The sequence below is a fragment of the Chironomus tepperi genome, unplaced genomic scaffold (assembly GCF_022539635.2).
Source record: "Chironomus tepperi strain 1889 unplaced genomic scaffold, CSIRO-AGI_Ctep_v1 contig_376, whole genome shotgun sequence".
Classification (NCBI taxonomy): Eukaryota; Metazoa; Arthropoda; class Insecta; order Diptera; family Chironomidae; genus Chironomus; species Chironomus tepperi.
In genome coordinates, this window is record NW_027226498.1 from 4,150,630 (window position 1) to 4,277,616 (window position 126,987).

Here is a 126,987-nt window from a genome sequence, read left to right on the forward strand (position 1 = left end):
TTATACACAGAGTAAAGGTGTGGAAATATTTTTTCACATATAAATATATGAACTGAATTGATTCAATTAAGGTTAGAAAAGTTGTGCATCCAGTTCCTATATTTATCATTGTCATCAAAATATTACTCTGTGTTTCCATGTCGACGAGAAAGTTTTTTTTTCGGTTGGAATGTGAATTGATATGAGCCAAAAATATCCAAAGGGTAGGCGAAAAATATTCATCAATTATTCCACATCTATGCAGTTGACATTCATCACAATAAGTTGTGAGAACATTTTCATCTATTTTTCCACCCCTCTGTAATCCTTGAAAATACAACCTACCTTTACTCTGATATTTTATACCTTTTTCTATGATTGAAGTTTTCTTATCATTTTCATTTTTGATTTATGGAAATCTTTTCTAGCATTGAGATGAAAATAGAGATTGATTATTGCTACAAGGGTGACGTATATGTTGTCTTTAATGATTTTTATTGATTTTTTTCATAAACTTTTTTGTACTAAACCACTGTAAATTTAGTTTTCGTCAGGCCATCATTTCAAATTTGCATTACTTTGAGATCTTGAAATTCAGGATTAATGGAAATCAGATAATTGCACTCAGAATTATACTTCATCAACACTTGATGACAGCATTGTTTAATTTATGAATATTAAAATTCTAAATAGTATGAAGTATTAACGACAAAATTTCAGAAGGCTCCGACATGGAATTTAAATGCTTCTGCTTAAACTCTCATATTGGTTTAACGGAGCCTATAGAAATTATTGATTTGCTTTTTTAACATTTTTTACAGGAAGCTATGGACTCTTGCTATCCCACTTATTGGCACTGACAAAATTCTCTTAATAACTTTCCAAACCTTTTCCTACCCTCATCTCAGATATCTAAACCAGCAAGAAGAAAAATAAAACTTAAGCACAAAAATATTTTTTTAACATAAATTTGCTTGTGTTAAGTAAACAATAAATCATCACAACGCACAATTTGACATATGTTTTGTGTAGACGGATATGTGTATGCACACATAATGGTTAAGATAAGAAAAATTGTCGCTTATTTCACAATAGATCATTATCATGATACATAAATTTCCCACTGTTATTGCTTTATGATTTTTGACAGCAAATCAAACATACATTAACCACATGAACACAATTATTTTTGGTTATATAATTCTCGTTTGAGGATTGTTGGTAAAATGGAAATGATTAAAAAATTATAAAACGCTTTGGGGTGAAGAATACTAGCACAAGAAAATTTAATAAAGACTCAAAAACTTCCCAAGATAGTTTCCTTTTGATATTCAACAATATCACAAGCTAGTAAATGTATACAGTCTCATTAAAATATGTGCTATATGAAGACTAACATATATAGTGAGCTTTACAAAAGGATTGTCATCACAAGCAAAGAGCGTATGTGAAGAAGTAAATAAAAGCAGAATCTGATACCATCATTTATTATATCACATCGAAAGTAAATCACCATAATGAATGTGGCAAAAAAGGAAGAAATAAATTTATGCTTTCGTTATCATGATGGAAGGAAAAATGGAGAAAAAAATGGAACATCAATGAAAAATTGCCATCTCTCAAACCATTGCTTAACCATTTGAGACAACGTTAAAGATATTTCTATCACATGTATACAACTTTTTTTGGTGCTAGTATATAAATATGGACACACAATATAAATTTAAAGTGATGATGGAGAAAATACGCTGGTAATGATAGACTTCGTAAGAGGAAAGTTTGATAAATTTAGCGCGTTTTTAAAAAAGGTACAAACGAACTTGTTCTTTTCTAATCACTTCGAATAAGACTTTAGAATAAATGAATCTGAATCTATTCATTTATCTAAAAAAATTACATGATAAATTCTTGTTTGAAAAATAAAACAATTTTTATATTCACAACATATACACGTGTACATTGAACTTGTACAAATTGAAAAATCAGTTTTTGACATTTTCCGAGAGAAAAACTTTAAAACTTCAAATATATGAAAACCGTAACTTGGCCTACATATCTGTCTAGCTTTAAACACTCAAATAGATACTATCCTCAAGGCTTTTTATGGTACGGTGTGAATCTGTAAATATTGGGTTTCTATCTAATATACTTGTTTTTCTTCTATTCCCTTGATTTCTTTGCATATTTTCACTTTTCACATAAGGTCATTCAAGCAAATAACTAAGAAAATAGTTAACCTATTTATAAAATATTGTTTTCTTTTAGCAAAAAAGATTTGAAGCATGAGCATTTATCCATTAAAAATTTAGTTTGTAAATCAAGATACGCTTCAAGACATCAAGTTACTGGAACCTTTCACTTTAACTCTTTTTTTCTCTCTTGCTAAAGAAAGGAATTCATTTATCATGACGACATTTGTAACAGATGAGACAAGCTTTGAGGCATTGGATGGTAACTTGAATGAAGGATGAAAAACGGATGGAGATGGAACAACATTGGACAAGAAAATCAGTTTATGATGTACTTAATCTATTTTAAAAATAACTCAGTTGTTAAATTGAATTTTTTGCTCATGTAAGTGAATAAATAAATTTTCATGTGTGGATCTATGCTTCTTTTTTGTTTGTCTGTGTTGATGTTCAGTAATGCGTTAAAATATCGTACCCTTCGACATCTAGAAATAGCAACTGTACAAATGAAAAGAAATAATACCAAAGAAGAAACTTTGGAAAAGGATTTGAAACGGTTTATGGTTACAGACATACATTTCAATGCTTCAAAGAGGAAGAGAACTTTGAGGAAAAAATGAAAAAAAATTCTATTAGAAAATTATTCAGCAAATAAAGCGCATTTTTAGAATGTATTTAAATAAAATCGTTTTCAATTTAAAAGCTATAAATTAAATTTAATTGTTTTTATGTCAACAACCAGTCCGAATCGAAATACAACTTGTCAAATCTCAGAAATTCAAGAAGATAAAAAAAGTTCCTTGGAGATTTCAACGTCAGTGAGCACAGATAGGAAAAGAAAAAGTTTCAAGTTCATTGAAAGTTCAATCGATTAGTGCTCTTTTCATGTTCTTTAGAGCAAGTACTCGCATTTACAGATAATGTTTCAAACATTTTTTTTTTTTTCATATGAAGCCTTATTGACTCAACTTTAATGCTTGCGATGTTTTTCCATCTTCAATTTTGTATCATAATGTGTTTAATTCAAGGTTTCACTGTAACAGATTAATGTAATGATAGAGTAATTTAGCTTGACATCGAATTTAATGTTTGGTTACTTCGAATAGTATGAAAAGTAAAATTGATATGTAGTTGAATCTTAAAATTGATACGACGTTAAAATATTTCAGTTTTTCTGAAGCCATGCTATAGAACGGTGACGAAGGAGAAATTTGAAATTAAGTAGCAACTCAAAATTGTATATAAAAAATGGAATTCGATAGAATTTTTGAAAATTCTGATAAATTTTTTGCATTTTCTGGAATAAATGTAAATTATTCTTATCACAAAACAATTAAAGGATTAAAGGACGTCGCATTAGTTTTACTGAAAAAGCTATATTTCCTTTTTATAATTGTAAATTATGCAATATCTATCATATTACATTTTACTTATATCACCTTAAATATCAAGCATTTATCAGAAATTTTTGAATGTGTTATAATATTTGGTATAGTGATATTATATACTATAAAAATCTACATTGTGTGGAAAAATCAAGAAAAAATTAGAAATCTTAAATCAAGATTACGAAAAGGAAATTTAACAAATAAAAATTCAATTTATTTGAAAAATGATTCAAAAATTTATTTGATATCTGAAAAAATTTCCACTCGACTGTTGATGATTGCAAATTTTGGATTTTCATTGAATGCTATCGTAATGAATCTAACTTCAAACAATTCAGAACGTATTTTAGTGTATAAGATTTACATCCCATTTAATTATCAACCTATAGTTCCATTTATCTGTACTATGATATGGCAAATTTTGGTTACATTTTTTTGCTGTTCACATGAAATATGCACAAGTGGACTTTTTCATGGTTTTGCAATGCTTTTAGCATCTGAATTTCAAATAATTGGAGATTTATTGAGGGATACTGATTATACAAAAGGTTTTAAAAATATGAAACCAATTATTCAAAAATATCAAAAGTTAATCGAAATCGCAAAAGATCTCGAATCAATTTTTTTATTTTCAAATTTCGTGACATTCTTTGGCAGCATGGCATTTATTTGCTTTACAATTCTTGAATGTTTCACTAATCAAAATCAACTTATACGTAATATAGTATTTACAATATTTCTTATAATAATGTCAAACCAAATATTCTTCTTGTGTTATTACTGTCAAAAGCTTGAAACGGCAAGTAAATCTGTTGCTGAAAAATTATTGGAAAGTAATTGGTTTGAATTGAAAAATAATAATATCAGAATGGCTGTACATTTTTCATTGATGAGAGCTCAAAAACCATTAAAATTGACGGCTGCAAAATTTGTAGACATAAATTTTGAAACTTTTAAAAATGTAAGTTATTAAGTATGAATCTTCAGTAATATATGTTCTTATTTGATAATCATTCAAATTTATGAAATTAAATTTATATCTTTTTGCAGATTGTTTCAAAATCGTTTTCTTTTCTATCTTGCATGAAGTCTCTTATCGACCAAAATAACATTTAGACAAAGCAATTTATGAATTTAATATAGAGCGGAAGGAGGTATAAAATTCAGAATGTCAACTATAGAATGTAAAAAAATAGTCTAATTTAGATTTAAATTATATACTGCGGCTAATGTAAAGTAGCAACTTCTCTGAATTAATAATTTATTGATATGATGATTGTCGATTATATAATAATTTAAATTTCTAAAAAGGTTAACTGATTTGACAAGTAAAAGGTTAACAAAGGGAGTAAAAAGAAGTACTTAATTGCAAAAAAAAAATTAATTGAGAATCAAATTAAATTAAAATGTTAATATATTCAAAAAAATTAAAATAATTGTCTCAATAAAATATAATTGGAACCTCATTATTTTAATATATTTACTTTACTTAAACTTTTTCATATAGATTCTTCATATGGATCACAAAATAAGGATTTTTTTGCAATCGATGTCGTCTACAATCGATAAATGGAACCTAAAAAATCGTCAATTCGAAATATTTTCCAGAAGTTTAGACATTTCAACTGCTTAATGTAGTAAATCAAAACAAAATTGGAGCTCTGGGCAACATTGGATTAAAAAAATGGGTCAGCAGCATGAAGTGTAACTAGTATACAATTAATGAGAGCAGCAAGATTGAAATGAGACGAATATTATATCTTCAAAATATTTATTCGTTTGTTTGTTATCTCACAGGTTATTTCTGATAACTTTTTTCAATGCTTCAGATAATTTATAAAAACTATACAAAAGGAGTATTTTTAAATATCATTTATGAGTTCTCTACTAAAACCTTTTTATACATAAAGTAGCTGATAATCAGGAATATAAATGATAATGGAAAAGCAACCGATAACACAACAACAAAATCCCATAGTTTTATTACAACCGCAAATATAAGAAAAACTCCTGTCAATATTGTTTGGAGACTTGAGACAGTAATCAAAGGAATCATTATTTTGTGAAACCTCTGAAAAAATAAATTATTATTATTAAAGTTTGATTTGATGAGAAATTATTACTAGCCAAACCTAAAACTTACCTTAGCAATGCCTCTAATGAAAAGAGCATAAGAAGTAAAATTGATAACAGAAATCATGAGAAAAATAAGAAGGACTGCAAAGAAAAATAATTATTATCGCCATTTTTAATGAATTTAGTACTAGTGTGTACTTACATTGAGTAGGAATACATCTTTCCATAAAATGTTCTTGAGCAAATGATTCGATAGAATTACAAGAGTCAGTTAAAGTTACTACTAGCTCAAAAATTAATCCAATAATACATATTCCAAATAGTGAAGCACCAAAACTTTATGAAAGAAATATTACTTGATTTTAAAATTATTTTTTTATTATAATAAAACTTACAATCCAACAATAAGAGCTTCAGTTTCTAAATATCTGTTTAAGATTTTTTTGTTGAAAGGCATCCTTAATTAAATTTTTGGCTTTATGAAATGAACTGATTCTCTTGATGAACTTGCGAAGAATAATTAAGATTTGTCAAAAACAATTTATTTATTCTCACTTTTACATCTTCACTCTCAAAAATGAGACTATTATCTGAAACGTAAATCTGTTTGTCAATTTTATGGGTAAATCAACGAAATAGTCTGTTATCATATTATTTTCAAATATTTTTAAAATGTATATTCTTAAGTATTTTTACACAAAATATTCTTTTCGCATATTCTCTTTTGCAGAACTGCCTTTGCATATGTATATAATATTCAATTTTAAATACTTGATTATTATGAAGCTTGCATGACCCGATAAGAGCCCATAAAGATCGCATTGAATTTTTTTAAGTAACTTTATTCTTTACAACTTATTTAAAGTCCACTTCCTCAATTGTGTGCTATTTTAAATTATATCTTACTTAAGATAAGAATCTTAAAAAACAATTAAACGAAGCATTGCCCAAACATTGCTTAAGAAGCCATTGGAATAAAGTAATCAAGACTGTGTCTTCAAAATGTCTGTTTTTTGACATTCTGTATAAAAAATAATTTTGTTTAATGGAGTTTGTATTTTTTCTGTTCAATCTCATTGTCATTTACGCAACTCAGTTAGTTTTAATTTACTTTGTCTCAAAATGACCAAATACTACGTAGATATTGATCCAAAAATCTACAAATTATTCACACATGTTACCACAGCTCCTCCGCCTCTCATGAATAATTTAAAGCGAAAATGAAAATTCTCGCAAAACGGAAGACAACTTAAAGACAATGAACATAATCATCATCATTAATGTCGCCATTTGCAGCACAGTAAGTAGAGTAAAATGTTGAAAATTAATGGGTGCTTTTTTGTGAACCATAAGAATGTCACTTAAATTCACATCATGGCAATCAACGTTGATAATCACTTTTATGATGACGTTGCATAATGTGCATAAATGATGCCATTTTTGCTGCTGTTTTTGCTACTTAGCATGGGGTTTTAGCATGCATACTTTCATTTATGTAATTATGGAAAGAGGAAAAGGAGTGAAAAAAATATTTTGTTGGAGATAAGCTCAATTCACCGCATGGAGACATGTTTATATGTGTACATAACATAATATCGCTTTTTTCGTTGTGAAACTTTTTTTATGGTTTTTATAGAATGTTAGCTACTTAAAGCTACTTATTTAAAAATTAAAAAAAAAATAAAAATTTTAAAAACAACTTTATTTTCCAGTCCACCTTCTGTGGGTGAGCCCTTCCACACATTTAATTCGCTGATAACCTAATTAAATACTAGAAGAATCATAATTGAAAAAAACAGTTAAGCATCTGACGAAAAAACGTATTTTTCCCCATTTTAGTTTTATATATTTTTTTTTAAAATTTGTCAATGTCAGACACAAAAAGGAAATTTAAAGAATTACAAACATACGTATGCTTACATAACTTTAGCTTGACACATTAAAATTCGTACATTTATTGTTATTAAATTTTGTATTTCTTTTTTCTTCGCGTCCCATATCATAAGAGATAAAAAAAGGAAAAACGATGAATAAAAAAATCTGCAATATCATGAACGGCTGAACATGATTCTTAATTTTCCACAGCGATTATCTTTGAGGATGTAATATGATATTTTAAAATGTGTGATATAATATCATTATTTTCGTTTATTCAAATTCTTTCTCACATGCTTAAAATTTTCTTTTATCTCTTGTGATAGGCGGGTTATATTTTCGTGGAAGAAATTTTTTTTTTAATGGAACAGATTTGGGTTGTAATTATTTTGATTTTCATCTCATAGAAGCCGTAAAACTAGCTCTCTTGTAGTCAACTGCTTGCCTATTTTCAATTACAAGTGCAGCACTTTTTCGATCGACAGCTCTTTCCACAATTCGCGTATGTGAATTTTTGCCATCAATAAAGTCAACCTTAAAGACCTTCCTTGAAAGAACTTCAGCCAGTCTTCTAAAAATGTGTTCAACTCGTCTAACTAAGTATGACTCTGAGAATCATCCTCTCAAAAATGCCAATAGAACGTTCATCCGCAACAGACTTCCACTTTTCTTCCAAAATATTTTCTCCCATTATTGAGATCGAGCTTCCCATTATTATATGCCTCAGATGAGGGAAATTTCATTTATTCCCTTAGGGAACTACGCTTATTTTGACAATGTGATTAAACGTTTATCTCACAATCTAACAAACCATGAGCATACTCACCTAAATACACGTGCCGATGAGTGTGCTAAATTAATATAATTGAACATACTCAATGTTAGAAGCATACTCATGAACATGCTCCAATGAAGACATTGAAAATTTTCATTTTCGATAAATATGCTAATCTTTAACAATTTTTCTTGTATAAACCACGACAAACTTTAAGAGTAAACATACGTCTTACTCCAAAAAAAAGCAATGAGCTTGCAAAAAAGCATGAAATATTATAAATTTTTCTCCTTTTCCTTATAAAATATAATATTAGAACAATGCAATGAAAGAAACATGAAAAGCATCATGTATGTATGAATGAATTTATACAGCAAGAAGAGATAAAGTGGAACGGAATACATACATCAGCACACATTTGAGAAATAAAAATTGTTCAAGCTTTATTTTTTCCCTCTTTCTTGTTTTCTTTATTTGTATTGTCGTCGACAATAATCTTGTGAAAATTGAAGATTTTCTTGAGGATTTGCCAGACATAACAGCAAACATGACACTTGATTATTTCCCTTCTGCTTTTGCATTATAAATTTATATTGCATGGTTTTATTTGGAAGTACAGAGTATTTATCTATTACAATTTTTCATCGAGTAATACTTTTCCACATTCGCGGTATTTATTTGCTTCTAGTGGAGTAAGCAAAGCTGTGCTTTTTGCTACTATTGAAAGGGGGATTCATGGTTAGAAGAATACTAAAAACACAGTTGCGAGAACACAATTTTGAGATTATCAAGTTCAGCAGAAATGGCCAAAAATCCGACACCAGACTAACTTAAATTTTACTTCAGCCCGAATTTTATTTGGCTTAGGGCCAGATTTTTTGGCTATTCTTCACCGTGTGCCTTCCGGGAGAGAGACCTTTTCTGAAACAATCTTTTGGTATTAGCGTAGCACATTTTAAATCACTAAAGCCATACATCCCCTAATCACATTGCATACCTAATTTTTTTCATAAAAGGAAAGCAGTAAACGACATAAGAATCTATACCTTTTCTCATCATTTTCAGCAAATCCACAAATGTATAAACGCAATAAATATCTCAAGTGGCATTACTTCCTCTCATAAAGTTTTCATTTTTCTTGCTTTTATAAGTTAAGGAAAAGAAGGTTGCCAGGTGATTTTGAAGTTTTCTTTGCTTCTAACTTCCTATTTGTGTTCCTTAAGGTATACTTTGCTATTTGTATGACAACTAGAAACTGATTCATGTAGTATTTCCTCTCAAGTACAAATTAATGCCATGTTGATAATAAATTTTCCTATTTGAACTGTGATAGTTCCATGGAAATTAATCATTTTTAGTTTGAAAACTATTCTTTGTTGAAAAAGTTTGCTCTAAATTTAAAACAGATTTTTAGTTTCGATAACCTAATATGTGGTTAAGCCAAATGAACCAAAAATTACATTATAATGAAAAAATTTTCTCACATTCAAATCTGTACAAAATTTCTTCAAATCATTCACTAAAAACAAGCAAATTTCTCAACTTGAATATTAAAATTCCCTAGAGATTTCATTTTCAATTTTTCCATATTCATAAAATATGAATAAGAAGGATTAGATGTGAGGTTGGAATTATAATGCCAAAGATGAATCGAGAGAAATATTTTTTCATATATTTTTTTTTATGTTTTTACTTTTTAAAACCAAAAATTCATATGTTAAAATATATTTACATCGTTCGTGTGTGAAGGAGAATGGAAATGATGGAAGATTATTCATCGGATGAAAGCAAAACAGAAAAAAAATACTTTCATGCGTAAAGAACCAAATGATAATAGTTGAGATGCAGAATGTGAAGAATAATCCACAAGGAAATGGAAAAAAAAGATATTAAATATAAAACGAAATTAAATAGTAAGAAATTTTCATTTAAATCATTGAGGTTCGTTCTCTCATAAGTTTTGAACGTCATTTGTTAATGTTCCTAATTTTTTTTTTTCAGAAAGCCAGTATGTCAGTTTCATATAAATTGTGTTAAATTTTCTTTAATCATAGCTGAGTCATCTACCAGAAATATTTCAAAGTTATGTACATACCATAAGCACTTTGCAACACAATCTTTTTCTCTACCTTTATTTTCATGTATGTAGTTAGCATAGAAACAGGGGCTTTCTGTATGATCAAGGAAATACTGATAAGAAACATCTTCAAATAAGATTGTTCAGTATGACACATTTATCAGTTGTTAATTTAATCCACATGTCAAACTACTTATCCTCTCATCATCAAAATTATATAACCATTTATCTTACATACATTAACATCTCATAGTCCTATGGATATTTGTATTCTATGTAGCATAAAATAGAAAAGGAAGATTATCTTCGTTGGAACAAAAATGAATGAATGAGAATGTGAGAGAAATTTCAATGGTTGAAGTATTGACAGGATTCAATGTTAACATTTGTTATCACAATAGTATGTCATTCAATCACATTCCATTCTTCTGATATATTCTTCTATTTTTGGGTAATTTATACTGTGACCTAACACACTCATACTCTTATATGCATTTATCAAGCCGGTTAAATATATGTAAATAGCTTCTTATGTTACGTATTTGTCATGAACTGAATCTCGAGTATTTCTTTTTTATAGAGTAGGAATTCATCATTCTTGATGAAAAGAGTAGAGAAAATGTAGATTTATATTCATGGTATTCAAGACTTGTGTAAAATATGAAGTGGAGAAAAAATAATACAGAAAGTGACAAAGGTGTTTACGATAAAGCGCATTTTGATGTTAAATATTATTCAAAACTATGAGACAGCATAAGATCAACAATCATCGTCACCCCCGAGGCCTTGTGTTCGATTAACTGATTTTTGCTGTTCTGGATAATAATTTTCTCATCCAGTCAACCAAAATTGACCATGAAAATCTCAGTCATCTTACAAAAAGTGCATTTATTAGGAAATACAAATGACAATTTCTTTAAGCTGTTTGCAAACCCATAAGATGAACTTTACGACCTGAAGATTCATTCATTGAATACAAATTTTCAAGCATAGTCGATTATTATTTAAATTTAAAATGTCTATTAGGATATTGCATGCATGTGAGGGATAAAACGTTCATCCTTTTTCCTTTTCCTTTTCCATTCATTCTATATTCATATGAATGAAAAAGAGCAAATGAAGTCTGAAAAAAAGAATAATCCAGAATATTCAAGATAGGAAGATAGCAAACATGTCTAGTGTAATGTAATTAAATGAATTATTTTTTCTCTTCAAATTAGATTCTTGCTCATGTATTCACTTTTGTGTCATTATTGTTCTCTATGTTTTATTGTACGGGATTTGCTTTGTATGATATAATTTGCATAAAATGAAAACTTTTTAAGGAAATGAGAATATGATGACGACTACAATGTGGATCCTTTCATAATACAATATAATGATTATGAGACTTTTAGGGGTGATAATATAGAGCAAGTAGTTTTTAGGTGCTAAAAAATTATCCTTTTCAAAAGTATCAATAGAATATTTGAGCACCATTTGGTTTTATCTAGAGTATTCAAAAGTTAAAACATTTAAGATTAACTCGTAAATATTTCATGATTTTTGATAAAAAACTAAAAACCTCAACTAAAATCTGCAGAATCATCCTTACAATCTAGTATTATAATTAATCCTTATTGTATTCAACACATTCGAGATAAGTTTTATTGTGACTTTTTTGTGAATAATCAAGATTTACTCTATTCATATTCACAAGCATTGTATGAATCAAAAATAAAATGAATATATAATATTTCATAAAATTGCATGATTTTTGTGAATGTAAAATCATCAAAAAAGTTTAAACATCCTGTAAACTCATGTTTGAATTATATTTGTATAGGGAGAATCTTCATATGAACATATACATAAGATGTTGGAAATTTTTATCCATTATTCATCGAGAAGGAAAGAAGCGAATTTCAACACGTTTTTCACATCATCATCATCATGATCATAATCTTCATCATTGAAATAAGATATCCTTCTCATCTTTATATAAAACACTTATCCTTTTTATCATTCATCCACATATCTTGTAAAATATTCTCTTTTATTTTTATTATACTTAGAGTAAAAATTTTTGTGTTTATCTCAGTTTATCTACAAACCTTTTTGTCACTTTTTTATGGTATTTTTAGAGATGTTGTGGGGTTTGTGCTTCTTTTGACTGACATAATCTTTGTTTTGTCAGTTAATATTTTTGACTTACTTCAGAAAACAAGTTGTGCGGAATTGAAATGACTATAAGCAAAAAGACAGAATCCATTAGATGCTCTTTTATAAATTAAGTGTCACTTCTGCATTAGTATACTATTTTGTCAGAAAGCCCCTGAATTTACTAAAGTTATAAGATAATCGTTATCATCAATAACATTTATATGACCACAACATATTTTTAATCAAAACAAAAACTATGTCAGATGTGGAACTATTTATACAGGTAAGAACATAAACAATCTGCGGTGAATAACAAAAATGACGAATGCGCTTTAAATATAATAAAAAAATCAAACTTTACTACTTCGCATCCCATGTTTGTCCTTCTCAAAATAAGATGCATATGAAGCTTATGGATTGTTGATATTATGGCTTAAGTAGAAAGAGATATGTTTTAACCGGAGTACCAAATATTAAGTGAATTCAAAAGTAATATTCAAGGACCTAAGTAAATAAATAATAAAACCTTCTCCAGGGGGAAGATTACTTGGCGTGAAACGTATACGCCAAAAATTTCACACCCGTGGCGTGAAATTTCACGCCATTTCACGCCATTTCACGCCGTTTCACGCCACTTTCACGCCGTTTCACGCCAATTTCACGCCAGCGTCGTGAAATTTCACGCCAATTTTTTTTATTTCTAAAATCGACTTTTCCAATGGTTTTTCATCTTTTAATTGGTTTTTAAGTTGGTTTTAACCCTAAGTAAGAGAACCGATCTGAAATTCGGTGACTTTGACCTTACTGGATCTTGATTTTAGTTCGTGAAAGTGATTTTGACCTTACTGGATCTTGTTATTTGATCGGGAAAATAACTTTGACCTTACTGGGTCTTGTTTTTAGTTCGTTAAAGCTACTTAGACTTTACTGGATCTTGATTTTAGTTCGTGGAAGTGACTTTGACCTTACTGGATCTTGATTTTAGTACGTGGAAGTGACTTTGATATTACTGGATCTCGAGTTTTGTGTGTATAAATGACTTTGACCTTACTGGATCTTATTTTTAGTTTGTTTAAGTGACTAAAAACAAGAAACAGTAAGTTCAAAGTCATTTCCACGAACTAAAAATAAGATCCAGTAAGGTCAAAGTCACTTCCACGAACTAAAATCAAGATCCAGTAAAGTCTAAGTACCTCTTACGAACTAAAAACAAGACCCAGTAAGGTCAAAGTTACTTCCACGAACTAAAATCCAGATCCAGTAAAGTCTAAGTAGCTTTATCGAACTAAAAAGAAGACCTAGTAAGGTCAAAATTACTTTCCCGATCAAACAACAAGATCCAGTAAGGTCAACATCACTTTCACGAATTAAAATCAAGATCCAGTAAGGTCAAAGTCACTTCCACGAACTAAAATCAAGATCCAGCAAAGTCTAAATAGCTTTTACGAACTTAAAACAAGATCCAGTATGGTCAAAATCACTTCCACGAATTAAAATCAAGATCCAGTAAGGTCAAAGTTACTTTCCCGATCAAATAACAAGATCCAGTAAGGTCAAAATTACTTCCACGAATTAAAATCAAGATCCAGTAAGGTCAAAGTTACTTTCCCGATCAAATAACAAGATCCAGTAAGGTCAAAATCACTTCCACGAACTAAAATCAAGATCCAGTAAGGTCAAAGTTACTTTCCCGATCATATAACAAGATCCAGTAAGGTCAAAGTCACTTCCAGAATAAACTGTGTCGTGAAATTTCACGCCATTTCACGCCAATTTTGTGAAATTCACGCCATTTCACGCCATCGGCGTGAAATTTCACACTGCTGGCGGGAAATGGCGTATAATTTTCACGCCAAGTAATCTTCCCCCTGACCTTCTCTTTAAATTGCAAACACGTTTCACTAACTTAAATATTGTTATAAATTATTTCATAAAATATTTTCTCTTTTCTAAACTCATAGAATTTTAAAAAAATTTAAAGGTATAATGTTTTTCCATTAAGAATACGTATACAGAATACGAAGCAAGCAATAAAAAATTTTTATTTCTTTTAAAACATTTTTCGTTCATTCAATTCATCTTCCTTATTTCAAAGCTATTATTGAAAGAGAAAATATGACGGCTATTATGGAAAAGTTCAATTTAATCGCTGCACCTTTCTCATTTTTCACCCATGTGGCTATTTCAGGAACTTTCATTGACATCCAATGGATATTTTTTTCAATTTCTTCTATCGTTTTGCTAACATCAATGCCATGGTTAGCAGCAAGATTCTTAAGACGTTTTGAATGGTCTTCAGTGTTGATTGCTTCCGCAAATGCACTCAATACAGCAGTAAGAGGAACTCTATTAGTGGAAAAAAATTGAATTGGTGTATAACATGGTTTAAGAGGATTAAAGTAAAGTATTTTGATTATTCTGAGTAAAGATGTAAAAGCGTAGCCAAAAATTTTGAAAAGTAGAGGGAGGGGGGAGGAGAGGTAGTTGTTAAATGAAATATAAAAAAACTAACCAGACTACTTATTATTGTCATGGTTTTGTAAGATAATTTAATAATGTACCATAATATTCCTTTTCTATGGCAAATCAATAGAAAAAACCAAAGTGGCCATTATGACAAAATATTTCTCCCAAATCACACTTCAAAAATAAAAAGGAAGTAAATACTTACATTTCTTTAACAGTTTCATAATGTTCGTCGTAAAAATCCATTACCAACTCCCGATGTATTTTGCTGGCTCTTATTAAATTTCCAATTATTACCGTAGCATCATCATTAGATATTTTGTTGTCGGTAGCTGACTGACTTTTATTAAACAATTTCATTAAAAGATTATTGACTCGTTGGGGATCGTTGTCGCAATACGAAAAAGCATAAAGTATTTCACTAATTTCCTCTTGATTATCACGGTATAGCTCTGTTGATTTAACGATTTCCTCGAGTCGAGTCCACAAATTATTCCACTGATTTTCTGATGATTTACTGCGCAATATGCCGCAATAAAAGTACGGACGATCATCAATATCCGGTACATCATCAAAATTCATTTTTTCATCAGCATCCTTAACACACGATGTTGCCCCAAAGCGACATGCAAAAAGATTAACCTTGAGCTTCAACACCGCATGATGATTTTCGGAGAATGTTTTCGGATATTCAGGATGTGATGGATAATTTACTCGCTCATAAATCTCATCAATTATGTTCAACATAATGTTCTTAAAATCCTCATAAAATGGCTGATCATTTAGATGAGAAAGCATAAATTGTATTGCTTTAAAACCAGCTGTTATTGGTACTAATTCATATTCTCGACGCAAATACTTCAATATATTAAGGTTTATGGTAAAGTCTAAATAACCGGATTTTGCCAAATTGAAACTATCGTCCAACAATTGTGCACGATTTAGAAAATGAATTGTACTATACGTGCTGCTATCAAGTACATTAATTATTGCATTCCAATTATCGGTATCATAATTTACACGATAATAGCCTGAAATCGAGATGATAAATAATAATTGAATTTTATGTTTATTTCTATGTGTGGGTTTTGAGTGTACAAGCTATGCACATTGCATTGATAAAATTTGTTAAAATTTATTTGCATTGTTATGCAATTTATTTTGTTTTATGTGTGGTATGGGAATGAATGTTAGTTAGTATGATTTATTAATTTACGGTAGTTCATGTGATTTTTCAGATCTGTTTTTTTTCTTCTTTCAATTGACCTAAATTATAATTCTAATGAATAACTCAAGGCTTAAAACATTGCATTTCACCTTGTTAAACAAAAATTGCATTCTAGTACTTTTAGCAAGCTTAAAAATGTTATAAATTCTTACCCGTCTGTTGAATGTTGAATATAATCCAGTTTGGTTGTTTATCTAATTTAAAATTAGCTTCTGTTTCATTGAGCGATCTCCAAAAAGTATTAAATGTAGGATTCCAATTATTTTCTACAATGTTTTCAGAAGTAATATAATTATATGGAATTATGAAGTTTGATATTTCAGTCTCATTTAAATTAGGAATAAATAATTCCTGAGAAACTTGTACAGTTGATGTAATTTCCCCTTTAGTGTGTTGCACATTCAAAATTGGAAAACCTTCATTATTTGCCCATGATCGAAAAATATCTGATAATTTTGGAAAATTTTGCTTCTTAATATTAAAATGGCCTTGAAAAGAATCAATAGCTTCGTAAAGATCCTCGTCCGTTGCTGTACTATATTTTCTAATTGGAAAAGCAAGCAAATGATTTAATGATTCAGTTATCGATTGACCTTCTTACCTATTAAATAAATATCGATAAATCATAGATTTGAAAATTTCCGGAGTCATGAGCTGTTCCATCATTCTAATAACAGATGCTGCCTTTGGATATGCAACAAAATCATAAATTTTTGTTATTTCCTCGGGAGTGTTGACGTTTCTTGTCATCGCATGAGTCTTTGGTTTCACATCATTTAACATGACAGGATGCATATCCTCTATCGTAAATTGTTCCAGTATACGCCATTCAGGGAGAATCTATAGTATTAAAAATTTTTGAAAAATGTATAATAATATGAAGAACAAAGGTTGTCAAACCATATCAGCAATAATGTACTCAAGATAAGATGCGAAGCCTTCATTCAACCAAACGTAGTCCCAATATTCACATGTAACTAAATTGCCTACACAAAGAATTTAAAAGTTTAATGTTTCAATTTTTATGTTAAATAAAAAATAAAATATAAATTATTAAGTTTACATCCCAGAACATAAACTCAACATCGCAAATTTTGCGACAGTTTATTCGTTTATTGGTACTAAATAACAAAAAAATACATACCGAACCATTGATGTACAAGCTAAAATTTAACGGATCTCTTATGTATAATTTGCTTACATATAAAATGTATAAATTTCATTCACCTCATGTGAAATTATGTTAATGATATCTTGGATCTTCTTACGATTTCTTTTTCCAACAGGATTCACTATCCGAGAAGTTCTAAATAATTCAAAAGAGTAAATTTTTTAAAAACACACAAGCTCATGATGCATGCACTATTTAACTAAAAAGTCATATAATCCACTTAAAATGTCATAAGTTTTTGCAATTTTTAATCCGTTTAATTTATTTTTATGTTTTTTAAAATAGAATATGTATCAGGTTAAAGCAGTACAAAGTTTTTATTAAAGTAAAGTTTTATTTTCTGTAATTTGTACTTTGTGTATTTTTTCACCTATTATGGCAACTGAATCAAAAATTATCATTTGTTATCAATGTAGTAATGAGCAATAAAAACTTAATTTGTTAACTAATCTGTCATTTGGGTATTGTATATAAATCTTATGTCTCTATAGTTAAAAACCTTTTTTAAAATTGAACTTAATTTCATGAGTCATCACTTGAATCAAACGGCTTTGAAAAGGCTGAACATTTGGTCTTATCCCAACTTCACTATGGCCTGAGCCTCTTTTTCATCGAATCTCTTTCATTTATTTGTCGTGTGTCTTTCAAGACAGAAGAATTTAAAAACGTATAGGCCTGGTATGGAGGCAACAAAAAATACTAATTAAATTACAGATCCTTCAAAATTATATTGTGATAACTGTGATTTTTAATAAGAAAATAAATCTTATAGCTGAGAGTCCTTCAATAACTAAAGCTTGAGTAAAGCATAACGACAGTTAAATCAAAATATTTTTTGTGACATCGTCATGATTAAAAACCCAATTCAGTTGACAATGGACTATTGGTCTCTTGTCAGCCCCCAAACTCATCAATCTTAAATGCTTCACTTGACAAATTTATCAAGTCATTATATTCAAAGATTTTCATTTTCTATTACATTTTCATAAAGAACAATATCACAATGGAAAAATTTCCGCTCAAAAAAATTTAATTCATGAAGAAATATATAAAAATAATATTGAACTTACTTGAAGCTGATAAGTCCCCAATTCTCCTACAATAAATAAAAATGAAGAAGAAATAGAAGAATGATAACAACAAAAAAAAAAATTCACAATGAAAATATTTTTTATGTTCAGTTTCCATTATTTCCTCACAATGGAGATTTCGGAATGTCCACAAGCACATTCATTCAATAAATGTCAATCAATTGCTTACCATAGCACCATAGAGAAAATCGTCTATAGCAATAAAATCCATTTTATTTAGTGGATATGAATGTATCGTGTATTCTTCCAATGCCTTCAATGCACTACGACTGATATTTAATGCAAATTCCATATTTTTATATTCCTTTGAACTTGCATAGACGGAGAATTGTGGATTACCTAAAGTTGTGAGATTTTTAAAATTAGATACCGTAAAAGCCAATAGATAAGTGGACATCGGTATTGTTTCGTTAAATTCCGTTATACTCCAACTGTTGACAATTGAAAGGAGTGGATGTAAATCAAATTAAAAAATAAGTCTTACAAAATTCTTTTCATACTCATCCACGAGTTCCGTGTTGATGGCTTCTGTATTTGCTAGTGTGAAAAATCCATTCGGACATGCAACCTTTAATCTAAATTTTGCTTTAAAGTTCGGCTCATCGAAGCATGGAAAGATTTTTCGAGCGTATGCTGCCGCAGAAAAGGTTGTAGCAATATATCTTTTGTGGTTTAAGAAAAAAATATTTTAGATAGGGAAGCTATAGCGTGAGAATAATATAATAAAATATAGGATTCGAATTGATTAGTTAGTGTCTATTGACAGAAATGCAAAAAGAGGATTCCATAGTTTAAAAGTACATCATCATGAGGAAAAAAAATATTGTTTAGAGGTTGTCTTTTCTAATTGTCATTAAATATGCTATATATTAAAATTAGCTTTTCGGGAGTGTTGCATTTGACATCCTAAATTCTTTCTGATAGACGTAGAATATGATATATAAAAATAAAATATGTAATATTTTAACATATAAGCTTTTAAAAAATATTCTCAAACTAGAAAACCTTTTATAAAATCTTAATAGTCAATATTGATTAATTTGTAAAAGCATCAAAGTAAAAGATAGTATTTAAAAATGCTAACCGGTTTGTTTGTTAATTTTTAAGATCGTTTATTTCCATGTTATTAAAATTAGATTGGTTTTTTAATGAAATCATTCAAGAAAAAAGGAATTATATTTAATCTATAAATATTTGAAATTTCCAATTATTTATTACATCAATAAATAACGGCTTTATATTTTTAATCGACTAATTAAATTTTGTATTCGTGGTTGTTCTAATTTTGAATAATTTTAATTTGTAAACCCATCAAAAACACAATATATCCTTACTTTATTTCACCATCATAATATGTGCTCATATATAATCCTTTCATGTCAAATTCAATAGATCCATTAAATGACAGCAATATTTTATAATCACTATCAGCTAATAATGTCTGATCTAATTTAATATCCATTATCTCAGTTGCATTATTATACAAAATATTTATAGACTCCGAAATAATATTGTTGTCTGTGGCATTGTTTACAACTACTTTATCACTGATTACTAATCCGATATTATGCAGTTGAATAGTGGAAACTGCACTATTTACGTGAACATCTATTATCATCCTTCCATTAAAAACATGTGAATTCATATCCACTTGGATGAAAAGATCGTAAACTTTCGGTATTATGGCATCACTCAGCCGATTTTCAGACTTTTTACATTGTACGTGATGCACCGTATATAAAAGAGAAACTACGATATATAACACAATTGATGCGGCATAAAATTCACGCATTTTTATTTCGCGAAATGCTATGAGTGACTAAAGTGAGCAATACTAAAAAGTAAGTGATCACATGCTTGGATTATGTGTAAAGAAGAGAAAAATATTATACAAGCAAGTAGTTTTAATTGATTGGCGCTTCGCACTTTAATGAATTGATTGTATTGTATTGAGTGTGTGTAGTTAGAGCTACTTGTACATTTAATTTTACAATATGGATGTGTTGAACAGTTGCTTTGTCTTTTTTGAATATTTTTCGTAAATTGAGAGGGTATATATTTTTTTAAAATTATATTGCTGTGATTTTCATTAGTTTAAAAGGAGAAATTAAAGATAAAAATTTCAAAGCGCTTTATAATTCTTAATTTTAAAATACATAGTCAAACTTAAAAATCTAAGCACTAAATCACGAGTGCATTCATACATACAAATGCATATGTGTATATTTAACTTTCAGTACGTAAGTACTTATGTACATACATCGAACGTCAAGTGTTTTGGCACTTGAGTGTGATTGATTGACTTGATTGATGATATTGTACAGTGCATCATGCTCACAAGTAAAAGTTTTCTATCTTCAAGTCAATTTACTTAACCATCGAAAAAAATAACAAGTTTTTGATTGCATTTATCATTATTATGGTTATACACTAAATCCACTTGTGTGTATAACCAACAATTAAGTGAATTTATTGGTAGTATGATAATACTGTGATAATATGGCTCATTAAAGTATTCAAGGGAGATATAGAAGGGAGTTGGAAGATACAAATATTTAGTAATTTTTATATGGATTGGCAGAGTTGGAAATTCAAAATTGTAATATCCTTTTTTCATCACTAGTAATCATCTATAACATCCTAATATTTAATAAAAAAGAACGAAATTTTGTCACTAAATTAAAACCTGAAGAGAAAAAATCTACACCAATTCTGTACCCAAACATATACTCTGCAGAAAGTAGCAACTGTTTAATTACAAGTGTATAAAATTAACTATTGAGTTTGTAAAACATTCTCAAACATATGACCATATTATTATGGTATGTAATGATAAGATTAGTAATCCACATACATAGAGAAACCGAAAACAATCTAGCAAGACATATATAAAGCAAACTGAGAAAGAGAATATACAGCAAAATGATAAGTAGAGAAAGATTAATGAATATTTATAATACAATAATAAAAACTAACAGCATGCCATATAAAATCGGAATTCAAGGAGCAAATAACAGACGAATGAATAGATGATGATGATAGTGGTGCTATAAAGTTAAGTGAATATTGTGCTAGATTTTTGTTGAATGAACATTAACTACAAAAGCATCTGAATAGTTTATGAAGATTGTTGTAAAAGATTATATTATGCGGTTGTGTTCCTTTTCTCTTATTCATTCGGTCGTAATCCCTTCTCACACTAATTCATTCAATTCACTTTAAATCGAATCATGGATCGTTGCGGTTGTAACTTCCTGTAAGAATAAAAAGGGTTAACAAATGTAAAAAAAAATGTTTTATTAAAAATATTATGCAGATGTTAAGAAACAGATTTTTAAAACGAATTTGCTGATTGACAAGAGAGGCATTTAGAAGACTTTCTACTTCTAATTTATCGATTCTTTCTTTTTATTTCAGTTGATGATAATGGAATAATATCAAATAAAATCATGAAATAAATTAAAAAAAAATATATTTCTACATCTTACATTATGGATAGCTTCACAAAACAGCAAACTTTCAGGAAATTTCATGTGGCTATATTAACCTACTATATCCCCATTTGAATACTCATCAAGTAAAATTTCAATATTTGCACTTCCTATTGCGCTATTCAAACATTTACAATTCTTTTCTATCAGATTTTCTGGTTACCTTCTGCTTTTTGTATGGCTGCAGTTTTTATTTCCTTTAGTGTTATCCCGAAACTTTTTTTCATAAAAAGTTTTCCTCTTCTTTTCTGATGAAAGGAATTTTTTTGTAAGGAACTTTGAATAAATTGTATCATGCCTGTAAAAAATGTCTGAAAAATCACCACATTCCTTTCATGTATAATATCTTACCGTAACTATTCCCCCATCACATTATTAAAGTTTGCTTTAACAACTTCACAGAATAAAGTGTTATTGCCACAAATAAAACCTTAAATATACCATTTCTACCGAAATCAACATTTTCTCGAATAAATTTGTTTTCATCAAAGTTTATTAAATTTTCAAAATGTAATTAAATGTTTATGGGGATATCTGAATTTTGTATGAAATGGAAGGAGATATTAATGGTAAAAAATATTGAGAATTTTGAAAAGGGATAAACAGAAATAGAAAGATTAATGAAATTTATTTTCTTCTGTAACTTCTGTTTTTTTTTTCAATAAATTCAGAATTTGTAATAGTTTTCATTAAACAAGTTTTTTTTTTAAATTCCTAAGAAATAACTCATATCAAACTTTTAATTATTAAGGTGCACTTAAATTTAAGAAATGAATTATATCCAAAAGATCCTCCTGGCTACGCCTCTGATTACAAGTCAAATGATATTTATAAACTTATTTATTACACAAGTTGAGTGTAAAATTTTTTTCTTCCTATAGAAATTTATCACTTTTTTGCACAATTCACTCCATTTAACTTGACCCAAGCTTAACTTCCGAATATCTATGTCATATGACAACACATCAGAATGTTAGGGTTACAAAATTTCCTTTACATGAATTGATCCAATTTATTTACATTTTCTGAATGAGATGTTATGTTTATGGATAGTCATTATTTATGCTAAGGAATTTTGAGGGTCAAAAAGATTATAAACATGTTCAAATACTGATAAACAAGAATTTTCATTACATTCAAGGGATGAAATATTTTCCTATCATATTAATTGTTTTAAGCTTTCTAAGGAGCACGAATCTCACGTATGTTTGGAATGATATAACTAAAATATGTCCTTTGGTTGTAAAATACTTAACAAAATTTGTATCCTATTTTGCAGAGATCGAAGCCGCTGACTTTTTAGTCGGCGGCGGCTAAAAATCGGCTTAGCTAAGCGAAAAAGTTTAGCCGGCTAAAGAAACGGCTTAGCTAAGCCGATTTTTTAGCCGGCTAAAGAAACGGCTTAGCTAAGCCGATATTTTAGCCGGCTAAATATTTCGGCTTAGCTAAGCCGATTTTTTAGCCGGCTAAAATATTCGGCTTACGTTAGCCGATCATTTTAGTCGGCTAAGACATTTAGCCGGCTTACGTTAGCCGCCGGCTAAACCGTCACTAAATGAATGAATTAATTTCCAAATTAATTGGAAATTTATTCAATTAAATACAATAATTAATATACTAATATGATTATCTTATTTCTATACTTGCTTGTGAAGTATATAATTTCATAGAAAAATAATACAAAATTAATTTTTTACTCTTTTTTGATATTTTTTGACATGTAAACATTTAAAAAAAAATAATTCTTATTATATTATAGTAGTAAGACTACTGTAACATTTATAAATTACATTGTAACATATGAAAATCTCAAAAAATATCAAAAAAGAGTAAAAAATTCATTTTGTATTATTTTTCTATGAAATTATATACTTCACAAGCAAGTATAGAAATAAGATAATCATATTAGCATATTAATTATTGTATTTAATTGAATAAATTTCCAATTAATTTGGAAATTAATTCATTCATTTAGTGACGGTTTAGCCGGCGGCTAACGTAAGCCGGCTAAATGTCTTAGCCGACTAAAATGATCGGCTAACGTAAGCCGAATATTTTAGCCGGCTAAAATATCGGCTTAGCTAAGCCGAAATATTTAGCCGGCTAAAAAATCGGCTTAGCTAAGCCGTTTTTTTAGCCGGCTTGAAAAACGGCTTAGCTAAGCCGATTTTTAGCCGCCGACCTAAGTGACTTCGATCTCTGCTATTTTGACATATACAATAAATTATCATCTTAGTTATGACAATATAACATACCTTTAAAAGATTTTGCTCTTAAATATTCAAATATATTTCAATTCAACTTCTATGTCAATTTCATCGGCATGACCACTTTTCTGACATTAAATTTTTCTCCATCTGCAGTTTATTGCGATCAAGATAAACTTTTTACCTCATTACTCTTATTTAGAAACGACATATGACAATATTTCCTTCTATTTATTCTCACCCATTGCATGTTCATTGTATGAATGAGGATTTTCACTTGCCATCATAGCTACTGCAATTTCAGTTTTAATAAAAAAAATAAATCTTGTAAGAAAATGCCAGAAAGTTTAGAGTTCAACAATGTAGAAAATACGGAAAAAATGGAATTAAAAGATTTTACCAAGATTTTACAAACATAAGCAGAAAAATTACTATTTAATTTTAAAACCCTTAAGTTGATAATTATCTTACTTTTCGAAATATAAATGCTCATTTTGGAAGCAAGTGAACTAAACGTGTAGAATTAGGAATCATTAAGAAAGTGTCAAAGAATGAAATTGAAGTGCAATTTTCTCTAAACAAAATTATTATTAGTTTTGCTCCGAACGTTTCTTATTTATTTAGTTCCCTCGGCTTCTTTTAGGATTTATATAAAAACTATAAATTTCAAAATTTCAAACTGAAGGCTGAGATTCCTAAAACTGATATCTCAATAGATTTCCTAACAGGTATATCAGTTATGGGCAACCAAATATCTTCCACGAACCAAATAACCACACACGGCATATTGTTTATGAAACTTCCAAAAAATGTTGGCGGCGCACAGATTGCCAACCACTGAGTTAACCTATTAAAACTAAAATTACCAGTTATGTCACACACACACAATTTTTTACACTCTCTTAAAAAGCTTATTCTAAAATAATTTTCACATTTCCTCAAAAGCCACGCTATAAAGAAAATTTTTCAAACTCAATTTGCACAAATTAGAAAGTAAGAAGTCACAACTTTTCCATTTTCATTTAACATTCTAGAAATGCATTGCGGTTAATGAGAATAAAAATGTATGGAGTCGTAGAATATTTGTAGCATTGCATTTCATGGAAAGCTAGTTACTTTCTTTTTACTAATTACATAAAGAGCTCATTTACTATCAACAAGAAAATTGCTTACTTAGAAGAATTTTTTTGTTCATGTGCATAGTTTTGTTAAAAAGGAGGTGAAGTTTGGGAGACTTTGTCTATGAGATGAGAATAACAGTGAAGATAAAATAAAATTTTAGTATTTTTCAATTTGATCTTTGAATTATGATACAAAGTTTGTTTTAAAGACAACTTAACAAATCTCGAAGTCGATTCGAAAAGACTCCAACTCTTTAAATCGACTCGGTTATTTGTTCAAAATGAAGGTATTCGACTTAAGTTAATTCGAAAGAATAAATGAGTTGACTCAAATTGACTTAAGTTGAGTGCCTTCATCTTCAATAAGGCGAGTCGACTTAACTTAAGTCAAGTTTACTTAAATTCAATGGATTTCTAGCTCTGAAAAATAAATAATGCACTTTATGCTTAATCTCAAAATTACTTGTACTCAAATCTTCCTTTTATCTCAACTCTTTAATTTGGTGATGGTGTGGGTGCAGTATTGTAGCTGATAGTATTATAAGAAAAAGTTTAGTCTTGATGACGCTTGAAGGTGCTTGATCATCAAAAAAAATTTCGTAATTTTCTCCATTCTTTAATGAATTGAAAATTTTATAAGAGAAGATAAAGTTTGACAATAGTACGATATTAATTTTGCAATCTGTATTCAACACAAAGCACTAATTAGGGAAATTTCTATGAAAATTTTCATTAAAACATTTACGTTACTTTGTTTAAGGTTATGAAATGTTGCTCATGCATGAAAAGTTTCTCTCAGGTTAAATTTCATCGATGAAAATTTTCTTGCTTGATTGCTTCCATGAGAAATCCAATAAAGAGAAAAATGTTGGATTTTGAGGCATTCTATGAGCATAAGATTGATTATTTTGTTATCGAGTCAAATCTTTAAAAGTAGAAGAGAGAAATTTTTACACTCGATAAAATTCAGTCAACATGAGAATGTTTCACAACTTCCAGTTAATGCTTGTTGACCCAAATATGATTTAACTATGATATCATTTCGTTCTTATGCGGTAGAAAATGTTGGGGAAAAAATGTTGAAATATAATTTCAACAACACTAAAAAGTTAAGTAAGCAAATAATTGAGTTTTTGTAATACGACGCATTTCTTTGTAAAAGGAAATTTTTGAAGATTTTAATTTTTTTAAAAAATTTTATAGATAAACTTATTTGAGAATATATCATCAACAATCCCGAAAGCACACCACGTAGACATAACCGGAAATATGAACCTAGGAAGGATTGATTTTACCCTGATTCCGGATTTCAATCAAGCCTGGAGCCAAACTAATGCTTGTCTGGGACTGCATTTTTATTTATTTCTACACCAATGTACTCTCCTAGTGTTTTTCACATAGAGATTTTTTCAAAAATTCGATTTTTTACGTTGCATAATAAGTGAACGTTTTAAGACAAACTTAAGTTTTTATTTAATGTAAATATAGCTTCAAATAATTTGGTATATAATGTTGTACATATACATTGTCATAGTGAATGAAGGAAATGTCAGAAAATGTTTTTCTTGTTAAAATAAAAGGGTTGAAAGCTCTATGAATTTCTTTCACTTAACTCAATATAAGAGTTGAAGCCTCTTTTGTCTCTATTACGACTTCCTTACATTTAGATGTCTTTGTTATTTTAAAACGCTTAATTATTACTAATGGTAAGAGAGTAACTAAAAGGCCTTAAATATGAAAATAAAGTAATTTGGTACTGCCAGTATGATTTTGCAATCTCAGTAGGTATCCATCCCAATGAATTGATACCAAAAAAATCTAGCTTCAATCACATTTTACTTTTACATCACCAAGCATTCCATGCACTTGAGAGCATGTTTTATCCCTAGTAAAAATAAATTCATATTTGTTGATAGTCTCTAATAATTCTGGCGTTGTTATTGCCGGTGCAAAGCTACCGAGAGATTCAAGTTTGAGGAAAATTTCTTCTACATTTTTTATTATAAACTTTTTCTCTCATTCATTCTCCTACATTAATTATCATGTTGTTTAAACGTTGTGCTTGCTTGCTTGTTATGTTTCATAAATAACAGTTTTTTTTATACCCCAGCTCTTTCATTTTCTATGTCTTTTCTTGTGAAAAAAACATAATAAAAAGAGCAATAGTGGAGTTAAGGAGCTTCGTTGTGAAGCTATAATGTGTGTAGTTGTATTAATGAAATATTTATGATTTTTTGCTGAAAAATATTAAGTGTAGAAAAGAATTTCAGTCTATAGCATGGAAAACATTTTATACTCTACAAATGCCTTATAGGGTCGTTAAAGGTTATCACTTCAAAACTAAGAGAGGTAGGAAGTTTTGAAAAATAACAAGCTTCGTATGCAAATAAGTATAAAGATATATGTTACTGTTTGCTCATAACGCATTTTTATGATAATTAAAATTATGTTTTATATATTATCTCGAGTGGAAAACTTGACATAATGCTCAACTAATAACTAGATCTACAATCGACTAATGGCATACTTTATGGAACATTCCTGAGAAAATGTCATTAGTCGAGTATAGGTCTAGTCACTAATTAGACATTATGTCAAGTTGTGCACTCGAGTATGGAATTGGTAGGTCTCTTGCTGTCACTATAGCAAACTTCATATATTTACATTATGACTGTATGAAAATTTAGTAACAGAGTGAATATTCTCAATTTTTTAAGTTCGTCAAAAATTTAACAATGAAATTTTTTCTCGCACCCTTTTGTAAATATTACTGTTAAAATTTTTTAAAAAATTCCTCAACTCATGAATTATGAATCTTAAATGTTTCTAATACTTATGTAGACATTTTGTAAACAGCAATTGTAATTGCTTTCTGTATTATAAGAAAACAGAAAACTTTTCATGTTGAATAATTTGTGTGCTGTGAGAATTAAGGAAAGGGATAATAAAGAGAGGATTAATAAAAAATCCCATTAATATTAATACGTGGTTATAGATGAGGCTTATAAGGTTTGGGGCCGTTCACTTATTACGTTCGCTTTTTAGGGGGGGGGGGGTCTAGGATTTTGTAACAGCCTCAACAAAAAATTTTTTTGTAACGACATTTTGTAACGAGGGGGGGAGGGGGGGTCTAGAAATTCGTTTTTTTGCGTAACGTAATAAGTGAACGGCCCCTTTTCTGTGTTGATTATGTAATTTTAATATTTTTGTATTTCATTTCGATCTCAAATGATTTAAAAATCAAAAAATCGAGATGAAAAAACCATTAGAGCTAGTCATCATCTAAACATTAACTTGCCTTTAACTAATTTTAACGAATTTTTGTCCAATCGAGATTAACAATGTCTAAATTTTTACTTTGTCATCAAAACCAAATTCTTCGAAAAATTCATTATCTCTTCTATTTAGATCCATTAGCTCTATTAAATTAAACAACAAAGAGTCCCGAAGATAATCTTAGCAAACCTTAAACTTTATCCACATTAAAGTCACAGTAATAAAGAGATGTATAGTGATAATAAATCGCCAGTAAACAGTACGATAAGATGAAAGTGACTCTTAAATCAAGATGTTTATATTTCATGATATTATCATGCAATTCGTGCTAGTTCGTTAAGCTATAAATTCATTCTCGGTAAGACTTGTATATCATATTTTCTTTGCTAATCACCTCTTTTTATGTGTATCCTTTCTCTCTTGCCTCAGATGTTGCATCTCATAATAAATTATGTTTCACCTTTGAACCTTTCATATGACGCTCATGCTTACGTATGTCCTTCACTGTTGACCTTCTTTATGAGAAGCACTAGAAGGTAACAGCAAAGAAAGAAAATCTCTCTTTTTTAATTAAAACTCAAGGATGATAAAGCTGGAAAGATAAAGATTTGTCGGTAAATATGCTTTAATGATATTACTTTTATCTTGTGTTGCCTTCCCGAGTCCTTTTACCTTTTTTTTTTTCTTCGCCAAGAAATTTGAGACGGAAGTCGTTGAAACGAAGAAAGACAGAAGCGAAAAAAGAGAAAAAAATTCATTTTCTTAGTTCTTTAATTAATACTTACCTGTAACTACGTTCTTAGTTGTTTTCATATTCCCGCATAACTTTTCGCAATTTCCTTCTCAATATTATGCATCTAAATTATACCAAAACTATTAAACTTTTTCCATTAGACGAGGCTGGCTTTTATTTTATGGTTCAATTCACCTAAAGCCACGTAAACAGTCACTCATTCACTCCTCTTCATCATAAATATTTTTCCTTTGATGTGACGGCGCCGTGGAAAAGTGTTACGAAAAACAGAAGGATTCCTCACTCATTTCGCATTCATGTTTTTCACTTTATTTTTCTAATAAGGATTTTTTGCTCATTATAAAATGCAAATGCCTTTTTTCCATTATACTTGAACAATTAAAATTGAATGAAAACTGGTTACTGGGCTTCTTTACTATTTTATTAGTAAGGAAACAGCATTTGATTAGCAATGAGGTGCACAAAGATGCACAATGGGTTTCTAGTGGATTAAATGATATAGACAATTTCTAACAGACATAAATAGAGGCTTATGAAGTACACTCCTTCAACTTCAGTACTAATTTAAGGTGATATGTAAATTGAAAGTGATTGAATTTGAAATGTTGTGTAAGACGTTGCTGTCATAAAAAGCAAAAGAACTGAAATCTCAAAGGATCAAAAGATATTTTTGACAGCATTTTGATATGCTGATATTGAGCACGAGTAGGTGATAAAATCTTCCCACGATGCATCATGAGTTGAATTACCAAAACTTCTTACAAAATTTTCAAAAACTCAGCAAATTTAAGTAGATGTGTTGGAGTGTAAATCAAGGATACATATTTATTTAATAAGTTTAATTAAAGACTCCTCACAGATTTAATTTAATAACAACGATGTTTATTCTTCAGTGATCAGAAGCAGACTAAAAATTAAAACTATAAAAGGGAAAAATAAATAATTGAAATTTCGTACAGTTCAAACATTAAATAACCGTTAGTTTATTCTCATCAAAATGTCTGACTCTTATCTTATTCAAGTAACGTCAAAAATTACACCATCCATACCTTAACTAATGCGCTTAAATTAATTAGTAGTGGTTTGTTTACTTCTCATCACAATCATACTCTTTTTATCTCAAACACTTATAATAAAAGCTCTTATAATTGCAATTACAACTATCATTCCATTGTAATTTTTGTATTCACTCTTATCTCATCTTCGTGGTTGCCACTTGATGCTAATGCAATTCCATTTACATTAAGACAAACATCAAGAAAATTTTCATTTTTAGGAGTAGAAGAATATTACGTTCATGAATGAAACTCACTTTTACAGATAAGAAAGCTGTTGAATTAAAGGAATGAGTGAATTTATCATGAGTCTTTTACGTTACTTTTGCAGCTTTTAAGCGAATTGTTTTTTAAAGTTGAAATCATAAGTTTTATGTTTAATTTTTCATAAAATAAAAGATATTGAATTTTCTTTTAGAAGCAGCGTCGCTCCAACCAAATTTGACGAGCTTGGTGTAAGGAATAGTGAGTCAAATTAACACGGTGGCGGAATGGTTCAGTACTTTGATACCTCGGCAAGAAAGAAATGTCTCGTCTTTTTTCGAATAAAATCTAGTAGAAAAGCGACTCACAGCCTTCATTTGTAGACTACACAGTAATGTCAACAAAGGAGTTTTTCTGATCCCAATACAAACTGAAAATTTAATTAGTGTAGAGGTCTGACCCTTACTCGTTGAACAACTATTAGTTGCGGAATGCCCTGATGCTGCTCTGAATCACTTTTTAATTTAGATCAGTGGTAGACAATCTTTTACTTATCACGGCACTGCTTTGTGGTAAGACTCGGCCCAAGGCAATCGTAAATAAAGTTTATTACTAAGCCATATCAAATTTTTACGATATTTTTTCCTTTTATTATTAAGGACTATTTTTTTAAGAACTAATAACTGATTGAAATTGTACTTTCATTTAAAAATATTGATAAGAAACTTTATAGATTACGAAACATATTGTATCAAAGTATAAAATTTCAGTAACCATGGGGATCCGGTTTTTTTTTAATTTTTATCAACAATTTCTAAAACAAGACTTCAACTTATGATGATGAAAATTTATTTCATCTCTCTGTCAGCTTTCCTTAAATTGCTCCTTCTTTTGTAAATATTTTTGTCATTTCTCATACATATTTTTATCATATCATGCAATTATAAATTTATGACATGAATTCTGCTCGAAAGGAAAAACTTGTATCCTCTCTTTTGGAGCAATTTTTTGTCTGTGTCTTGTTGCAACATGAAATGCCTCAAAATAATGTTTCTTTCTTTATCTCCTTCCTCTTTATGTTTATATACATACCATAACATCATCGTCCTTTATCCCTAAAATAATAATTTTCGTGTATATTCAGACGAGAATGAAAAATGTTTGTTGGTATGTATAGATATATTGTGGAACAAGTACACACGAATGTTTCATGAATCTTAGAAAAAATGGAGAAAATGAAGAAAAAAAGATGAAAATCTTTCAAGAGCTTTTTTGTTTATTGAATTTTTAATAATTTATGGTGCAACATCTCAAGGTATGTTTGAGTAGTTTTTCACTTTGAATGAATTTTTGTTTCTTTATTCGTTATACGTTGCTCATGAATAAGATGAATTGAAAGTCATTTCGGGAATTTCAATGACATGAGAAAAAGGATTTTTAGAGTATGTAGCGTAAGGTTATAGAATGTATAGCTAAAAAATGTTTAATTTATAAATCATTGTTTGAGTTTACTTTTGAGATAAATAGATGTTCATAGACATAAATTCAAAATGTGTTTTCTCATTCAAGTTTAAGAGTTTTTGAACATTTTGTATTTTAAATTGTTATAAATTGTGACAAATAATAAAAGATCTTACTAAAACACCTTTCTCACCACCTGATTGCCTAGCTAGCGTGAGATCTCAGACATCGTTGAGAGCTCAGGAATTGTGTGTTAGCTAAATACTATCGAGTTACTGGCTTATCGCTGGTTGGGAGCTTGAAACATCATAAACATAAGTTTTTGATTAATTGACTTCAACTACAACTTAATTATTTACCAATGAAAACACTGAAAACATAGCACATTACGGCATGTCCAACATTGTAAAATTGATTGAATTGTTAAAATTTTATGAAATCCATTTTCATGAATTTAAAAAACCTTCTCGCTTGTCTGCGGGATAAATTCAGGAAATTTATGCAATTCTGTAGGATGGAGCGACTGTTGCTTCCTCGACCTCAATAAATACATAATGTCTACATATGAACAATTTTCATCATGAATACAAAAAGTAAGTGAATTATACATAAATGTGATTCTTTTTTGGCATGAATATGCACATTCATTTTGGTAAATGATCTGGACATTTGATTGGTACTGACAACTTTAGCGAATGATGAGCTTTTTTCGACTTGAATTCGCTTCGGTATTTGAAGAATCGTATAGAATGTTCAAAATTGTATAAAAGATTCCAGACATCATTCTGATTGTTGAAAATATTATAGTTGTATTGGTTATATATATATTTATATATATTAGTTTGAAGTTCTATTAATTGGCGTTGCCCCTAAAATACATGCAATCAGCAATGATCCAGCACATGATTCTTTTTTTTTCATTTATTTTACAGGTTACAATTTAATGAATATGTCATGATTGCATCAAAAAAGAACATAAAAAGTTTTTACTACTACGATAATCATTTGCAATATTGAACATCGTTGCTGATGTCCAAATGATTAAATAAAACATGGAAAGAGGATTAAATGATAATACAATTTGTAGGGAAAAAAAAACTTTTTATTCATTTCTATATATTTATTTTAACATTAAACTTCCTTTTCTAGGACTGAGCCATCTGCCATTCCGTAATATGCTTTTCTGGCCATTCCAATAAACAATCCTGTATCGACTACACCGGGTATCATCATTATTTCCCTATTTATTCCATCGAAATCTGTTGTTGGAGATCCTTCAAAAAACCAATCGAGGATGAAATTTCCATTATCTGTAACACATGGACCGGCCTTTGCAACTCCCATTCTGAGTTTTAACTCGCCACCGAAAAGAGACTCAATTCTTAATTTTATTGGAACGTATGCGATTGGTGAGACTTCTATTGGAATCTTCTTGTACCGTTGTGTAAGGTATTCTGAATTTTTTGTATAGTCGGCAACAATAATTAAATTTTTGGCACATGATGCAACAATTTTTTCCTGAGGAAATAAACATAATTATATCAACTTAATACAAGTAAAAATTCTCAAATTACCTGTAATAAACATCCACCGCCACCTTTGATGCAATTCAACTCAATATCACATTCATCAGCTCCATCAATCGCAACATCCAGCTCAGGATTTTTGTCTAATTCTCCCAATGTCAATCCATTGTCAAGTATCAAATGTTTGGCTTGAAAACTCGTCGGAATACAAATGATATTAAGGTTCTCATTTTTCACACGTTCAGCAAGTCTTTTAACTCCATAAACAATCGTTGATCCGCTCCCAATACCGAGAACTATGTTGTCTTTCACATGGTTGTCTATGGCTCGTTCAGCAGCGATTCTTTTAGCTGATTCTAAAGACATCTTTGGTTGATTCACTTGGGAAAATAATCTAATCAAGTTGAATGTGTGTTTGACTTTATTCCTCAAAAGCATATGCTTAAAATACGCGGTAAACTTGATAATCACATGCAAATCTTAATAATTTATGATAATGAATTTTTAAGGTTAACCTTTGTCAGTGTTATACATTTAATTTACACTAGTTCTTTTATATGTTAATTTTGGTCCTTGACCTTTGGTTGTATAACGTTCAATTAACTTAGTTTTGCGGTAAATATGTCACAAATATTAAAAGAATAATAGAATTATTCTATGTTTTTTAGGTTTTTCGAAATAATATATCTTGATAACAATAGTTTTCACTTTTTATCACTGAACTTTTATGTTTTTTACTATTTAATTATGTTAAACTGGTAAAAATATCTCGATTTAATGAATTAAAAATAATTTTTGTTGAATCAAAACAATCAATAAAATTGTAAACAAACGATTGAACAGTTACATGGATGTGTTCAGTGAACAAGTATTTTATGAATTTCATTTATTTTAAGAATTCACTATAATCATCATTCAAATATCTATTAATCAAATAAGACATATACAATAACGTTAATTATGCTTGCTTTCATTGTTATATTGTACATTTTATGTCAAAAATTAAAATATTTTCGTTCACTGAAGAAAAAATAAAAATTTTCGACTGAACGCATCCTGCCAACACAACAACTCAGGTTTCGTTCTGTGTAATTTGTTGGAACTTTATAATAAATTGAGATTTCATAAAGTATAGATTTGTGTGAAAAGGACTGACAAAAAATTAATTAAAGTGAGTTTATTTAATTAAATATCATTGGATATTTACATTTCAATTGGAATATTATCAATTTTTACAGAGAAATGGATCAAGTATTGAAAGTTTATGAGCCAGCTCGCGCATTTACAAAAGACTCCATCAGATTAATTAAAAGATGCACAAAACCTGACCGTCGTGAGTTCCAAAAGATTGCTCTCGCCACAGCTATTGGATTCTGTATTATGGGATTCATTGGATTCTTCGTTAAACTCATCCACATACCCATTAACAACATTATTGTAGGCTCATAGAAATTTTTCAACATCCAGAAGATCCAGAAGAAAATATTTTATGATGCAAAGCAAAATGCGTTAATTAAATTTATATTTTTTTCCTCTCAAATCATCCTTAAGTGAAAAAATATTGCAATTTAAGTTATATGTTCTTTCTTAATAAAACAAATTTGAAAAAAGAATTTAATTGTGATTTTTCTAAGTGCGTAATTGAGTAAATAGAAAGTGAAACAATGATTATACGTGGCGGAATGTGGCAGTTTTCATAGTGCATCATTCACATAGTAATGTGAAATCTAAGCATAATTAAATTATGAGATAATTTTTGCATTTACAAATATTTTTACACGCTTTTATTGACAATATTAAGGAGCCTTTAAAATTTTAGAAAACTGTTAAACTTCCACGTTGAGATAATTAAATTTGAAACTTGATTCATAAAATTGCATAAAGGTAGCTTAATAATCGATTTGTTAGTTCGGCTAATATTAAAACCGTACTGGATTTTAATCTCTGAATCGTGAAGTTACTTGGACCTCATTTGACCTTACTGGATTTTGTTTTTTAAGTCGTGAAAGAGGCTTTGACCTTTTGAGAACTTTTTTTTAGGTCGAAAAAGTGACTTGCACCTCACTAAAACTTATTTTTTAGATCGGAGAATAACAAGCTATCAGATGCCCAAATGTTATTAAGGAAACATTTAAGCATCTTAATTTGTGATCTAACAGGACACATGAGTATCAATAGTTTTCTTTTTAAGTTGAATTTGACTATTAACTAATCTTTAAGTTTTTGTGGTATAGATGAGGAAAGTATTGTACATATTCTTTGTAAATGCAAAACATTAATGTCGGCAGAGAGTTAAACATTTTAATAATGCTCAAATCGGTATTGAATTGATATGTAAACAGCGCTATGAGGATGTCGTCGGTTTCATCAAGAACTGAATTTTAAACTGGAAACAAAGGGAGAGTACAACAGATCGATGCTCGAATTGCTACTTTGCTATAAACAAACCCAACAAATCATTCTATTCTAGATTGGAAAAGTGACTTAGATCCTGTATATTGTTTCTATGTACCCAAACATATAAAATACGATTAGTATTAAATTCAAATTCTAGGAGAAGCATTCTTTTTCAACATTCGAGAATTGATTCGCATTTATTTATTAACAAATTTGATCGCTAGCATAAAAATGCGCTAAAGTGACTCAATAACAACGAGTACTTTTATAATTTCTTCTTTTTCTTGATTATTTAAATCTCAAAAGAACTTTAACAGCAATAAAACTAGTTTCTGTCAAAATGTCAGTAAGTACACTGTTTCACACATATACTAGCTTAATTAGTTACATGGTAAAATATAAATATTTTATTGCGGTATACAAATTAATTAATTCCTTTATTTGAATGAATTAACACAAGAAATTTTTAAGTACCTATTTGGTTACTTACAGTATAAAATATTTTAGTAAGCGCATTAGTTTGCTTAAAATTAAAAAAATAATTATAGCAGATTGAAGTTATTCAGAATTTTCGAAACATGTTGACGACCACAATGATCTAGATTTGAAAAAAATGTTCAAAAGTTGACTGTGCACAAATTCGGTTTGAGACTTTAAAGAAACAAAAGTTTTTGCTAATTTACAGTTGCATATTGGCATTAATCTCTTAGAAATGGCTTTCTGAGTAAGTCCTCAAAATATTATTTTGATACAATAAGGATAAATATGTATTTTTGCAAAATTTTTGTAAATGTTTACCGAAAAATTTTACGCACGTAAGTTTTTGTATGAAAAATTTTGAAAAAATAACAAAATTTCAAAGTGAAAATTCTCTTTACTGGGAGGATTTGGACGTTCCAGAAAGATTTTATAGGTAAATGTACGTTAGTTCTTTGACCTTATGCCTGTTTCGCGTTTGTACTCGTGTGTACTCGTAACTTATTTAACTTCAAAAACTCGAAAAAAATTATTTTTTAAAAACGATTTTTCTCTCATTTCAACTAATTAACATGGAATTTATAACACACAATGACAAACTTTATACATTTTTAAAGCATTAAACAACAGAATTGAGTAAAAATAATCATTAGAAACATAAAATTTCAATCAATGAAATTTTGTGTCAAAAATGTAAACAATCGTCAATGTACATTTGAATTAAATTTTTTCGAGTTAGACATTGATTCAAGCATAGATATTTTTACACATGTTAGATGAAACAAGAATCTTTAATATTACATCAGAAAGTCCCAATAATAATATACTGAATTATTTCAACTTTTGAACATTTTTTTCAAATCTAGATCATTGTGCGACTTTTTGGTTGCCAAAAATAGACAACTTCCATTGTGTTAATAAAGGAGGTTTAATGAAGCCTTTATAACTCAATGACAGAGCCATCTTCAGTTGTGACGCTCGGAGTAGACTCAGACAATTTTGCCGATTTCCAATAAAAAGTATCAGCGTTATTTAAAATAAGACAAATTGAACAATAAACTAATTCTTGTTTTCAAATTAACGGCTTACCGTACTCTTATACATATTCGTTTGTAACGATTGTAATGACAGAAACAAAATAATATTAAAACTAAAATCTAAAAGACATTTGAGTAAACTTTACTTCTTAGTTCTTTAGAAGATTTCATCATGAACAGTTCAAATAAATTCAATCACATGAACGAAAATTGTGAATATGTCGTGCGTGTTAAAGACGCATATAAGTCTTACGGAAGTAAAAGTGAGAATTTTGGAGTACTTTGCGGACTTAATATGTCAATTAAGCGTAATTCAATGTATGTAATTAAATAAATTATTAAAAAACGTGTTAATGACCAAAAACATAAAATTTTAAAACAGCTATGCTTTAATAGGAGCATCTGGTGTAGGAAAAACAACATTAATTAAAAGCATAATTGGAATTGAAACCTTACAAAGTGGTGTAATTGAATTATTCCGAGATTGTACTAAATCTAATCACAAACTTATAGGATACATGCCTCAGGAAATAGCTATACTTCAAAAATTTACAGCAAAAGAGATGCTTAACTTTTTAGGAGTTCTCAATGGAGTTAATACTAATAAAATTAAAGAAAAAATAAATTTTCTCTCGTCTTTGCTCGAATTTCCAAACGATGATAAATTAATTGAAACTTGTAGCGGAGGCGAACAACGAAGAATTTCTTTTGCATGTGCTTTGATGCATGATCCAAGACTGTTGATTTTAGACGAGTAAGTTGGGGTTTAATAACTGAGTATTGAGTAATTTTTAAATGGTTCAAAATTTTATTTTCAAGAAATTAAAGAAAATTCACCTTAACTTAGATCCTTTCACTTTTTTCTACTAGTAAAATTTTAATGTTAAAGTTGTTTTAGACGATCTCTTAAGCTTTAGAATTGTTTATAATAACCCCATGATAGCTTAAATAATCTACAATTGGAAACCACATTTACTACAGTATCAAATAAATTAAAATCAAATTATAGACCAACAGTTGGTGTTGATCCAATTTTAAGAAATAAAATATGGGATTTTCTTAAAACACTTGTAACCACAACAGACACAACAGTAATAATATCAACGCACTACATTCAGGAGTCAATAAATGCAACTACTGTTGGATTTATACGAAATGGAACAATTTTAGTTGAAGAAGAACCACAAACAATTATTCAAAATCTACAAGCTGATAATCTTGAGGAAGCATTCTTTAAATTGAGTTTTCAGCAAAACGGAAACCAAAAAGAAGTTAATCGAGAATTTTTGAAATCAATTCAACATGATGATAAGAAGAAGAAAATTTCTGCAATGACACCGACTGAGATATCGTTCAGTAGGCTCTTTGCATTGCTATTTAAGAATCTTATTCATCAGCGGAGAAATATTGTGTAAGTTCTATGAAAGGATTCACATCATATATTTATGAATGAACTTTGGATTATTTTTCATTAAATATTCAAATATTTAAAAATTTTCTTTTGCAGAATGTGTCTGTTCTCCTGTTTTATGCCTTTAATAATGATAGCTTCTATATATTCTTATGGGAGACATCCAGAAGATCTTCAATTTGGGGTTTTAAATTTAGAGAATTTAAATTTTGATGCAAATAATTGCCCACAGACAAATATTGTAATCAATGATTTATCAAATGAAGATATGGTAAATAAGTGTAGTATTTAATTGGTAATTAATTCATGCAACTAAAGTTTTCTTATCTAGAGTTCATATTGCAATTTCCATAATATATCCTGTAGATATATTATGGAACTTCAAGATATTTTCAACATTAGAAAGTCTTACAATACATTTAAAGATGCAGAAAGTGATGTCCTTAATGGACATATTTATGGATTTATTCTTATTGGACAAGATTTTTCAAATCATCTTCAAACGAGGTTCAACAATGGAATGGATTTAAAATACAACATTAGCGATGATGACTTAATCAATGTTTACTTAGATCAAACCAACTACCAAATAGCAAACTTTATAAAAAAATCATTGTATGAATCATACGACAAATTTACTGAAAAATTAACTAGCGATTGTGGCCGAAATTACAACACAGAAACTCTCCCAATGAAAATTAAGGCTATGTTTGGGAAATTAAATGATGAATATCGAAAAACAATGAGTATTGGAGGTGTCATTGTGTAAGTTTACAATGTGTCTTTGCAATATAACTTACAAAATAATCAAAAGTTCCTTACACTTTTCAGCTACTGCTTTTTCCTTTCATCTTCACTCTCAGTATCTGCAATTATAGAAGACCAAGCAGAAGGAATCATTGAAAGAATACTTTTAGCTGGCACACGACCTCTAGAAATAATTCTATCTCATTTAATATCTTCGACAGTGATTATAATTATTCATTATTTTCAATATTATACATTTCTGGCTTATATGTTTAAAGATGACCTGTATGTAAATCACATTTGGGCAAGCATAACCATTATTCTTGTCGGCATTGCTGGAGTTGTTTATGGTCTCTCTGTGTCAACCCTTACAAAGTCACCAGTTGTTGGAATGTTTTGCTCATCTTCCATATTTCTTCCTGTTTTGGCAATAGGAGGTGAGTTTTAGTTTGATATAAAAAAACACAAGTGACTAATTTTTTAATTCAATTAAGGAGTCATATGGCCACTTGAAGGAGTTGTATATTATTTAAGATATTTCTCATACCTACTTCCATTCACAATGCCATCATTAGCGCTGACAGGGATCATGTACAAAGGATACACAATAAAGCATTCTGCCGTATTCATGTCTTATTTGATTCTTGTCATTTGGATTTTAGGAGGTCTATTTATTTGTTTTTCTAAACTGAAAATTAGACAATAAAAAAATATTTATCTTTTTATACCTAACCTTAGTTCATGTGAAAATGTATGCAATTTCGAGAAGTTATAATATGGGATATTCAAGGTTTAAATAAATGTTTGGTAATACATAATGCCAAGGTTTGAGCTCAGTAAACATAATTGGTGCTTTTGATAAAGAATTAGAATTTTTTTAAGTAAAAATAATGAGGATTGAGGTTTAGATAATGTTAGCTGGCAAAGGATTTTAAGCTTTGAATGGACAAAACAAAATATTAAAAATAAACATATTTAATAGAAAATTTTATTCATCCAAACATTATCCCATTTCAAAAGGCAACTAGTTCCTCAACATTGCAGCTCTCTTACATAGGACAATACAATTTTATTCATCGTAACTTGTAGTTTTGTTGTATATTTACAATGCAATGAATAGAAAGCAGACGAACCGTATTTTTCACCTCAAAGGACATGAATATAAAATGATGATGAATACATTGTAACACAATCCATTCTCTATAGTCACAAAAGGTAGTTTGTTGGTTTGAGCGCTATCAAAATTTGCGTGAAAAATGCTTGAAAAAATCAAAATTGATATTCATTCGCTTCCTCTTAGCGACACTCAAAATGCAATGCATCATTATAAAAATTACTTTTTTGGTTTACGTTGCAATGAATTTCAATGATAATTCACTGAAAAGCAGCTCTTATAAGTACCATTCTGGGTACTAAAATGAATGATAGAAGGCTTTTAAAAATTCTGTATACTTTTATACGCATAGTATGAATATTTTGTAATTAACGATGAAGGATTGCTCTCAAAAATATGAAAATTTAAATGCATAATGAATTGTCAAGTGTGTAATTTAAAGTTAATTCTATTGAATGAATCTAATGTTTTCATACTCAGCCACAAAGTCATGGTCTGCATTCCTTTAAAGTAGCCTCTGTACTCTTCTAGATATTTAAAACTAAATATGTAAAATGGATTTGTGACTTCTTAATTGTATTAATATATTTTACAACTATTCAATTCCCATGTTAAACTCACGTTTTAGGGTTTCCTAAAATGGGAAATATTCGAACGGGAGTTCGAATGAGAATACTGGAAACTCTAGTCCAACCTAATATGGAACTCAGCCACAATTTCCAAAAACCCAAAATGGGATTTCATGCCAATTAAATTTTCACATATAATCATTTTCGTATGCTAAAAACATTCAAATGTTGCAATTTATTTTCCTTTTATCTTCCACATTTCGCACACACACACACATTTCACACATTCCTTTTGAATTGGCTGTACCACTAAAGCAAAAATATAGAAATTTATGTTCTTGACAATTGACAATTTTCATCGCGGATTAATTTTCAAATACGGTAATTTGTATTGAATACAAATTGGCATTTTGTGATATTTTGAATATCGAATGGAAATTGAAGAATAATATGTATTCGAGACAAAATTAATCTATTCTTCATGTTGGTGAAAGCTTCGAGTCTATTTGAAAATGTGGTTTTTATAGTCTTATTTGTATATGATTTTATCGAAAGATTTAGCAGATTTGTGGGATTTAAAAGCATTTTTTAGTAAATCAAATCTAAATAATTATTGAAATATTGCTCAGTGACATAACTAGGGATTAAAAAGTCACTCATCTCATAGTCGATGAGTAAGATGGTGATTACATAATTGAAGAACTTTAAAAAGTTCAAAAAAAAAAAATTAGATTGGCTGGGTGAGGAAAGCTCAGATTTGAAACATTAGCTCAGTAATATCGAGTTACTGACTTATCGTATGGTTTGTTAGCTTAAAACTATTGCTAAAAGCTTTAATTAATGGTCTTTCTGCTTTATTAAAAAAGCCCCTTGGAATTTTTCCTTCTTGGAAACAACATCAGTAAAATGATTGACAGGAAAAGTTCGAGTACGAGAAAAAGTTTCATTAACTCTGTAGCAACAGAAAGTGGAATTGCAATATTCATTGACTTTGATGCGGTTAAAAATACATGCAAATAAATAAAACACTATCTCAATGCCTCATACACAGAGTTTACATTGTTAAAATTTCTCATCTCGGAAAAAAAAATCTTGAACTTTTTTTTAATTTTTTTAATCAGAAATCTCCTCAGCAGTTTTTTACCTAAATAAATCATTTCATACATTTTGAGTTGTAAAACCAACAGAAAAGCAGCATTTGGAAAAATTACCTTAAGCATAATCCTCAACAGACGTAAAAAGGTGAAATTTAGTTTCCACGTGGTCACTTCCCAAACGTTTTTCTTTTTAGCATTTTATACAAAACTTTTGCTCGAAAAAAGAGAGAAAATCAACTTTATCTTCCAACGCCCATTAAATCAGCATAAAGAGAACGAAAATATATACATAAGCATAAAGGGAGGAGAAGGCATGAAAGCTACACAAAACAACAGCACCGTGCAATGGCTAATATGCAAAAAGGCAAAAAAAAACTTTTTCATTTTCACAATTTAACAATGACGAAGCGAAGAAGAAGGAAAAATTAATGAAATTACCGCGGACGAAGATGAGTACGGAGTCGTTTAAAGTTTTCTTTTATGTTCTCTTTGTTATTTCTAACGCTGTTGTTCCTCGTACAACTTACTCATACCTCCGCAGGCGTTCAGTCAAAATATTTCAAAATGAAATGCCAGTGCGCTTACACACAATATAAGTAAACATACCAACTAGATGGTAATATTGTAAAAAAGATCCTTGTGTAATTTTCTTCGTGATTTTAAGTGGCTCGGATCCCACTACTAACTGTGGGTCTAAAGGGTGCGATATAATAGATTATTAATCGTAGTGACTCCAGCTCATAAGACTGGGCACTTCAAACATTATAGTCGTAAGTTCTAAATTTTACTAAATTCATCTTAAGGATCATGAAAAGTTCTGGATAACTTTTTAATTTTTATTCTTCTCATCTAGATCATACTTTTAAGCACTTTAATTCCCATGAGGCATCATGGAAGAAACATCAGCAGTCACCTTTCACACTTTTATTTCTTTATATTCAATATCTGCTCTAAAGTCATTCTTGTATTTTTATATTGTATTTAATTCTTGAGAAATTCTTGCATACTTTCAAAGATTTTTTATTATCAAAGGTATTAAAAAAATATGAAAGAGGAAAATTGAATTTACGAGAAGATTTAATTGAATTTTATTGAAACAGCTATTAAACTAAGACGTCTTCTTGATCTACGATGTTTCTAAGTTACGACATCTGATGAAATTTTGAAATAAGTTAGAAATGGTTATTTTGTATAATAATTTTCAGGGATTTGTCATGGTCATTTTTCAGATTTTCTGGAATTTACGTAATTCCAGAATTCTTGCTTGGTGCTCATCTTTTACTAGACATCAACAACATATAATACACGTCAAATTTTTCAAGCTTTCAAATTAATTGCTATTTTACCAACAGATAATACAATAAATGATTCGCAACTGCTTGCTGTTTGCTCATTGAATGTCTTTTTTTTTCAAGAAAAATAAAATGTATATCCACTAAAAAGGAAAAGGAAGAAGTTCTTATGAGACCTTCAGCTCAACAAAAAGGCAAAAAAATAAAGTATCTAAGAAAATCATTTGATGACAAAAGATATGAAATTGCAAAGTATTCAAGAAGATTCTTTCTTTTTGTCACAGCCATTAAGATACAACTTTTTTCCGTCTACATGCTGTGAGAGATGTGTATGTTGTTTCCTTCTCTATTAAATGCTGTACTTTGTGAATATCTGAGAAAAAAAGAAAAAGATGAAATGAGTTTTTCAGGAGAATGTTAAATGTAGAAAAAATTTTGTGTAATTTCATATTGCAGTTAAGAAAAAAAGTTTGAAAGGAAAAAGTATGGAATAGCCAAGAGATTCTGAATAGAATTTAGAGGTTCCCGCTGAAGAGTTGTAAATTTTTTCAAATTACTTATGACACATTAGAATTTAAACTAGTTAACCTGAAAAGCACATGTTGCAGAAATGGCTGTAAATCTGACCCCAAGCCAGGACAGAGTCAATGAAATTCAGGTTCAGTTCAGAGTTAAGTTAGGATAGAGCGGATTTCCAGGTATTGTTAAGTTGTACACACAACTCTGGTAAAACTCCTTTGAAGCAAAAAAATTATTATATTTTATATAAATTTTTTGAAAGTTAAAAGAAATAATACCATTAGACATCTAGCATGTTTTTGATTAAACTAAACAAAAATTTCTTACCTTTTTCAAAAGCTCCATAAATTATGAACCAGAACCACTAGCAAGAACATACACAAGATAATTTCATTATGTTTTTTTCTCTGTTTCTGATGTCTGATATGACAATATGACAATGTCGACGATGATGGCCGTAGCTGTAGAAGAAGAGCAATGAATAACACAAAAAAAGTACCAGAAAAGCTTTTTCATTTTTTGACATTGCTTGTTGTTTATATTTAATTTTCTCGGATTATTTCCATCACACGACTTTGTCCCTTCTTTTACTTATTCTTTTTTTCTCTTTTTTGACATCATCCAACGATACACAATTTTTCAAATTAATCTCTTCTCATTATTGAAGCTTATTTCTGAGAGAAGCATATACGCTCACACTCATACAAATAAGACACATTCATGAGAAAACAAATGGAATAGACTAAAAGGAAAGGCTTATTAGATAGATGAGGACAAGGCAACATGAAAATTTAATATGAATTAATGTGTGTACATATATTCTATCTATATTGTTACTATGCTATAAAAGAAAATAAAAGCTAATGAAAGAAAATGAGCTGTGGACTAAATTCGTTCGATTAAAAATGATTGTTCTAGTTATCATCAATTTAGATATTGTTTGTTTATTTCGGTATTAGTGTACTTAATTGTTATCTATCCTTTTGTATTGTGAATATGAAAAAATATTGGAAATGGTTGAAAACAATGTTTTTTTATAGTCTGAAAAATAGCTTATGGAACATGTTTGCGTAAGTTTCTTTAAACTAATCATAAAGTTTTTAAAACGTTGAAAATAGAGGTACTAGATGACACTACAGTTGAATTATATTAAATAATCTGACATCTATGTAATTTCTGATGTTTCTCTTGTTGTACATGTTGAGATAACCTAACCAGCTATCCTGATTGTGCTGAGTGTGCTGCCACCCTTTAGGCAGAGTTTGGATAAGCTTTTAATTTTTTTTGGAAAATAATCATAAATATTGGGAACATCAAGGTCCAGATAAAGTTCGACTCTATTGGAAAAAGAGTTGTTGATGATTATTTATTTTTCAGACATTACAACAGAGGAATGAGTGGTTGCTACACATTTTTTACTCGAAATGTCGCTTTTAATTTGTTCAACATTAGGGTTGTCAATTACAAATACCAATATTTGGGTATTTGGTCCATTTTGAAACTATTTGGGTCACCAAATAATTCTTTTTCTCTTTTTTTTGTAATTTCAAACCAAATAATTTGTATCTACCAATATAAGAGTTAAATGTAAAGAAAGTATGAAATTTTTCCAGAAAATTTTCAAGAATCATTATAGAAATGTTTTTTAGTTCTTTTTTTGAATTTGGGAGCGATTTTTTGGTTTAATATCAAGTGAATACAAAAATTTAACACAAATTCTGATTTTGAAAGTCAAGACGAAGAGATAGAATATCGCACTTCATGTCATTGTGATTAGAATGGCTGTAGTCATGAATTGACTTAGATCTAGTCATTAAGTTATTCAAAAATACTAAAAACAGGACTGAGAAGTTAGAGGTGCGCTATATTTCATTGAAAACCATTCAAACTACGTTAACAAGTGTTGAACGAACCTTCTCTGGGTAGAATCTTTTAAGTCAAAATTTCCTGACCATATGACTGAAGAGAGATTAATATTTTTGTTATTTGGAAACTTATTCTTTAGAAAACAATTAATTTCATTACTTCTAAGTTGATTGTTATTACTAATTATACACTAAGCGTGAATGTACAGGAATTTTTTTGAAAATTCAGATGTTTTTAGGGTCAAATCCATACTTTCAAAAATATTTGATATTTGTACAATATTTGGGGTTCGCGATATTTGGGTATTTGGTATTTGTACAAATAGTAAAAACCCAAATAATTGACAACTCTATTCAACATGCGTTCATTTCTGTACAATGACTTTTGATGCCACATGTATCACATAGAGAAAATACATTGTAAAGAATTGATGTTAATGGAATAAAAATCAATTATTCATTTTTGTACTAACAGAAGCGAAATATTATTAATGGAGAAATGAAAAAACAAAATAAAAGAGAGAAAAAGTTTTAATTATGAAAACAAATCTCATTTTTGTCCTCATTTTTCATTAACCGTAATACAGAACAATTCAATTATTGTTGTTTATTTGTAGTCGTGTCTTTTACATCCTTCCATTTTGCAGTTCCTTCAAAATTGATTTATAGTCTTTAATAATGAGGGATTAACAAGCTAGAACATTGTAATCAGTAATTTTAAGAATTGCAAATATAATAATTAATTGCTTTCTTACATCGTTCTTTTTAGTCAATTTTCCTGAACAAAAAATACGCTATTGTCTTCATTTTATCCAAAATTAGACAGCTTCCATTTGGTGTTAATAAAAGAGGTTGAGCGGAGCCTATAGAGTTCTGTAGCGGAGTCATTTTTGTCGCTTGGGGTTTGCTAATTTTATGATTTTTTTATCCCAAAATCTTCGGTCTTAATTCGTAATTTCGTTCTATGGATTATTTGATCGACAAACAGACTTAAAATAATAGTTAAACATAATAATTAAGAGCATAATATCTTATTTCAAAACCGTTAAAATTTGAATTATTTTATAAAAAATGCGCTTTTCAAAGAGACGTCTTTACTTGTTCTTCCAGTTTTTCTTATGTATTGCCTTTGTTTTCTCTTCCCCATTTTGTATACTAATTAAATTTCATGCTGGCATACATATTAGAAAGAATTACACAGCTTAAATATTTTCATATTTTTACTGATATTTATTGACGTCGCAGGAGGCTTTGTGATTCAAATTAGAAACGAACACTTTTTACTGACTAATAGTTTACAAAAGCACATTTATCATGATTAGTATTATCCAGTATTATTGTTGTAAGACTAATCTTAGCTGTCAATATTGAATTTAAAATATTAATGCCTTTATGCGAATTCGAAAACATTCGTAAAACAAAAGTGATTATGGTTCGACCAAGAATCGCTGGCCTGCCTTTCCTGCGCTTTAGATAGGCAGACCTGGAGATTTTGGCTGCACCTTATAATTCGTCCAAAGCTGCAGTTCTGCATTTTTTGTCTGCAGGTCTGAAGTTTTAGAGAAGCCTTAAAAATGAGCAAGCTTAAAATAGTATTTTCAAAAAATGTATGTGGTCTTCCAAGCCATAATCTAACAGTAAACGTTTAAAGGATAGCACTACACGAATCAACAAATGTTCTCAAAAACCTCTACTGTCAAATAATATAATAAAAGAAAGTACATCTAATTATAGCTAATCATCAGCCTAAAACAAGAATCATACTCACTTTTCTCATTGTTCTGTTTTTTCTGTCAATTTTCTCCCTAGACTCTAAATTACCCAATTATGTAACAAAATCTTAGCTATTGTTAGTATTAAAACAAACGGAAAATCCTGCAAAAAGATCATCTTTACAAATCACACGTACAAATCACAGACACTCATTTTAACAAAAACAAAACAAATTGTTAGAAATGAATGAAAAAAATTTCATTTGTTCACAGATCTAGTATAAATTATATAATGGTTTTGTTTTAGAAGCAGTAGAGATAAAAAGCAGTAATTTTCTGAAATTCATCACACGCACAAAATAGTAGACAGCTTTCTGATAAGACGAGCAAAATTCTCGAGTTTATACCGAAAATGCTCATTTCTCAAGTTCTTCCTCGACAATTCACATTAATTTGTGTACGGTGATAAGACGATAAGACGAGCTTTAGTTAAACAATTCTATGACAAAAATGACACCATCGTTGCTTCATTTGAATAATAATTTTACAATCCCGTCGATTGTTGAGGGAGGGGAAATGGGAGGAACATTGTGGATTAGTTGACTATTTTTTTCCATCATGCTCATCTTGTTGTCGTGTGTTGATGTTTAGTCGCATCCGTAAAAAATAAATTTTTAAGCGACACAGAAACACACAGAATGAAGAGAAAAATAAATAGAGAGATAATGACAATGCTATTATATAAAAATTAGATTGTACTTTAGAGATTTCTCTCAATTTAAAATTTTTGTTGCCGCTTTTGTGAAATTCATGTAAAATATATGAACACATTTAATAAATTATTCAATTTATCCTCATTTCATAAAATTTGTTATTTGTTTCATGGCTGTTTTTTAGCGCATTTTTGTTTTAAATAAGCTGGGACAAAAATATCTAATAAATTATCCAAAACAAAATTTGAATTATGAATGAATTTTCTTTTTAGTTGGAATTTAATTTTTGGTTCATAAATTATTTGATGGATCATGGTAATAATTCAGTTGAAAAGGTGCAGGACCTTATATTTGGTGTTTAATTTGAACTCCTAAGTTCAAATCCATCAGCCTTGTGAATTGTCAGAAATTTAGATACTTCACTTTCTTAACTAATACAGAGTAAAATGCAGAACTAAGAATTGCACAATGTAAGATGTTCAATTCAAATGGGTCATGAATCATATAGTTAAATTAGACTGGAAAAATTAAACAAAAATCTTAAAAAAAAACAACCACAATTCCTTCTAACGCGCTTTTGGTTTTTTCCATCGAAAATATTCCTTACTCTTTTTAACATTTTATTTATCCACTTATTTTATCAAAGCACAGCGTCAGGTGTGGAGGCAATTAAAGGCACCATTGATATTAGAGTGTGTTCGATATTGCACTTCTTTACGATAATAACAACATCGAAGAGTAAATGATAAGAAACAAAATTGCCTAGGGTGTAGTTAAGCATCATGAAATGGTTATTACAGGTAAATTGAACACTGAGGATTATGCTTTGATAGGTATGAATGAAAGGTATAGGATGGAAATTGGAAAGATTTTTGTATGCTTCTGGCTAAGAGCTACTAAAAATTTCACAAACCTTATTGCTAAAGCATTAAAGTGTCTAGAAATCTTTAATACTTTAATAAACTATAAATCAACTCTAATTTTGTTTGATTCAAAACTAATGTCAATCCAGCATTCTTTCAGTTGATAAATTGAAAAAGTTGTGCATGGACATGACCATTCAAATATTTTCATTCTACCCTCACTGTGTGAGCACAAATCAGGAAAAATTAAACCAAAAATTTTCTCACAAAGAAAAAGTTACTGACATTGGAAAGAGAGAAAATCATAAATCACCTGCACAAATTGCTGTGCGATATTCAATTCAACGTAGATTTATTCCCAATTTCAAAACATCATGGAAAGTTTGGATCTATGAAATTGAAAATGTCTTTGATTTTCAATTGAATGATAATACCCCAAATAATTTTTTTTTTCTTTCATGGCTAAAAATTTCATTTTACTGATGGAGAATGTTCATTATTCATTTTGAGAAATAATGATAAATTTTCTAATTTTTTTCTTTTTTTACCGAAATGAAAGAAATTTAGAAATTAATGCTTGAAGAAATAAATCTATTATATTCGCATCGATGCATTTTTAAAAAGATTATAATATTGAAATACATATATTGAAATTTTTCAAACATATCTGAAAATAAATAAAGCTATTTGTGTCGAACAATAAAATAGGACATTTTATACAAAGAAGGAGCTCCATCAAATAGGATCTTTAAATCTTACTTTTAAGACAGCAAAAGATCTCGTGGACGACAAAAAAATTCTTTAGAGAAAGCTGTGGATAGGACTTGTATTATACTTGATATTTGAAATTGGCTGGCGGAAATCAACGATAGAGCCATCTAAGGGAGCTATCTGCGTAACCGTTACTAATTAAGTAAGCAAGACCAAATTATATTTCTTTTAAAGTTTCAGAAGGTTAAAGAATGTACAGATTGGCTTCAGCAGATATTGGCTTATTTTTTAAGGAATATAACCTTCAGTTATAATCTTCTGGCAGAAAATAAAAATAAATTTGATACACAACAGATAATATGGTTGAGATATTTGAAAATTTCAAATACTATTCAATGTTACAAAATATTCAACCCAGTCTCATGCCTCAAAACAAGATGTAACAGACCCGGCCTTTTTCTTGCCCTTTAAGCATATCGTTACATGTTAACGCTCTCAATTTATATTTTTTCCCATTTCTTCTCAGATTTAAAGTAAATTATCGAAATACTTTATTTGTCATCAAATCTTTTTTCTGTTTACAAGATGAAGTGACCCTTTTTGCTTCTAAAAATAATGTCTTCAAGTATATTTACTTGGTCCTGTTTATTTATTTCGAAAATTTTCACATATGAAAGCGCAGAAATTTGTGTCTAAAGACTACATAAATATATAAGCGGGTAATTGAATGTGTAAGTAATAAAATTTCGTTTATCTGCAGACAAGCATTAGGAGCACTTAAAATTAACATACATACAAAGTATTTACTATCATCCTACACAGCAGTTTATTTATCAGTACAGAAAATAAGAATTTTATTTACACACAAAAAAAAACAATTTGTTTTTCCACATGGTCTATGGATACAAATTTAATGTGAGTGTAACTTTCCAAGAGCTCATAATAAGTATATTCACATACAAGGATCAGGCGATAACATAAGCCCCATCACCATATATGCTTTGCCTCACTATTTCATTTCATTTAATATTTAATTCCACCAAAGTAATGAAAAAACAAATTGTGGGTATGTTGGACATGAACATATACATTTATATTGTAAACAAGATGCTAGAGACTATGGCTGCTTGCATATATATGAAAATGAAATAAAGGAAATGAAAAGACAACCACATTTTATGGAAGCGAATTAAGAAGAAGGGATGAGTATATTCAAAAAAGAATTTATGACCGTTGATTTTGTTGTTTAATCCTACACTTTCTAAACCATAAAATTTCAGTTTAACTTGTACTGATGAAGAAATATTGAGTTTAGAATTTAAGAATACTTTATGATTTCGGCTCACAAATTAAGCTCATGATGATGATTTTGAAAATTTGCAAGACAAATGGAACTAAATATGTCCGAATTGTTCAATCTTTGACCATATATCTCTTGAAAATCATACCGGAATGAACTCAGAAAAGTAATTATTTGTCTCCTTAATTTTTATAAACTTATTAAATAGGTAAATTCTGATTACCTCTAGTTCCGAAAAATGTCTTTAAAAGCTACCTTTTGCTTCAATTTGTTTCTTCACCTAACTCTAGCAAACAAAAGGGTCAAAACTGTAATCATATTGCACATTATTCAACCGTAAATTTAAATATAAGCCTGTGCCTATGGATTTATGCATAAAATAAATTTGAGTGAGTGAGAATTAATATTCACAATGAGAAAATATGCTCCATCTGTACACAAAGCTATGAACACAACACAAGAACTGGGAGAAGTAAAAATCCCGAATGAGAAGGAAAAAATGCGAAATCGCTGGACATAAATCAAAATTAATTTTACAGCTTCTTCTCTTAAATGCTTTTTTTTATAATTTTTCCTCTTCGCTTCTGTTGTTGCCCCACAAATTCATGAAACTTTTTTTCTCTTCTGACTGTTTAGGGAACAAACAAATTTATGGAAATATTTTTTTATTGTTTCTGTACGTACAATTTTTCCTATGTCTTTAATTTTCAATGGTTTAATGAGAATTTCTTTATAACTTGAATGAATATCGTACAAAAAGAATTATTATGAATCTTTAAAAATTATAAATAAAATTTTTGAGCTTCGTAAAAACTGGAGGACTGAATTTTATATTGTTCTTGTTGTGCATCCACCAGAACGGCACAAATGAAAAAGGCTTAACTTAAAAGATTTATTTTCGATTTAACCTACACACTATCAATTTTTGAATGGAGGAGGAAGTATCAAAACTTAACGGAGTCATTTAAAAAAAAAAGACGTTTGAAATTTTCAAAAATTTTAATGCAACATTTTCAAAAAATTTAGATTTGTTCAATCTGTTTGTTGATTTTATCTAAATTTACTTTCAGATGTAAATCAAATTTCAAGCATTATAAAAATTTCATTTGAATTCAGTTTTATTTGATACAAAAATTAAAGTTATTTTTAGAACACAGAACGAAATTTAATTTTTTAAATTCTTAAAAGCTTGCGTGGGTTTTAGATAAATCAGAAATTTCATAATTAAATAATTTAAAGTCATTTTGATTGCAGAACAACCCACAAAAATCTCAATTTCATTGTCAGTACATAAATGAATTTTTTGATGATATTAAATGATTGAATTCTAAAATAAGGATATCCTATTTTCATTTTTTTTAATTTCACTAGAGAACGTTCGGAAATTAAAATGCTATTTTTAGCGTTACGTAACTTCCGAACATTCCTTTATCAAATATACTTTGCTGTGCGATAAAAAAAATTTATGATTATTAAAATCGTGAAATATTTTTGCATGTCTTTGACAAGTCATAAGATATTTTATATGAAATTTGGAAATTAATATCTGCTTTGACTATCTATAACAGTGGTGATCAACCTTTCTTGTAACATGAAACACCTTTATGGTAAGCCACATGGCTTGCTGTTCATGGTGTTTACCACAAATTTTTACGGTACATTAGTTTACCGCGGCATATAGCTTTTCCACAACTGATCTGTAAGAAGTAATTTAATTCCATTTTTTAAATAATTTATTTCCTGTGCTTACAAGAAAAAATACATACATTTTGTGATACAAAGAAACAAATCTTGCTTTATTGTATATAGAATTATTTACTTTAAAAATGTAATTGCTGTAAGAAATTTCCATGCCAAAAATCTTTTGTTTTGGCTGTTACAAAATCTTAGACCTCCCTCGCTATCTCCCTTAAAAATTGAACGTAATAAATGAACAACACCTAATGAGAATAAATTTTTAATCTAATCTAAATTTATTTTAAAAGATTTGATAATAATTCATTTTTAATTAAAGAATTTGAAACTCAATAAATATATAATGCAATTTTCAACATTAAGTTTAATTCGTTTCCAAAATTTTTATCAATAATTCTTTCTTATCCTGCTTTTCATTTCTCTATTGTCGTCTTATATAAAAAAGAAATGAACATAAATTTCACACACCATTTTGCAGACGAAAGGAAAGAATTATTCGAAAAATCATTAATTTAATTTATTGAAATAGGTAAGCTAAAATTTTTTTACATTTTCTAACAAAATTTATGTCCTTTAATGACCATCCTTTAACTACTTTCCCATCGTCATCATTGCCGTCTTCATTCTCTTGTGTCGGTGGGAGCAGACGAAGCAAGTGAGTTTGTAAAAAATGCGACAATTTATTAGTCATTTGAGCTCTGTTTTCATTGCAGCATAGTATAAAGCATTAAAAGAACAGCAGGGGTACTTTCCATAGAAACTGCTTCTGCAACTCAACTTCCATTTTATAGTGTCGGGTGCGTCAGGCTCATAATTTAATTTTTGAAGTTAATAAAATTTTATTTATACATTATAATTGCTTCTTCCCGTCCTCACAGCTTCACACACTGAGCTATTTTTAGTTTCTCTACGACAAAAAACAATATTGTTTTTTTCACCATTCATTTTTCAAATGAATACTGACTTCTAGGAAGTTAATAGTGCATTTGTCTACTCTATTTTAATGTGCACACAGAGGCACAAAGGAAGAGCCGTAAAACAAATTGGAGGCTTTAAAAGTACTTTTGAGACACGAGATTTTTAATGAAACTTTGTTGTTTAGTGAACAAGACAAAAGAGAAATGGAAATTTTATGTACATAAAGTCTTTGTATTCTTCTAAAAATAAAAAATAAAAATTGTTAAAGACAGAAGAAGTTTGTCTTTTTAACTGCGACTTAAAGAGGTTTCTTTTTTCATGACGGTGTCTTGAAACGGGTTTTTGTCGTTTCGGAGGATATTCTCATGGGAATAATTCCATTTAAAATTCATTTGACTGACTAAAAAAATGTCTTGCAACAACCTTTAACATACTTTTATCTTCTTTTATAGACAGGTTTCAGTTGAAGGATATAACTTGGATATTAATTCTGGAGATCAATATAGCAGCAGCATGTAATAAATGAAATAAACAAAATATTATATTTGTACGGAAGCCAAAATGCTCCAATACGTAACAAAAAAGCATGTTGTAAATAATATTTAGTTTAGGTTAATATATTCTTAGATCACTGACTAAAATATCAATATTGAAATACTTTTAAAATATTTGACAAAAAAATTTATTATATAAACAAATGTTTTCTAAATTTCTGCTTTTTAATTATTATGAATATGCATGAACAAAACAAGTCTAACAAAACAAAATCCTGTCATCATTTCCTTTGAGTTGCATTTATTGATTGATTTTGAATGCATTTTAATGCCTATATTTTTTTGCTCAAAAAAATTCAAATCTCATACAATAGTTTCATTTTTAGGTCATCAAAATCTCACATAAAGTTTTCACTTCATTTCAATCAAATCCCCAAAAATAAAAAGTAGTTTTCAACAATTTATTTTACTCTTCTGATTGACTAGTTCATCACTTCCGAGAGATAAAATTCCGAAAAAAAAAACACAAAAATGTTCTATGTCTAAAAAATTCGAGTTGATTTTTTTAGCAATTTGTTATCATCTGTCAAGTTTTTTAATTGTTTTGTGTGTGTGTGTTTAGTTCCGATTTATAAAACAAAACCTTTTGCTAAAGTTTATTACTCAATAACGAAACTCGCACTACGAAGCTTTAGATTTTTATTGATAAAAAATCATAAAATTTTCTAATGGAAAAATTAGTCTTTTGTATAAATGTGTGTCTATTGATATAAATATTTATATCTGTCATGGACAATTTCCTCTGAAATTTTTAAAAAAATTATTCTTTAGGATTTTTTTATTGTTTTGCATAGCAAATACATTTGGTCAAACATATAAATATAAATGTGCATAAATTTCTTATCCAGCTGTAATACTATGCCATCCTGTTACTGTGCAACATGAACTTTTATTATTTCCCATAAAACAGTATGTTTGTGCAAATGGGAATGTAAAGATGTTTGTTTTCGATTCATCGATAAAGTTTCACATATTCCTGAGCATCGAGTTCTGCAATCGATAATTTATGCGTTTTAACAATGAGGAAGGTAAAAAATCGTTCATTTGGAGCATAAATGACTGAAGGAGAAAATTGAAAAAAGTTTTTAGTTTATTCACATATGAATAATATCGCGAACAGTAAGTTTGATATTTCTGAACATGTTTAGCATTTTTTTAGCGCATAATTTCATCTGAATTGTACATTGAGGCTTAATAAATAAAATTTAACAAATGGATCAAACATTTCAAATTTCCTAAATTTGCCCTAACAGACAATGACCATAATCACCTATAATCACCTGAATGACTGTGGTTATGATTTTACTCAGTAAAAAATAATTCAAACAAATTTATCTATGGACAGAATGCTAAACCTTCCACCTTTCCAAAACATAAGCACAATTCAACCTACAGAAATTTTTCTCGATCTGTTGAGCAATAATAATGACTAGGTATGACTCTACGAACAATAAACAAAGCACACAACAGAGAGCATAAAAATCATCAGAATAGAATGCGAAAAGCTTTGCTGTTTCACCTTTCAACTATTTTTTTTTCGATTTACAATATTTCTTCTATTCAATATCATTAAATATTTTCTTCCCGAGCAACACAAATGAAGACGGCTCCGTCATGGAACTTTAAAAGGTCTGCTTTATTTCTTTGTGTTAACACCAAATGTAAACTGCCGTAGAAATTGACTCTTGCATGCCATGGGGTCTCCTACTGGCTGCCTTGAAAAAAGTTTGCCAATCGGAGGCTTTTCTCCCTCTTCATGCATGATATCAAAATATTGATAACATATCATCATGAATGTGAGTTGTAGTGAAAGAAAAAAAAAATAACAACAAAGACGACGACACAAAATAAAATGAACGAAAGAAAGGAAAATCTTTTGGGAAATGAAAATTTATGATGAAAGAAGGAAAAAAGGCAAGAATATATGATGTCATCGATAGTCGTTTATTTTATGACTTTGTTTCGTATTTACGACTTCTTATCGGAAAGCACTTCTGAATGCCTTCTTCTGTACTTCCAGAAAAAGGGGATGGAGAAGGACACGGAAAAATAGGGAGACATAGAAATGAAAATTATTTTCACCTGTCGTTTCTCTCTTAGGATTTCAAATTCAAAACGTAAATGTCGACAAATAAACACAAAATAAGAGACAGCGGAAAAATTGGTGGAAAGGTAAATGGAAATTCTGCATAATGTAATAGCATTCGAGTAATGATACAAAATCATGAAATATTGAATTGAAAAATTGTCAATAAAATTGAATGTAGTGCAGGAATGTAAAGGAAATTGAGGGATTGCTGAAGACTTCCGTGATATTTTGTATTGCATATTTTAACTAAAAAACTCTTGCGAAATATCGATTGACTTCTGATTTTTTATTTATTTAGAATCTAACAGAGTTGTTGTGAGAAACTCCAAAAGCTACTTGGTTCAGAAGAACGATGAAAGAATCTCAATTCAATTTACAAACAGAAAATTCGTACAAATTAGGTGACAGAGCCAGCAACAGAGTCACATTGCTTGAGAATTTAACTCACGAAAATATTCACTAAGATTAATAAAACTTGAGCAATTATTTAAAAGTTCAAAATATAATTTGAATCTGAATTCCAATTTCAAAGATGAAAAATTTACTTAGATTAGATTTTGGAATTTTAATTAATTGACTTTAAAAATTCTATACACGCAACAAATTAATTTCTTGAAAAACCATATCAACACAACAATTTCTAAAGATATATAATCTCAAAGTATGCATCATTAGTATGTACATCTAACGAAAATTGCTCCAAAAAAAGAAGATTTATATCAACAAGAAATTTAATTCATATTTTTATAAGAGAATTTAAATCTTGATTGAAAGAAATTCAAAACGGATTTTTAAAAATGCTAAAACAATTTAATGCTTCATAATTTAATGAGTTCACAGTAAAAACATTCAAAATCAACGTTATTAAATTTTTTTCTTATTTGTTGTTCTTCTTATGTCAATTTGCTTTTCATAAAGATTTGCTTTTCTTACATATTCACCTCCAATCAATCAACTTTGTACCACAGAGATTTCTATGAAGAACATGTAAGTCTTCTATATGTCTTCGCGTGCTTATAAATCTAGATGTGATTTTGTTCTGTGAACATCCTTAGATTAAATGTTTGCCAAAAAAATATAAGTTCAACGAATTAAACCATATTTGTTATTTGAACGTTTTTCTCGATTGAAACCGCACACGGCATACTTTAATTTATATGATAATATTGCTGGTACACTAGTGTACCGAAACACACAGGTTGCCCACGATTCAGTTAGAAGCTTAAAAAAATCAAAAATACACTTTCTTGCCCTTTTAAATAATCGATGTTTCAAACTTATTGATTAGATTTTGATAAATTTCATTAAATTCTGACGAAATTTCCATAAGGATCCATAAAAATAATTTTTTTCCCTAGTTCAATAGCATTCAACACAACCTTTCCCCATATTGCATGAAAAATTTCACTAAGTAGACAGAATTAATAGTCTCACGTTCAACGAAAACGTCTACACAATCTAAAAAAGTTACGATTATAAAAATCAATATTTCCGACGTTCTACAAGATTTCCACTTTTTTCATTCGATTGTTATTAGTTTTCTATGCCGCTCACTAATAGTAACGCGATCAACGATTTTATTCAAACAAAAAACTCAATAGGGATGGTAATAAAAGCAAGTGAAAATTCAGTCACGTATCAAAATTCGTGGTAAAAAGTGTGTTAACAAGTTGGTGAGTGATAAAAAAGAAATTATAAATTTGAAAAGTGATAAAATTACGACAAAAAAATTACGGAGGATATGAAATTGTTTTGTTGAGTTTTACGTTGCTATAGAAATTAATGGTAATGACCAGTATACATATAAAGGCAATAGCAACAATCCCCTTTGGCACTTCAAACATGTGTATATGAAAATTTTTTGGTTCATTTAAAAATAGTAAATATTCAGATTATGAGAAAAAATTCGTTGACTGTAGAAAAATGTATGCTCCTGCCTATGCTAATATTCATGAGGATAGAGGGCTGAGTTGATGATCAAACCTTCATCACCGTTTTGGAACGTAAAAGTTCAAAATTTTTGTTTAATCTATCATATTTAGCTTTTGCATATTTGCAGGCATATTTTCGTTCGGTTTTAACTCATTTAGGATCAAAAACCAGCATTTGCAAATATATTTCAGGTGAAATTTGATCAAAATAATGACCACGCATTTTGTGAAATTAATAGCAATATACAAAGTTTGATATTAGAAGAATTTCAGAAATTTCAGGGTTTTTTTAAAAATAAAATGACTCTTTTGTTAAAGGTCCTGAATTTTCATTTAGAACCGCATGCCGTGTGCTGTTATAGTCGTGGCTTTCCACAAAAAGGTTGCCTACTACTGATTTAGACCTTTCCATAATGCCTAGTCATTGACTTCATCTCGTTTAAATGAGGCTGTTTTGCTTCGTAAATGCTGATTTTTTTTTTAAAAAAAAGTATATGCTAAATATTTTACCATCACTTTTGAACTCATTCGTTTCATAAATATTTGTTGTGGATATGGGGAAAAGTCATGATAAAAAATGTTCCATGACATAAAAATAACCTGTCAGCAAAATACAATTTTGCTCATTACAGAAAATTTTTGAGTAGCTGCATGTGATTTTTTTTTAATATGGGATGTTTTTTTCAAATGTAGGATGTTGCTTGTTTTCCTCTTCATGAGGAACTTTTTTGAAATCTAAAAATAAAGAAGTGCTGTATTTGCGACTAAAGCAAAATGTCAATCATGAAAAAAATTTAACATATATGGAGATTTGCAAAGGAAATTAACTTTTTATATCAGTTCCGTCCTTACATTCTAAAATAGAAATGTGATGAATTAAAATGTTAATAAAAGAGTTGTCGCCTTAAAGTTACTAAATTTTTTTCACAAGAAATTTCTTGAAGGATTTGTTAGTGTTAGTATTGATTTGGATATAAAAACCTTGTCAAGCTTATGGTGATTTGATTATTTTTATTTAGTACAATTCTTAGAAGGATTTTAGCTTAAAATTTAGTGCACAAGCGGACACCAATTGATTTCATGAATATGAACTGTTCGATAGAGCTCAAAGTCTGTTTTGTTATCAGAGAGTTTTGTAGGATTCGGCCATGCATTTCCTGAATTTTAAATGCACAGCCTGCAGTTTTAGGATGTAACTGATAGGGGTTAGCGGGGAAGGCCGGAATTATTCAAATTGATTTTAAAAATGGTTGGATGTAAACGCTACCATCCCTAGTCTAATTGTGTGGCTGCAATAAAAATCAAAACTCACAAATTTATCTCATATTCACTATATATTACAATATATTTTATTACCTTTGACATTCAAAAGATCAAATGTTTTCTAACAATTTGAAAACTGCCCATCAAAAATTCCTCACTCCCCTGAACAAAAAGCTCTCATTTAAAATTTATTACATTTTTTTTGTATTTTCTTCATTTCTTTTTAAAAAAAAAGTATCTCCATTGTTCATAAATCGCCGCTAACAAATAACTTTGAAATTACATTTTCATATTTTTTTGTTGTTGCTCCTTCTTCATTTCTTGTTGATGAACAAACGCAAAGGAAATAATCATAAACGAACAAAAATATGAACATTAATGCTATAAGCAAAAGATGAGGAAACATCATGAAGCTTATCATAAAAATGATCTTAATGGTTAGATATGACAAATATTTTTATGTGTGTATAAATATGTGTAGATTTATAATAAATGTTATATGCCATGAGTAAATGTGTTTACTGAGGAATTTTATAGAAGCATTTTATGTAACGATGTTGCCAAATTATGATTGGATGTTTAAAGATATTACTGTGGTTGTTTATTAAAAGAAACTTTAATCATTATTGAGTTTTGAGGAGATTTATGTGAAGTTTTTTAATTACTGAGAACATATTAATAAAATTTGGTCATATGTGTATTTACTAATGTACTTTTTACGTATTTGAAAATTTTGTAAAATCCAGAAACGAAAATTATTGGTTAAAATCTTGTTAGAATGATGTTTATAGATTAATGTTGGAATTTATTTCCATTAATTTCTTAATCCTTTCCTGAAAACTAATAATTTTTCTTTAAATTATCAAAATTTTATCAATAAAACTCCTAATTTTAATAATAAAGCCCTACTACATTTTAAAATGTATGCCTTCATATACAAATTTTTTTTTTTATATTCACACTATGTTTACAACATTTCATACTTCGGTGGGCGTACAGATCAATTATGTCCAATACCAAATCCAAAACAGTCTCTATCAACAGTTTACTAATTTTGAAAATCAATAATTTTTGTCGCAGCTCGGTAAGGCTTACTCTGACATGATGTGAATATATCCACATCAGCTTTCTACCCAAAATACTAGTTGTCTCTAGGTTAACATAAAATTTCGAAGAATGGATAATAAACAAACAAATAGACATTCTCATGTTACCTTGCCATGAGCTACTGAACCCAACGAAAATTTTAAGAATTATTTGATTAAACGATATTCAGTCATAAATATCTGAGGTACTATTTTTTGTTCTTTAGGGTTATGGATAGAAAATAAAGTATCAAATTTCATCAGCAACAGATAACTTACAGATAATTATGTTAAAATATTAATTTACTTCGCCCTAGATGATAGTCACGTCTGATATTAAAATAAATTAAGATTTTTTTATCCAAAAAGCTCAAATTATTATTTTTTTTTAAATTACAATTTCTGATTTGTTCAACACATTCTATTAAAATCGCGATAAAGTAAAATAAATCGATTGAACTTTAGATTACCATTAACGTCTACCTGCTTCATTTGTACATATTTTTTTTACTCGCACTCAATCACTCACACTCCATAATTTTCAAATAAACAAAAAAATATACACACAAAACATTACATTGCGATGATCAGATTTATGATTTATTTTCCTTATACACGCATTAAAGCTTTTTTTTCCCTCTCTCGTACTATTATTGTAGACACAGAGAAAATTTATTCGTTATTCCCTTTTTCTTCTTTATTCACATTGCAAGGAATAGAAAAAAATACATACTTTCATTTTATCGATCGAATTCACATGGCAATTTTCCCGAGTGGAAGATTTACACATTTTACTTCCAGTCGACAATTCCCCTCATTGAAATGGAAATGTGAGAGAGAAAATCAAGAAAGGAAATGCTCGGCTGTATATTTTGTATATGAGCAATGCTTTTGTTCAAATAAACTTTAGTCTACGGTGGTGTTTCAATGGACTAAGTCGGAAGAAAGAACTAGTGAAATTAAGGCATAATTTTGTGATTTTTTTTAAAGGAAATGTGGATAATAAAGTTAATTAAAATTTCAAAATAAATCTTTTTGCCACGAATTTGAAAAATTAAAATTAATTTTTAAAAAATAACAATTAAACATTTATTTGGCAAACATCCAGTGACAAAAAGCTTTGTGAGATCTCATTATAAAGTAATTTACAGTTGATTGAATAACAAACTTAGAAAAACCTTTTGAGGATCTTTCTTTTGGGTTTGATGAAATTTTTTTTAAACACCCAGTACTAAAAATTCTTCAAGTGAGAAAAGAAGCTTAACAAAAGAACATTTTGATGATTCAGAAAAAAATTCCTTGCTTGACTTAATGCTGCCTGAAATTCTATGGACCTTTTTTGAATGAAAAGTCTTTGAAATGAATATTTTTTGCATTTTTTTGGGAAAAACAATAACACAAAGAAATTTTATGACAAATTTATTTTATTGAGTTGTGTCTTAATTTGTTATAAAGAATTTGAAGAAGAAAATGAAAAAAATTTTAGTTGACGCTAAAGTTTTTTTTTATAGATAATTTGATAGAAAAAGTTCAACCAACTAATAAAGTTTTGTGAAAAGCATTTTCTCCAAATAGTCTAAAAATTTTATTTCATGGAATCTTTTCATGATGGAATGTGCAAGTTTTTAAAACTTTTCCGCATTTCTCCTAGTGATGGAACATAATGAAATTGTTGAGTAAAAAATGTGTAAAAGTTTTTCACTAAAATACCTCCTTTTGAAGAAATAACTCTTCAGAAATTAAACTACTGAAATTCCTGTAAAGCACAGAAAATATTTTCAATTGAAGATGTACTATTTAATCATCGAAAGAATTGTTGTATTATAAAACCTTAAAAACAGAATATCGAAAGAGAATATTAAAATTTATTCATATTTTGTGGTAATTAATTTTTTTTATCGCAAATAATTTAGATTATTTCATCGCTGCTATTTTAAATTGATCTCTTTATGCCAGTGTTGAGTAACATTTTCGAGCCACGGCACACTTTGACTGTGTTTACGAAACTAGAAGTAAATATTCTCTAAATTATGTTGATTTAGATTGAAATCCTAGATTCAGTCTAAAAAATAAAAATATTGCTCAAGATCTTAAAATTTTTGATTTATTTTTAACAAATTCTAATTGAATATTATAATTTTCACAAGACTTTTAAAAATGAATTGTACACCAAAACAAACAAGTCTTTAAAAATTTTACCCTCTCATAAAACCAACTTTTAGAAAATCTGAGCTTGGATATATATTCCAAATATGCAAAGTTTTTAGTACTTTAGTTACTTTAATTGCTTTTAAAGAATTTAATCGTTTTCGTATTCTCTTATCTTATATGAGATTTCAACCAATTATGTTAAGATTTTAAATTTTTTAACCCGAGCGACATATGGCTGACAAATCAAGGCTACTTCTATTTGATGCTATTAAAAAAAATATTTAGCGGTGTGTTGCTCGGGTAGTAATCTTTTGGAAGTATTATTAATAGCTGATTGTGATCAGTTAGATATATAATATTCAACAAATATGCCATTGACTTAAAGCTTTAACCATTATTTTTATTCAAAAAAATACTAAAACCAAACATAATTTTACCCTCACAATTTATACTAAAAGATCGATTAAGAATAATGGTAAAGGGTTCCTAATATTTTACATGTTCTTACAAAAATCAATAAACAATTTTCTTCATGTCTCTATTTTTACTTGAAATATAATGAATTATTCCCATAAGATACTTGCAACATAACATTAGGATCGAGATTTATTTGCGAACAGGATTTTTGTTACGTTTTTTTTTTGTAAAAACGGTTTTCTCAGAAGCAAAATTAAAGAGGCCAAAATCGCAAAGTTATTCGTGAACCTTTAGGAATTTTTTCATGAACCAAAAATATTTTTGATGAAAAAATTCTTTCATACAAATATAATTGTAATAAAAGCTATGCGGCGGTTTTGTTATTGCAGTTGACAGATTGGCTTGCAAAAAATGTGGTAGTGAGTAAAGGGATTGTTATAGCTAGAAATTTTCCGAAGTGGGAGCATTTGAAACTTGATGTAAGAAAACAATTTGGAGGGAATTTTTGGGATTTTAATAAATCCTAGTAATACAAGAATTTTCTATCTTTTGCGACGATAAGTCCCCCTAGTCTTTCTCCTTAGTTACCATAATATGCTTATTTTCCAAATTTGTTAACTTTTTGTCTTGGGTCAGTGGTGGGCAACCTTTTACTTTTCAAGACACACCTTGGTGGTAAGCCTCGATCGATATCGCACACAGTATAAAAAATTTCCAAAAAAAATCAGTTCATTCGGCAGAATACTACTGTGCCGCGGCACACAGGCATGTCAATTTCTTACATTCCACCCTCTGTTCTTTGACATTTTAATACTTATCAAGTTTTTATGAAGACAATTTTCATACAAAAAATCCAACAGAATCAAAAAAGATCCTCCAAAGCCTTTCAATTCAATCCTTAAGCACAATAATAAAATTTCTTTTTCAATTGATATAGAAAGAATTAATTTTTAAAGACTTATACCAAGAGAAAGTTTAAATCTAAAGGGAGAAAGGAATAAAGAAGATATTCAAAACCATTGAAGATTTACAATCAACAGTGCAGAGTTCTAAAACATAGAAGAATTTCCTTCTGTTTTTTGTGTGTGTGTCGGGGGTGCAAGTGTGGAAATAAATTTTTTCTTCAATCCTCGAACGAGAAAGAAAACAGCAAGAAGGAGAAATAGAATTAAAAAAAGAGGAAAGAAAAAATAAGAAGTGATTTATATAAAAGTATTAAAACAAAAGAAAAAGGATATAATAAAAAGTGAATGTTGTGTTTCTTCTCCCATTTCTCAGAGTGTGTGGCTTAATTTTATTGCTCAAAAGGATAAAAAATTGCAAATTGAAAAAAAAATCTGCCAAATCACGGTGAAGGATCTTTCTCTTGTTATAGAATTTCCGTTAAAAGCTAACCAGACGAAAAGAGAAACATTCAAGCGAATACAACGAGGATTATTCTATTAACTTCCCAGTCAACTTAATTAATTAATTCAATTTTCATGATGATGGAACAAAATTTTTTGAGGAAGGAGAAAAATCATAAGCAGAAGGTAATGAACTGAATTTTTATTTCTTTTTTTCCTTTTTGAAATCGATTTTTCGGTATTTTTCAACGTTGTTGTTTTTTTCGCACGATGAGAAAGATAACAGAAAATTCCCCCCAAAAAACATATCGTTGGTAGACGATGTTTGATTGTTTGATCGTTAAATTCCTCTTTCCATTGCTTCCCCGCTATCTGACTATTTGTCTTTCCATTTTTCGTCCGCCATCAGTAATTTAGAAAAGTAATATTTTTTTTTGTTATTATTTTGATGAATGAGCGCAATTTATTGCTATTAAGCAATAAAAAAAAACTTAAATTTTTTGAAGCAAAAGACAAGTCAGATAACAATTTGAAAGAAGCTTGCGGTTTTTGTTTGTATTTTTGATGTTGATTTTATTTTAGAAGCAATTTGTGGTTGAATTAATTTTTATGTTTACTACTCAAGTTTTAAAAATATATTGTTTAAATATAATATAAAATCCCACCAAGCTTGGTGTACTAATAGAATATAATAACTGTATTTAAAACCTACAATAATACTTTGTAGGTTTCTAAAGTCCCAAGGAGCATTTGGAATAAAAATCAAAATAGAAAGTCATGAAAAATCATCCACTTCATACTTTTTAATAAAATAAATTGCAAATGATTTAGATAACATTGACCTGCTTTACAAACTGTATACAGCATTTTCCCTGAAAATGATGGACTTTTAAAAATTCCAAAAAAGAAAGAAATGTAAAAATACTCATACTCACAATCCAATTGATAAGTCGAGCTATCTGAGAATTCTAATTGTTGGGATTTTATGCCTCAAATGATCAAAGTGAAATAATATGCTTCATTTTTTTCAAAAGTGCGCTAAAACAATAATGAAAAATTATTTACCAAAATGCTTCGTTGCGTGTAATTTATTTTTATTGATTAAGTCAAAGTTTAAGCAATACTCTTATTTACATTGTCTCCGTGCATCTTAAATTTCCCGTCTTCTTACCTTCCTTCAACAATCATTCATGACTTTATTTTCTTTTTATGCAGCACTTAAATAAATAAAAAAGTTTCAAAATGAAATAAAATATGAGGAGCAAAAAGAATTTTCCAAATTTATTCCCAAATCTACAGAAAAAAGCAGGCCAAAAATAAATAGCGTCAACACATGAGTTGTGGAGGTAAAGAGGAGGATATGAAGAACAGAAATCATGTTAAGTGAGGGAGTCATGAATAAAAATAATAAAAAATGAAAAATAAACATTTTTGTGTGATGACATGTCACTGTGGAAACTCAGAAAATATAAAATAATGTCATCGAATTATTTTTCTCTCCTCCTTGCCTTTATTTTTTTTATTCACATGAAAAAAGGCACTTTATACTGCTTTATGTTAAATAAGCATAAGTATGTGCCACTCGTGTAATGAATGAAAGAATTTTTTTTCACTCGCATACAATGTGCGAGAATGGATGAAAGGGGATATTTAATGTATTGTATGAAGAATTTTTCAGGACTAAAAGAATAATAAAACATTTTTTTTTCTTCTTTTTAAGGCTGACAAGGGTTAGAAACTTTTTGATCCCTCAAACGATGAGTTCATATTCATAAATTTTTAGTAAAGCTCTTTTCATAGAATTTCTATGAATCTGGGTATCCAAATCAAAATGGATTAGACTAGGAGATTTGCTTTATTGAAATATATTGTTGCGTGCTTATTCTTGAGATTGTTTCATTCACATTTAAAGGACATTTCAAAGACGGATCATGTTTAGAAAGCGTGTTTAGGGAGCTTTTCTTTTTTGGGCATTTGAGTGGATAAAGATTTTTTAACGCATTTTAGAAAAAAATGACTCTTATAATTTCATTTTGTTCGGCTGGGCGTGACAAATCCGTTCAAAAATTTTTGCTCGTGTTATAAAAAAAATTTTAGTTCCATCCATCGTACATGCAAAATGCAAAATAATGACTTTTAACATCACATAATATCCCAAATAATTCATTCAGTCATCACCCCCTGATGATTCCTCCATAATAATATAATGTAAATTTTTTCCTCCTTTTCTAAGTTAGGAGACACTTACTTTTCCAACTCAGCCTTTTTACGTACGTATATAAACTAGCGAGGCACACAAAAACTGTATATGTATGTGCATTAAATTTGAATAAAGTGGTTGAAATTTATCACTTGAAAGGATATTAGGATTTTTTTCACAGCAACATACAGCCTTCAAAAAGCAACATGCAAAATGAAATTTGAAGAAATACTATTAAGATTTTAAATGTTTTTTATCGCAGAAGTGCAAAATATATAAAACTTTTGACATTTAAATTGCGTTAAAAAATCTTCCATAAACTCAATCTGTGCGCGTCTTTAATCGGATAAATGTTTTCATAAGGATGCGAGCTCCCCTATGTTGTTCAATAAATTTATCAAAATATGAGACATTTATGACCTCTTGAAGAACGAAAATTTCTCCCATCTGCAAGAATATTTTCCTCTAAAGTCTCCGGTCAGCAATAATTCATTCGTTTACGTAACAAAAGCGGAAATGGAATAAAATGTATTAGGGGTGGAAATGGAGATTGTGAAAAAAAAAATTCTTTAAACACTCGATAAGCTTGGCCTTTGGCCTCGTTTTCACAGCTATGACTGTTTAAAGAGGAGCAATTGCTAATGCCTAGCTTTCAAGGGACATTTAATTTATAATTTTAAAGTTTGCACATTTATATTTATGTATTCATTGTCATTCGCTACAAATGACAGACTTCAGTTACATTTTACGTTATGTCATAAAATTCGTACTTGCTCAATAAAGGGATAATTTTCCAGGTTGATATTACCCTACACTTAGCAACCCCTTTTCTTACCCCATTTAATATCAATAAGTCAAGAGGGTTGGATCCAAAAGCAATGATTGTAAGTTACTCTTATATGAATTTTGTGCATTAAACTAACTTGAATTCCTTTATTAATCTTAAGTTGTGAACTCACAAATTTATGGAATAAACCAGCTGAATTAAAAATATAAGCAAGCCGTTTTTAATTATATTATTTGGTGTTCGCAGAAATTGCGCTATTCCAACCTTGAAGACATTTTCACAAAATCATTGTGGTGACAATTGGTTAAGTCATTACAATATCGAAAGTCACCACAACAGGGCCTAGTTAATTAGCCTAAAATTAACTCCTGAGAAAATTTTTTTTTTTTTTTCGTCAGTATAATACGCGGATTTTATTGAAAAAAAATTTTGAAAAATCTTTGGTGTGAATAAAAAGGATAAAGATAGAGCGGAGAATTTTAAAGCGAAAAAAGTGAAGGCCTAAACATCAAGGAAGTCTAATCAATTGAAGAGCTGAAGCTAAAGTCGCTAGAAAAGGCAAAAGAAGAAATTGAAAAATTTTGAGAGAATTTTCGAGACGCGTGTTGGTGCAGAAAATTTTTTTTTGGTCAATCATCACTGGAACTTGTAGTTTCAGCAATTCCAGGCAGCTAACGACATCCAATAACACCTGTAAGTCGGTTTATGAATGAAAAGGGGTATTTGGTGAGTTATCGAAGATAAATTGGCACTAACTTTAATTTAGCCTGAAGGCACGCGGAGAGTTTTTTTTTTTTTTTTCTTTCTTTTTTTCTTCCACAGTAATCATTTCCTTACTTTACAAAGTCGTAAACAACTACGAATCATCACCCGTCGTAGATTTACGCAAAACTTGCATTCGTTTACGCATGGTAAACGAATCAAGGTATTTTACATATAAAAATTTTTTCAAACCTCAACTGGATTGTCAAGTGATCCACTGGATCAAACAAGAGATCCTATAAGTCGCCAAGAGACTTACCAAACACAACAAGATACCCCTCATCGATCCAAGTTCAATTTGGACCGTTCAAGTGGTCTACAAGCCGGCAAGAGGCACCTGTCAAATTCCTGAATAATTTATATATAAAAAAAATTACAACATGACAAATAAGAATGTCAAATCACTTAAGGAGCTGTTGAACAAGGAGAAACAATGGTTCATCGATTACATGAACAATAATCCTGGAGCAGATGTTATCGACAATTACATTTTCGCTGCCAATACAGTCAAAGAAGGCTATAAATGTGCACAAGGAAATAAGTGTGACTTGCTTCAAAAGGAATGTAAAGATCGCGACAGTGAAGAATCGCGATTATTTCTATTATGCTTCTCTTGTGACCGTATATATCATCAGAGATGTTCAAGGGCAACTGAGGAAGATTTAGTGAATGAGAAAACTCCGTGGATTTGTTTAGAATGCACAACGGATCCTTTAAATAAGCACGCAACTGAATTCTTCAAGTCCGGTAGACAAATTCTGACACTAAAAGCTAGGCTTGAAAAATACACGACAGCAGTGGAAATACCTTCACCTCTACCTATTTCATTGGAAGAATCACATGATCAGTTGGATCCATTTTTCGACATGTCAGTGATTGAGCAATCACTACATGTGGATTTTAAAAATTTGGAGCCTATGACAGTATCAAGACTTCTTGGTACAAAATTAATACAACAACAAAGTGAATTTGAGTCATTAAAGGATGTAGTTATGAGATCAGAATTGGAGAAAAAAGAATTGCAAGATCAATTGGCAAGAAAGGCAGCAGAAAATGATGCTAGAGAAATAAGAATGCAACAACTGGAGAAAACTATAAATGAACGGTTGTTTTTACAGGATGCGAAGCTTCAAAGCTTGCCAGCAATTTCAACAAAGTCTGGAGTGAGACAACCTCCTCCGCCGTTAAGCTCAACTTTGGTGATGAGTCATATTTCTCACCCGAATGGCATAAACGTGTCCGGAACTGAAGAAGGTACATCTTCTTCACAAACGTTGAGACAATCTCACACCGAAAGTTCAGCCACAAAGGCTGCAATATTGAATCAAGCATCATATAGCATCAAAGTATTATCAGCAAATGAGGTTCTAGCGCAAATAGCTCAAGAGTTGAATCAACAGTCTATGCATCAAAATCAAAATGCTGTAAACACATCTCAAAATAATCACACGTCGACATATTCACTTCCAATTGCTGAAAACCTCGACGAAGGATTAAGTCTGAAAGACATTCGTAAATGTCTACCTAAAATTGAAAAATTTGACGGTAGTATAGACAGATGGCTAACCTTTGAAAGAGCTGTAGAAAGAAATATACGTGAAGGACGTTATTGTGACAGTTTGGCAAAAAGTTTAATTCGTCAGGCTCTATCAGGACAACCTCTCGAAAGAGTTGACAGCATTTACAATTTTTCAACAGCATCTGAGATAATGGTATACCTGAAAGAGAGTTATGGATGTTCTATGAACATCGTATCTAGTGCAAGAAAAAAGTTATTAGCAGTGAAGTTGGCGAAACCACTTACTCATCCTTCTGTCATGGAAGTTACAACAAAAATTACCTCCTACATGGCAGCATGTAAATATGCCCAACTTCCAATACTTGATATGAGTATATCAATGCATATCCACAATCAACTGGACCCGACGTATCAACAACAATATTACAAATACTTCTATGAAAAATATCCTGGATCGACACGCTTGGAAAGGCTTGATGTGCAATTCGAGTTTCTAAATGAACTGTCCAAGACATTACCTATGAATGAAATTAAAAATATTGAGAAGAAGGAAGCAACGAACAAGAATTTTCAAGTCTTTTCAACTTCAGTCACATCGACTAAAAGTGGAACTAATTTAAGATCATCTTTTTCGAAATTCCAAGGAAAGGATAATAAAGACAGTAATCAAGACTTTAAGTACGAGATTCGCAGCAAGGAAACAGCCCCTTATATTGGCTACGATATGGATAAAGTTCAAAAGCTGAAAAAGAAGTGCGAATTTTGTGAAAAGTTGAGCCATTTCTCGCTTGAATGTCGTGATTACAGGATTATGCCAATGGATCAGCGATACAATATTTTAAAAGCCAAAGGCATATGTACCAATTGCTTACTTACTACTGAACATCAAGCTAACGAATGCAATCTAAAATTAGGTTGTGGATTTAATGTAGATTACAGCACCAAATGCTCCCAAAAGCACCATATTACTCTCCATCGTGGGAAATATAATAAATCAAATAATTTCTACAAACATAAAAGACGTTCCAGTTCCAACAACAGTTACAAGTCCAAAAGCAATTGTCTACGTCACGAACCCCAAACGCCCTCAGCACCGCCAAATGAGCCAACATCATCAAATACAATTCAACAATCACAGCAAAGTAACAGTCAATATCAAGGTTATACTTGTTCCACTGTATCCACATCTGAAAAAGGATACACAATTTTGTCGCTGTGCAATCAGAACGAACAAATTAGTTCCCAGCGTACTATCAAACTTTTTAGAACGTATTTTTATGGTAAAAATAAAAAAGGATTTGGGTTCGCGTTGGGAGATTCGGCAGCGGAAGTGACTCTAGTTAAACAAGATTTAATCTCGGATCTAGGAATTGTTGGAGAACCTTGCCACATTGAACTTTCTTGGACAGACTCAACGGTCAAATTAACTCCAGCTATAAAAGTTAATTTGAAAATTTCAGGAATCTTACACGATAGCGAAGTGTTGGAATTAACTGAATGTTATGCTGTTAAAGACTTCATACTACCTCCTCGAACGCTTAATGTTGAGAAATTGAAGAAACAATTCCCATATCTACGTAACATTCCCTTTGATTCATATTATGATGTATCTCCATGTATTTTGATTGGATCTAGGGACGCTCATATGTTTGAAGCAGTAGAGCCTGTCAAACAAAACGGAAGTGGAAAACCTGTGGGTTTGAAGAGTAAACTAGGTTACACAATTTATGGAGGCGCTCCTGAATATAATTCTAATAATAAGCTTACTCTTCAATCCATATCAATGAATAATTCATCGGACGAACTATCAAATAAGCAATTGGATTATAATTACGCTTATGCATGCTCCATAGAAAGCCTCGGAATTAAGCAAAAGGATTCACATTACACACAGGATGAGCAAGAAGCTATAAACTGTTTGGAAGAGGAAATGAAAATCCTTCCTGATGGAACAGTGGAGCTTCCGTTGGTCTGGAAGAAGATTAATGGGAATATACCAAGTCTGCCAAATAATTATCCGATGGTATTGAAACGGACATTAGCTCAAGAAGTCAAATTAAAGAAAAATCCAGAATTATTACAGGCATTCAATAACAAATTTAAGCAGCTAATTGATGATGGCTACGTTAGAGCCGCAACAGATGTGGATATGAAGTCATCTTGGCCAAACGTTTCCTACATACCCATTTCGCTTGTTGTTAACTATAATAAAGAACCAATAAAGACTCGATTAGTTTATGATGCATCCGCACGTTATAATAATACTTCATTAAATGATCATCTTTTAATGGGACCTAACTTACTGGTAGACATGCTGAAACCATTGATGAAAATGCGTATGAATAAGATAGCTTTTACAGGAGACGTAAAATCAATGTTTCATAGAATCAAAATCTGTCATCGAGATCAGCAATGCCAACGCATTCTTTGGAGGGAATTCTTGAATGATCCACTACAAATATTCATACAAGAATCAATGCTATTTGGTCCAAATTGTTCACCGTTCTGCTCTCAGTATGTTAAAAATAAAACTGCTGATAAATTTAAGGAACAATATCCAGAAGCAGCTCATGCATTGAAATCATTCACATATATGGACGATTTATTGAGCAGTGAGCCATCTGTTGAGAAAGCTATACAAGTTGCAAGTGAATGTATCAATATTTTAAAAACAATAAACTGGGAACTTATAGGATTTCAGAGCAACAGTATCGAATTTTTAAGGTCGTTGCCCAATTCTCACGTTAAACAAGAACTAATTCCCATTATGAGCGAAGAGGAATCAACTTATACGACAAAGGTACTGGGATTGGTGTGGAACCCAAAAACAGACAAATTTGAATTTAAATTGGATAAGAGTGCACTAATTATTAAAGATGATGGCCGCAAACCAACAAAGCGCGAACAATGCTCAACAATTGCAAGAATATTTGATGCAATTGGATTTCTGGCACCTTGCATAATTCGTGGTCGAATACTTTTACAAAGATCCTGGCGAAAGAAAGTTAATTGGGACGAAGAAATCGGAGATGATGATAATAATGTGTGGATCAAATGGTTACAAGACTTAGAACAAGTCACAAAGCTTCAAATTCCACGATTACGTTTTAAGAACATAAATCTTAACGAGGTCGAGTCATTAGAACTTCATATGTTCTGTGATTCAGGAAAGGAAGCCTTTGCTACATCGTCGTATTTCGTCGCTACAATTAATTCATACAAAAATGTCAGTTTCGTTATGGCAAAAGCAAAGGTCGCTCCCATCAAGATGAAAAGCAAAACGGAAATAACGGAAATGCCAAGGCTAGAAGTGATGTCCTGTCTCATCGCTGCTAGATTGAAAAATACAATAGTTCATTTGCATCAAGATTTGTCATTCGAAACATTCTTGTGGACCGACAGCGAAATAGCACTTCGTTGGATCAAAAATCCCAATCAACGATTACCGAAATTTGCTGTTTCGCCAGTTGAAGAGATTTTGGAACTTACTACTCCACATGAATGGAGACATGTAGACTCCAAAAACAATGTTGCTGACATCGCTACAAAATTCAGAGCTTTTGATTTTGGAGATTCAAATTCGGATTGGTTCAAAGGTCCTAGGTTTCTTAAATTGCCGAGAGAATATTGGCCAAAGCAGAAAATTAATTTTGAGTGTTCGAGCAACAATGTCAATGTTATAGTTCAAAATAATAATATTCAATCGCCAATTAAACTGCCAAACATCAATTGTGCATTAGCTTCTGACTATTTTATTGATTTGTTTCCAGCTTCAATTACGAGCAATTGGGATAAATTAACGAGAGCCGTAGCTCGGTCACTGAAAATCTACTTTGAAATGATCATTCCACTATTAAAAACAAAAAAATGGAATGAAATTCTTGCGTGGAGACAACTTTATGAGAGCGCTGATATTGAACATCCAAAAGCTATCGATTATGAAAGAGCCATTCTATTCATCATACGCAGAATGCAGCGTGAGTCATATTCTCTTGATTACAAAAGGCTACAAGAAGGAAAAAGTGTGAGGAACATTGAACTTGCTCAACTAAATGTATTTATGGATCACAATGGTGTGATGAGAATAAGTTCACGGGTAAATCTTTCTAAGGAAGTTTATGCTCAAAAAAATGCACCCATAGTGCCTAGAAAAAATCCAATTAGTGAAATTTTACTCATGCATTATCATCACAAATACAAGCATGTGTGCATTGAAAGCCAAATTGCTGAATTTAGATCTTCTATGTGGATGCCTCAAATCCGCTCAGCTTTGCAGAAAACAAAGCGTTTATGCAACTACTGTAACGTCAAGAATGCAGTTCCAGTTCCTCCCAAAATGGCTCCATTGCCAGATTACAGAGTAAATCCATCACTGAAGCCATTTGAGGTCACTGGCTTAGATTGTGCTGGACCATTAATAGTATATAATTATGGAAGGGCGAAAAAGGTGTGGATCCTTATCTTTACTTGCACAATGACCAGATTTGTGCATTTGCATTTACTTGAGAAACTTGATACACTAAGTGTACTGGAAGCAATAATTTCACTTTGGGCAGCTCATGGCCCCATCAGCAGATTCATTTCTGACAATGGCACCAACTTCGTCAAAGCCGCGAAGGTCATCAATCACGATAAGCACGAAATATTGAAATGTCTTGAACAGTCTAAGAAAGAATGGGACAAGAAACAAGTTGAAAAGTTTTGTACCTGGAAATTCATTCCCATTCAGTCGCCGTGGTTTGGGGGTTTCTACGAGAGGCTTATTAAAGAAGTCAAAAGAGCCATAATATCATCCATTGAGAGTCGAAAGGTATCCAAAAGGGAACTTAACATCGCACTGCAAGAGGCAGGTCACCGACTCAATTGTCGACCTCTCACTCACAATCCACTAAGCAGCGAGGATGAAGAAGTCCTCACCCCTCATCATTTAGCAAAAAACCGTTCAGGATGGCCATTGCTCCCATCATTATTCAGTCAAAAAACACCCCATGATCCGATGAATGACAGAAGTGAATATAGGAAAGGACGAATTTTAGCTGAAGACATTACTCGCAGATTCGTCGCATATTACTTGCCTGTTCTAACAAAACGAGACAAGTGGTTTAAGGACAAGCCTCCGATGAAACCGGATGATTTAGTTCTACTTGTTGACCCAAATAAAACTCGGAAAGCATGGGAGCGAGCAAAGATCATCAAAATTTACAAATCAAAGGATTCGCGAGGAAGAGTTGCTGATATTCGTATGTCGGATGGCACAATAAAGCAACGTCGTAGTGTCAATAGACTTGCCAAATTAAATATTCAGAAACTCTCCGCATGACTAAGCATGCCTTATTATAAAACTCACTTAAATTCCCGAAAGAACGCATCAGTTCTATTATTATACGCATGGTATAGCATTAATTATTTTTTTCTTCTCATTACAGATAAATCAATTATAATCATGAATTTTAAATTAAGCAAGCGCAAGGCAGAACAAAATGATCTGACAGAACGTATGAATAAGTTTCCCAGAACTCAAGACAATTTCTATTCGATTGTACAATTAGCTCCAATTCCTGAATCATTTACCCTCAGCCAAATATTGCTGGAAATTTCACCGTACATCAAGGATGCGATTGGAATAATGAGAGTGGCTGATTATAAGGCTAAACGCTTGGGTGAAACTGTGTTCATTTATCTTCCATTTAAGCAAAGCGCACAATACCTTGAAAAGGTAAAATTGGATATTAATAACAGCTACGTTTCTCCTATAGAGGTTCCAATGAAGATAGGCCGAGCAACGTTTATCGACAAAAACTTCAGTGCTTCGTTTCATGGCGTACCAATTACTATTATGCTAAAAGGCTTAGATCGAAAGCAAGAAGCGCCCATTTATTACTTGTTTGAGTTATTAAGATACTTCGAAAAGAAAGGTGTTATAACTGGAATGAGGTTGGGATATGATGGAAAGAGAGATTGGACTATCTCCCATGGATTTGCGACATTCCTTCGTCAAGCTGATGCTCGCCTAACCGCAGGAGAAGGTGGATTTATTGAGCATATGATTCAGCAGAAGCTGATTAAAGCAACACTCAGCGAAAATATCCCCATGCTGGTCGCTATGGAAGACTCTCATTTCCTCCAAAATGGAATTGTTCCCTGGAACCAAGAAGCCGAAGCAATAAATCAGTTAATCATTACTTACGAATGGCCAGGATATTTGCAAGAAAAGAAGCAAATCGACAACAAGAGATTGATCAAAAACCTGTACGACAAGTATCACAAAAAATACCCAGGAAAGGGAAATTCGAAATCAGCTAAAAAGTTTCGTCAAACACACAACGTAATGCTGAATGCAACAGAAGACACAACTGAGGAGGAGGACGATGAGGATAAGAAAACATCGGAAGGAAGTAAACAGACCGTTCAATCACGAATAGAAGAAATAGGTGAAACATCCAAGACGGCTGAACCTAATTCGGAAGACTCTGATGATGAAGTCCTTCAAATTGACCTCGATGCTGACATCGCTGAATAAGCATATATGATATATGCATATATGTATATCTTTATGAATTTCTTTCGGGCGCCGAGTATGTCATTCGCTACAAATGACAGACTTCAGTTACATTTTACGTTATGTCATAAAATTCGTACTTGCTCAATAAAGGGATAATTTTCCAGGTTGATATTACCCTACACTTAGCAACCCCTTTTCTTACCCCATTTAATATCAATAAGTCAAGAGGGTTGGATCCAAAAGCAATGATTGTAAGTTACTCTTATATGAATTTTGTGCATTAAACTAACTTGAATTCCTTTATTAATCTTAAGTTGTGAACTCACAAATTTATGGAATAAACCAGCTGAATTAAAAATATAAGCAAGCCGTTTTTAATTATATTATTTGGTGTTCGCAGAAATTGCGCTATTCCAACCTTGAAGACAATTCATAATGAGGATTGAATATTCCCCATTTGGATTAAATAGCGATATTTTGTACAGTCATGACAGACATGATGATGATGATCTCATCACTATTTATTATCTGCAATCAATTTTGAATCAAAAAAATAATTTCTGTTTCAACTCTCAAGAGCATTAAATATTTTTTTTCCACGTGCTAATATAAATTTATTGAATAAAAGCTTATGTGAAGCTATGATATCAAATACAGTCTCTAAAATATTCATAATTTATTGAAGGGGGATAAGAAGAAAGAGAAATGGAGAGAAAATATTAAATATTTATAGAGTGAATGCGTATTTTTATTGCCTCGTTGATCATCATGATTGTGCGTGCCACATTGAACATGAGGTGTCCTCAATAATCATACTCGACCTCGTTTTTGCTCCTTTTTACTAAACAAAAGTTTTCTTCATTTCCATTTTAACTTGTGAATTGGAAGAAAACTAAAGAAGGAGGGAAAAATAAATGGGAAATAAAATAAAAAACTTTGAAGGCGAATCAAATTCTGCAGAAAATATAAAACTGTTTTTACTTTTTGGTAGTAATAAACTCTGTAGGGTTGTGAATGTTAATGGAACTAATTCAGCGAAAACGAAAATTAAAAGGAATCGTTTTAACCATTCGGAAGTAGTTTTCTTTACAAAAGTTTCTTTAAGGATTTTTCGGATTTTTATTGACAAATGATGTGGCAATATAGACTTAAGAAGAAAGAGGCAGAATCAATTGAATGCTTAATATCGCCTGAAAAATTCAATATGTCTTTAGGGACTATGAATACCAGAGAAATATTTGACCAGACGACAACTTGACATAATGTCTTACTATTAACTAGACCTAAGATTGACTAATGACATTTTCTTTGGAACGTTCCGTAAAATTTGTCATTAGTTGATATCAACTCGGGTTAGCTTTATTGCAATTTATTCAATAGTGAAACAAACCACGATTACATCGCCTAGATATAAATACCATTTCTTACGCACCTTTCGATTTCTTTTCAATATTTCAATTTCCATAAAACGTTTCCACCATAATAATAAATTCAGCTCGATTTGACGTAATTCACCCACATACTTCAAATGATATTCGTACCAACTACGAATAGTTGTGTCAGAATAGCGTGAAATAATTTAAAAATAAACACAATATAGTAAGTAGCTTTTTCTATATTCTATAAATAGAAGCAGTTAGTATGCGCACGAAAAAATCAAAGAATTGAATGTATAAGTAAAGTGGGGCTAAATTAAGATTTCACACATTTCATATCCCCACGATAAAAAGCTTACATTTTAAGGTTTGTGCGAGCATTATTTATTAACACATAAACTACTCACTTAGAGACATAAATAGGAGAATAAATTTCATCAAAACGATAAAATGCAGACTTTTTTTTACATAAGCTTCCTAATTTTCCTACTTATTTGTTTGAAAACAATTTACAACAAATGTAAAGTATAAAAAGCAATAATAATGTGCCATGTGTATGAAATGTTGTCAAATAAAATTATTGCACATATGGAAATGCTATGAAGTGAGATATAAAAGAGAAACTTCAGCAACAGCGGCAGTGCGGTGATGGTATTTCTTTTTGAAATATGATAAGAACATTATTCACATCACTCGACACTCGAGTGTGCTTCCTTCTTTGTTGCCTTCATCTTAATTTAAATTCCTTGGTGAGACGATTTCTGAATGAGTTGATGCGATTCGCTTTATGCTGATATGAAAAAAGCTTCAATATTTAACAAACCGTAAAATTAACCCTTTTTTTAAAAAAAAGATGAGAACTTTTCAGCCTGCTTTTAGTTAGCACTTATAAAACTTGGAAGCATTTTATTTAATTTTCAATAATATCTGAGAAAATGCTTTTTTAATTCTTTTACATCATTTATTTTTTTAACGAAAGTTATATAAGAGTTCTTTTAAAATTTCAGGTCTGTAGACAAAAAAAGCGAATATAAAGTTACAGCCGACTCTGACTCGGTCAAGGGGGGTATTTTTAAAATTTGAATCAATAATCGATACCAAATTTTGTTTTAATTAAATACCTAAATTAATAAATTGAATGCGCTCTTAATAAGATCACAAAAATTGCTTTGTACTTATTTCGTTTAGTCATTTCCTCAGCATTAGCATCGAATCAACGCATGTAGAAATAAAATTTTCTATTCATGATCGTAAGAGCATAGAAATAGAAATGAAAATGGCAATGGATGCTGATGTCGCTTTAAATAATTAATTTGTAAAAAGAGCATGAAATTTGTTCATGGACGAAGAAAAATAGGATGAAGGAATTATTTTAATTTTTGCTGTGCACTGTAATTGAAAACATTTAAATTAAGGTGATTAAAAAGTTATGGAAGGTATTTTTAAATGAATGAGATGAACTTTTCAAGCAAATGAGGAAATTTACGTATATATACATTTAATTAGAATTTCTAGTCAATGATTTTGTTGATTGGGAAAGAAGCTAGAGGAATTTGTAATTAACGGATTATTGATTAATTTTGATATTTAATTATTCTTAGAATTTAAACGTAAAAGATTAAAATAAATTTCGATAAATATTTAACGTGACGTGCAAAATCAGTATGATATTTTAAGCAAAAATACCTGTCAAATCATACCAATATATCCATGTAAATTCCATATCATTAGTAGTGAGTTCAATTATTTATTTAACATATGACAAATGTTTAATATTTAGCTGGAATCGTTATTGATATGCCAACAAATATATCAACAAGAAATCAACGCAAATAGTTTTGTATAATGTTGAATAAATTTAATTTGCAACTTTATACCACAATCAATCACACAAAATGAATTCTAATTAAAAGTGTATTAATTAAATTGCCTTAAATAAATCATAATGATATTTTCAATAAAAAATACCCCAAAAATAAAATGTAATTGAATTAAATTAAGGATCGTAGAATTAATGAGTAAACGTATTAAAATGATGTCAATTAATTTTATTCGATAAAATATGAATTGAATCTATCAAACGCAATTTGTATTGCAACTTAAAATTCTGACAAAGGTAATTTGCGCATTCAAAACAAAAATGTAATTTATATTTTTTTATTTCAAGAAATAACAAAGATTCGATAAAATGTGATTAGGGTGTCTGGTTTTATATTTTTTGATGAAAAATTCCATTTCAAAAATTTCGAATTAATATTGAAATTCAAATAAATGAATTGCAATTTTATTATTCCTTCCCTTTCAATTAAGCTCATGCGTGCAAAATGAATGACAATTGCATAATCAAGTAAAATATTGGTTAAATGATAAACAATCCAAAATCAAAAAATAAATTTTACACTAAATAAATTAAACAAAATCAACCAGTTAAAAACAAGATAAGTTTTAAATATAATAAAGAACCAATTTACCAGTTCAAAATTAAATTGATATTTTCGAGTAGAGGAAATTCTATTACATGCATACATATATTAAATTATCACTCTCAAATTATTTTCAGTTCGTATTTCATTTTCATTCACTTTCAACAGCATAAAGAACATATGATATATATATGAATGATTCCACCGAGAGGATAATAATAAAAATTAACAATTGGTTTAACTGTTAAAATGAATAAAGCGCAGATTTTTAAGGCATTTTTTGCGAATTTTTCAAAGGATGACACTCAAAAACATTTATTTTAAGGATTATACCCCAGCGACACAAATGAAGAAGACACTGCCTTAATTTGGCATCACTATGTCTGCAAAATTTAAGTAGCTTACATTTGGTGTAAATAAAAGAGCTTTAGCAGTTGTTCGGGATAGTTTGTTAATTAATCAAACAATAGTAATTTTATCATTGCACAACTAAGATAACATGATTAGTATTCATACTTAATTGGTTGTTTGAAATTTAAATGTCATTGGATTATTTAAATTTTCTAAAATTTCAGACAAATTGTTACTGAAAATTGACCAAAATTACATTAGGCAAAAAACATGCTAATGGAATAAACTCTTTGTTGAGTCACTTGAACAGAACAACTGCATGCAAACTTGATCGAAAAAAAAAATAAATGAGAGAATAATATTTTTGAGTTGAAATTTAATAAATGAAGCAAAACGAGATATTGCAGCAACAACACTAGTAGCGATAATAATAATTGTATAAATATTGAATGCGAAAAAGATGAAAACACGGAAAAACTTTTTTTCTGTTCCATCGAGAATCCGCATTCCAAAAAAGTATGATTTAATGATAAAAGCCGACATGCATATGAATAAATGGAAGTAAATTTGGGTAAATTTAATAAAAATGGGGTGAAACATTTGCGAACTTTTCTTTTTTTTACTTAATTTTTTTATTCGTTACCTCTGAATTTGTTTAGGTCCACGTGATGAGATTAAAAAAGGTAAATTCAAAACGGAAGTTGCGAGTAATGTCCGCTTCAAAATAAATCCCCCGGAAAATGATCCTTTTGGACAACTCCGTCCTTTACACTTAATTTTTATGCTCGCACGTATTTCATTCTCTCATCAAAAAATCAAATTTTTTTCTCTCTCGCACCGCAAACATAAAATTTATTTAATAAAAAAAAGTCTCATTAGCAATTTTCTTGACGCCTTTAAAGCTCCTTTTAGCTCTTAAAATATTTGTATCATCACTCAACATCATCGTTATCATCACAAAATTTCTCTATAACACATTTTCGTGCTCGTACTTTTCTCATTCTTTATCTTAATTACACAATAAACGTTGGAATGATGCCGGTTGGAAAAAATTGCCTTTATAAGAATCTGTTTTATTCATCTACTTTTTATTCTTGTCATTTTTCTCTCATTGCCATTCAAAATGGTCTTGATTCGATGGAAAACGTCGATATTTAGCAGAGTTGATGTTTTCAGGTGTGAGTCGAAATGACTCGGTCGCTGAATGGTTTAGTATTTTAGTACATAATTGTTGTAGTACCGAACCGATCCGGTCAGAAACTTGTATTTTTTTCAAATCATATGTAATAGAAACGCGGCTCACAGCCTTCCTTTGTAACCTAAAGGTAGTCTTATAAAGTTCCCCTGAATACAATAGTACATGAAAGTGAAATTTGATAACAACACTGACAAAATTTCTTCTGAAAATGCCATGAATAAATATTAATGTAGCACGTGCTGCTCATATGTCAACACTTACGAGATAATGAGCAGAAAACGCGCTAATTAATCGTTAAAAATTTTTCACCACATTTTTTGAACATTTTTCTCATTTCTCAGTTTCTCCCTCAACTCATTAATTTATTCATACCAACATTTTTCTCTCCTACTTTCATCTCTTGTGTCTGTGTCTCTCATTTAATGTCAGTTCATCATTTATTGATAATGAATCAAGATGATTGAGTATATGATATTCGTATACAATCCCCAAAAAATAAGGACGTAATGTAAATATAATTCTCATGAGAGAAAATTTCCTTATTCATAATGAATGAGCGAAATGAATGATAATAGAACATCATCAACTACATCGCTACAGTCATCATCATAAATGTACTAAATTAGCACTTTGTAGTTATTGCAAGACATAAAATTTAATTATGATTACATTCTTGCGTGGTGAAAATTTTGTTTGAATATAAAATTAATAATATTTTCTTGTGTAAGTCAATGAAATATTACTTGTGAGTCAAAAGGTCACGAATGTTATTTTCAATGGCATCACTTACTTGTCAATTGAGGTTGAAGAGAACAATATTCATAATTAAATTAAGATTTTCATTCACTTCTGAATGGGAAATAATTTTATCTCAATTCATTCATTTCTGACTGTGCCATATATAACCACACGAATGTCTTCTTACGTCTCCATTCCGTGTATAAACAAACTTTTCAAACAAAAAGAGTAAAATCATCACGTTTTTACTTATGTGTGTGCAGACTTGATTTTCTTGACAGAACTTTGTTGCTTTAGACTGTCGATTAATCAGTCAACTTATTCGTGACCTAAAATCACGGATTTGGTTTTTACCTTTATTACATTGAATATTGTTTTGGAAAACTAAGAGTAGAGGTAACCTATATGCCACGGCACAAAAGTGTATCATGAGCAGTATCGTGAGCAGTTTTTTTCGAGGCTTTTCACCGCAGTACACAGGTTGTCCAGTAATGACTAAGAGTATTAGTAGGATTTGTAGTCTGTGTAAAACATTTTTGAACTAATAAAAATGCGCCACATTTACTAAATCACTGCAAATACATCTAATGATGAAAATAATCTAATTTTTTTCATTTCTAAAAGGATGAAAAAGAAGAAGAATACAAAAAAATGAAAAGCTAAAAAGCGGATGTGCTTGGAAAGTTTGATGATTTTTTTTCCTCGCTAGAAAATGAAAAATGAATGAAAACGAGAAAAAAATAATTGAAAATCGAATGAAAATTTTTATTTCATTTCCACATAAAAGATGGAAGGTCAAATGTTATATGTGTGAAGAAGAGAAACGAGAAGGGATTATTGATTTTAAAACCAAAGAGGATTTTTTCTAGTTTTTTTGTCATTCTTTAAAACATTTCCTAGCTTTTTTGTGGTTGAATTACGGTCAATGATTTTTCTGTTTATTTTAAAAAAGATAGAAAAAATGTAAAAATTTTCATTTTGTGGTAAACTTTTGTGGTTTGTTTACTGAAAACTTACTTTGAGATTCTGAGTTAAAATGAATATATTAAAATAATGAGAGTGTTAAGAGATTTTAAAGGCGGAATGTGAAATGATATAGGGGATTGGATACTTTGAAAGGTAAATTGGGAGAAGTTTAAAGTATTATCCGTAAGTAAGTGAGGAAAAGGGTCGTATTGACGGTAGAATAATTAAATCATGCCACTAAGATTTCCACTTCTGATTAGGTCATATTTCTGATCAAACCATTGTATTGAGTATATTTAAGATTTCTAAGCCCAGTGTCATAAATGAAGAAGGCTCCATTAAATCTCTTTCATTAACAAGAAATGAAATTCGACTCTGTTAGGCGTTCGAATGGCTGCCAACAATAGACGAATTATTCAGGTGAATATGACAAAATTATAAAATGTCAAAAAGTACCAAGACTTAAAAAATGACATAAAAATTCAAATTAGAGAGATTTCATGTCATCACGTTGTGCTGTAGATGTTACACAAATTTAATTCAATCCTTCAAATTCAAATGATTTTCATACATTTACAAGTATTTTCTTGAGCATCACATTGCATATATAAATTTATTCCATATTTTCCTGCTTTCACCTTACATTTTCTCGAAAAAATCCACGGTTGATTTCATGCAATCTCATTCAATATGAATGCATTCAACACGTAAGTTTCAACGATCATTCATTTCCTGTTTTTTTCGTGCATGTATGTACATACAAGCATAAAAAGGATATTAAAATTCTTCTCATAAAATTTTTCCCTCTTTTCTTGTTGCTGGTTTCTGTTGTGCTTCAAAAAAACCATAAATGTGTTGATCTCTCCCATTCTCTGTTTTTTAAAAATAGCATATCATAAAATTCTATGATTTTCATCACTAAACAGGAGATGATGGAAGAATGAAGGAGTAAAAGTTTTTTATTCATTTTAAACATCATGTTTATTCTGGATAATCTGTAAGATATGTTTTATTCTGCACATAAAAAATTGTTGAATCTTAAAAAGGGTATTCAATATTATTAAAGTTTGTTGAGTCAACAGAATAATATTTTTGAAGAAAATTTATTTCCTTAAATTATCATCAATATTTGCTTTGCTTTTGGTAGAAAGAATGAAAAACTAAGTTACAGGGATGGAACTTGAACGTTGAATTTTGAGAAAATGGAAATGATACTTGAAAATTTTTTGAACAAATATCTTCTCTCCTAAAGATTTTAATACCGGATTTGAATTCCGGTATTTCATACAAATCAATACCGGTATTAAAAACCAAATTTCTACTTTATTGAATTCCTGAGCTTAATTTTAAGATTAAAATAAGTTCATTACTTTTTTTAGTCTAATTTATCAACTCTGCGCCATTAATATTATAGATTGAAATATTAAGGAATTTTACGATAGAAATATATTTTCATAGTCATATCTACATAAAACAAATTTTACAGATTGTTTGGTTTTGTGGATTAGAATACGGATTAGTTTCTCCATAAAATTCACAAATGTAAATGAATCTTGTAAATGGATACTATTTTAAATAAATCAAATTTTGAAATGTTAATAATTATTGATTGTAGCATTTTGATAAGAAGTTGTTTTAAAGTTTTGAAAATTAATGAATTGAATAATTTATTGGAAATAAAATGATGAATTATTAATGCTGTTGGGAATCTTTTGTGGTTGAGAAAATGAAGAAAGTGTTTAAATAATAATGAGAGGAAGAAGAAAGATTACATGGCCGGTATAAAAATAATTTTACGTTAAGTACCATACAAATAACAATTAAAATCAAGCATTTGTGTCATACCAGTAAGGCATTTCTGCCTCTAATGCTTTCTGGGTATATTCGTTCTTATTATAAGTTAGAATATTTTTATAATTTAACTCACTTGTTTTTCAAACAATGAAAATTTTAAGACTAAACTTTTTTAAATGAGTAGAACACAAAAGGAAGAAAAATCACATCGAAATAAATACTTTTTTTTTAGAAAAACTTGTTTTTTCCAATACATATTCTTTCATGTTTAATTTTAAAAAAAATCTATACAATGTGATGTTATTTTTCCAATAATTATAATTAAAAAGTATATCTTGTTTCCCATCATCTGTAACAAGAGAAATGTGAAGCACATTTTTCTATCGTGTAAAACAATTGAACAAGAATGGAATACGAAGAAGAAATTATAGCTCATTAAAATCTTGTTTTAGATAGTGGCACACATTGAAATTTTTCGAATTTTTAAAAGAGCACGAATTCCGATTTTTGACGCAAAACACAGTGTAAGTTTTCAAATAATCGAAACTTTCGAGCAAAACTTTGAATTGTAACAAATAATCACTAAAAATTCACTGGTTTCTGTAAGGTAAGTGAATGCAAAACATTCTGTGAACAAGCCTCTGAATAATATAGAGTGCATTTTCTTAGCAAGTCGGCATCCTTGAATGGCTTGAGCTTTGACACTAAAAGATTAATATCTTTTAATACAGAAATCTTAAATCTAGTCGACTTCGAGCTCTGTCTCAAAATGCAGTACGATATATTATTGTCAACTCAAGTGATATGAGTCGAATGTTAGTCAACTTCGAGTTCTGCTACACATACATATATGAAAAATCACAACAAACCTTTTCTCAAAAATGATGTTTAAAAATATTCATCGAGAAATCTGTTAGATAACGATAACGAACAAAGGGAAATGAGTACTGCATAGAAAAAGTTGTTGAAAAGATGAAAAGTTTCTCTGAGCTTTTTTTATTCTCATAACAAATAAATTACTTTCCGACTTTTTTTGTGCACAGCACATTTTCTTCTTTCCATATTTTTTCTTTCATATTTTAAAACGTGTTTTATCTCATTTCTATCGTTTCTCACACAAAAAAACATTTGCAAATTCATCATAATATTTATCCATGTACACACACTCCCAAAGTAGAGTCAGAAATTTTATATATATTTTTTTTTCGCTCTTCATTCCTTCATGACTGTAAAATATTAATCTTGCTAGTGATGCTTCTGATGATGATGGAATGAAGAACAAACGAGAAAAACCTTTGGCAAAACATCTCTCCCATCCAAAACATCTCTCTTTCAGCATGCTTTAAAATGACCAGAATTTATCGGTTGAATAGTATGGAAATGGCTACAATATGCAAGTTTAAGAGGTATCGTGTTGAGTTTTTTTCTGTCTTGTTGAGTGTGATATTTTTATCATGCTTTAGATTTTTTCACTTCAAGGGATGGTTAAATTTAAACATTATGGTTTATGATTTAGTCTTATCAATACTGGCCCTGCAATTAATAATCATGTATTACACTCTTTAGACCTACAGTTTATAGTGAAATCTGTGTATATTAAATAATAATAGAAAATCGTTCAAAATCTTACTAAAAATAAATATTTTGTCTGTTTTTTATGTAAGCTAGTGGAGATAATATACATTTATACTCTGACCACCGTATTTCGAGAATGTAAATTTGATACAATTCAGCATTTGTATGTCGCATCCAGACAATTTGCAACAGACTTCATTACTTTGTTTCTCAAAATTTTTCGAGTATTTTACTCTGCCTCTTGTCAGTATTTTATAGCATTTGATATCTCGACTGTTTGTGAAAGCTACAAGAGTATCATCATTGCCGTCGCAAAAAAATTATCGTCCTTATATAAAAATATATACATTCGTAAAATACCAAACATAAAAAAGCACAAACATCATTTAATTCATTGAATCATAAATTTTACGAGCAAATGAACTTTCATAAAAAAAGTTTTTTTTTGTTTTCACTCCTCATTTTGTTCATCGTCATGACTTTCAGCTGCCATTGCTTTTTCAATTAAAATTAAATAATATTTACACTCTCATAATCAGCAATGCAAAGCTTTTAGCATTTCATTATCTTCATCTGGTTGATGTCTGGAAAAAAAATTTTCATTTCTGTCTCATATTTTCATTTTAGGCTTGTATTTAAAGTTATTCGATTCCATAGACATATACAAGCAAAAAAGAGTTTATGAAACATACATTTTCTTGACTCGAAATATCGTTAATTTATGTATTATTTGCTTTGCTGATTGCAAAAAAAACTCATATTTTCAATGCTAAAAATATACATATTTAAATGTTTTTTGGTCTTTTGGGATTTTTTTGTTCAAGCTTTAAAGTGTGAATAATTTTGGGGGATACAGTAACAAAAATGCAAAAAATTGAAATTCCTTTTTTTTAATAAAATAAATTACGTTACATGAGTTTGTGGAAACGAATATTAATTGTTTTGTTTTACATTTGAGGATTTAATGATTCAGCAGATTACGGTTAACGATGTGTTTTTTTATAAACGGTTGAATTAGCACATGACTTTTTATTTTACTAAATAACAATATAAAATTTAAAAGATTTAAGATTGAAAGATTTGAATTGAATTTTCTATGAAACTCATCCGAGCGACACAAAAAGAGGTTTAGCAAAGCTCCAAAAAGTGGAAGGAGTTTTCTTCATTTGTATCATTTTAAATAATCCTGGAAAACACACGGTGCATAAATAGACGAAAATTCGACACCATGTACACTTGACAAAATGACATGAAAATTCAACCTAACTTTTGTAAATTCTGTTCAAAAAAATATTCAAAATGACGTTGTTAAATGTGTGCAAAATGTAGCAAAAAAGCGATAAAATGTCAGTTTGAAACAAATACCAAAAATGCAGAATCCATAATAAAATTCAGTGAGTATCTTTCCAAATGAATTCATTCAATTAAACTCTATAATCAACAATGTACTCACTTATTCAATGAAAAGTAAAATAAAAATGTTGTCATCAACAACAGTCCAGTCATCCAACAAACAAGCTAAAAAAATTTATGCAAGCAGTAAAAATGAAATCGTGGATTAATTAAACTTGAATTATTCATGCAACTTTTCATCCCATCTGCATCTGACGTCAATGATAATAAAATGAAGCATCGCAAGAATCCCTTTTAATTATAAGCCTATTGAATTTATCTTCAGTTTATGCAGCATGTTTATTGAGGCAGGGGGATTTAGGCGGTTGCTACAAATATGTTTAGATGATGTGGTTGGGTATTAATTCGAATTTATGAATTTATTTTAGAAGACAAAAATGATTTAAAGCTTAAAAAGTTGTGAAGTTTATATGGAAATTTAAGAATTAAAATCCCAATTCTCAAATTTTTTTATCTTAATAAAAAGATACAGATGATGCTGTGAGAAATTTCTCATTGAAAATCATATGTTTCTCATCAAAAACACCCCACTGAATTTTTATTCTTTTAGCAATAAATTTAATTTAATTTTCTTTTAGGTATTTCATAAAATTTGCATTAATTCATAGTCATGTTATTAACCTAATACAAACGAGATAAAAATTATTTTTATTATTATTATTATCATTATCAGTAATTTGCATGTGACTTCTGAACAAATTTATTATTATTATGAATTTCACATATTTGCATTAGCAGGCAAAGCCAAAGCCACAGAATATAATGAAAGTTTAGTCGATTTTCTAGCTTTGGCCTAGTGGTTTAATTAGCTAATTATTGTTTAAGTAATATTTAGATTTCAAATTCTACTAAAAGATTGTCAAAAACTTTGTCAATTGATGACTTCAAATTGTTTCAAGCATTTTTAAAAAAAACTCAAAAACCTAAATCATTTGATTATCAACATAACGTTAAAATAATTCCCTACTTGTACATTTATTTAATTACGGAGAATTAAATTACTCGGTTAACTTGTTAAATGAAAAAGCCCTTAAATTTATCACATGGGAAATAAAAAGGGGTTAAATGTAAAAAAGTTTATCCATTCGTTTCAATAAATGTTACTAAAACGTTACTAGTAAAAATAACGAATAACGAATAGCGAAAATAAATAAAATATTGCATTGTTTAAATGAATCGAAGTCAATTCAAGTCGACTCGACTCCATATAATGTTTGAGTAGACTTCGAGTTCTGATTATTAATATGCAATGAAGGTGAGAGACATAGTATATACATATAAATAGTATGATAATAAATTTCATAAACATATGTTTGAATTTTTAATTAATATTTTCATTAGATAAATATTATTTTTGTGGTGATAGCAGCTTCTTTTTAATGTATTATTTTTTTAAGCTGTAAATGCTGCTTTAACTTATATTTGTACACACAGTTGAGATCAAACCAATACTTTGTTAAAGTTTAAATAAATGATTTTAGACTTTAGAGTTTAATAGGTGACTTTGGAAATGTAGCTTTTGCCTATGTTTAGGTATTACATACAGATTTTCCTTCTTGTAGGCTTGCCTAGCCAGAGGTAATACTTTAATTACCTCTGATTAGAATTCTAAAGCTAAAGTTATATCTTAAAAATTCCCTCAAAGGCGAATACTTTAAAACTAAAAATGCAAATAAAACAACCTATATAATTTTTATCCTCACATCTTCATATACTGCACATTATAAATGTTCTCATAATCCGTAAACAGTCTGGGGCGGCCATCTGTTGTATTTTTGAAGGAATGTTTACTTTTCTCCTATCCTGCCCTTTCCCGACAAGACCCAAAAAAAATCCAATTTTATAAATTATGCTGAAATTCGCTTGCAACTTTCCGACGTAGTCCTCAATAGAGGGTATTTTTGCTTCAGTATGAAGATCCGATATCCTTTCATATCTTGTTTTGTTGAAAACAATTCTCAAGAATTTGTTTTGTAGTACTTGTAGTTTTTGAAGTTATAAATTATAATTTTAGAAAAATTATGAACGAAACATGAACGCATTGCAATAAAGTTTTATTCCTTTTGATGCCTTATGTTGCCTGACTTAAGATATATTGTGAAAATCATATGGCCATCCTAATAAAGCCTCATATTTGCACTATCTTTATTTATGCAATCACTTTTCATTCCTTCTTTTTGCTGCTTTTTCTCTTTCGCTTTTTATTCAACATGAATATTTAAAGTACAGAAAAGGTTAATAATAACACATAAATGGGATATAATTCCATTGGCTTTATACATACACATTCATTCATTTATTGGTATGTTATGCTCTATTTTGTTCCGTTTTGTGCATATTATTAATGTTTCCATCGGGAGTGATTCGTGTAATTAGTTTTTGATATCAGTATTTGTGCTAGAAAAATAAAAATTTATGAGGATGGGAAAAATGGGAGAAAAATTTTCAATAAGTGTTCAATATGGAATTTAATCATAAATTTTTGCACAAATTTCTTTCACAAAATCAATTTGTAATTTAACTAATTCCTATCCTAAATTATAGTTCGTCTAAGACTGCAGGCCAGCATTGTTGGACAAACCCTATTTAAATGCAACATGTCGCAGTACGGTAATGCAAGAATGTCAGTTAGATGAACAACAGAGGTTTGGGGATTAATCCTCCATCCCATTCCCATTTTGAATAAAATTCTTCAATTTGCTAGGATTGATATTTTGTGCTTTATGGTTTTAAAATATTTTCGGCCAAAGTATTTCAATTTTGAACAAAAAACATACTGCTCGAAAATGAATCGACGAATTTTGTTGCATATTATCCGTTAAAACCTCTTAAATAGCTTTTAAAATTCAGTCAAAATTTTCATTTTTCTGAATTTTAAATCATTTTTTTTTATTTGGATTTTTACATATTTTTCATTCATCATATCTCAAATAATTTTATCATTTTTTTCCTATACACTATAAAAACTTTTGAGTACAATAAACTCATCATGCATCTCCTCAAAAAGCTCTAAAATAAATGAAAAATTCCATTCAACAAAAAAACACATGTTATACTTCTCATAAACATCTGTAAATATGTTTACTTCACATTCTTGCATGTACAGTTTTGTATATACAGGATAAATAAAAACAGCAGTATAATATTGCTGCACGTCTATACCATATCACCTTTACCAAATAAATAGCATTAGAAAATAAGCAACTGTCTCATAAAAACTTAATGATCATTAAAAATACACAAGTTGTCGAAAAAAAACGCAATTCTAAAGTTTTTTTTTCGTAGTTCATTGTCCCAAAACAAAAAGTAAAACTTGAAAATGATGAATTTTTTACAAGCCCGGCATCATGTTGGAGAACATGAAATTACATTTCTTCTTCCGCTTCTACCCCCATTTTTTACTTCCCTATCATCTATCCAACTAACTTATGAAGCGGACTTATGAATAAGGGAACGAAATAATGAATAAATTATTTATGGAAAATAATGCATCGACTCACTCAATTGTGAATTGTATGACTATAAAAATAGTTTTATGTTTTATTATTTTTTTACCCGTCTGTTCGTTGCTCACAAAATTGCAAACTTAGGGTTAGGTGGAAATTTGATTATTTGAATCTTTTGGAAGAATAACAGCACAGGTATTTTTAAATTGAATTTTTACAACATAAACAAATATATAAATTGCTAAGTCAGAATGTTCATAGTTAATATTAATAAAACATTAAAAAATATGGGATGATTTCAAGCAAAATAGAATGATTTCAACCGGAATCATTAATAAGCCTTCACTAACAATATTTATTGTTTATTTAGCAAAAGCTTATGTTTCAATTTTGTCATTACTCAAAAAAGTAAAAGGGCATTATCTATCAATATTGTACCATTTTCTTTATTACTTCAATCCGTTTTATCTTCATACATAAGCTATATGGTGAATCCTTTGAATTACACAGGATATTTTCCATAAAATGTTATGATATATAACTTTAGCCTAAGCTACTTGTCTCCCTACCAATCTCCTTATTATCGTTATAATTTATTACCTCATTGTCTCAGTCACTATAGCAATAAATAAAATTTAATCTATTCGCAGTCAAAAAATGTCAATCTTAAGTAAATATCCTTAAAGGAATATCGTACGACGGTATGAAGAAAAACTTTCATTCGATTTAATCTTAAGGAATGCTTTTGGACATTTATTGCAAAAAATAAAATTCCATGACTTTATAACGACGAGAACAAAAAACTTAGGGCAATTTTTTCTTTTCCTTCATATTTAGGTAGTTCAAAAATGTGTGATGTCTAAAAATACAGCAAAAAAATAATATTTGCTTTGCTAAAATTAGTCCTTCATGAATATACGAATGGCTTTTTGCGAACAAAAAGCTACCCCGTTTTTTGTCATGACTGCCATTCAATATTATTCTTATTATTCATATTCTGTCTACTGTTTCAATATAGTACAAAATATTATTTTTAACATCACAAATCGATAAATGGGTTACTCATGAAAAAGAATGAGGTTTTAAATCCTTTTGAGAAAAAAAGCATATGAAAGCGCATAAGGTGCAAAAATAGGTGCAGATCTTATGTCAATTATTGATTCCTAAAATAAATTTAAAAAACCAGAAAAGTGGTGGGCAACTTGGGCGCCACAAATTTTTTTTTTTTGGAAATGTCATGAACGGTATGTCGTGGGCGATTTCGATTGAGGCATGGGTAATGTGTGTCGTGAAGAATAGAACGATGTTCAGTACTAGTTATTAGAGAGATCCAGCCCAAGCCAATCTAAGTATCGTTTTTTGCTGAGTTTTGTCGAATCTTTCCTGGAAACAAAGTCACTTTTGTCATGAGGTCTGATTTTTAGATTTTTGTATACCATGTGCTTTCCGGGACCAATTTAATATTAAAAAAATACACAAAAAAACTTTTGACTAGAACTAAAGCTTGACACGATAAATCTGAAGTAATTATTCTTAACATTTGCAACTGTTTTATCGATTTATAAAGAAACAATATTTTCAAAAATAAATTTTTTTATTCAATGACAAAATTTAGCGTTAAAATTTTCATAAAATATTCATCGCGGGTGTAAAATGAAATCAACTTAGATGGGATTATAAAATTTTAATGACGATAATGTAGATTGGAAGGTTGCTAAAATTAATGATTCAAGCAATAAATTATGCAGTTGTTTGGATTTTTATTTTATTTTCCCAATTGGAATTATAATCTTTTCAATGTATATATGCTTCTAGGAACAAGTATTTTTTTTGGGTTCTTCGTCGAACAACTTTGAGTTTGTTAAGGATTTTAATATTAATGCTCCGGATGTTTGGTAGAAGATTTTTTTAAAGAATTAAATTGTTTATAATTGTTTATTTAAGACTGTCCAGTTTTAGAAATGAGGGCTTTGATTTTTATGTGTAGGCGCAAAAGAGGCATCTTATAAACTATGGCAGTAATTCCATCAAAGAAATAATTTAGATTTCTCTGTAATACATTTAGGGTAAAAAATGTAATTTTTGGTCACTTTTTTTTTGGTCATTTTTGAAAAAGGCATTTCTAAGCATTTTCAAAACATAGTTTGTATAGAAGAGTTGTAAAAGATCAAAAAATAAGAACTTGTGCATTAAAACTTTTGGCTATTGGACTTCCTGTAGTTTAAAATTTCCAAAAGAAAAAATGACCAAAATGACCAAAATTTGGCCATTTTTTGTTACAGCCGCTTGCGCTAAAGGACTTATTTTTCATAAACCAATAAGTACCCAAAAAGTTGCCTTGTACATCTCTCTATCATTCCTCATATTAATCTTTTCAAATGAATGAAGCACTTCCTCAGAATTCTTCATACAAAATGACTCATTTTCAAATGTAATTTTTGGTCAAAAAAAATGTAATTTTTGGTCACTTTTTTTTCGCAGGATGCATTGAAAAATTTGTATGGAAGGAAAAAAAATGTAATTTTTGGTCACTTTTTACAAAAGTAAGCGATGAAAATTTTTAAAAATTTTTTTCCTTAATCTGAACTTTTTTGATGCAAACTTAAAGATTTAGGCCCAATAAAAGTGTGATTCAAATTTTATGGCTGTAGCTGTAATAGAAAGGCATTAAATCATCCATCAAAATTTTCGAAAAATTCCTTCCATACAAAATTTTCAATGCCTACCGCGAAAAAAAAGTGACCAAAAATTACATTTTTTTTGACCAAAAATTACATTTTTTTGACCAAAAATTACATTTGACTTTGAAGTTGGTATATCTCGGATATGACAAGTCCAAAAATTCTGAATTTTTTTATGGTGAAAATATTCACAATATATGATAGTTTGAGCCACTTTCCAACAATTTTAGACAAAACAGTGAAGAGAAATAAGCATTTAAAGTGTCCAAAAATGAAAAATGACCAAAAATTACATTTTTTACCCTATTTTAATGAAACGTATTTCAATATTTTTCAAGAAAAATAAGATTAAAATCTTTCTCAAATGTGCCGCGCTAAACAGTTTTCGAATCACTTATTCAAATACAAATCGCAATTTGTATTATTCATTTATTAGGACAAAAATCACTTATACAAAACTTTGTTCTCTGAAAAATCTTTCTTCTTTTTCTAAAAACTGAGAATTATTATCCAAGAGATAAGATTATGAGAATATATAGAAAACTTTTTCACGATAATATTTCTTCTTCACTGTTTTGTCTTTATCTTATTATTTCTTTTGTTCCTTTCGTGCAATTTTAAGTCCCAAAAGGAAATTTTTCATTCCCACGCTCGCTTTTTTCATTCATTTTCACAGAAACATTTTCATTGTTAAGTCGAACATTTTTTAAAGTAATATAGCGGCACGCTCGCTGTTAGATTTGATTTTTCTAATGCAATTTAATTTTTTCAAACAACAAAGTGAGAGAAATTGTGAATTTTCCACTATTTTATGTTTTGCTTTCTTTGCGAAGTGGGAAAGATGACAAGTGTTTGATAACAGTGAAATTTGTACTGCAAACTCAGATTCATGGTACGTGCAATGCGTTTTGAACAAATTTTTCCTCTTCTCAGTCTAGGAAGTTATTTTTTTACTGTTTATAAAAGTTTTTGTCAATAATTTTACGGGTAAATAGGATTGTTGAAATATTGATAGTGTATTATGATTGTTTATTTTTGTTACTGTTGGTACCACCTGGTTTACTCAACTCAAATTGCTCTCTTTTTTGAAGAAATTCTTCAATTTGCTAGGATTATTCTAAAAAAATTCCAAATCCTATGAAAATTTTACATTCACAGTTTTTTCACTCGAAATTTAAAAATGACAAGCTTACCCCGCAATCTACAAAAGGTCTAGAATATTGCATAAATAAATTAAAAGAAAGTATGTCAGAATTAATCCCACATAAAATAAAATAATTCATAATTCAAAGCTTTACTGAGTGTGTGTGTGTGTTTCTTAATCTTATGAATATTATGAAACGCAATTTAATAATTAAGCGCTACATAAAAAAACCCAATGTGGATATATATACACCGTATCATGAAAAGTCTCGCTGATGGAAGTGCTGAATGGACCTTCGCTTTCGCTAAAAGATCATGTTTCGTCTTCAATATTTTTGGGGATTTTAAATTCGACGTATAGTTTTGCATATATTTAAAAAATTCAAGCTAGATAGATAAAGAATATCAGGCAATAACTTTCTTAAAATATGTTTTGCTTTTTATTTTAGTTTTAATCTAATGTTCAGAACATTATTAACACATTATGGCGGTGTGAATATAATAATTTAAATATCGTGGAATTTATGCATCCACTCCTATGTATTATTCTCTTGTAACGCCTACAGACAAAAAGATTGAATTGGCCTCAAATCTATTATTTTAAGTACTTATCTTGGCACTGTTTTGATCGCCAGCGGTGTTCATAGTGAAAATAGGAAGTGCCACGAGAAGGTGAAACACTTGATGTTTGGTAAACCACCGAATCGAATCGAAATTCTCCCCAACTACCCTGAATTTATACTATTATAGAATGCACTCGACCACATTTTACGTAATTTGAGATATTGAAGTGTAATCCCTTACCTATTAGAAAGAAAAATTTGAAACATAGACTAATTCAACTTTATAATTTAAATTAAGGCTCAAAGTATAATTTTTTAGATCATATTTCTTCGTAAATCAATTCAAGTTAAGTTTCCTGATTTTATGAAAGAAAGAAAAAGAAAACATTGTAGGGCGAATTATTAACAGAAATGTTTACTGCACAAGTGGGAAAAATTGATCAAACATTAAATAATTTTGTGGTTTGGGAGTAGTTTCAATATTTTTATTCGAAAGAAAGAAATTTGCTATGATTGAAGTTAATATTTTTTAAGGAAAGCAAAACTTTTCGACGTTGCAATTTTCATGATATAAGTCTGAGGTTTAGGGTATGAAAAAGTTAAAAAGTTTTTAGTACGAAACGAATCAAAAGAGAATTGATAATAATTTGTTTTATAAAGTTGTAAATTTAATATCTAAAAATAAGTTTTTAAGTAATAAAGTTTTAATTGAGAATATAAGAAATTGGTAAATTGATTTTTAATTAAAACTTACTTGAAATCTCATTCCTAGTAACATAAATTTACTATTTGCAGTGTGATTCAATAAACTAAACAAAGGTAGACTAGATCATTTTTTGAAGAAGGATAAATAAATAATTTAATAATGAACAATAAAATTCTCAAAATTTATATTTAAACTTTTATTCAGATTTAAATCCTTTTCCCTATTCAATGTTAAGAACTTTTCAAAATCGTCTATTTAAAAGGTTACCTATCATTGCAAGACTGCATAATTTCATTTTAAAAATTTTCTTTCTTATCCAAATTTGTAATTTTCAAATAAATCCTAATTTAAAAAGTTTTATATCAACACCTCATCTTCAGAACATTATGTTCCATTATGTTCTTTGTTCACTCAAAAACTCATTGAAGAGTTTCTCAAAATGTCCAAAAAGAAAATTTCTTCACAATTCACTGGACATACCAAGGAACATAATTCAATTTGCTCTCTTTTATTTCTTTTGATAAACTTTCTAAAACTTAACAAACTTGTTTCGATCTGAAGAAAGTAAATTTCTTAAGCACCTAACATTTTTTTTGTTCCAAACTTGAACGCTTTCAATCTTCAAAGTGAACAAAAAAAAACTTTTTTATTTCAATCCAGCTCGCATACATTTTTTTATTATCTGATGTACAAAATTGAATTTTTAAGATGGAATAAATTTAAAGGGAGAAAAAAAAGCAAATCTGATCATCTCCATTATACAATAAACCATTACATTCCCTCTTCTTTTCTTATTCATGAGACTGTGAAATTGCAAAATCATTCACAATTTTGTTCAGTATATTTCAATGTGAAGGACTTTTTTCCGTCTTGCATTCGTCTTTAAAATGAAGCTTTGTAAGCTCACTTGAATATTTTTTTCTCTTTATTTCTATCTCTAGTTTTATTTCCAGCATAGATTTTGTATGAAATGGTGATGTAATTTATTCGGTTTGAATGGCTGTGAAGATACATATTTGGTGGAGTCATTTGAAATTTATGCGATTTACGATTTTGATAGATTACTGGGGTTGAAATTTACTGATTAAGTGATTATGTATATGTATATGTATACTTCAGTTACACAAATACATGCATAAACTGTTGTGATTACGGTACCTACAAACGAAGAAGGCTCCTCCACGAAGCTCTAAATTAAGCTGTCATATGGCCATATGGGTTGAAAGTGACCAGCATAATTTGAAAATTTTCCTTTAATTTTTTTAGTTTCATTTAAAAAGCTTGCAGAAATCACTAAAAAAAGCGTTTCAAACACACAAGTCTCTTAAAAAATTCCCCAACTTTTTTTGTATATCTTCAAATATTGTTAGAAAGAAGAAAAGCCACTTAAAATAGCACACAAGTGGCAGCAGAAAGATATAGAGTGAATACCGAGAAATAAAGAGAAAGAGTAAAAATAAAAGAAATTTTCTCAATTGAGATAAAGTCATCAAAATAAATCGCAATGCACTTTTCATAGACTTTTGTGAAAATTGTTTGGAAAAATAGCAGGAAATTGTGTGAAACATATTTATGTTTTCTAAATGATTTTCAATGTTTTATGATTTAGAATTAGGTTGTGAACGAAATGTTATGAAATAATTGAGGAATTGAAAGATTGGGTTTCGTTGACAAAACATAATTTGATAATGAATTTTTGATCTATACCCTAATAAACGATGAAAATACTCACCTAAACGAGCCTGCTCATGAGTGTACTTAATCAGTTTGAATGAACATGAACAATTTTGTGAGCATAATCATGAGCTCTGTTCGTGAAACCTACAGTATATTACTCAATTAATCACAAAGTTACCACACCTCTTTTTCCTTAAGAACATTGTTTTCCGTCATCATGCATGTTTCTACCTTGAATACAACAATTGCAATTGTTATATTGTGTACTGTTCTGTTTTCTGAACTATACATTATATCATTTTATTTTTTATTGTATTTTTTAAGTCTGTTTTGTATTGCTTCAGATAAGAATGAATTTGAAATGGGATTTTTAAGGTTGGCAGTTCCCGCTTCCCCTCTCATTCAGTCCCACTTGAAGCTCTGATTTCTCTTACTGAATATTATTGTCTGCTGTGTGTCTATAGCATGCAATAACAAAATTGCATCATAATCATTTGCAATCTCATTCCGCTTCCGACAGGGATTTTGATAATTTGACGAGAAAAAGAAAGAAATTGCATTTTATTTGTACATATTGTTGTGCTTTTGTATGCAATGAAAATGGATTTTACCCCAAAATTGGATCTCATTTGTATTATGAGAAAAAAAAATTTTAGTTAGAAAAAACCATGCCATGGCATTGCATTGTAGTTGCTTGTTATTGCATGAAATTATATGAAATGAAAATAGAATGCACAGCAGTAATGGCTGTGGCTTTACTTATTTGCTATTCAAATGTTCACGAAATGTTGTTTCAATTCATATTTCTGAATCTATATTTATAATACTGAGAACATTCATATTCTACACACTTAGAATGATATTTTTGTCGTTCGAGAGATGAAATGGATTGTTTTTGTGATTTTCATTATTTATGTTATAATTGCTTTAAGCTTGTTAAAAGTTTGATGATTTATATGAAACTCAAATGATTTTATACAATTTGTATAAATTAATAAATTAATAAGAAGTCTGTTAAGCTTTGTCGTCTCATCTTTATGAATAACTTATTCAATATAAAAAGCATAATTAACAAGAAATTGGATCATATAGAGATTTTCAATATGTTATATAAAGAATTAATTTTGCATAATATTCTTGAAATTATTAGAAATATGAATTCGGATAAAGCCACAATGTGAAATATTCTTGATGAAGATAGGAGATAAAATGAAAATGTATCTTAGAAATATGAATAACTTAAATTTTAAATATGAACAAAGCTCTTTGAATTCATTTCCAATTAGAGTAATTAAGGTTGTTTCAGAGTCTTTGTCTTCTACACACAAAATGTATCGGATATGGATGAAAATTCTTTGAATGAAAATGTGATTACTTATTAATGACAATGCAGTTAATTCTCTTTGAGGAATAATTTTCCAAATCGATCGTTTTGACAATTTAAATAATGAAATAACATTTTAACTATATAATGTCCAGAGATAGAGTAGTGCCAAGTAGTCATTTCGTAAAACAGAGGAAGAAATTTAAGTTTGGCAGTCTTATTTTGTTGAGTTTTTCAAATCATTTTCAAACTTTTTATCATTTCTTTAAATCTAACAGCTTTCGTAATGTTTCCTTTAAACATTTGAAATATCATCAAAAGTTATAAAATGCTAAATTAAGTTTTCTCTTCAGTTCAGATTCTCCCAAAATACTGAAAATCTCCCAGATTATTAGGAACCTTAAATTGTTATGTTTTATGAATGAAATTCACAAAATGAATAGAATAATCTCACAATTTCAAGTACAGTCTTTAATAAATCCACTCATTTATCTCAATTTTGTTTCTTTATAAAGAATTACGAAAAAAAAGGTTTCATTACTCTTGAATCTTCAAGAAAATCATCAAGAAGGAGTGTTGAGTAATTAAACATTAAAGTACTTTGATGCCATACTTTATAAAACTCTATGGAAAATTAATTTCATTCTTAAGTATCGTCGGTGATTTATACAAAAACAAGAAAATCCACACAAAAAAATCTCAAAGCAAACAAGAAAGAAAGCAAACAAAAGAAATGTAGAGCGGGTTGAAAATGAAAATTTATATCATGGCAACAGCTGTTGTTTGTTTAAATTAAATAGAATCAAAGCCTCATTTCCACAACAGTTTCATTTCAATTGAATGATAAAGTGTTCCTCTTTACTTACTCACTTATTTCAATTGTGATTGTATCTATGGAGATGCTGCTACGAGATAACGAAAAGACGGAGAAATAAATTTTAGTTTTGTGACCTAATGAAAAAAAAAAATTTTTTTTGTTCAATCAATTTTGTTTTATTTTAATTTTATTAATGAATTCTAAATTGGATTCTCTTAATTGCATTTATGGGCTATATTTTATGTCTTTCACTTTTATCTTTTGCGTTTTCTATGGCCATTAAGCTGAGTATTGAGTATTGAGAGTATTTTCAGAAACATTTACGAGTGAATGTTTCTTCAAGATCATTTACTTGCAATTAAATAATTAAACATTCGTGCTGATTTAAATAACTCATGGCAGTATTCTTTCTCTGGGCGCTCCTTGCCATTTATCAATACTAAATGTTAAACTGTCTTTTAATGCTACACTCAAAAACCTCTTTCATGAAAATTATTAATTCTCGTAATTAAAATCATTCTGGAAAAAAACTCGATGTTTTAATTACACAAAATGATAATGGATGATGATTATGATTGACAAACCGCAAAAATCCTATCATTATTGTAAAAACAAGATGATTAAAAAATATAAAGAAAAGCAACGAAGTGAAAATTGATTTCAGTTCGGTCTCAACAAAGATTTTGTTTAGAGGGATGTGTAAGAAGATGTCAATAAATGAAATTCAAGCTCACTTATTGTTTTTGTTTCTTTACTTGTTAATTAATTTTGAAAAATAAATTCCCTGAACTTAATGAAAAATTCGAATTTTTTTCGTCATTTGCCATTCTGCTCTAAAACTCGTCCCATTTTGATAAACATCAGAATTATGAATGTTTGAGATTTGTTTGTTCTGCATAGAGTTTCGAGAATCTCAGATGAACAGTTTCTATATTAATTTTGAAATTTACATAACAGAATCTCCCCATCATACTTAGGAAGGTTAGTTCTAGTTTATTATTAATGATTTCCATCTCTTTTTTGCTGTCATTTTAGATGTAAACACCACGAGAGTACTCAGCCACAATCCCAAATAATCATTCCTCATTTAAGAGAAGCCAAAAATCCGATTAAAATCATCATCATAATCATCAACATGAAATTAAATGAAAGCAACAGCAGTAGCGATAACAAATCAATCGATTATGAGCATCTAGTCATTTCGTCGTACGTCATATGGCAGAGCTGTGAATCGACAAAACTAAAACACAAGCAACATTTGGATTGTAAAATACATAGTCGACAGACATTAGATGTAGTAAAATTGTGCAATTACATATTGATTAGTTGTTTAGTGTTGTTTGGGGGTGTAATTAATGGTATAAGCAGTAGCAGCAGTAGTAATAATGAGGTCAACATTCTAGGATGTGCTAGCAATCCATGCATCTTTGGTGTTTGTATTGATGAAATTAATGGGTAAGTTGATAGGGTGATTGTTTTTATAAAATGGACATTCGTTTAAGAAGGTAGAAAGGAGCTAATTTTATCTAATTGAGATGGCTTAATTACCTAATAAGAAACAGAAAAGAAATAAATAAATTTATTTTTAACTCAAAAAGTTCACTTACGATTTTAAAAATGTAAGAACCATTTAGCTTTAAGTTTTTTCTATACAACATCACATTTTACCTTTAAATGATTCCATTAAAACCATTTACGATCTTCTTTCATCGATCTAAATTCTTCTTAATGCGATTGTCACATAAAGATAAATCAAGCTATTGAATTTTTAATTTCTTCATTTATATAAATGGTCACTCAACGACCCACAATGGGATTTACCTTCGTCATAAAAGTATGTCGAGAGAAAAGAATTGATCCATCTTAGACAGAAGAAATTCACTGCACGTGTTTAATCAACGAAAATGCTTTTGCCACTTTCGAATATTTGTGCCTTATATGTATCTAAAATGTATTTTTTTTTTTTCATTATTTATTACCTATTTTTCCTACACTCATGCACACACACACACCATTCGTCATCGACTCATAATAATGGGAACGTTATACGATAATAAATTATATAGAACATATAGCTGTTATTGCATTGATGGCTACACGGGGAAACAGTGTCAAACAAATTGGGATGAATGCTGGAGTATGCCATGCTTTAATGGTGGTACGTGTATAGATGGTGTCGCTGCGTACAATTGTACATGTCCTGAAGGATTTAGTGGTAAATATTGATCATATAATTTATGTTTCTGAAATATGAGTCTGTCAGTAGTATTGTTCGATGCAGATTTGATGGGATTTCAATGAATTTATATTGAATTTATATTGTAGTTTTGATGACGAATTGAAATTGATAAAAACTAAAAATTTAAATGATATTGTGAATTACTAAGACCAACGACAATCCAAACTGATGAAAATTATTGTAAACTATTAAAAGGATAGTAAACTTTTCTATTTGTCATGCTTGAAATCCCATAACTTCTAATGCATAATAAAAATATCTCATATTTCTCACATTCACACTCGTAAAAATTTAATTTAATTTTATCATCTAGGTGTAAATTGTGAGGAAAATTTGGATGAGTGCTTATCGAATCCATGTCAGAATGGTGGTACATGTGATGACAGAGAAAACGGATATGTTTGCTATTGTGTTGCCGGATATGCGGGTGTACATTGTGAAGTTGATGTTGCAGTTTGCAATACAGGTAATCACTGTATGTTCTTGTTGATTAAATATTTAAAATACAATTTTCCATTAAATTAAAAAGCACAAAAAATTTTTTATATACAGATGTCATAAATCTTTTTGTTCGAATCTCCCACTACTCCAATTCCATTTGCCTTGAATGAAAATCTTATACATTAATAATTTTAATGCACATTCTCTATTCACTGATTTTTCCACCATTCATTTTTTCATAAATAGGAAGTGGAAATAAATGTCACAACGGTGGTCAGTGTGTGGAAGGACGTGGGCTTGATTTCACATGTGACTGTGCACCCGGTTGGAAAGGACGATTCTGTAGCATTGAAATTGATGAATGTGAAAATTCGCCATGTCAAAATGGTGCTATTTGCATCGATAAGGTAGCCTCATATGCATGCATATGTCCTGTTGGATTTACTGGACCGAATTGTGAGGAAGATATTCAAGTGTGTAATGATTCGCCTTGCAAAAATTCAGCATTGTGTCTCATGGAGGAGGGATCGCCGTAAGTTTTTTAAATTTTCAATAAAATATTTATGTTGTATAAATTAACAAGTTGGAAATTGTCGATTTCGACCACCAACATTTTTACTTTCACATTCATATACGGAAAATATTTGAATATTTTATGTTTAACACGAAAAATAACTGTTTAATTTCTCTCAGGGTTTGTTACTGCGTTCCTGATTTCCATGGAGAAAAATGTGAATACCAATACGATGAGTGTCAAATAGGTCCAAGGTGAGACATTTACAAATGATACACAAAACATATTTATCCGCAAAATTTATATATATTTTTTTGTTATCTGTATTTACAGATGTTCAAATGGAGGTGCTTGCATTGACGGCGTTGATGACTTTACATGTTCATGTAAGAATGGTTTCCGAGGGATGTTTTGTGAATGCCTACAGCAATCAAATGGCGAACTTGATTGCAATTACACAACAACAGATTCTTTGATGCGAACAACATCGAAAATTTCTTTAACGACCGACTCAACAATTCTCTCGAGTGTGTCATGGACAGGCTCAACATCAAAAGTGTTTACGAGTACTGAATTAACTCAAATGCAAACTGATATGTCTTCATCCGTTTTAACATCTACAATCACGCAATCAGTGCCAACAGAAGGACCATCATCATCAACAACTGAAATACTAGAATTAAGCAAGAGCACATCTGATGAGCCATTAATAGAAGAACATTCAACTTTCATCACTGAAAGTTCTACAGAATCAACTTCTGATTCACAAAGCACATCATCAGATAGTTCATCATCGGGTATATCAAGAAAAACCACAATTAAATATCGCCCATGTCCACGAGATCAAACAACATCGAAAGTAAGTACAACAATTAAAACAATAATCGAAACAACATCGGATACGGACTCATCGTCGTCATCAACATTTCATTCATCAACAAGTTACACACCTAGTAATACTGGCACTGATAGCAGCACGCAATCCAGTTTTATAACAACCGCAATAGATGAACAAAGCACATCAGGCACTTCTTTAGCAATTGAATCGTCATCATTACATTCAACTAGTGACATTGAGAGAGAAACGAGCAGTGAAATTAATTTCTCGAGTACTGAAACCGCAACGATTGGAATAAGTAGCACGGCAAGTACAACTTTAACTGATGGAACGTCTGAAATTTTCAAATCAACAACCACATCAGGAACAACGCAACAATCGTCAACAGCTGGTGATGAATTCACTCAGTCATCACGTAAAGACGAGCAGACGACAACATGGATTGATGAAAAAATCACTACGGAAACAATTTTAACTTCATCACAGATGACATCCACCACGACAATCGATCCAACAATTCCGACATTTGTCTCAAGTTTCCAGCCGCCAAGCACAACGGATGATATGTTTACTTTAACGCCATCAGACGTAGCAAACATGACAGATTGTCGTAATTTGAAATGCTTTAATGGTGGATCGTGTGTAGTCACGACTGAAGGTGCAAAATGTGTTTGTCGCTTTGATCGAATGGATCCGCATTGCAGAACACTTATTAAAATACGAAATGCAGCATTTGCTGGTGACTCGTACTTAAGTCATCTTATTTATTCTGATAATCATCCGGATTTCGATTTAAAGCCATTGGAGAATGTTTTACCAATAAATGTTGAATTAAAGGCTAGAACTCGTGCAACAGATGGATTAATATTTGTTGCTTTAGCTCAAGGACCAAAAGGAGGCCATTATACTGCACTTTTTCTCCATAAAGGATTATTGCAGTTTCAATTTTCATGCGGCTTACAAACAATGTTACTTTCCGAGCTCGAGGCACCTATAAATAATGGAAATGAGTTTACAATTCAAGTAGCACTTGATTTTAGTCGAAATCATTCACATTGTAATGCATCATTGAGAATTAATGATACATTGGCAATGAGTGGCGATCAACCAACATGGTTAGGAGCTAAAAATTTAGTAAAGAGTCAAAAGACAATTTCAAGTGTTTGGCTTCATCTCGGTGGAAGTCCTCAAACGCCAGTTGTATTGATGAGTGGACTGCCAAATGGACAGGGATTTTCCGGATGCTTACACACATTAAGGATTAATGAAGAACCAAAGGAAATTTTCAGGTAATTTATTTGTTAATTTTAGTGTACATTTATACTCAATTTTAATTGCTTTAACAGAGATGCATACGATGGTTTTGGAATATCTGAGTGCGGGTCTCTTGCTTGTCTTGCAAATCCCTGTAAAAATGGTGGTACTTGTGAAGAACGATTTTTAGAGCCATACGAACTTGAAAATGAACTTCACAATATATTTTATCGATCAACTGACATGATTGAGAATCGATGGCAATGCAAGTGCCCAACAGGATACTTGGGTGCTACCTGTGAAAAAACAATTTGTGATAATAATCCATGTCAGTATGGTGGAACGTGCGTTGAATTTCCTGCATCTGGATATTTATGCTTATGTCCGATTGGAAAGCATGGACATTATTGTGAACATAGTAAGTTCTAAAATACATATACTTGTAACATCATTGGAACTCCCGATAATTTTTTGCTTTATTATTATATTCTATTTTTAAAAATAAATTACAGCTCTCGATATCGATCAACCATCATTTTCTGGATCTGTCAACGGGCTTTCATCATACATTTCATATCCAGTTCCGATTCCTTTAGAATCAACACTTGATTTGAGTTTCAAAATTGCTCCAGCAACAGCCTCTCAAATATCTCTCCTTGCATTTATCGGTCAAAATGGACACCATGATGAAAAAAGTGATCATATAGCTGTGAGCTTCATCCAAGGCTACATTATGCTCACATGGAATTTAGGAGCTGGATCTAGAAGAATTTTTACTCAAAAACCTTTAGTCTTTCAAGATCATGAAGATGAAATAATTTCATATCACGTACAAGTTATAAGACAAGGAAGAAAGGCTTCACTTTACATTGATGGTAAGCTGAATGTGACAGGAAATTCCCCCGGTGAAGTATCAAGGTTGGATGTTGTACCAACATTATATATCGGAGGGCATTCAGCAATAAACTTTTCATCATTACCTCATGACTTGCCACTCCACTCAGGCTTTCAAGGCTGCATATATGATCTGCAATTGAAAAGTGGAAGTTTGGTTGTTCCATTGCATGATACAAAAGGAATAACAGGGAGAAGCGTTGGCCAATGTGGAACAAGGGAATGCCATCGGCACTCATGTCATAATAGCGGAGCTTGTTTACAACATGGAGCTACTTATACATGCATATGTCCTGAGGGATGGTTTGGTACTTTATGTTCACAGCGATTGAATCCATGTGATGCTGCAAACAACAAATGTGCCGAAGGCTCAACATGTGTTCCACTCATCAATGGCTATGAGTGCGATTGTCCAATCGGAAAGATGGGAAAATATTGTGAAATCACAATCAAGTACTTGAGTGATGTCTCATTGAATGGAAAGAGATCATATTTTGCGCTCAGTTGGCATAATCATTCTCTTGGATATTTATCGCCGAGAGAAAATTACAGACAGAACTTGAGAATGAATCATGAAATTGACGTTTTCAACTATGATTCCTCTAAAAAGCTAATGGCACGAAACATAATGGAACATCAACGAAAGGCACAGCTGTTATCTGTTGAATTTCAACTACGTCCATTAAGTGAGAGTGGATTATTGCTATTCTTGGGCGATCTTGATGACACAGAAGATGGATTTATAAGCCTTTCGTTGAATGGTGGAGTTATTGAATTCAGAATTGCCGGAGTGCAAGGTCAACAGTTTTCAATTGTCCGTAGCAATAGAATTTTGGCCATTGGTGAATGGCACAAAATTCGATTATCACAAAATGGTCGACGACTAAGCTTGTGGGTTGAGGGAAGCAGTACATCAAATGAACTAAAGCCAAATTCAATTTTTTATCACAGTTCCAATTCATTGATTTACATTGGTGGCTTGCCAGATCTCTCAAAATTGCCATTCAATTCCGTATCAGGATTTCCAATACCATTCAAAGGATGCGTTCGACAATTTCACATGAACGGACATCGTTATGTGCTCAATGAACAAACAATTGTTGATTCAAGAAATATTGTTGATTGTGATGGAACAGGTTTGTTGATCCGATGAATAGAGTGGGATTGTTGTGAAGTTAGGTACATTCGTCCAGAGCTTGAAGTCGACATGGTTTAAATCAAGTCAACTTGAGTCGTCCTTTATTTTTAAAGACTATTTAAAGACTTTTGACAAATAACAAAATTAGTGCAAAACTCTATTCTAGTACATAGCTAACTTTACAATAAACTCAATTTAAATCATCACAAATATTCAACTCTCAATTTTCTTCCAATTTATTTACAATCTTTCTCTTTTATGTATTGTAGCTTGTGGTGGTGATGCATGTGACCAAGGCGGCCATTGTTATCTGGATGATAAGCACAGTCCACATTGTAAATGTCCGGAGACGGCGAAAGGAGTTCATTGTGAAATTCCCGAGTCATGTCACGTAATCAAATGTAAAAATGATGGAAAATGCATGCCAAATGGTGAATGTAGTTGCCCAAACGGATGGACTGGATATTTTTGTGAAATTGCCACAAATCGGTTCTCATTGCCAAGTTTTAACGGAAAGAGTTATATGGTCATTCCTAGTCAGCGTTATACACATAAAGATAAGCGCAATGGAGCGTCTTCATCATCACGTCTCACATCCAATAAATTCCTACAAATTTCTTTAAATTTCTCAACAATTAATGTAGATGGAATGTTGCTGTGGAATGACAATAACAATAATAAGTATCTCGGCATTGGACTTGAAAATGGATTTCTTAAGGTCGTTAGCAATTTAATGAGCATCAAGGACGACAAAATTGATGTGTCTATGGGTGGTTATTTAACAGACGGTGCATGGCACAATGTAAAATTAGACATTGATGATTTGGGTCAAGTCTCCATTGTTGTTGATAGAAAAGTTGTATATAATGATGTACGAAATGTTGACGATGTTGTCAATAATTTAGATCTACTTGGTGAATCTTTCTTTTTAGGTGAGGATTAAGGATATATGTAAAGTTTTTTTTGGGTCGATGATAAAAAGAAAATCTGATAATAGAGGTTTAGGATTAAAAGTTTTTTCATCTTTTCGATAACATTTTCTCGGAACTTATGTTTTTAATGGCTATTTAAGGGATACTTTGAGAAAAATTGAGGATGTTTTGTGGTGATGATTCCATGAAATTGATTGAACTTTGTCACGGTCACACTTAAGCTTAGGCTCACTCAAATATAAAGTAACATGTATTTCCGATCTGTACAAATTGTTCATGATGCCTAAGTGGCTGTCATACAGCCACCAAATGATAAATTTCATGTAAGCTGCCATAAAAATTGTGCTGATCGGGATTTACTATCAAATTTTTTTTTAGATCAATATAAATTCTAGATTTTACTATGAAAAATACGAATGACCGATGTCAAAAATAACTTTTAAATCCCATAGCTTTATTTAATATTCAATAACCTCTTTTACTTTCAACTTTCAAGAACCAAAAATTATTACGACCCAAAAAAATTATTTTTAAATAAAATTCTTGTTGATAAAATTTTCCTTTCTATTTTCCTTTTTAGGCGGATTTCCCAATAGCACATCCATTTCAAATCGCACCAATAATCACTTCCATAAGCCATTTTTAGGATGTCTTCAAGGCATTAAAATTTCAAATGCAAACAATCGAGTAACGACGGAACCACAACAGCAAAAACTCCAGAGAATTTCCACGAAATCTACAATTCAAACGACAACAGTAAACGAGTATCAAGATTTTTCACATTTTGAGGGTGAAAATATTGGGGAATGTGAATTTTTTGATGAATTTGTAAATAAATATGATGATAATAATAATAATAATAATAATAATAATAATGTGTAAAGAATGTGGATGGAAATTTTACATTGATTAAATTTGTAAATGAAGTTCTTTTCTAAATAAAATTCGGGGACACAAGAAGTATAAAGTAAAAATTGAGATACGCAAACTTATAAGTTATTAGGAGTAAATAAAGAGTATGGTATATGTATTGTGACATTAATATTAACAGAGTATGCAATCGTGTTTGAGACGATGATAGTTAGGAATTCCTTTACACCTACATTCCCGAGCAACACATATGAAACAGGCTCCGCAATGGAACTTTAAAAGCTAAACTAAACCTCCGCGTCCATATGGTTGTTAAAAATAGGGCACTTCTATTTGGTGTTAGTAAAAAAGATTTAGAGGATCCTTAAAAGCTCCATGGCGGAATTTTGTATATTAGTGTCGCTCGGAATTGCCAGTAAAATCTTTAACACTGTCACACAAAACATAAGAAATGTGTAAAAAATAAAGAAAAAAAGAAATTTAAATGTTGAAGAATTTTATGATTAAATCTTTAAACCCCTACTTCCTCGACTTTTTTATATAAAAAACAGATGAAAATTCTTTTTGGATATGAAGAAAAATTTGTAGAAAGAGAAAATAAATATTAAAATGTAATTTGTATAGAAATAAGGATATGAAAGATTAATTGGAAAAGCAGAAACTTAAGTAAAAAGATACTAGTGGAAAGCTATGTTTTTTGAAATAGTTTTGTGTTGATATTTTATCAATAAAATGATAATGTATTCACAAACTTTGTACACAAAACAGCTTTGTCATCTGGTAAAATCTAATAGTTATTTAAGAATAAAGATAAGACACTTAATAGAACCTGCAATGTGATAATGGTTTAAATTAATTAACTAAAATTAATTCAATTTGTCTAGAAAAAAGTAAAAAGAGGCAAATATTAAAACAATGAAAATATTTCTAAATAAATTTCTATTAAAAATTTCCTTTCCCCAAATTTTTCCTCCACTTATCATTTTTGTAGACTTTGATGAAAAATACCAAAAAATCGTATGAAAAAAAAATTGTTTAGTAGAAGCCAATAAAGATGTAAATCTCTTTGATTTAAAAATGTATAAAATTTAAACTGTTTATTTATTTAGTTCCTTTTTATATCCAGATGGTATAGTAAGAAGTTTTATCACAGATAATCAAATAATTATTAAAATATTAAATCAACAGTTTAGTATAACAGCTTGAGAGCAAAGCTTGAAAAAAATGAAGAAGACGATTTCACTGAGCTTTAAATATTCCGCTTTATCAGTTTTATAAACACCAAATAGCAGACAGAAAATATAGCAAATTGAAGAATTTTTTCCAAAGTGTGGGAGTTTTGACCTCCTAATCTCATCGTTGAGTAAGTCCCTGTTTGTTTGTTTTTATAAAATTTCATTTCAGAATATAACATCAATATACATAAAGCTTTATTTCATCCCATAAACTTTATTTCAACAGATAAAGTGCAGATGTCAATTATTTTATAAAAAAAAATTATTCTTCATTTACCTGCATCCGTGTTGTCCAAAATATTTGTGTCACGGCATATCAAAGTGCATTTCCAAAATCCACACGCATACAACTTTTTCGGTGGTACACAGTATGAACAACTCTGTCCTATAGAATAGTAGACAATAAAAACACTAAAAGAACATCAACATTCTAAATTTTCAACAAAAAATAATAATTTAATCAAAGACTGACCACACAAAATATCGTTTACTAAACATGATCGATTTATTCTTACTCAATAAAGAGAAATATTTATTTCAGCATGCATAAATTGTACATTTCCTCACAAAGATTTCACCCAAATATGATAAATTGGATATATGTAATCTATACGAATCATTGAACATGATACAATTTGACCTCCTACTTGACATTCATGGGAAATATTCTGAATAAATTCATGTAATTTATTTGGAATTTGACCTATGTATAAGTAAAGTTCAATAGCCAAAATCACTCACGATTAATTTTGAATCAATCAAAATATTTTTCCTTTCTGTGAAATATTTGCATAAGTTTTAGGCAAAACTTTTTAGGTCGTTGAACTTTCATAAAGCTTTATTTTGATGTAAATTGATTTATTTTGCAAATCAGATCTGATAAACAATATTTTTGATACGATTGTTATTTTTTCAGTTAATAAATTCTGTATTAGAAATTTAAATAAAATTGAAATGCATCTCGTTAGCAATCCATACTAAATTGACCGTAAAATAAGAAAAAAGAGGTCACAAATTCAAATATTTTTTATCAATGAACTTCCAGCTGATTTAATACGAGAAAATGATGAAAGATGAAGCACGTTGTTTGGATATTTACAAACAAAAATGTCACGTTTTCAGTTACAAAGAAAGAGACAGGTATTGTTTAAAAACATGCGCACTGTGCATAATAATTTTGATTCAAAGCTTATTGCTCAAATTTACTAAGCTTCGGTACTGAAAAGCTCAAATGAAATTTTTGAAGCTCCAATAATGTTAAAGAAATAAATTATTTTGAATGAAAATTATTTTCCGTTTTCACTCGAGAACATTAATCACCATAATATGGCAATTTTGAATAAAACTAATTGATTCGAGACGGTCAATTCAGAAAAATTTTATAAGTAAATGTAATATTTCATGCGAAGGAATTGTTTAGATTCATATTAGCGCATTTTTGAAAAAATATTATTAGAATATTTGAATTGCCAAAAACCGTTAATTAGTCAAACTGGGACAAAAATTCAATGAAGTCACTCGATGTTTTTGAGTTTCGGTTTGTGCTTCCTGGGATAGCAATTTGATAAAATTAGAATGCAAACTGCATCCATAATCTAAAAAGTATTATCATTTTACAACATTTAAATGTCAGACCAAAATCCCCTCAAGACATAAACTTTTCTTTTCCTTTCTAAATAATTTGCAACAATTCTCTTCAAAAGAACAAGAAAATTCTCTCCGCCTATTAAATGGCAATGGCAATGGCAATGAAAAAATAATTATTTCCTTAATGAAACTTAATTTAACGTTTTGTGGAACCGGAAAAGGTGAGTGAAAAATACAAACGACAGCATTAGTAAGCTGAGAAAATGAAAATCATCGGCAAATCAACGTAATCTTCAAGGTCACAAAAATTTCCTCATTTTCGCTTATTTCCAAAAACTACTAAAAGTCATCGTCATTCAATGCTTATTTTAGAAGAAAAATTCACTCAAAAAAGTTCTTGCGGAAACCAATCTTATGGCCTCATTGTCATCAATTTTATTGATTGAAATGTTTGAAAAAAATGATGTTTTATCGGCAGTGAATTATTGATGGATGAAGACATACGGCAAAATTTTTTATTGACATGATTCATGAGAATTTCTATCAAGTAAATTAAAAAAGTTTACTTAACAAAGATATAAAAAATATTTTGTTACTGAGCAAGGACATAAATGAATATATTAAGTGATATTGCTTACTTTCTTATTTCTATTAAATTCTATGAGATTTTAGCTAGACAATAGATTATGAAGACGACGACGCTCACAATAGAACTCAGACTGATCAATGTAATTTTTGGCTAATTGCGTCATATATGGACTTAAAGATCTCAGGATTTAAATGTAAAGTCGATGTAACTATTTGGCTGCTGGACTCTTCAAACTTTCGTCAACAGGAAGTATTGCGGGACAGGCATTATTTGTGAATGCATGAGACAAACGGAGTGTTTTCTGATGGAAAATCACATGGCGTATAAATGTAGAGAAAAAGAGTCAGGAACATAAACATTTTCAACCGCTTTACTAAAGCCCTACAATTCACAGTGATTCAATAGGAACTAATCATCAATCTTCAATAGACATAATGTTCTTGTAGTAGCTGAAGAAAATTATGTCAAACATAAATCTATATTTTTTAAAATGCTAAGACGGATTAAGGTATATAAACAACAAATAAATCATTTGTTTCAGAAAAGATTACAACCTGGAACGAGGTATTCCTATAATAACCTCTTATAGATGTACGCCTCTACAAAAATTCTTCAATAGCTCGCAAATCATCTTTGATTCTGATATTTCCTCAATACTTTTGATAAATCTACGTTCTAAAAAGATAAAAAACATTCATTTATAAGATGCGCAAAAAAGGATTGCGAAAAAATTTCTGGGATTTTAATATAAAAAAAATATTTGTCAAATATAACATCCGATTTGATTTATTTTGTGCAAAACTTATAGGCTTATGAAAGATACATGAATGAAGAAGGATCAAGAAATGAAAATTTTTCTATACAATTTGATATTCATTCAGTCCTGACACATCTATGTTATCAATTTTGCAACAGAAATTATATCAAGGTAACTTATGAATGGACGGCATACAATGTAATGTATCCCTTCATTAATGCCTTCATTCATTGATTGTTTATCGACAAAAATTAAATTATAAAAAAATTATATGTAAATTTTTATAAAAGATTTGCTAATTAAAATACATTGCACGAAAAGGTCAAATCATTTAGAAAATTTGACATTAATTAGGTATATAGAAACAATGTTGTTCATTAAAACGACATTAAACATTAATTACATTTATTGGAGTTGAGCAATTTATTCTCCTTCCTTTTGCTTTTTTTTGTACCAAATGAGTGCTCGACAAAATTATTTAACAATCAAAATAAAATGGAGAAAGAAGATGAAGAAAAGAAACCGAAAAAGGTACCAGAAAGTTATTAAGTCGACTTTCTATCCATTTGGGATTTAAAGAAGATATTGTGCATTGTGTAGGTGATTCAAGACCTCACTTAAGCGCATTTAGGCATACAGTCTTCATTTACTAAATGAAATATTTATTAGTGTATGCTTAAGCAGTTGTTGGCATCCTGTTTGCCGCGACACATTAGTGTTTTGCCAAAATTTTTTGACAATTCTTTTTTATTATTATTAAGTTTGCTTAATAATAAGCAATATATGCAAAATATTAAGAGCGCTACAGCAGAAAGTGTCAATGCATCGGAAAAAATTCAAGGATGTTTTACCCCTTTAGGATAGATTCCACAAGGAAAATAACGGCCGCAAAAATAACATGCATATTATAGTTCTAAGATGGATTCGAAAACGGATAACTTACAAAAGTGATAAGGCCAGCAAAAAAGTCAGATGGAAAGTCTTTTGTAGTAACCTATAGGTTCCACATCGAAGAAGTAAGTGGAAGTTTGACATCCATTAGAAAATAAATTGATAAAAATTCTAAAATAAATTTTGAAATTCTTAAACATTTCCAAAACCAAAAAGCCAAAGAAACCTCAAATATATTTCATTTCCTTTATTTCCAATTCTTATGTTAGAAATAATGATCCTTAATTTCAATTATATCCATCTTCCTACAGACAAAGGAAAATAAAAAATTAATTTAATAGACATTTGTCTGAGGACAGCTTGATGTAATAGATACACTAATATCAAGTTCATTTAAGAGGATTTTCCATTTATGGATTTAATATGGAACAGTAAAAAAGGAAAGTTTTTTATTAGAAGACTGGGAAAAAGATAAAGTATTAACAAAAAAAATATTTAATGCCGCACATGGGACAGAAAATTTTGTTACAGCAACAAGATAAAAAGTTTCAATTTACGCACCATTTAATTTCTTAAATTTATTATCATCTTGTAGATTGAAGGAAAAAAGGTTGTAACTAGACACCAAAAAATGTGGGCTCTAAAAAAGGAAATGAAGAAATCTTTTGTTCTAGTTTTAATGACGTATCTTCAAAGAAAAACTTAAATACAAAAAATAAACATAACCATAAAAAAAAATTTTAGGAGCACACATTTTAGACACAAAGGATGGAATTTAAATTAAATGAAAATAAAGATGATGGAATTTATTGACCCTCCTACTTGTTTTCTAAATTTAATTAATGAATTTAAACATTGAATGAATAAAAGACTAACTTAATGCCCTCTAACCACCAAATTTGCCTTAAAACATTTATTTAAATTTTATGTAATTAATTGATGCAATGCTAATCAGTAAGCTAAGCTCGATTTATTTTCTTATTTTGCAATAATTAACATTTAGCATGTTATCTTTTAATCAGAGTTGGCAAAAATTTGGGATTTTTCATAAAATATGAAGTCAAGGAAACAACTTTGATATATTTGTGTTGTCTGTATTTTATCAAAATATCATCTTACATATGTAATCCTGTCTTTATTGTTTTTAACCATGCCAATCTCTTTATTTAAACGGATATAAAGCTAATTTCTTATATCTTTCACATACAATACAATTATTATACAATGATCGACCCCCATTACAGGTGGATGTAATAAATATAGGGAAAAACACATATAAAATATAATTTTTACTAATCTATCGTTGAAATTCGATATTAAGCGTCAGAAATTTGATGTTGTCGGTTATTTTTTCCTTACTTGAAAAAATGTCCATCCTTTTGTTTGAAAATTAAGTGTTTTAGAAGATTAAAGCTGTTTTTCATATCATATTCATGATTTGTTCAAAACTAAACTAGTGAGCATTATGCCGTATACAGTTTGCTAATAAAGAAAATAAAGCAATAAACTTTTGCTTTTTATGGTCACCAAATCGACACAAAATGTATGAATAATTCAATGGTATTGAAGAATACATATTTCAAATCCAACAACAAGTGATAAAATAATTGACTATTTTTATAACATAAACTACACTGATTCAGTGAGAAACAAATAAATTAATAAATAAGTAACTACTTTATATTCTTCTTGTTCCGAATAGCTTTTTTGTCTATCTATGAAAAAAGGCCAATAGTAGTTTCGTCTATGACCCACAATAACTGAATTCGAATAAGGAAATAAAAGTAATGGCTCTCAAGACGGAATTGAGATGCTTGATATCTCCAATTGATTAAAATACGATACACAAATTGAGTTTGATAAATTATGAAGAAATATGTAATTTTTTTACTAAATCTGATAGTTCGAAAACATAGCTTACTGAATAAATAATAAATGTAATGTAAATCTTGCTACCAGAGACTCTAAATCACTAAAAGTGATGATAATGAAAATTTCTTATAAATATGAAAATATGAAGATATTTTAATTTATAGAAAAAAATACCATAAACTGTTCAACTGTTTAAATGTTACTTTAATCTTAAACAAAATAATCCTTGCCCGACCGATACAAGTTTTGCATTCCTGCAAGATGGCTGTAAAATGGTTTTCAAGTGGCAATTTTCATGAAATTTAACATGGAAATTGGGTGCCATGTGGCAGCCACTTAGCTGCCATGAATAATTTGTGCTGATACCTAATCAGGATTGTATTTAAAGTGTATTATTTAAAATCAAATAATTTGAATGAATAGTCTTTAGTAATGAAGAATTATTACTAAGAAAAGTTTTATGTATCAATTCATCGAAAAATAAACAAAACAGCACGTAAATCCTATACAATTTTCCATAAGGAATTGACTAATGCATAAAATTTGAATAAAAACTATTGTTTACAATCGAGAATTTTCTTCGGTCTCAACAGTTTCCTTCATTAAAAAGGATTTGAATTGAAATTTCAACAAAACATCAACTAATATAATCTCGATAAATGTTGTTTATGAAAAGAATGAGTCATTTACCATGAAAATTAACATAAATTTTCCATAAAATCAATGATTTGCTGATTGATGCTTTTACGTCGCAGAGTAAGAAAAATTTCAGGAAACAGCACTTTAACTTTCATCCATTGTTAAATTTTTCATAGAAATATATATTTTCATGCTTTTCATGACTTCATTTCTCATCCTGAAGTACCGTTTTTCATAATCTAAATGAAAGGCGACTCAAGGTCTGATTCAATTACTTTCTTCACCCACATACATTAACTTTTGTTTTTCAAGTACTAATCTATTGGTAGGTAAATAACAATAGAACACTTAATGGTTCATTTTATGCGAGGACTATGAGTGCTGTATCAAGAACAATCGTGATTGATTAATTGAATTGTTTGTATAGAAATTTTATTATTCGTGAAAAGTTTCACGGAAAATTGTCAGCTGTAAACATGTTCCATAAATACTACAGAAGAAGAAATACAATAGAGTCATCATCAATAAGTCTCCATCACGTAACTATATCGCTAAATTTCTTTAATTAACACCAAATGTGAATCATAAAGCGTCCATATATACACCAAATTAAGGTGTCTTCTGTTCATAATTTGAGTTTCTCGGGTAAGATGGATACCTGAATTTGCATCATAACGTTCATATGCCCATGTATAAATGTATTTATCCAACTAACTGCTTTTGTTTGCAATTCGTACAGTATTTTACTTATTTAATTCCAGGCAGTAGCAATATTTCAATTTACGTAACACCTCTGCTATCTCCATACAATCTCTCTGTCTGTTGTTATAGCTCCATACAGTATGATTTATTAAAAATCCAACATTTATAATATAATTGAATAAAAAGAACAGCAACAAAAAAACTACAATATAACTAGTCACTAATATGACTACTGACTTATTGTACACACACAATAACCTTTTTCTCTTTGAATACTTTATTTTTGTAAAATTTTATTCATACAAAGGCAGAAACAAAAGCCGCATTGAAAAAAAAAAGTTTCTAAAAAATTATCATAATCTTCAAAAAAAAAAAAAATTGGCAGTCAATAGTCAGTGACTGACTTAATCTGTATTACGAAAAAGATGAAAATAATAATAGACAACGGTTGAAACTGTTAAATTCAGTCATTGATACATCATTACTCGCATAAAATTGACCACAAAATGCTTAAGCGATTTTCTTTTGTTTCATGTGAAGCCATGAAAAATGCTTTTTTCCGTTCAAGGAACTTCAGTCTTTTATATTTCATTGAATAATTCATAAACATTTTGAGCATCACTTGCGGCTTTCTTGAGGAGTTATCGGACGTGCAAAATGCGTGAATTAGTGCCATACAATATGTTGAAAAAATTTATGTGAATATCATTGAATTCAGTGTGTACTCACTAAGATTCAGTAACATTAGTAAGCTGTTACGAAAGATTCAGATGTAGAAACTGACTTACTTAAAATGTTATCATCTCACACGCCCATGAATGCAGACACATCCAAGCAATATTTTGTCGATTTCTACTTCTTTTTCATTAACAAGATTATAAATTCTTTTTTATTTGTTTCTTTTTCATGTAAATTGAGAGATATTTGGTGAGTGTCTCATTTGGTGAGAATTCGATTAAGATTGTAAGAAAGATGAAATGATTTCTATAAATATAATCTGTTAACTCATTCTTGTTTTGTTCTAAAAAACTGCTTATTAGAAGTTTTCCACATATCCGGTATTATGGCTACTAATCCTAGCGGCCTCGTCGAGGAAAATCTCAAGACATGCCACTACATACTCGGAGACCATGGATATCAATTGATCTGTATGGCCAGCGAAGCAAGTAAGAAAGTAACTCGAGCAACATCTAAAATGAAGGCTCCACAGAAACTATCATATTAGCATCGAATGGAAGCCGTCCCTATTCAGAAGCTATTTGTATATCACACTGAGGTTCTTAGTGTTCAAATCTGGAAATTTTCTTAATTTTTTTCTAACATTATTCAGCGTACAACCCTCAATTTATTCCCTTCAATTTTCTTCCAAACTCAATTACTCCTCTTTCCAGTCATAATAAATCGATGTTTGTTTTCATTACCATAAAAAACGAAATTTGATTTACCAGTGATTTATGATCATGAATATAATACTTATGAAAGTATGGGGAAAACAAAAAAAAAGTTTTCAAAAAGATTTTCTTTCGTTTCATTGATGAGAATTTCATGCTGAATAATCCAAGTACAAGTTTTGACAAAAAGTTGTGATGTAAATTACTCAAGGCGTAAAAACATTTTAAGAGCTACTTTATTTTAAATGAATTGAATAAAAGTTTTAAATTTATTTGCCTAAAGTTGGCCTAAAGATTTTTGCAGTTTAAAGCTGTCATTAGACTTTTTCGTCTGGTTCACTGAACTCACTTTAAATTTTCAATAATTGCGACAATTCACTATGGGGCAAAATGAAAAAAAAAGGGACATTCACTTTGATTTTTGGACTTTTTGGAATCAAGACTTGAGGGTATTTTTTTCTTATAGTACATACAGCAATAGACTTGCATGCAAAATTTCAGCTCATTTGATGCTGTTTGGTCGGTTCTGGAGCTGTTTGAAGTTGAAAAATGGTAAAAAAATGATTTTTTTCACATCTTGTTTGACTTGAAAAGTTTCATATTTAATTAAAAGATATTGAAAAACGGTTTTCGGTTCCTAATTGTACTATATAAGAGCTTTAATTTGACATAGGACAAGGTTTATATATATTGGATTTTAGTGGCAGGACTTGAGAAAATGTATGAAAATACCAGGAAAAAAAGCTTCAAGCGTCCGGAAAATATGCTAGTTCTCAAAAGTTTCTCATATAGACCTATTTTTTCGTAAAGTACTTACGTTCTACTTTACAAAACTGAAAAAATATCCAAAATCGGTTGGTACGAACAAAAGTTATTGCATTTTTAGTTTTCGACGAATTTTTTTCTCAAAACTAATATTTCTGAGATGAATTTGGAAGATATTATTTGAAATAGGTTTTTTAATGTTTTTTAATGTATTTAGTCATTTTAAGAAGACTTGTGAAGAAATTTTTTGAAAAAGTTCAAAATTCTCTGAGTTAGAGGTACATATGCTATTTGACGACTTGACCCTTTTTCTCATCACTAAATCGGCTATAACTTTTACATGCCAAAATATTTTTTAGTTTTGTTTTCTGTTTCTTGTAGTTTATTGTAATACCTTTCCAACAATATATAATACTTAATAGTTGGAAGTAGTCTTGGTCATGAAAACGGACCCTGTTTGTGACTGACCCTTTTCAAAGAAATTTTCAAAAAGGTCATTTCAAAAAACTAACACTTAGAAATTAAATAATGTAATAGTTTTGTGTTTTTTAGGTCAAAATGTGATAGTTATGAATCTCAAAACTCAAAAATCCTCATTTTGTAAACTTTCTGCAACTTTAGGGGCCTTCAAAAATAATACTCAGGTAGTGTCTCAATTCTCAGATATGAAACTTTTTTATTGACTTTTTTTGATTGATATTCAATATTCAAACTTATTTTGTTCAAAATATATCAATTTTAAAAAGTGTGGGTCGAAAAAAAGTGATTTTTGTCTATTTTGTTAAAAACAGGCTTAGGGAGACCACTTTTAAGGCACTCCAGTAGCCACTATGAATAAGTTCTATACATGTATTATACATAATAATAAAGATAATAGTAGTACCTAGCAATACCAGAAAACAGAATGCAAAAATATTGGTTCGAAAAAAAGTTATAGTCATTTGAGTGGCCAAAAAAGCGTCGAGGAGGGCAACCAGCATAGGCAAAAAGACAAAAATTTAAAGTTTTACATTTATTTTGACAAAAAACGCAATAATTTGAATTATTACGACATAAAAATAGTTTTTATTCAAAAAACTTCAAGAATTTCATTAAAATTTTGAATTTTTGTGTATTTGCCTATGCTGGTTGCCCTCCTCGACACTTTTTTGGCCACTCAAATGACTATAACTTTTTTTAGAACCAATATTTTTGCATTCTGTTTTCTGTTATTGCTAGTTACTACTATCACCTTTATTAATATGTATAAAACATGTATAGAACTTAATCATAGTGGCTACTGGAGTGCCTTAAATGTGGCCTACCTAAGCCTGTTTTTAACAAAATAGTCAAAAACCACTTTTTTTCGACCCAAACTTTTTAAAATTGATATATTTTGCACAAAATAAGTTTGAATATTGAATATCAATCAAAAAAAGTCAATAAAAAAGCTTCATATCTGAGAATTGTTGGACTACCTGAGTATTACCTATGAAGGCCCATAAATTTACAGAAAGTTTACAAAATGAGATTTTTTGTGTTTTGAGATTCATAACTATCATATTTTGACCCAAAAAACACAAAAACATTGCATTATTTAATTTCTAAGCGGTAGTTTTGCAAATGACATTTTTGAAAATTTCTTTGAAAAGGGTCAGTCACAAACAGGGTCCGTTTTCATGACCAAGTCTACTTCCAACTATTAAGTATTATATATTGTTGGAAAGGTATTACAATAAGCTACTAGAAACAGAAAACAGAACTGAAAAATATTTACCTATGTAAAAGTTATAGCTGATTTAGTGATGAAAAAAAGAGTCAAGTCGTTAAATAGCATATGTACCTTTAACTCGGCGAATTTTGAATTTTTTCAAAAAATTTCTTCACAAGGCTTCTTAAAATGACTAAATACATTAAAAAACATCAAAAAACTTTTTCCAAATGATATCTTCCAAATTCATCTCAGAAATATTAGTTTTGAGAAAAAATTCGTCGAAAACTAAAAATGCAATAACTTTTGTTCGTACCAACCGATTTTGGATATTTTTTCAGTTTTGTAAAGTAGAACGTAAGTACTTTACGAAAAAATAGGTCTATATGAGAAACTTTTGAGAACTAGCATATTTTCCGGACGCTTGAAGCTTTTTTTCCTGGTATTTTCATACATTTTCTCAAGTCCTGCCACTAAAATCCAATATATATAAACCTTGTCCTATGTCAAATTAAAGCTCTTATATAGTACAATTAGGAACCGAAACCCGTTTTTCAATATCTTTTAATTAAATATGAAACTTTTCAAGTCAAACAAGATGTGAAAAAAATCATTTTTTTACCGTTTTTCAACTTCAAACAGCTCCAGAACCGACCAAACAGCATCAAATGAGCTGAAATTTTGCATGCAAGTCTATTGCTATATGTACTATAAGAAAAAAATACCGTCAAGTCTTGATTCCAAAAAGTCCAAAAATCAAAGTGAATGTCCCTTTTTTTTCATTTTGCCCCATAGTGCAATTTTTTAGAAAAAGAAAAGCTTATAAGGATAATAGCTCTGTTGCGGAGCCTTCTTCATTTCTGTCGCTCGGGTTTCTAATATATAGTACTGTTATACGTATCTTTTCTGAATTCAATCATGCCAATAAATATTTTTAGACTCAAATATTTAGCTAGAAAAATGGCCCTTCACTAATAAAATATGAAAAAGCTTTTCTTAGAAATTTATTTTTGTAAGCTCATTAAGAATTTTCTGAGTGGAACCTCAAAAGTTGAGCTTCATAAAAATTTACCTAAATATTTTCTTAGAATTCTTAATAAAATAATTTTCTTCCCATTTCAGCACTTCCAAAAATGGGAAAAGTCTTTCAAGATTTCCCGGTCCTTCATGATTTACAGGATGCATGAATGAGAATCTGCTAACGGGATGGGAAATTCCGGCTAATTCTCATCCCATTCACGTTGTTGTTTAAGTTTAGTAGGAAAATCTTATTGCCGACAGCAAACCAAAAGAAATAATATCAATCTTCTATCAAGGCCTTGTCTTGATAAATTGAAGTTTAGTCTGTAGAATGAAGACTTATTGCAAAACTGTTTTTGGTACTTTCGGTAAACTAACAAACAAATGACTATATATATACATTATTTTTGTTACACAGATTAAGGCAATATTTTGCATAGCAACGAGTTGACTTATGTACGTCTAATAAGTTTTCAATGTAGGAAAGAGTTGTCATTATGACGTCATTAAAACTTGATATTGTCGTTAAAAGTAGAGCATTTTAAAATTAGCATTCAATTCTAAGAATAAAATTATAATTTTCTAATATTACATAGGAGGTAATTAAAAGTTGTAGAAATGAATAATTTCTTTTTTTTTGTTCTAGTTTTCCATCTAATAAAATGTTTAAAATTATTTTCAGGAATTGAATGCAAAAAATTCAAAAATTATTTTACCGTTATTAAAAATGTAAACAAAATAATAAAAATTTCCTTAAATACTTATTTCATAGGTTTTTAAACAATAAAATGAAAAATCAAATGGCAAAAAAGCAGATTGAAATAAAATTGCACGAGTGTAAACTTTTTGAATAAATACAATCTGAAATTTCAATATTAAATTTCATTCCTATCTCAATTTTTTCAAGAATATATAAACTTCTTTTTTTTTGAGTTCTCTTCCAGCAGATGAAAAATTACATTTCTTCTTTCATTTATTATTCATCTTGTTCTTTACTTCATTATTCTGAAAAGCTTTTGTACCTACCCTCGCGAATTTTTACACTACGGTTGAATATAATTAAATTCACAAAATTTTCTCACTCTGAAAATTCTTTCCACTTTTATCGTCAAAGAGAATCTTTATTTGTGTTTAATGAGTTTCATCTTATTGTTTTTGTTGGTGTAACCTGTTGTTGTCGGTTTTTTAAATGTGACATTTATTTATGGCTATGATTTTGGCGGTAGGTATTTCTCAATTATTTTGTTTTTTGAAAATGATTTGAATTAGACTTTATTTGGCTTGTTTTGGACTTTAACTCCCTTGGATTTTTTATCGACACAAAATTGAATTTAGGTTAGAAATTGATATTTTGTCAAAATTATCACACTAAAATAAGTACACAACTTGCAAGTCATAAATTGCTCTAACATTTTTTATCCTTCACAAACTTAACAGTATTAAACTACAAAAAGTTTTCGCATTACTATTATTAGTTACTAAAATGATTTACAATCTAAGTCTGTCGACATTTCGTTTATGTCGCACATCAAACAAAATGTTAAGCCTAAAAAATCTTTATAATGCAAACACAAAACTTCTCAACTTCATTAATTTTTGTGTGGAAAAACTTTGTGATAACATTTCTGAACATCTTATAAAGTAGGAACACTGAGGTATAAAAGGTATTAACTCAATTAATTAATTTTGGTAAAAAGTTTCAACGAAAATGACAGCAACAGGCAGCAAAATTTGACATTTTCAAGAAGTCCTTGAAGTTCAAAACAAGTTCAAAAATAAAGCTTATATAATATACATGTCAAAATTTTGTCGGTAATGCTATTCACTAAATTAGTTTAAATTTAAATTGCACTCATGAGTACTCAATATTAAAAATGATTTTATGGAATATAGTCAATATTTTCGCTGAATTTGCCGACTTTTCATAAAATCTATATGTATATAACTCTTAATACAGTCTAGTAAGATCATTAAAATCTTTAAAAAAAAAAACAAAATCAGCTGGTTAATAAAGAAAAATCAGCGTTTTTTTCTTATTAAAAACCATTGAAAATCAAAATACCTAAAAATAATCATCAAAAATAAAAATACAAAAAATTCAGCGAATCATATATTCAGCATAAATTCCTGTAAGTTGAAATAATATGAATTAGAATTAAAATTTAAGGATAGGTTAAGCAATGATACCTAACAGACAAAGAGCATACTCTAAGTATACTCACTTTTGTGAGCATGCTCATTTGTATGAAAAAAGCATTCTTTGAGTTTGCTCATTCATGTGAGCATGCTCTTTGTATGTTTGAAATTGCATTCTGAAAATAATAATTTTTGATCAATATGACAATCAGATTAAAAAATATTAAAAAAATAGCAGGTAGTGAATACTTACATATTCAGGAAGTTTGCTAAAATCTGGTGATTCAGATCAACTATACATAAATGAATTATTTTTTAAAATATCGGAAAGCCTTTCCTGAATTTGCATTTAAGGTTGTGCCAAAAAGTTCTCGAAGAAACATCAACACATGTTTAAATCAAATCTTTGCTTTCAGCAACTAAAAACCTTGAATATTAAATCTTTTTATAAGCTAATTCAAGTTTAAGTACTTCAGTGGAATTAAAATTTTAAATTCAATTTTTAGATAAAAATCAAAAATTAGCATGCAAAGAATAAAACCTGTCATGTAGGCAATAAAGTTTTGCATTCATTAATCACTGTCATAAGAATCTTGAAAGTTCAACGTTTTTGAACAAAAAGAAAAAGTTACAATAATGCATATGGGCAACAAGCATTTCCTGCAGTTAACTGACAGAAGATTTAAAATTTAAAAATAACAGCATAAATATATTGCTTCCGAATAACTAATTAAATTCAAATATAGTTCATTTAAAAGATGAAAATATAATGTTTCATTTAATTTAAAAATTATTATTATTCAACGATTGGTGATTCATGTTGACCTGTATATATCACCTTGGGTTAACCTCCAAAAAATTTAAAGCTTCTTAATTAACTTTATGACCCAAATGTTAAGACATCATTAAACTTTCACCAATACAAACAGCCAATTTCATCTAATTTTATGGGGAACGACTCCTCTGGACTCCAACTAACTTACCAACTTTGTTGATCCAAATCAATTGTGATCCGTGGCATCCCTCAAATGTCGCCTAAAACTGGCACTATAGTTAAGAATCGGATGCTAATTTGTAATATACTTTACTGTTTCTGTCATTAGCTTCCTTCCATGAATTATTTGGCCGTCTTCATGATCCTTTGCAATTTAAAATTTACAGGTCGTCTTATAACAAGTCCAACCCATTGAACTCTGACCACTTTATGCATTTTACAATGTCAACCTCTCTATACAGCTAATAAATCTTCTCATTGCAATTCATAATCGAGGATTATCCATTTCAATGAAATTGTCCGAAAGTATTATCTTATTTTGCATAAAATGATACTGGTTAAAAAATGTTAAAAAGATTTAAAACAAGGGAATATGAACTGTTTTTTTAAAAAAAAAAAATCTCTTTACTAACCGTTCATCTCGAATTTTCTTATAGCAACAATAACCTCCAATTAACATGGTCATCAATTAAATTACTTAATCTTTCATCATTTAGACCATAAATCAGTATTTTTTTTTATTTGCATAAACAATAGAGTCCGTTAACTTTTGATAGTTTAGTATAATAAGTACATAATTAAATCTAATTCTAGATAGTGTTTACGCTCCAGTAAATCTCTAAATACTTATTTTGTCAACCAGATAATCATACATATTCAACAAGTACAAAAATATTTTTTTCATCTTTAATTACCGTTTGCACTTTCACTTAAATTTCCATTATTTTTTTGTTTGTTTTTAAATTCTCATTAAATTTTTTTAAGTAGAACAATTTCTTTTATATAAAATTTCAATGATTGTAGTAAAGTCGC

At 29.6% G+C, this 126,987-nt stretch overlaps 4 protein-coding genes and 1 long non-coding RNA gene across 8 annotated transcripts; 2 read left to right on the top strand and 3 right to left on the bottom strand.

The window, feature by feature from the left end:
* Positions 1–5,310: 5,310 nt before the first annotated feature.
* On the bottom strand, positions 5,311–6,159 carry LOC139096099 (uncharacterized). Its single transcript, XR_011544920.1, has 4 exons — positions 6,028–6,159; positions 5,835–5,968; positions 5,700–5,773; positions 5,311–5,627 (listed from the first exon to the last, which is right to left on the bottom strand). It is a non-coding gene; the product is annotated as an uncharacterized lncRNA (long non-coding RNA).
* An 8,359-nt stretch (positions 6,160–14,518) lies between these two features.
* Positions 14,519–20,304, bottom strand: LOC139095853 (aminopeptidase N-like). Its single transcript, XM_070647380.1, has 11 exons — positions 19,792–20,304; positions 18,958–19,119; positions 18,627–18,888; positions 18,437–18,462; positions 17,423–17,501; positions 17,340–17,358; positions 17,096–17,181; positions 16,797–17,035; positions 16,348–16,739; positions 15,173–15,998; positions 14,519–14,847 (listed from the first exon to the last, which is right to left on the bottom strand). The coding sequence occupies exons 1-11, from the start codon at positions 20,247–20,249 to the stop codon at positions 14,586–14,588; spliced, it is 2,811 nt and encodes a 936-aa protein (XP_070503481.1). The 5' UTR covers positions 20,250–20,304; the 3' UTR covers positions 14,519–14,585.
* A 12,809-nt stretch (positions 20,305–33,113) lies between these two features.
* On the bottom strand, positions 33,114–34,226 carry Rpi (Ribose-5-phosphate isomerase). The gene is made up of 2 exons (XM_070647626.1): positions 33,601–34,226; positions 33,114–33,544 (listed from the first exon to the last, which is right to left on the bottom strand). The coding sequence occupies exons 1-2, from the start codon at positions 33,988–33,990 to the stop codon at positions 33,158–33,160; spliced, it is 777 nt and encodes a 258-aa protein (XP_070503727.1). The 5' UTR covers positions 33,991–34,226; the 3' UTR covers positions 33,114–33,157.
* A 1,185-nt stretch (positions 34,227–35,411) lies between these two features.
* Positions 35,412–40,532, top strand: LOC139095911 (ABC transporter G family member 23-like). 2 transcript variants are annotated; one of them, XM_070647456.1, is made up of 8 exons: positions 35,412–36,295; positions 37,293–37,781; positions 37,846–38,217; positions 38,473–38,874; positions 38,971–39,145; positions 39,206–39,639; positions 39,706–40,058; positions 40,116–40,532. In XM_070647456.1, exons 2-8 carry the CDS (start codon positions 37,636–37,638, stop codon positions 40,325–40,327), a joined length of 2,094 nt encoding a protein of 697 aa, XP_070503557.1. In that variant the 5' UTR covers positions 35,412–36,295; positions 37,293–37,635; the 3' UTR covers positions 40,328–40,532. The 2 variants fall into 2 exon arrangements, with proteins under 2 accessions (XP_070503557.1, XP_070503556.1); XM_070647455.1 differs by having other exon boundaries at positions 37,617–37,781.
* Positions 40,533–61,970: 21,438 nt separating this feature from the next.
* Positions 61,971–110,993, top strand: eys (eyes shut). 3 transcript variants are annotated; one of them, XM_070647791.1, is made up of 12 exons: positions 61,971–62,051; positions 64,417–65,011; positions 101,822–102,241; positions 102,853–103,001; positions 103,339–103,491; positions 103,713–103,998; positions 104,160–104,234; positions 104,314–106,107; positions 106,165–106,490; positions 106,585–108,102; positions 108,374–109,036; positions 109,617–110,993. In XM_070647791.1, the coding sequence occupies exons 3-12, from the start codon at positions 101,922–101,924 to the stop codon at positions 109,916–109,918; spliced, it is 5,586 nt and encodes a 1,861-aa protein (XP_070503892.1). In that variant the 5' UTR covers positions 61,971–62,051; positions 64,417–65,011; positions 101,822–101,921; the 3' UTR covers positions 109,919–110,993. The 3 variants fall into 3 exon arrangements, with proteins under 3 accessions (XP_070503892.1, XP_070503893.1, XP_070503894.1); XM_070647792.1 differs by having other exon boundaries at positions 62,011–62,033; XM_070647793.1 differs by lacking the exons at positions 61,971–62,051; positions 64,417–65,011 and adding an exon at positions 83,914–84,067.
* Positions 110,994–126,987: the final 15,994 nt, after the last annotated feature.

Coding starts and splice junctions, on each gene's coding strand:
- LOC139095853 (XM_070647380.1), bottom strand. CDS start 20,249: ATGCGTGAATTTTATGCCGCATCAATTGTGTTATATATCGTAGTTTCT. Junction 18,463..18,626: donor ATTTTCTCTATGGTGCTATG/GTAAGCAATTGA, acceptor TATTTATTGTAG/GAGAATTGGGGACTTATCAG. Junction 15,999..16,347: donor ATTCAACATTCAACAGACGG/GTAAGAATTTAT, acceptor TCTCGATTTCAG/GCTATTATCGTGTAAATTAT.
- eys (XM_070647791.1), top strand. CDS start 101,922: ATGAAATTAAATGAAAGCAACAGCAGTAGCGATAACAAATCAATCGAT. Junction 103,999..104,159: donor CTCATGGAGGAGGGATCGCC/GTAAGTTTTTTA, acceptor AATTTCTCTCAG/GGTTTGTTACTGCGTTCCTG. Junction 106,491..106,584: donor TGGACATTATTGTGAACATA/GTAAGTTCTAAA, acceptor AATAAATTACAG/CTCTCGATATCGATCAACCA.
- LOC139095911 (XM_070647456.1), top strand. CDS start 37,636: ATGAACAGTTCAAATAAATTCAATCACATGAACGAAAATTGTGAATAT. Junction 39,146..39,205: donor ATTTATCAAATGAAGATATG/GTAAATAAGTGT, acceptor TTTCTTATCTAG/AGTTCATATTGCAATTTCCA. Junction 39,640..39,705: donor AGTATTGGAGGTGTCATTGT/GTAAGTTTACAA, acceptor TACACTTTTCAG/CTACTGCTTTTTCCTTTCAT.
- Rpi (XM_070647626.1), bottom strand. CDS start 33,990: ATGCTTTTGAGGAATAAAGTCAAACACACATTCAACTTGATTAGATTA. Junction 33,545..33,600: donor GCGGTGGATGTTTATTACAG/GTAATTTGAGAA, acceptor TTATTTCCTCAG/GAAAAAATTGTTGCATCATG.